Consider the following 144,179-nt stretch of genomic DNA (forward strand, 5'->3'; position numbering starts at 1 on the left):
TCTATAATTTTGCATAGTATTCCTAGAATTTCCCTTTTTTCGGCCCTAGCCAATATGGGAGCAACCACTTCAGGGTCGCTTAATGGGATTTCAACAGAGGTTCCTTTTTTATATTTAGGCATCTTTCCTTGTACCAGTTTTTCACACTGTCTCCATGGAGATTGAGGCTTTAATTCCCTAGCTTCTTTGCCTAATTTCATATTTTTAAGCAACTTTCAAATTTGTTCATTCCTGTTTTTCCTTCACAAGCCATTTTGCCGTCCTATAGAGCACTCTTAATTTTACAATTTGTGTGTTCCACCTTATGTGGGAATAATTATCAATATTGTAAGCCAATTTGTTCAGTTCTCTATCATACCAATCAATCATATAATTTAGGGTCCAGGTTCGCATTGACATCCGTCCCTTGACTTAAGTCCTTGTTCCACCGTACAGCCCATGCATCATCTGGAGTTCCACTACCACTGCAGCTAGCCTTGAACTTCCGCTACCAAGGCAGCTTCCCCACGGCTTCCACTACCACTGCTTTGGTCAACCTAGTTGCACTGTAAGCCTGACCGCTCTTAGACAAGGTTTTTTTTTCCTGGTTGTGGCTTTCAGAGGTTCCGCCGTGGGTGGGCTACCTTGCCGCTCTTAAACCAGGTTGCCTCGGTGGTGGCTTTTGGAGGTTCGGTTCGAGATTTGCTACCAGACCGCTCTTGAACGAGGTTTTTTTTTCCGGTCGTGGCTTCGGAGGTTCCCTTGCAGATGGTGGGCCAGAGTACTCGAGGCTTATTCTTAGTAGGTTATCGGTTGGGTTTGGACCTATTACCAATTCGGATCCTTCCAACTATGCCAACAGTCGCGAGCGGCAGAGAGGCGAGTGACTAGAATTTGGTTCCAAACAAGTTGGCTTTATTTGATACACTCGGGATAACACAAACCTTAATATTACTAATATCACACATCAATCAAGTCGTATGGCACATAAACACACCTCGATCAAATAGTCCAAAGTCCTCTCTGCCATGTCAGTTCCGACAACCCCAAATGCGACATATCTTAGTCAGAGAGAAGACAGACGGCTGGTCTCGGAACTTCCTCCGGCTGATGGTCCAGGAATTGAGGACAGGCAGGCTCTGCTGGTCATGAAGTGGTCAGAGCAGCGGAGTCTCGGCAGTCTCCACGGATGATCGATGGGACTTGCGAACCTGGCTGACGTGGATTCGTCAGGAGATCTGGGCTGAGCCGAGGAGCTGTCTGAGGGGTGAGTTTATATACCCTTCTTCTTGGCTTGTTTCCAATTCTGGTCCAGATGGTGTCTTATCTCCTTGGTGCAGCGCTCTCGTGACATTTATGTCTTTTTTGGCTTGCCGTCCACTAGGGGCTTGCCATTTATTCATCAGGTGTCCAAGTCTGCTCCTTTCACTCACCAATCTGAAGACTGGTGGTGGATGTGAAAGCAGGCATCCAGGCAAATGGAAGGTGAAGCCAGTGTCCAGGGGCCTAGGGCATCAGATGGGATTCCACCTGCCTAAGTGGTGGTAGAAGAGCCTATCTGAGTCATAGCACCAATGAAGGTACCCAGAAAACTTCGGACCCAGGAACTCACACAAGAGATTTTATTAAGCAGATGAGAAGAGTGTTTGCCCTTAAGGGTGAGAGACGAGAGAGAGAGAGAGAGAGAGAGAGAGAGAGAGAGAGAGAGAGAGAGAAAATAGCTGGGGAGCTATTCTTAAGTAGTGGAAGTTCGAGGGCTAATAACAATTGGATCAATGACTGACAAGGAAGTTCTCAGGCTAAAAATCTAGGTTGTAAAATGGTGTATGGGGGGCAGAATAATGGTGGCAGCAAAATGGCTGCAGTGCTCCACTGGTCTTTTATCAAGAGAATTTTAACCTTTAATCCTTTGAGCTTAAGGTGGGTGTTGTTTTGCCAGTTCCTGAAATGCCCTCAAGCCATCTTTATTAATGTCTCTGGGAATAGTCTTTAGCATTTCTCTGATGGTGGTAATGTCTTTAACCACCATCAAACTGCATTTAACTGCAACTTCCTTAGCCCTAGTTTTACTCCTGCTTTTCGAGTCCCCATTTAAAAAATCTTTCTGCTCTGTTTTCTGCTCTTGATTATCACAATAAATTTGACTAAAAGCTGCCAGGAATATCCATGCCACCACCTGAAAGCTACATTGCCTAGACATTTCTTCTGCCAGATTAAGAAACCCATCACTTCTAAAATCAGTCTCACAGAAAGTCTCAGGACATGGGCAAAACACAGACAACTTCTCAGCCAGAACATAACATGAATTCCCTCTACTCCAACTTTTAATAGAGTTCTCCTTTTCTGAATCCTCTTGAGCCCTGTCTTCACTGACTGTGGTATTCTGGTCTTCTGAGCTCCCGCCAGAGTCAGCCATTAATATCTGCTACAACAGTCTAAAGCATTTCCAGCATGTACTGCTAAGCATCTCAGAATTCCTCCCACCAATTCCAGGAAACTCAAAAAGCTTCTGACCCACATGGTCAGGTTAGACACAGCAACGACCCAACTCCCAGTATGAATTTCTGTTTTAGTCAGCTTTTTTCACTGCTGTGACTAAAGGACCTGATCAGAACAACTGTAAAGGAGAAAAGTTTATTTGAGTGCTCACATTTTCAGAGTTCATAGTCCATAGAAAGCTTGCTCTATTCCTTGGGACTCAAGGTGAGACTGAACATCATGGCAGAAGAGTATGGCAGAGGGAAGCAGCTCACATTTCAATCAGAAAGCAGAGTAAGAGAGTCCACTAGCTAGATCCAAATGTATACTCCAAACCATGCCCCAATTCCCACCTCCTCCAGTCATACCCTACCACTTCAGTTACCACTCAGTTAATCCCTATAAGGGGATTAAATCACTGATTGGGTTAAGACACTCACAACCCAATCATTTCTCCTCCGAACCTTCTTGCATTGTCTCACATGTGAGTTTTTGGGTTATACTTCACATCTAAACCATAACAATCAATGAAACTGTTAACAGTTTTTTAAGATCAGCAAATTGACAAATTCTTCGAATAACTAAGAAAAGATGTGAGAAAACTAAAATGAAATCAGAAACAAAAGAAGAAATATGACAATTGATACCAGAGAAGAACAAAGGATCATAAGAAACTAGCATGAACAATTAATTATTTGTCAATAATCTGGATAGTCAAGAAGAAATTAATGACTTCCCTGAAACATCCCTTCAATGATAAAATCATGAAGTAGAAAGTCTTAACAGACTGAAAACTAGTATGGAGATTGAATCAGTAATCAAAAGACTCCTAACAAAGAAAAGACCTGAATCAAAGGGCTTCATTGGGAATTTGTATTAAATATTTAAATAATTCACAAACTTTTTGTTCAAACTCTTTCAAAAAATTGAAGAGAAGTTTACCCTCATTTTACGGGTATTGCATTACCTTGATGTAAGTCAGACCATGACCACAAAAAAAGAAAACTACAGGTCAGTATCCCTATGAATCTATTTTCCATTGCAATACCAAAACATCTTATGCTAGGTACTCTTTAAAAAATGAAGTTTATTTAGCTCATAGTTCTGGAGATTCAAGAACATGGTGCTAACATTTGCTAATCTCTAGTGAGGACTTAATATTGAATGGAATCAATGGCAACAGCATAAGTGGAAGAAATCAAATGTCAAGGCAGCAAAAAAATAGAGATTCAGGGTGAGATTCAAACTTTTTTATAACTCTGTACACTTGAGGCAGCCGAATCATTACACAAGGCTACTTACTATTAATCCCATCTAAGGGCAATGTCACCAATGACTCAAACTCCTTACACTAGTCCTGATTTCTTAAAGGTTCCCCCATGTCAATACCACCACAGTGAGGATCAAGATTCCCACATATGAACCCTTGGGGGAGAAACACACCCAACCCTTACCATTCTGTCCTTGGTGCACAAGGTTAATGTCCTTCTCAAAATGAAAAATACATTCATTACATCTCAAACAGCCACCAAATCTTAACTCATTCCATTATCATGCAAAAGTCCAAGTCCAATCTTATTGGACATTAAGGCAAAATTGTTCCAGGTATAAGCCTGTCCAAAAAAACCCTAAAACAGTAACAACAAAAACAAAGTTATCACTGGGCACAGTGGTGCACACCTGTAATACCAGCGGTTTAGGAGGCTGAGGCAGGAGGATCACAAGTTCAAAGCCAGCCTCAGCAATTTAGAGAGGCCATGAGTGACTTAGCAAGTCCCTGTCTCAAAATAAAATAAAAAGTACTGGGGATGTGGCTCAGTGGTAAGGTACCCCTGGGTTCAATCCCCAATACAAACAAACAAACAGAAACCAACAACAAATCAAAACAAAACAAAAAACCAGTTATCTACTTCCAAGTTACAATGGTAGAACAGAAATAGGATGAACATTTCTATCCCAAAATGGAGAAAAAAGGAAATAGAAATGAATAACTGTTATAAAGCCAGACTGAAACCCAGCAGGACAAACATTAAATCTTAAAGCTCCAAGTGCAGCATCTGGGGTGGGCCCACGGCTGAGCGTCTACTTTTCACAGCCTCATTTGGCTAAACTTCTGAGAAATGGCTGTTCAACTGCTTCATGGGACAAAGGCGAATGGGTGGGAAGACTTGCATACTTCTCAGGGACCTCAGTAGAAGCTTCCATGGCCCCATAACTTGAAAAATTAGGTATAGAAAGAATGCACCTCATCAAAATAAGGGCTATTTATAAGAAAACCCACAGCCTACATCATACTGAATGGGGAAAGATGAAAACATTTCCTTTAAGATCAGGAACAAGACAAGTGTATAACTTAGCTTTTCAATGCTATAATGAAATGCCTGAGATGATTAACTTGTAAGAGAAAAACCTTATTTAGTTCACAGTTCTGGAGGTTTCAGTCTAAGATTGTATGGACCAATGACTTTGGGCCTCTGGTGGAGGTACTGCATGGCAATGTTAGGGGGCATGTGATGGAGCAAACCCACTCATTGTATGAGTCAGGAAGTAGAGGTTTGACTGCATGGGCTGGGGTCCTATAATCTCCTTCAAGAGTTTGCCCCCAATGACCTAAAGATATGGCATAAAATTCTACCTCCTATGATTCAAAGAAAATCCCAAAAATGCCACTCAGGGACAAAGCCTTTAATACATGAACATTTGGGGATATTCAACATACAAATTATAGTAAAAAGGATGTCTACTTTTACCATTCTTATTCAACATTGTATTGGAAATTGTGACTAAAACAAAAAGACAAGAGGAAGAAATAAAGATCATCCAAGTAGGAAAGAAGGAGGTGAATAATTTTTTTAGAACACAACAATATCTATATCTATTTGTCTATACCTGTATCTATTGTGGGCTGAGGATGTAGCTCAGTGATACAGCACTTGCTTAACATGCCCAAGGTCCTGGGTTCAATCCCTAGCACCATAAAAAAGGGATTTCACAGGAAACAAAAGCAATAATAGGAAGCAGAGGAAGAACAAGGCAGAAAGAGAAGTCAGAGAAATATGAAGCATAAAAAAACTTTGTAGCTCTTTCCACAGGGCGATCCAAGATGGCGGACTAGAGGGTGACTGCATCTCCAGTAGCTCCAGAACCCAGGATTCAAGAAGGGAAGGCATTGAGAGACTTGGACTAAAATAGAACCACGGGGTGAGTCTCCCCCACCGGATGAAGCTTGGCCTGGGCGGCAGGCCTGGAGAGGGGAAACTTATCAGAGCAGGGTAGGGCAGTTAGAGTCTTCCCCAGGTAGCCCTACTCACTCCGGCTGTGGGCTCCTCCCACACAGCCAGCTTCTCGGAGCAGGCCACCCAGTGAGAGCCTTTCTGCACAGAACCAGATCCAAGTCCCACCAGCGGCGAGTTCCAGTCCACAAGCAGCTTCAGGGACCAGGTCAGGACAGCCAGGGACTTGCCCAAGCAGCCCGGCTCCCTCCAGCGGGAGGCGCCTTTCAAGGCTAGCTTCTCGAGCAGACCGCCCAGGGAGAGCCTTTCTGCAAAGAGCCAGCTCCAAGCCCTGGACCCAGTAGCAGGCTAGGGGCAGCTTTCTTCAGAAGCACTGCATTATCAAGTACCTCCAAGACTTCTGGCTACTGAAGGCTGGGAGGTGATACACTGGAAATCTACAGGGACACTATAAGCCAATAGAGGAAATCTGCAATATCTCATGTCCCACTGACATCTGACCAATATGAGAAAACAAGGGAAGAAAATGTCCCAAACAAACCTAGATACTATATCAATAAAACCCAATGACAGCACAGCAGAAGAAATGTCAGAAAGGGAGTTCAGAATGTACATAATTAAAACAATCAGGGAAGCAAACGAGGAGATGAAACAGCAAATGCAGGCATTGAAGGAGGAGATGAAAGAGCAAATGCAGGCATTAAATGATCGCGCCAATCAACAGTTAAAAGAGCAAATACGGGAAGCAAAAGATCATTTCAATAGAGATACTGAAAAAAAAAAAAAACAAACAGAAATCCTTGAAATGAAGGAAACAATAAACCAAGTTAAAAACTCCATAGAAAGAATAACCAATAGGATAGAACACCTGGAAGACAGAACCTCAGACACTGAAGACAAAATATTTCATCTTGAAAACAAAGTTGACCAAACAGAGAAGATGGTAAGAAATCATGAACAGAATCTACAAGAATTATGGGATATCATGAAAAGGCCAAATTTAAGAATTATTGGGATTGAGGAAGGCTTAGAGAAACAAACCAAAGGAACGAACAATCTATTCAATGAAATAATAACAGAAAATTTCCCGAATTTGAAGAACAAAATGGAAAATCAAGTACAAGAGGCTTATAGGACTCCAAATATGCAAAATTACAACAGACCCACACCAAGAGACATTATGATGAAAATACCTAACATACAAAATAAAGACAGAATTTTAAAGGCCACGAGAGAAAAGAATCAAATTACATTCAGGGGGAAACCAATAAAAATATCAGCAGATTTTTCAATCCAGACCCTAAAAGCTAGAAGGGCCTGGAACAACATATACCAAGCCCTGAAAGAAAATGGATGCCAACCAAGAATCTTATACCCAGCAAAACTTACTTTCAGATTTGACGACGAAATAAGATCCTTCCATGATAAACTAAAGCTAAAGGTATTTACAAAAAGAAAGCCGGCATTACAGAACATTCTCAGCAAAATATCTCATGAGGAAGAGATGAAAAACAACGATGCAAATCAGCAATGGGAGGAACTACCCTAAAGGAATAGCCAAATAAAGGAGAAACCAAATCATGTCAAAAAAACAAAAATGAGTCAAATGACTGGGAATACAAATCATACCACAATAATAACCCTGAATGTTAAAGGCCTGAACTCATCAATCAAAAGACATAGACTGGCAGATTGGATTAAAAAGAAAAATCCAACAATATGCTGCCTGCAAGAGACTCATCTCATAGAAAGAGATACCCATAGACTAAAGGTGAAAGGATGGGAAAAAACATACCATGCACACGGACACAGCAAAAAAGCTGGAGTATCCATCCTCATTTCAGATAATGTGGACTTCAAACCAAAACTAGTCAGAAGGGATAAAGAAGGACATTACATACTGCTTAAGGGAAGCATAAATCAGCAAGACTTAACAATCATAAATATCTATGCCCCGAACATTGGTTCATCCACGTACGTCAAACAAATCCTTCTCAATTCCAGAAATCAAATAGACCACAACACAATAATACTAGGCGATTTTAACACACCTCTCTCACCACTGGATAGATCTTCCAAATAAAAATTGAATAAAGAAACCATATAAAAAGCAATAATAGAAAAATGGGATCACACAAAACTTCTGCATATTCAAGGAAACAATCAACAAAGTGAAAGACAGTCTACAGAGTGGGAGAAAATATATGCAAGCTATACATCTGACAGGGGGTTGATAAACAGAATATATAAGGAACTCTGAAAACTCAGTAATAAAAATACAGTATGATTTTAAAATGGGCAATAGATCTAACCAGACATTCCTCAAAAGAAGATGCACAAATAAATGGTCAATATACATATTAAAAAATACTAATTATCACTAACCATCAGGGAAATGAAAATCAAAACCACAGTTAGATATCACTTCACCCCAGTAATAATGGTTATTCTAAGAAAGACTAAAGATTGCAAGTACTGGTGAGTATGTGGCAAAAGGGATCCCCTATACACTGTTGGTGGGAATTTAAATTAGTTCAGTCAATATGGAAAACAGTATGGAGTTTCCTTGAAAAATTAAAAATGTGGTACATATACATTAAAAGATTACTATTCATCCATTTAAATAAACCAAGCTACTCTTATTGAGGCAACATGGATGGAATTGGAGATAAGTGAAATCAGTCAGGCACAGAAAGACAAGTATGTCATGATCTTACTCATATGTGGAAATGAAAATGTTGATCTCATAGAAATTGAGAGTAGAATCATGGTTACCAGAGGCTGGGTAGTGTAGGGTGGGAGGGATGGGAAAGGTTGATGAATAGGTACTAAAAATTTCTTGTTCCTATCTAACATCAGTTACTGCAGATAGTGTACTTTCCATTTTAAAGCTAGAAGAAAGGATTTTGAATATTTTTACAATAAAGAAGCAATAAATATCTGAGGAGATAAATGTGTTTTACCTGATTTAAACATTACATTAATATGCATTTATGATTTTAGGTATCAGTTTAAAATAAAGTTTTTTAAAGTAGCTTTATCATATCCCAATCATTAAACAAATAAAGAAAAAAATCTTGTTCACCATAGCTACAAATAGAACAAAATTAAATCCCTGGAAATAAATTTAACCAAGGTAGTAAAATATTTCAGTAATGAAATTACAGAACACTATTTGCTGCTCTGTAATGTGCACAGGTAGAATTTGTAATAGTTGATATTTGTTTGTGGTTATTACTAAGGTTTAATACTGGGCTTTTAGTATTGTAACTCCCACTATGGAATTTTTATTGTAGTGGTTTGGTTACCTATAGGATAGGTGAAAATCCTTAGATTTTTCTGCAAGTATATTATTTGAAATATTTTTTCCTGTGGCTTTATTGAAAAGGTTTGAAGCTGTGATGCCAGCAGTTGGTATTAAACATCCAGAAGTTGATGGACTATCATCATAATATGGATTATCTCAACCAAGCACCATCCTCCAGATGAGTGAGATCTGTGCTTGTCCAATACAGCCCCTTAAGAGGAACTCGCAGGACATCCAGTGCTACCAGTGGTCTTAGTAGTAAGCCTGAATGATCAGGTTTTGACACATCCAGTGGCTTATTTCTGAGACCTAAACTCCTAATGTTCACACTCCTTGGTTATAAAACTCTTGTTTGCTTTAAACATTAGTCATCCAATTTTTATTGACATGTTTTGATATTACTACAATTCTCTGTGTAAACATCTTCAATACATTTTTCAGCAATTTAAAGTATATAACATACACAAATTGTATGACTCTACTTTGTGTACAACCAGAGAAAAGATAGTTGTGCACCATATGTGTACAATAAACCAAAATAAAAAATAAATAAAGTATATAACAGTTATGTTATTGTTCTTTAATGCAAAATCTTGTCAAAAAGAAAATTTAATGTAAAACCAGTGCTTAAGTGTGGATTTATATGAAGTGTGTATGAATTTGATAAAGAAATGGTAGTAATGCATGCATATTTTCTCAGTGTAAAAATTTATTCAGTTGTCATGCTGATAAAACAGTAGTGATAGTATTGTTGCATGTTGCACCAAAGATATTCAACATATAGTTTTAATTTTGTATTATTTTCATTTCTTGTAAGCTTTAAACCATAAGTTTACCTCTTATTTGGCTTTGTTTTCTATTTGCTTTAGAACTTAAGCGGCATGAGTCATAACCTGATTGTACAAGAGTTACAATTTGTTATGGAACATCCTAAAATTTGTTTTCGTGGATGGAGCTGATTTAGATTTGATGAGCAGTTTCAGAGAAGCTATTACTGTTTCAGTCCTTACAATTCACCTGAAGTATCTAGTACTTATGTATAAGTGCACTGTTAGGTCTTAAAATTTTTGATTAACCATTCCAAATCTTCTCACACTGTGAATATTAGAAATTTCAAGTAGAAACTCCTCTTTTTTGTTTTTATGCATTCAGTTAAAGTACTATTAATGGTTCTGAGAAAGGTGGTGGGCATTAGAGTCTACTGCCTTTGTTACTACTTTGTATACTAAATCAGTTGTATCATGAAAAAACACAAGTATTTGTTGGTTCAGTAAAATAGCACGACTAGTTTGAAGAGTCAAAAAGCAGGTCACAAGGTATGTCAGAACAGTGTGTTAAGTGATGCTGTTAGTGTATCATGCTGATTTAGTATTTATTAAGGGAAAATGTATTTATTAGTATTATTAGACTAAGAAAAAATTTTTTAGAAATTCCAGCTAGTGTTTATAGGGTCTGAAAAAATAAAACTAAAATGTAAACAAAAAGGGAAATAAATCAAATATTTATTGAAGCTACTGCTTTATATATTACCTAATTTTCTTGTTTTGGTTTGGTGTGGTTCATTTGGTTGAATCAAAGAAATATTCTTACCAGTTTCAGATTGAAAGTTCCAGTTATCTTGATGGAATTGTTAGTGGCATATAGGGTATAATATAGTTGGTATTTGAAATAAAAATATTTTTCTGTCATCTATGAACTCTTATTTAATACAATAAAGTATTATATTTTATAGTTATCACTGTTTTTCATTGCTGCTCTTTTCAGTATACCGAAAGAATGTATGGGATCATCTCCATATTAAATTCTCTTTTTTTGATTCATTGTATACAAATGGAGTACAAGTATAATTTCTCTGGTTGTACATGAAGTAGAGTCATACCATTTGCATAATCATATATGTACATAGGGTAATGATGTTTGTCTCATTCTATTTTCTTCTTCTGCCCCTCCCCACCCCTCACTTATTTACATGTACATAATCCATCCTTCTTCCTTCTTCCCTTACCTCCCCCCATTATGTATCATCAACCACTTATCAGAGAAATCATTCAGCCTTTGGATTTTTGGGATTAGCTTATTTCACTTAGCATGATATTCTGCAGCTTCATTCATTTGCCTGCAAATGCCATAATTTTATTCTTCTTTCTGGCTGAATAATATTTCATTGTGTACATATACCACAGTCTCTTTATCCATTCATCTACTGAAGGGCATCTAGGTTGGTTCCACAATCTAGCTATTGTGAATTGAGCTGCTAAAAATATTGGTGTGGCTGCGTCACTGTAGTATGCTGATTTTAAGTCCTTTGGGTATAGGCCAAGGAGTGGGGTAGCTGGGTCTATTCCAAGTTTTTTAAGGAATCCCCATACTGCTTTCTAGAGTAACTGCACCTTTGCAACCTCATCAGCAATGTATGAGTGTACCTTTTTCCCCACATCCTCGCCAACACCTATTGTTGCTTGTAGTCTTGATAATAGACATTCTAATTGGGGTGAGATGAAATCTTACGGTAGTTTTGATTTGCATTTCTCTAATTACTAAAGATGTTGAACATTTTTTCATATATCTGTTGATTGCTTGTAGATCCTCTTTTGTGAATTGTCTGCTCATTTCCTTAGCCCATTTATTGATTTGCATTCTTGGTGTAAAGTTTTTTGTGTTCTTTATAGATTCTGGAGATTAGTGCTCTCTTTGAAGTGTGTGTGGCAAAGATTTTCTCCCACTCTATAGGCTCTCTCTTCACATCGTTGATAGTTTCCTTTGCTGAGAAAAAGCTTTAAAAGTGCTATACAATTTAATGAAATTTCAATTAAATTCCTAATGACGTTTCTCATAGAAATAGAGAAAGCAATCATGAAATTCATTTGGAAGAATAAGAGACCCAGAATAGCTAAAGCAATCCTTAGCAGGAAGAGTGAAGCAGGAGGTATCACAATGCCAGACCTTCAACTATACTACAGAGCAATAGTAACAAAAATGGCATGATATTGGCACCCAAAATAGACAGGTAGATCCATGGTACAGAATAGAGGACACGGACACAAACCCACATAAATGCAGTTATCTCATACTTAAGTGCCAAAAACATACAATGGAGAAAAGATAGCCTCTTCAACAAATGGTGCTGGGAAAACTGGAAATCCATATGCAGCAAAATGAAACTAACCCCCTACTCTCACCCTGCACAAAACTCAACTCAAAGTGGACCAAGGACCTAGGAATTAGACTAGAGACCCTGCACCTAATAAAAGAAAAAGTAGGTCCAAATCTTCATCATATCAGCTTAGAACCAGACTTCCTTAACATGACTCCCAAGGCACAAGAAATAAAACCAGGAATCTTGGTTTCTATTCTAAATAAAGTTTTCTGGTATGCTTATAAATGTAATCTTATGTAGTTGTTTCAACACATTAACCCAAATGTCCAGAATGGGTATCTATACAACTTTACAAGGTGATTGTGATATTGATTGCTTCTTATCTTCAGATTAAAATACTACAACTCTGAAAAGAATTAAGACCAATGTAAAGTCAAAGATGGAAGTTTATTATATTTTACTAATTAAATTCATAAATTTTAATAGTTTAAATTACAAAGACTTAAAAGATTTTATACCCTCTTAGAAAATGTACTTAATGTTAATGGCTACCTTAATTGTTTCCATGGATAAAGTTTAGTAAGTAACTTAAAAATGAAAAAGTACAAAACACTGATGAAAGAAATTGAAGAGGACATAGGAAAAAGGAAAGACATTTTGTGTTCATGATCTGGAAGAACTAATATTGTTAAAATGTCCTTACTACCCAAAGGATCTTCAGATTCTCTACAATTCCTGTTAAAATACCAATAACATTCTTTGCAAATTAGGAAAAATATTCCCAAAATTTGTATAGAACCACAGAAGATCCTGAATAGGAAAGGAAATTCTTATCAGAAAGAACAAATCTGGAGGACTTATAACACTTGACTTCAAAACATACTAGAAAAGGACAGTAACCAAAGCAGAGCATAGTGTGTGCTTAAAAACAGACACATAGACCAATGGAACAGAGTATATTCTATAGATCTATAGCACTAAGAAATAAATTCATGTACTTACAACCAACTGATTTTCAACAAAGATAGCAGGAGCATACATCAGAGAAAAAAAGCTTTTTGAAATAAAATGTGTCAGGAAAGTTGGATATTCATGTGCAGAAGAATCAAACTAGGTTCCTCTTACCATATGCAAAAATTAAATCAAAGCAGTTCAAAGACTTAAATATAAGAGGCCAACCATGAAACTATTAGAAGAAAATGCAGGGGAAATGCTTCAGGATATTGGTTTGGGAAAAGACTTTTTGGATAGAACCCCATAAATACAGGCAAGAAAAATTTAAAAAGACAAATGGGATTACCTCAAATTAAAAATCTCGGGACTGAGGGTAGTTATGTCCCATAAATCAAGCATATCTTGTGGTTAGCATCTGCTGATTTTCTTTTTCCTTCAGAATGGAGCACGTTTTCTGGTTCTTTGATATGAAATAATTTTCTGTTATATCCTGGATATTGCAAATGTTATTTTGTGTGTACCCTGCGTTCTGTTTCAACTCTCTGAAAAAAGTGTTGTTTATTTAAGCAGATGATCAACCCAGTTAGATTCTAGTGATCAGTTCTGTCTTGCTGTTCTGGTCTATAGTTAAAATATAATTTTAGCTCTGAAAGCTTTTGCTTTGTGTGTGAGGCTGAGACTTTTGTGGGAGACTGAATTCTGAGTTTAGTTTTTTATGTCTTTGTTTTGCCAGTTTGGTGAATTCTTGCATATGCATTGCTCACGTTAGGCAGAGTTTTGTTTCATACACACATGTAGGCATGTGCACTCTCTTTTCCTTTTGAGATTTCTTGCTCATGATACATCCTAACCAGGATCTTTTTGTGGTTCCTCTGACTAGAAAAATGTCAGGATTCCATTAGAGTTTTAGCTATATCCTCTGCTCCAGTTCATGAGTGAGACATTCACTGCAAGTCTGAGAAAGAAGAAACAAAACAACAATAACCAAAAAAAAAAAAAAAAAAAAAAAAAAAAAAAAAAAAAAAAACCAACCTACCAAACAGAGAAATAGACAAAAACAAAAACAAAAACAAAAACCTGGAAAACTTACCCTTCCACTGCCATCTATCTGCTTTTTGTTACTTTTCAGATGCTCAGGCAGGTTTTATTTTTTCTAAATTTTGTGCAGGGTTATAGGTATAATCAATGGGAGAAAGTGCTTTGTAAAAACAATGAAAATGCTCAAGAACACTGCATTTTAAATCTCATTTTACTTCTTACTTCTTGATTCATCATTATATTGAAAACTCTTCATCTTGTTTTACATAGATTTAGTTGATTCTCTTTTGCCATTGCCAAGGTTTCTATAAAATGCTCATAATGATATTTTACATATCTATTCCATGATTATATACTCATATGTTGTCCCAACTTCATGTTACCACAAATAATACTCTGAGAAGCATCCTTCACATGTCCCTTGTAGTCCTGAGAGAGCTTCTCTGGAGTGGCATTTCTTAGTTAAATTGGGAATAGGTTCTTGATTTCACTAAATACTGCCAGATTGATTTTCAAGATGACTTCACTGGTTTACATTCTTTTCTGAAATACCTAAGAATTTCTGTTTTCCCTCACTCACACAGTCAATCGACATTATCTAGTTAGATAATTTCTCCATTTGATGGGTGTTGGTTGAAGTTTCATTTTAAAAAATTTCCATTTATGTGATTATCAATAATAATGGTGGCTTCTCCATAAATTTATGAATTAGTGGATTATACCCTTTTGTGAAATGTCTATCAATAGTTTGTGCTTATTTTCTTCTTCATTTTCTCCATTAGAAAAGAATTTTTGTGCATCTTTTTGCTGATTTTCAGGAGTTCTTTCTGTATTCTAGGGGTCAGTCATTTTTTTACTTACAGACATTACAATTTTATCCTAGTCTACTACTTTATATATTGCCTCTAAAATATTTAATTTTGAGTCAATTCCATCCACTTTTTTTATTATGACTTGTGCTCTATGTGTCTTGTTTAACAAATTCATCTGCACCTGAAAATCACAGATATATATCCTATTGGATAGATACATCTATTAGCTTTATATTTTTATATTCTCACATAGGTGTTTAAAACTTCAATTTTTTTGTGTAGAGGGACTAAGATAAAACTTTATTTTCTATACATATAAGCCCATATTCCCAGCATTGTTTCTTTCATACATAATCTATCAATGCTGTACTGATTCACCCCTACCAAATCTACAATGATATAATTTTGGTATGCTACTGTATTTTAGCACACTTTAAAGAAAACTATGTATTTGTAGTATGTCTTTCTATTTGGTAAGGATTGTCCATCGTTTTTGGTCTTCTAAAATTGTCTTAGCTATCTGTGTATCATTATCATCTATGTTTATCTTAGAATTAGTTTGTCTACTTGTGCCCTCAAAAATTCCTGCAGGGAGTTGGGGTTGTAGCTCAGTGGTAGAGTGCTTTCCTGGGCACATGTGAGCACTGAGTTCGATACTCAGCACCACATAAAAATAAATAAGTAAATAAATAAATAAACAAAATAAAGGTATTAAAAATTCTTGCTGAGATTTTAGCTAATATTGAATTTATAGATAAACTTGGGAGACACTGACAATTTATTGCATTAAATTATCCTATCCATAACATAATTTATCCCTATGTATTAAGCTCATCTATAATTGTCTTTTAACACAAATTTAAATTTTATTTTAAAATATTTAAGATGCACTAATTTAAATATTATAACAATAAATACTTATGAATACTATTTACATCTATCAAATTATAACACTTTAGAAGGTTTCTTTTCAGAGATGATATTCAAAATATTTAACAAACCTATATGTAAGGGACACCAACTACTGAGAAAGGTCCCTGACTGTCTGCTTCTACAAGCTCAATACTACCAAGCTCTGCTTTATTCATATATATTTTTTAAATACATAAACTATTTTAGCTAAATTAAAGACCCTTGTGTATCATTCCCAAATTCCATTTTCCTTCTCTCCTTCTGCATATTTTTATACCATTATGATATGTGTATGTACCCATAAGTATGTACAGCATAGTTTTGCATGTTTTCAAATTTCACATAAGTGTCATCAAACTGAAAATATCAGTAGGTAAATATCCATTTTGATACATATTTTAATGGTTTTATATTATCTCCTGGAGTGAATATGCCACAGTTTACTAATAAAATTGCCTATTTCTTTTAATTTTGGGTAGTTCTCTAATTTTGTTCTCCTATAAACAGGGCTAAAATAAATATTTATTTTTGGGTCCATAAACACGTTTCAGGAAATACCACCTTGTACTGGAATTTTGAGGTTGTAGATTGTATTTATTTTAAATTTTGGTAGAAAATATACTTGAACATATGTGTATCTCCATGAATACTAAATGACAGTGTCTATGTTCTGATACTTTCCCCAACACTATTTTTCGATTTTTTGTCAATATTTTCTTAGATTTTTAGGGTTTGTTTAGCTTTTACTCTTTTGATAGATTAAAAATGGTATCCCAATTAATGGTAATTGCATCACCACAATTACTTGCTTGTTGGTTTTCATTTTGGTCAGTCTCCAGCTCAACTGATCTTTACTTGTAGAACCATTATTGAGAATTTTTAAAGTAGACAACATACTCTTATACTCTGTTTTCTGTTCCCTTCAGTATATGCTTTCCTTTTATGAAAGTTTCAGTCTTATTAAGCTATGTACTAGGTCCTGATATACAGGAAGTTCAATTTATGTAACTGCTCCATTTTTAACACCAGGATTGACAGACATGAGGGGTCCTGCTCATTAGAACCTTTCACCCAGTCTTTTTAAAAAATTAGGTGTAGATGGATGCAAAATCTTTGTTTATTTGTTCATTCTCATGTGGTGCTGAGGATGGAAACCAGTGCCTCACAAGTGCTAGGCAGGCGCCCTACCCTGAGCTACAACCCCGGCCCTCACCCAATCTTTATAAAATTGTTTTGTATTTATTTTTAACTGAAAATAATTTATACATTTATAATGTATAACATGATGCTTTGGTATATGTATACATTGTAGAATGGCTACATCAAGCTATTTGGCATATGCATTACCTCACATGCTTGTCATTTTTTTCTTAGAACACTTAAAACCTACTTTGTTAGAAAATTAAACATAGAATATATTGCTATTAACCAGATCCACAATGATATACAATAGGTTTTTTGAACTTATTTCTCCTAAAACAAATTTTGTGTCCTTTGACCAATGTCTCCCCAACCCCCCAATCTCTTACAGTGATCATTTTGTTCTTTTTCTATGAGTACAACTTTTTTAGATTTCACATATGAGATAATGCAGTATTTGTTTTAATGAGCCTGGCTTATTTTATTTAACATAATATCCTCTAGTCCCATCCATGTTTATGCAAAGGACAACATTTCCTTCTTTTTTAAGGCTGACTAGTATTTCATTATGTGTGTATACCCCACTATCTTTATCCATTCATCCATTCACAGACACTTGGATTGATTCCATGTCTTGGGTGTTGTAAATAATGCTTCAGTGAACAGGAGAATGCAGATGTCTCTTTAGTATAGTGATTTTATGTCCTTTGGATACATAGCCAGTATTGGGATTTATGAATCATCTGGTGCTTTTATTTTAATTTCAAAATCATACTGTTTTCCATTTTGGCTGTAATAATGTACATGCCTACAATGGTGTGCAAGTGTTCCCTTCTGTCTGTATCTTTGACAACACTTGTTATCTTTTATCTTTTTGGTGATCAATTACCATCCTAACACATGCAAGGAGATATGGAATTGTGGTTTTACTTTGCATTTTCCTGATGATTAGCGATATTCACCACCTTGTTATATGCACGTTGGCCATTTGTATGTCTTCTTTGGAGAAATGTCTATTTAGGTTCTTTGCCCATTTTTAATAGTTATTGTTTTCTTGCTATTGAATTGTTTTAGCTCCTTGTACATTTTGGATATCAACTCCTCATAAGATGTATTGTTTGCAAATATTTTTTCCCATTTCATAGACTGTTTCTTCACTCCATTCATTATTTCCTTGGCTATGCAGAAGCTGTTTAGTTTAATAGAGTCCCACTTGTTCATTTTTGCTTTTGTTGACTGCTTTTGGTGTCATATCCAAAAATTTGTTGCTATGTTTTCTTCCAGTACTTTTACAGTTTCAGATATTATGTTTAAGATTAATCCATTTTGAGTTGATTTTTCTATGTGATGGAAGATATGGATCTGTTTTCATTCCTCTTCATGAGGATATCCAGTTTTCCAAGCACCATTTATTAAAGAGATGGTCCTTTATGCCTTGTGTGTTCTTGGTACCATTGTCAAAAATTAATTGACCATAAATTAATGGATTTATGAGATCTCTATTTTGTTCCATTGTTCTGTGTCTGTTTTCAAGAAAATTTAAATTTCCTTTTCTGATAGTTTATTATCAGTGTATAGAAATACAACTAATTTTTTATGTTGACTTTGGGTCTTGCAAGATTACTGAATTTGTTCATTAGATCTAACAGGGTTTTGCATGATCATTAACATTTTCTATAAATAGGATCATGTTGTTTGCAAAAGGAACAATTTAACTTCTTTCTTTCCAGTTTGGATGCCTTTTATTTCTTTCTCTTACCTGATTGTTTCAGCTAGGATGTCCAGTACAATGTTGAGTAGAAATGAAAGTCATCATCTTTGATTTTTTAAAAATACTGCACTTTTTGTTGTTCAGTATGATGTTAGGTGTGGATTCTTCACATGCATCCTTTATTATGTTGAGGTACATTCCTTCTATACCTAATTTTTAAGCATTGTTTAAATCATGGAAGGTTGAATTATTTCAAATGACTTTTCTACACCTATTGAGAGGTTCATTATTTTTATCCTTTGTTCTGTTAATGTGGTGTATCACATTTAGTTGTTTGTATGTGTAAATCATCTATGCATCCCTGGGATAAATCCAATTTGATCATATAGTGTATAACCTTTTTGGTGTGATGTTGTATTCAACTTGCAAGTATTTTTTGAGGAATTTTGCACCTATGTTAATCAGGAATCTTGGCCTGTAATTTTCTTGTCTTATAACATCCATGTCTGGTTTTGACTTCAAAGTCATGGTGCTCTTGTAAAATGAGTTTGGAGATACTTCCTCCTCTCTAATTTTTGAAAGAGTTTGAGAAAGATGTGTATTTATTATTTATTGGTTAGGCATAATTCATCAGTAAAATCACCAGATCTTGGGCTTTTCCTTGATGGAAAACTTTTTATTACTAATTGAATCCTCTTTGTCATTATTGGTCTGTCCAGATTTTGTTTATTTATTATTCAGCCTTGGTAGCTTGCATGTATCTAGGAATCTGTCCATTTATTCCAGGTTTCTGATTTCTTGGTTTACAAATATTCTTAGCATTCTCTTATGATCCTTTGTATTTCTGTGCTATTGGTTGTAACATCTCTACTTTTGTAAAATTTGGCTTCTGTTATGTTTTTAGTTGATTGTCAGTTTTATCTTTTCAAAAAAGCAACTCTCTGGGTGTTGTGGCACATGCCTGTAATCCCAGCGGTTTAGAAGGCTGAGGCAGGAGGATCACAAGTTAAAGATCAGTCTCAGCAACAAATCAAGGCCTTAAGCAACTTAGTGAGACCCTGAATCAAAATAAAAAATTAAAAATGGGCTGGGGATGTGTGTTTCTTAGTGGATAAGAACCCTGGGTTAAATCTTCAGTACCAAAAATAAGGCAACTCAGTTTTTTTTAGTCTTTTCTATTGTTTTTCTAGTCTATTTCATTTATTTTTATTTTATTTTTTCTCTTCCTTTTATTAACTTTGACTTAGTTCTTTTGGTAGTTCCTTGAGGCATACAATTAGGTTGTTTATTTGGAATCATTCTTTTTGATGAAGGTATTTAGTGCTATAAATTTTCTTTTAGAATTGCTTTTGCTGCATCCCATAAGTTTTAGTATATTGTGATCCATTTTTGTTTGTATTAAGATATTTTACATTTTTTTTAATTTCCTTTGACACATTTGTTGTTCAGGAGCACATTGTTTAATTTCCATGTATTTATGAATTTTTGAAGTTTCTCTTGTTTTGGAATTCAAGCTTCATGCTATTGTGGTTGGAAGTTATTTGATATGAATTCAAATTTGTTGGGACTTGTTCTGTGGCCCAAATTATGATCTATCCTGGAGAATGTTGTTTGCACTTGAGAAGAATGTGTTGTTCTGCAGCTGTTGTATGGAATGTTCTGTAGATGTTTGTTAGGTCTATTTGGTCTGAAGTATAGTTCAAATCTAATGTTTCCTTATTGATTTTCTGTCTGGATGATCCGTGCATTGTCAAAAGTAGGGTATTGAAGTCATCTACTATTATTTTATCGCAGGTCATCTCTCCCTTCAGCAGCTGTATGAATATTTGCTTCATATATATGAATGCTTCAATGTTGGATATGTATATATCCTATTGATGATTTGACTCCTTTATCATTATATAATGACATTTTTGTCTCATTTTATAGTTTTGACTTCAAGTCTATGTTGTCTGACATAAATCTAGTCACCTTTACTCTCTTTTTGAATGATCAAGCAAACAAATGAAATCGTTTTCTGCCCAGTACAGCAATGCACTGTATCACAAAAAACAGTCTTAAATACTTGCTTGGTGTATCAGTGAAGGAGTAACATGGCCCCAGCAGTTTTCAAATAAGTTTTTTTAAAGCATCAATGTAGTAATTGTGGCATAAATAAAAATCTTTTGTAGACTTTCTTATATTTGTTATTTTTATTCTGAATATGTATATAAATAAATATATATATATATTATATATATATATGAATGATGTGGGAGCACCCTATCTTTTAATGTTTAGACTAAATATCTTAATCTGTTGGGATAAGGGGACTGTAGGAAGGGGTGGTGTGGTGTGGGAGGAACAGGAGAATCAAAAAGGAACAGGGATACAGAATTAGGGAATAGGAAAATTAAATGGAGAAGAGGACCGAGTGATTGCTGAATAACGGGCAGTAAAAAGAACTGAGGAGCTACATAGAGAAGAATGGAAAGTTGGAAGTAGGGAGGAGGAGGGAGAGGGGCAGACCAGCAGGGACCGAGACCCCCTCCGGAGGCGGAAAGAGGCAGGACCACTTCCGGCCAGGGGGGCGGGGGACTGGCTCAGACCTAAGGAGAGGCTTGGAGAGAGCGGACGTTTTCTGGACTCAAGAGTACGAGGTGAGCTGAGGTGCCTAGCTTTAGTGAAGACCCTCCAGGGGCCTGTGGGCTGAGGTGAGGCTTCTGACTCCATACAGCCTTAAGATTTGAAGAAACCCTACTGGGGTTTCGGGATCTAACTGCATAGAAGTGGTTGTGTTTAGCGGTGCCTGGACCTGATTCTCAAGGGAAAAGGGAGGCCGAGGAACATCCTATGGGCCCCAGACGGATCTGGTTTCAGTTGGGCAGGAGAAAGAGGGAATACAGACCTGCTTGGGGTCGTAGAAAAGGAAAAATGGAGAAATCTTTCAGGCGGTAGCAGGAAGGGGGGAGGACCCAGTTCGGGAGGGAGATAGGAGACAGCAGGATCCCCTTCAGGCTGGAGAAAGGGGGCAGGTCCCAGTTTGGGCTACCTAAAGAAGGAATCGGGACTGAGAAAGGAGGGGGCAGTTTTTGTTTTTTGTTTTTTAATTAAGTGGCTGAAAGGACCAGGCTCTGAATGGAGAAAGGAAAGGCTAGGATCCGGTTGGTTCTGGTTTGAAGAAAGGAAGAGACAGAACCTGGTGGGGTTTGGAGAACAGGGAACACACAGGTTAATACCGTTGGATTTGTTGGTGGGTATCCATGTTGCAGAAAGGGCGGGGCCGGACACTTGCAGACGTGGAAAGAGGGGGGAGCTGTGTTGGGGAAGGGGCGGTGCAGAGACATACCGCAGAGTGGAGGGAGGGGGCTTATTAAGGGGAGGGGAGGTGCGGAGAAGTACTGCAGAGCAGAGGGAGGGGGCATATCCAAAAGGGGTGGTGCGTGGCTGTACTGCAGAGGAGGGGTGGGCGGTGTTGGGGAAGGGGTGGCGAGAAGCGGTACTGCAGATCAGAGGGAAGGAGGCAGTGTTGGGGGAAGGGTTGAAGGGGGATGTGATGCAGTTAGAAAGAAGGGATCAGGGGTGGGACCGAGGTGTTTTGTTGCTCTGAGAGGGGCTGTGTGTGGATTCCGAATGAGGTGGTTAGAGACGGTCCAGTCAACCAAGGCGCATGCGCACTCGGGGCTTCGACCGGGTTCGTTTGAGAAAGCGGTGTGCCGAAGGGGGCCCCTGTTTGGTGCGCATGCGCACTCTCAAATTGCAGTAGGGGGCGTACGTAGGTGCTGGGGTGTTGTCATAGAACTGACTTGCCATCTTGGGGGAAAAAAAAAAGAAAGCAAAACAGAACGTTTTTGGGGGGCCGGAAACCTGACTGCCTGGGTTTCTAGATATGAGAACCCAGGAGTTAAAAGGTTTGGGGCCCAAGGTTAGGTGAGACCCTTCCTGCCTTCAAATGAAGCAAAATCTCTGATGAATCTCCCCCTCCCTCTCATTTTCCCACTCCTCCTCACTCTCCCCAAACTTGGCCTATTTCTCTCAGGCTCAGCTTTTACTTGACCTCCCAGAAAGATGGATAGAAGAAATGACTATGGTTATAGAACACCGGTGTTCCAGGTGAGGCCTCTCTGCATTCTTATCAGGCTGTCTGCCCTGTCCTGAGTTGACTTAACTGCATGTGAGCTTCCCCCAATCCTGTATTTGTACAATTCTCTGCCTAATCTGTCTCAGTTCTCCTTCTCAGGGTGGAAGGGGAGGGGGAGGAGAGGAAAACCTGCCTAATTGTACCCCCTCTTCAGTCAACACTGCTCAGAAGAAAGGGAGGCTTTCTGGAAAGGGGTGGGTGTAGGGTGGTCAGGTAGCCCAGAGGATCATAATCCTAAGTATGTAGGGCCCTCTGCCTCCCCCTGGGAGCCTGGGGCTTCCCTTCCCTCCAGATGTACAGACTGAGACCACAGAAGAGGACAGTGTCTTGCTGATGCACACCCTGTTGGCGGCAACCAAGGACCCACCTGTTGCTAACCGACCTAAGAAAAGCAAGACCAAGAAGACCTCTATTAAGGCTGTTACTAAGTCTGCACCTGCTGCCTCTTCAGTCCCATCTGCCAATGAGATTGCTACCAACAAGCCCAAAATAACTTTGCAGGCTTTAAACTTGCCCATGCTCACCCAGATCAGCCCGTCTTCAGCTACTACTGAGGTAGCCAGTATTCAGGCTGCTTCAGTCACTGTTCAGCCTAAGAAAGCCAACAAGACAAAGAGAGTTTCTGCCAAGGTAGCCCAAGGCTCCCAATCTCCAACTGGCAGTGAGGGTGTTACTACCCAACTCAAGTCACCCTTGCAGGCCCTAAACCTACCAGTCATTTCGCAGACTATCCAGGTTCCAGTTGCCAGTGAGTCAGCCAATTCCCTGGCCTTGATAGTCTCCACCAAGCCTAAGAAAGCTTCCAAGGCTAAGAAGGCTGCCAATAAGGCCATAGCTAGTGCTACTGAGATCTTACCAGCTCCAACTACTACCCATATAGCTACTGCCCAAGGCCAAATTACCAATGAGACAGCCAATATCCAAGGCACAGCAGTCTCTATCCGAACCAAGAAAGCTCCCAAGGCCAAGAAGACAACTGCTAAGGCCCCAAATACTGACATAGAACTTCTAGAGTCCCCAAATGCTACTGAGGCAGTGAGCCGGCAGATTGAGGCCACAGCAGCAGTTCTCCGGCCCAAAAAGCCCAAAGGAAAGAAGGTTGCCAATAAAGGCCCAAATTCTGCCTCTGAGATCTCTGAGGCTCCACCCACCACTCAAATGGTTACAAACCAAACCATAGTAGCTACCATTCGAGTCAAGAGAGGGTCTAGGGCTCGAAAGGCTGCCACTAAGGCTCGGGTAGCTGAAGGCCAGACCCAAATTGCTGACCAGGGGCCTCAGGTGAAGATGGCTACCTCTCAGACCAGCATAAATGCCCTTGAGACTCAGGTTGCTGCTGCTGTTCAGGCCCTGGCAGATGACTATTTGGCTCAGTTAAGTCTGGAGCCCACAACCAGGACCCGGGGCAAGAGGAACCGAAAGGTGAGATCTCTGATAGCATCCTTAACTTTGTAATTCTTTTCCATTCCTATCTTCCTTGTTTGCTCACTTTCTATAAACATTTACTGAGTCTTTTTACGAGTCCGTATGTTCAGATAGTTTATGGGAGATGCTGAGAAGAATGTGATATAGTTTGTGACCCACTAGCAGTTCACAGAGTGGTGCAGAAATAAGAAATCTATATATTTAGCTATAACCTGTGTAATTCACCTTTGGTTACCATGTGTCAGGCTTTGGGTTGGGCACATTTACACAAGCTCTGTCTTTATATCGTGAAAGAGATATAGGGACCATAAGTCCTAGTTTTATAGATAGGTAAACTTGAGTCCCACTGAAGTGAAGTAACTTGCCCAGGGAGTACAACTAGCAGAGTCCAGTAATGCCCAAGTAAGTAGAGATGTCCCAGACCCTTAGGTTGTTCCAGCCTGAGCAGCACAATTAAATTTCTGCCTGGAAGACAATGGAAGAAAATTCCAGGACTCAGGGTAGCCAACAGCAGGGTCAGTCCCCACTGTAAGGGAGGGTTTACAGGGACTCTCTGGAGGAGATAGACTGAAGAGACAGCCGTATCTTTCATCTGGTAACTTTGGATCTTTCTTCTTTCTCATTATGAAGTCCAAGCATCCAAATGGGGATGAGAGAAGTGGCAGTAATTATAGGCGGATCCCATGGGGCCGGAGGCCTCCGCCACCACGAGATGTGGCCATTTTGCAAGAAAGGGTAAGAATCTAATGCTGCCTCCTGTTTTCTTCCTCTGCCCTCTTTTCTGCCATCTTGCAAATATATTGAGATCTCACCTTCTTTCTTTCTTTTCTCAGGCAAATAAATTGGTGAAGTACCTGTTGGTTAAGGATCAGACAAAGATTCCCATAAAGCGCTCAGGTAGTGTCCTACCAATCCTCCTCTTTGAGCCACCCCCGCATAGTCTGTGGGTAACCCTTTACCTTTATGGCCTCTCTGTTCTCTAATATCTCTACCCCTGCCTTCCTCATATATCATCAGATCTAGCATCTTTTAATAACCTAGATCAAGTCTCTGGCTTCACTAACCCCACTGGGATGACAAAAGGGCTGCAGCTCTGTTGGACCCTGCTCAGACCAGGTGCTCCTACCTCTCCCTTCTTGCAGATATGCTGAAGGATGTCATCCAAGAATATGATGAATACTTCCCAGAGATCATTGAACGAGCGAGCTACGCTCTGGAAAAGGTGAATGGGAAGTCCTGGGGGATGGGTGCACTGAGGAAGCCTTGAATGGAATAAAGATATATAATCTCCTGGAGAGAACCACAAAGGTCATCACTATACAGATGTGCCCAGGAAGGAGAATAGACCAGCTATGGGTCACACTGCTAGTCGGTGGTGAAAGCCCAGTGAAAACCCAAGCCATTCAACTTAGTTCTGGCTTCTGTCTACTGCCAGATACATATTACAGATGGTTACCTCTGTGTCTCCTTAGATTCCCACTAGTCACAAAGATAATGTTGATGATAACAGTACATTTATTGCATGTTTACTGTGTGCTGGGCACTTAGTTGTGTGCTTTACATGCATTACCTCACTGATTTCACATTCGTGTAAAATCCCAGGTACCTGGGAAGCTACAGAATATCTGGGAAACTCATTGATGACTGAACTAAAATTTGTGGTCTTACAAGCTATTATTTTATTTGACAGATGTTTCGAGTCAATCTGAAGGAAATTGATAAGCAAAGTAGCTTGTATATTCTGATCAGCACTCAGGAATCCTCTGCAGGCATACTGGGAACGTAAGCTGGGAAAGGGCTGGGGTCAGAGGGGGATTTCTACTTTCATTCATGGTACTACGCCTTTCTTGCTCTCTCCTCCAACATCCTTTTAGAGGATTGGAAAGATAGGGCCCCAGAAGCCCCTGTCCTAGTTCCCACTCATGGTTGGAGACCCACACACAGTAGTAGTACATGATTTTGATTGACTGAAGGGTGTAGGAACCTGGGTTGGACAGTCCTGCTATCAGGCAAGCTGTCTCTCAAGTTAGAAGCTTCCCAGGAAAGTGGGCCTGCTGTTGCCTATTTTCCTACGGAGTGCCTGGCCTGGCCTTGGCAGAATGGTTCTCATGGGAGGGCTTCCTGGTGTAGGTGGATCATGATGCTCCAAGAACATGAAAGGTTTGGATATACTACTGTATATATCTTTGTATAGTTCTTACTCCTTTCTTCCATGCTTTGTGGATTTAGAAAAGAAAAAAACTGCTATCCCTGTCCTCAAGGAATACACAGTCTAATTGGGAAGGCTAGACTTACCCCTAGGAGGTAACCAGTTCAGGCAAGGAATGACCAAGAATAGAATCATGGCTGAAACTTGAAATCAGAATGGCAGAATCACCATAGACTCCCATGAAAGAAACCACATCATAGCTCCACCTCCCAAGATGACGGGAAGTGGTGTCACTGGGATTCTGGCTAGAATTTGCTCAGGTATGAGGGCTCTGGGAAAGAAGGGACTCATATTGACTGGGTACCTGTGTTGTGCCCAGTTGACAGGCATTCCTCCATTTTCTCAGCAACCCTGGGTGGAGGGTAGAACATGATTTTCCCATTTTGTTGAGTGTGAGACCTTGACTCATGGGTCTAAGTGCCTTGCTTGTGGTCACATAGAGTTGTAAGCACAGATGGGATAGAATTCTCCAAAATCTGAGGAATCTGGGAGAGTCTAGACTCATGAGCTGGCTGGTGTGTCTTGCAGGCGGCTCCAGGACATAAACCTCTTTGTCCTATTATTCCCTTAGGACCAAGGATACACCCAAGCTGGGTCTCCTCATGGTGATTCTGAGTGTCATTTTTATGAATGGCAACAAGGCCAGTGAGGGTGAGTGGCTGGGCATGCAGCTGAAAGGGTGGCTGTGCTCTGAATTCCATGTGTTCATTTTCTGTCCCTGTCCCCTCTTGCCTCCCCTTGCAGCTGTCATCTGGGAGGTGCTGCGCAAGTTGGGGCTGCGCCCTGGGTATGATTGGGCTCTCTCAGCGCTTGCTGTCCGTGTTGTCCTTTGGCAAGAGAGGACGGTCCCAGGATTGCATCAGCCTGGTGGTCTGGTGGCGCGGGTGGGGGGTGCTGGACTGGGTGGATGGGAAAATGATTCTGAACTCTTTACTCCCTTTCTCCTTTATGTCCTCCATCTGTTCTAAGCTGAGATGTAAGATAGACCTTCAGGGATCCCTGAGAAAGAGCCACCTGGCCTCCGCTTCTTGCTTCTAGTGGCTGTGTGCTCACTACTTTCTTCTCTTCGTTGAGACTGCCCCATGTGCTAGAGAGGTTTCTTCCATGTTGGGAAATGCCTCTGCACTCATCTGGGCAGTTTTGTTCTGTGTTCATGGGTTATTTTTCCCATTGCCAGGGTGAGGCATTCACTTTTTGGGGAAGTGAGGAAGCTCATCACAGACGAGTTTGTGAAGCAAAAGTAAGTGGTGTATGGGGGTTTTGTGACCCTGATGCATTCTGTGTGTGCTGGTCTAGTTCAGAAAGTACTTAGTCAGTGACTTCTTAACACTATCTTTAGAGAAATGGGTTCTTGTGTTCTAAAAGTGAGTCCTGTCAAAAATTCCCATTGATGGACATATCCAGGACTGGGAACAGACCAACACAAAGCCCATGCAGTGGGGTGTGCTCAGAGCAGGGGGCCTGAAGAATGGCTTCTCTGTTTACAACACACCCAACAGCAATGTGGGTTTACTCCTCACAGGTGGCAGGATACATTGGCCTTCCTGTGACATCATGCCCTATATATGTACCCCAGGTGCTTTTGCATAGGGTCAGTGGGAGATGGTCTTAGAAGCCAAGACCATGAACTATGTGTGGGAATGAATCTTGGACTGGAGAGTCTTGGAAATACCTCTGTAGGGGCTGTTTAGCATTTGCATAGAGGAGGTTGACATATGGGGTCTAGTGGTTAAACAACAGGTTTGCTTGGCTAGAAGTAAGATTTGTTTTCTTTCCAAGGTACCTGGAGTACAAGAGGGTCCCCAACAGCAGACCACCTGAATATGAATTCTTCTGGGGCCTGCGCTCTTACCATGAGACTAGCAAGATGAAAGTCCTCAAGTTTGCGTGCAAGGTAACATAGCTGCCTGATTTTGGCATATTATGGGAATGGAATGGCTCTAGCTTACAAAGCCTGTGTGTAGTAATAGACAGGTATAGAACAACCTGCAGTTTATATGTAAACTTATGAAGCCTCATTAATATCTCAGAATGTTGCTAGATATAGTTTACATTGTTTCATTCATTCCTCATACTTTGTATTACTCAGCCCAGGCTACCATAACAAAATAGCATAAACTGAGTGGCTTAAAAAGCAGAAATTTATTTTCTCACAGTTGTGGAGGCTGAGAATCCCAGATCAAGGTCCTGCACAGTTGGTTTCTGGTGAGGGCTCTCTTCTTGGCTTATAGAGAGCTGCCTTCTTGCAATATCCCCTTCTTACAAGAGCACTAATCCTATTAGATGAGGGCCCCACCCTTAAGACCTTATTAACTAACTATAATTACCTCTATAAAGGCCGTATCTCCAAAAACAGTCACACTTGGCATATTCTCATTTCCCATATTATGAATGAAGACACTTGGGTTCAGTGAAATAACTTGTCCATAATTTTATTATTCGTAAGTTATCAGAGCTGAAATTAGATCCCAGGACTGACCCATGATAGAGCCTCAATAAGAATTTTTAAATATTAATGCTCTTAGTTTTATCCAAAGCTCTCAATAGGTGCTTCCCATATCATTACAAGGGTTCTTTTCTTTATAATGATTATTATTTCCATTTAAGGTGCAGAAGAAAGACCCCAAGGACTGGGCTGCTCAGTATCGGGAGGCAGTGGAGATGGAAGTCCAAGCTGCAGCTGTGGCTGTGGCTGAGGCTGAGGCCAGGGCTGAGGCAAGAGCCCAAATGGGGATTGGAGAGGAAGCTGTGGCTGGGCCTTGGAATTGGGATGACATGGATATCGACTGCCTAACAAGGGAAGAATTAGGTGATGATGCTCAGGCCTGGAGCAGATTTTCATTTGAAATTGAGGCCAGAGCCCAAGAAAATGCAGATGCCACCACCAATGTCAACTTCAACCGAGGAACTAGCACCAGGGGTGGTTTCAGTGATGGTGCTAGTATTAGCTTTAATGGTGCACCTGGCCCCAGTGATGGCTTTGGTGGTGGAGCTGGTATTACCTTCGGAGGTGCACCCAGCACCACTGCCAGCTTCAGCAGTGCAGCCAGCATTAGCTTTGGTGGCACATCCAGTACCAGTGCCAGTTTCAGCAGCGCAGCCAGCATTAGCTTTGGCGGTGCACCCAGCACTAGCACTAGTTTCAGCGGCGGAGCCAGCATTAGCTTTGGTGGTGCACCCAGTACCAGTGCCAGCTTCTGCAGCACAGCCAGCATTAGCTTTGGTGGCACACCTAGCACTATTACTAGTTTCAGTGGAGGAGCCAGCATTAGCTTTGGTGGTGCACCCAGCACTAGCACTAGTTTCAGCAGCACAGCCAGCATTAGCTTTGGTGGTGCACCCAGCACAATCACCAGCTTTAGTGGAGGAGCCTGCATTAGCTTTGGTGGTGCACCCAGCACAAGCACCAGCTTTAGTGGTGGAGCCAGCATTAGCTTTGGTGGTGCACCTGGCACCAGCACTAGTTACAGTGGTGGAGCCAGCATCAGTTTTGGTGGTGCACCATGTACAAGTGCCAGTTTCAGTGGCGGAGCCAGTTCTGGCTTTGGAGGCACACTCAGCAGCACTATGGCTGGCTTTAGCAGTGCACTTAGCACTAGCACCAGCTTCGGCAGTACACCCACCACAAGCACTGTCTTAACTGGTGCACTTAGCACCAGCACTGGCTTTGGAGGCACACTTAGCACCAGTGTATGTTTTGGTGGCTCTCCAAGTTCTGGTTCCAGCTTTGGTGGCACACTCAGTACCAGTATCTGTTTTGGTGGCTCTCCTAGCACCAGCACTGGTTTTGGTGGTACACTAAGCACCAGTGTCTCCTTTGGTGGCTCTTCTATCACCAGTCCTGACTTTGGAGGTACACTAAGCACAAGTGTCTGCTTTGGTGGCTCTCCTAGTACCAGTGCCAGCTTTGGTGGTGCACTCAATAGCACTGCTGGCTTTGGCAGTGCCATCAGCACCAGTGCCAGCTTTGGTGGTGCCGTCAGCACCAGTGCTGGCTTTGGCAGTGCACTCAACAGCAGTGCTGGCTTTGGCAGTGCCATCAGCACCAGCTCCAGCTTCAGTGGTACACTCAACAGCAATGCTGGCTTCAGCAGTGCCATCGGCACCAGTGCTGGCTTTGGTGGTGCCATCAGCACCAGTACTGGCTTTGGCAGTACACTCAATAGCAGTGCCGGCTTTGGCGGTGTCATCAGCACCAGTGCCGGCTTTGGAGGTGCACTCAGCAGCAGTGCTGGCTTTGGCAGTGCCGTCAGCAACAGTGCCAGCTTTGATGGTGCACTCAACACCAGTGCCGGCTTTGGCAGTGCCATGAGTACCAGTGCCGGCTTTGATGGTGCTGTCAGTACTAGTGCTGGCTTCAGTGGTGCACCAAGCACCAACCCTGGCTTTGGTGGTGCATTCAGCACCAGTGCTGGCTTCAGTGGGGCACTTAGTACCACTACTGACTTTGGCAGTACTCACAGCAACAGCATTGGCTTTGGCAGTGCTCCCAGCACCAGCGTCAGCTTTGGTGGTGCTCACAGCACCAGCCTCTGTTTTGGTGGAGCTCCCAGCACCAACCTCTGCTTTGGCAGTGCATCTAACACCAACCTATGCTTTGGTGGCTCTCCTAGCACCAGTGCCTGCTTTAGTGGTGCCACCAGTGCCAGTTTTAGTGATGGACCCAGCACCACTGCCGGTTTCAGCTTTGGTAATGGGTTAAGCACCAGTGCTGGATTTGGAGGTGGACTGAGCACCAGTACTGGCTTCGGTGGCGGCCTAGGTACCAGCTCTGGCTTCGATGGTGGCCTAGGTACCGGTGCTGACTTTGGTGGCGGACTAAGTACCGGCGCTGGCTTCGGTGGCGGACTAGGCACTGGCACTGACTTTGGTGGCGGACTAGGCACCGGCACTGGCTTTGGTGGTGGATTAGGCACCAGTGCTGGCTTCAGTGGCGGACTGGGCACCAGCACTGGCTTTGGTGGCGAACTGGTCACCAGTGATGGCTTTGGTAGTGGACTGGGTACCAGTGCTGGTTTTGGCAGCACATTTGGCACTGGTGTGGGTTTTAGTGGTGGCCTCAGCACCAGCGATGGCTTTGGCGGTGGGCCTAATGCCAGCTTTGACAGAGGACTGAGTACCATCATTGGCTTTGGCAGTGGTTCCAACACCAGCACTGGCTTTACTGGCGAACCCAGCACCGGCACCAGCTTCAATAGTGGACCCACTTCTATTGTTGGCTTCAGTAGTGGACCAAGCACTGGTGCTGGCTTCTGCAGTGGGCCAAGCACTGGTGGCTTTGGTGGTGGACTGAACACCGGAGCTGGCTTCGGCGGACTGAGCACCGGAGCTGGCTTCGGTGGTGGACTGGGCACCGGTACAGGCTTCAGTGGACCAAGCAGCAGTGCTGGCTTCGGTGGTGGACCAAGCAGCAGTGCTGGATTCGGCGGTGGACCGAGCACCGGTTCTGGCTTTGGTGGTGGAGCTAGTAGCCTTGGTGCCTGTGGCTTCTCCTACGGCTAGTGAAGTTTCAGGTAAATGCCATATTGCCATAGCCAGGGTCCATGGGGATGGGGATAATATTTAGAAGAAACCATGAGGGCGGAAGGGCTGACTGGGAAGATGAAGGTAATGAAGGAAGTATGAGAAAACAGTGTATTTGGTGCTAAAATGTGTTTGGTGTTTTGTTTTCAGGTTTATTCCCCATGTTTACAGACACCACTAATAAATTGCAGCAGTCTTTCCCATGGAGCTAAGTTACAGCTTTGGAATCTTTGTTCACACAGCAGTCCTAAGCAGCTACTACCAATCAGCTGAGGGTGACATGCTATGAAAAAAAAATCTGTTCGCTGTTTGCTTTCTTGTTTGCTTTCTGTGTGCTGTCATATTTTGGTATTAGAGTTATTAAATTTGCAAAATGAATTGGAGTTTTTCTGTCTTTTAATGTGCTTAGGTAATTGTGAGTGACATACAGGGTTTGTAGAAGAGCTAGAAATCAGCATAGCTCTTTGGGGAATGTGAGGCTCCAGTTTCAGGCTAAAAGGCAGATATTTCTTCAGTGGGGGAAAACCTAGGAAAGCATGGCAGACCCAGGGATAGTAGCTAGAAAAAATATGAAGGGGGAAAACCAAGAGCAGAATGCAAAGAGAAAGAGTTCTAGAGAGGAAATACAGATTCATTTTGAGTTATCTGTGTAAGAATGGAGGGACAAAAGGGGAGGCAACTCAGGGTGAATGTGAGAACAAGGGACAGTTTTCTTGGAATAGGAAAGACTTAAGCATATTGCAAAGACTGTGAGACCAAAGCCAATGGAGAGGGTCAGAAGGTAGATTGGAAGAATCAGGAACTGACAGAAGTAGTGTGAGAGGGTGGGATGGGACAGGGTATCAGAAAATAGAGGGTGAGTATTGAACAGGATTTAGGCATGTGGAAGAAAAATATAGATCTGCTTCAAGCAGTGATCTGCAACACTGTAATAGATCTCAATAAAAATGGAGGTATGGATTATTTAGGGTTTGGATCTCACTGGGTAGTTATGATGAAAGAACAAGGGAACAAAGGCAGCAAGTGTATGAATAAAGTCTTTTGAAGGCTTTTTACCACTGGTTCACTGGTATGTGTCCCATAGTTAATGTATGGACACTGGCTTAAGAGGTAGACTATAGGACCTAAGCTGGTTAGGGATGGAAGAAAACTGAGGCATAAGACTGATGGATTGGGAGATAATGGAGAAGTCAAAGGACTATACTCTTGATGTACATGTACAAATACTGTCCATTCAAGAAATACCACATGTATGCCTACCATGTGGAGGTGTGCTACTAGGGACCCTGTGAATTACAGAGTTGTAAAGACTCAAGAATCAGAGTGGGATGCTTGCATTCAGGATCAGACCAGGAAGATGATGCCAAGATCCATGGAGTGATAGGGTGTTGATGATCACTGGAGTTGAGGGGGTCAGTGTGGGAGGTCAGGGTGATGGTTGGTCATTCACATGGACAGAAATCATTCAGGATGGTAAAAAGAGCTGGAGAAAGAGGATCACTTGGCCAAGTGCCAGATTGTTCTCTGCATATAGGGATAAAGGTGTCCTACCCCCATGCACCTCAATCACCAAAGAACAAGGCCCACAGGCACTCACAGGGACCTATCTTCTCCCCAACCTCTGCAGGTACTACCCCAGGACTCTTCCAGGAACTCCTCATCTATTCCTCATCCACAGCACCAGAGCTGGGTTAGGATCAGAATCATGAAAACCTATGACTTTTTCCTGTCCTATAGGCAGTAAGAGAAGTCTTTATTGATCAGAGAATAGTAATTAAGAAAGAGCCTCATCCAGAGCTAGGTAGCTCCTTGGTAGTGGCTAGAAATTGAGACCTGTTTGGGAGCTGCTGAGGATTTCTTCTCGTAGTGAAGCCAAAGCCAGAATCTTCTCAGAATAGGAGAATAGCAAAGATAGCAGTTTCTAAAGGTGGAAGATAGGACCAAGGCAGTTTGACATCTCAGAAAGATCTCAATAATGGGCAGGGACAGTGTCCAGGGCTTCCTCAGGTTCCCGTGAAATGTCCACATTCTGAGAAGAGAGTGCCCAGGGTTAATAAGAAGGAGACAGCAGTGTGGGACCCTAGTACCTCTCCTTCCTCTTGTCCTTACTGCCAGATTCCCCTTTTTGAGCCAGGTCTGGGTCCTGACCCTCTTCTCAGGAAGGCCTAAGGAATCTCAGTCTGAGGTCTTTTTGGGCAGGGATTGTCTAGGAGCCTCAGGTCTTGGCTGTGGTTCCTACATTTCTGAATTTTTCCTTCTGGTGATATGAAACACCCCAAATCTGGGAGGGTGCTTTTACCACATGCTGTGTCAACAACGGGCTTGGGTGCAGAGTCTCCCACCTACCTCGGGCTTTTCCCGGTGTGTGTTCACAGCCTCCACATTCAGGTAGATGGACTCCACTTTGCAGCCTCAGAAAAGAATAACCCATGTGTCTGTAAGCCTCCAACATGAGCACAAGTCTTTCCTTAAGTGTCATTCCTACCCCACATCACCAACCATATCCCAGCTCCATACTTGTGCAGATTGTGTCTGCTGGTAGGTTGTAGAATTCAGATGAGCCGTGTGATATGTGGGGAAGATGCCAGGCCTAAGAGGCTGAAACAGGCATCCTCCTAGCTCTTAAGTTCTCTGGACTTCTGATGTTCATTTGTACATGGGGAAAGAAATGAGAGCAGATCTATATGGCCTCCCAACACTCTTGTGGCCTGGAAGACAGTGATCTAATCTATGTAAGATTGATGGAGCTCTGTGGATCCTCCAAATTATACTAGGTATAGTAGAGGTGAAATAGTCTTGGGCCACTGCCTTGGGCAGTCAGGCCCAGGAAAAGTTTATTTTAAGGACAATGTGGCTATGGCAACACTAGAGGAGTATGGGTCACGAGGAGTTCAAGGGAACCTGAAGAAGGAGGAACATGCATCAGTGGGGCCTAGGGTTGGCAGAAGAGGCCCAATGCTTTTGGAAATCCCTTTAGATCCAGCCCTATAGGTTGTACCCTACTGTAGCCTTCAGTAGGTCATTCTTCCTCCTCAATCCCCCAACTAGATTTGATTCTGTCCTTTCCCTCCTTATGAATCTTTCATAGCTAACTAATGTCCCAATATAGAATATCAACTACCCAGACTGGTAAATTTTACTCTGGTTCCTTTTGGGGACTCCTCTCTAGCCTTCTATAGTTCAGTGTTCTATGCTTAGTGCTCTGGCAGAGATAGAAAGTTGGAGGCAGACCTGGGTTTTAGAGACCATCCTCGTTCTTCCTTATTATGTGACTACCACCAGTCCCACCTCCAGCAGGACATCCGACCACCAACCAGGGACCCACTTCCTGGACTCTTCTGGGCAAATGGTAGGCAACAGAGGCGTGCTCATGGCCTCTATGTACCTTTGCTTAGATGAGGATGGGGGTACTCACCATAAGCCACAGGTGTGAGTTTGAGCACTGTGTGCAGAGGACACTTGAGATAGGGAAGCTCATCTGGAAAGGAGAGGAGTAGGAAGTAGCCCTCAGAAACAGTAATGGGCAGGGCACCACCTCCCTGGCCTCTAGGCTTTCTCGGTGCTCCCCCTTTCACCTCCCTTTCCTCAGGCCTGGCTCACCAGGGGTGCACACCACACACTCTGCAAGGGACAGCACTCAGCAATCTAGGCAGTGAGAAAGGGAGAAGCCAGCCTGGCCTAGGAGCAGGGAGGAAGGATTGCCTTGTAAAAAATGGGCATACTGTGTGTCCCACAGGAAAGTCAGGAAGGCCATGCAGAAATGGCCACTTCCTCATACTCAATGACAATAGGAGATCAACAGAGGCCTCCCTCCAGCCCCAGTCTAGGCAACTGTCCGCAGACCTCCCACCACGAAGGCTCACAATTCCCATGGGCAAGTATTTTCTGTGACCTTCCAATGTGGCAAAGGTGTATATGGCACTTACCCCTCCCATAGCCTTTTCCTTAGCCTAGGCCTGATTTCTCCTACTACCATATTTGTTCATGGACAAATGTTGATTCATTTGTTTCCATTTATTATTATGAAGAAAGTTGTTTTGAATATTTATGTACAATTTCCTTTCTGGGCCTATGTTTCCACTAATCAGGCAGTCCTGAGAGGAAGGAGTGATTAGGCCCAGCCCATGGATTAGAAAACTGGGGTTTTGAGAGGAAAGGTGCTAGTCTGAAGTCACACAGTCAGGAAATGGCAGTGTAGAAACTTGAACCCAGGACCCTTTGAGTATAAGATGCTTACTCTGCCCCTGCAGTCTGCAGCTACTGCCAGAGAGGGGCTCACAGTGTCCTCGGGGCAACACACCCACTTGCTGGGCACTTTTGCCTGATATCTACCTTCCCAATCCCCAGGACACAAAACAGCTCTGTACCTCCTTTAATTTAGCTAGAAAATGGTCATGGCTTTCCATTCATTAGGCCCATTCTAGGCTTTCAAGGCCTGCTACTTCCTGCCCAAACTCCTGAGACCTTAGGAATTTTCCTGAGCATTCACCCTGCTTCTCCTTATCATCCTTCATAAGCAGCAGCAGCCCCTGGGCTTTTGGTCATGATCTCATTGCACCCTCACCAAAGCTCTGTGGTCCTATTCACCCTCATTGTCTACATGAGGAAATAGACTTGGAGAAGGGAAAGCAACTTGCCTAAGGTCTCTGACCCAACTCTGCTAACTACCTCAACTAGTGACCTTGACCCAGCCACTTCTCTCTCTGGCCCTTGTCCCCATATTACAGAACAGGATTGGACTGGGTATACCTGAAGGTATCACAGCCCTATAGTTCTGTGGGTCTGAATTCCTTCCCATATCATCTCTCTGGATCTTGTCCCATCACTCACCTGAATAAGAGGAGAAAGACTATCTGCCCAGCCCTGTCCAACCTGGCTCCCAGAGCAGCTGCAAGCAGCTGGCATGGCCTAAGTGTGAAAGTGGGTAGAAGTAGAGAAAGAGGGAGGTACAAATGTCCCCAACACACTCCATGCATATTCGAAAGGGGGGGGGGTCTCTGTCATACACCTTGGATTGACTCTGATCTCTGACACTGTATAGCCCTATGACCTTTGTTGGCAGGTTACTTCACCTGTCTGGGCCTTGATTTCCTTATCTAGAAAAAGGAAATCATGTAGGGCTTACCTGATGTGAACATATCAGAAATCTAGCAGTGCAAGGATACCTATCACACATCCCATAGCTTATTCCCAGTGAGGAAATTGAAGACCAAGTGGAAGAAATGACCTATCCAATGTCAAGTTCTCAAGTTCCCTGTGTTCCAGAGTTTTCTTTCTTTTGAAACTAGCATCATAAAAAAGACCAGAATATTATAGACATGGAATACCATTTTGCATAGTTCTCAAACACCCTCGAAATATCCGAGAAATGCCAAAGCTTCGGCATTTCATATGTGGAGGTAATTCAACAGTTCCTTGCCCGGCTACCTGCCTTAGTTTGAGGTTCAGTGTGTGCTGTCAGTGTATAGGTACTCTGTAGAGAGTGTCCAGATGTTTTTAAAAATAAATTATCACTTGAAAAAAATTGAAAGGAGACCACCACTGTCTTGGGTAAATGATCCCTTCAGCAAAGACAGAAACCTATAATTAGGATTATGAGGTCATGAAAGGTCCCACTATCACCTGAGGATACCATGCTTCAGAGAGATACTGACTCAGCATCTTAGGCTGAGGTAGACTGTTAATGCTGGCTTTGAAAACATTACCTTGGAATAATGCTAACAATATCCCCAAACACTTATATAGCCCATACAGTGTATTATAGATTATTCTAAGCTCTTTAAATGTGTTGCTTATTGAAATGTCACCATTAATCTCCCCATTTTCCAGACGAGGAAATTAAGGCAAGAAGGATTGTAGTACTTTGTCAAAGGAAGTAGGGTTAGTTTGCAACAAATAATCTAAATATAGGCATCCTTGTTTTAGATATTGTGCTTTTAACTACTAAGAAATAAACCTCCAATTGTGCATATCAGATCACATTCAGTTCCCCACACCAGGAACAGAAAGGAAGATGTTACCTGAACTTTTATCCAGGAAGTAGGCCAGGAGGCACCGCATGACAGCCTGATGGCAAATCACCAATACATTCTCCTGTCGTTCTAGCTCCATTATAACTGGTTCCAGACGCTGAACCAGATCCTCATAGGACTAAAGGTAAGAGAAATATTTGAATAATGGTGATGAGGCATATTAGACCAGAGAGGAAGAAATTGAGCCTAGGAATCAGGAAACTTGATTTGGGGGCTGGTTGAGTTGTTGACCAAGAAGTGTGACCTTATGCAATTAATTTTTTTATAGAGTCTCAGTTTCCTATCTGTTAAATGGGTGTAATCAATATAGTGGGCAAAATAGCAATAATAATACTCCCCACTACAAAATATCTTCTTAACTGCACTGCTGACATTTCAAAAGAATAAGGGTAATTCCTACTATAGGATTCCAAAATGAAAAACTTGGAAAAAAGGATCATAAGTGGGTATAAAAGCCACAGCTGTCCTGAAGTTATTTGACAATCATAGTAAGCAAGGGACTTGATTTTTAAATCCTTATAGAAATAGGAGATAAGGCCTTAGGTGTGCACATTGTGGGGAGTTGGGACTGAGACTCTAACTTAACTCTGAGTCCCTAAAAGGGCAAATATTTAAATCTTATATAAAAGTGTAAAATAGAAAAAGTTCATCCATGGGCAAAGGGAAGCAACAAGAAAATGCATCAGTCTCTCCATGACTTTTTGTGAAAAAAATTAGGAATTGCCTTCTATAAGAATTTATACCTGCATGTCTTCCTATAGGTGGGTTGATGATGCGGAATTACACTACCCATGTTGTTTAGAAAATGTTCTGATGAGAGTTTAATAAAAAGTGGCCTCAAGTAGTTAAATCCCAGGAGTGCCTAGAACAAGCAAATGGAAATTCTCTGGGAAATTTCTCACCTCAGTCTATATGGGACTTCCACAGAAAAATTCTTGTCAAACTGGAGCTCACAAACACACAAGGAAATAAGCTAGTATAAGTAAGAATAATTAGAAAAACAAGAAGATAATTTTAAAACTTAAAGAATGTACAATATAAAATAAGTATCTTTGAATTTTTAAGAAATAAAATATGCAATAAACTGTAAGAAATAAGATGATATCAAATATATGATGCAGATTTCAAAATAACTAAATAGAAGTTCAGAAATGAAAACTATAATCATTAAAATTGAAAACTAGCCAGGTGTGGTAGTACATGCCTGTAATCCTAGCTATTCAGGAAGCAGAGGCAGAAGAATTCCAAGTCCAAGTCCAGCCTCAGCAAATTACAAAGACTGTATCTCAAAATTAAAAGAGCTAAGGATGTACCTCAGTGGAAGAGCACTCTGAATTCAATCCCCCAAATCTCAAAAAAAAGAAAATTAAATAGAAGGTATAAATAGCATGTTATATTCCTTAAGAAAGAGTGACTTGGAAGATAAAGCTGAAGAAATTACTGAGAATGCAGCAAGGAGATACAAAGAGTTAGAAAATAAGAAGAAAATGTTAGGTAATATGAAGGATAAAGGCAAGACTAACATATCTAACTGTATTCAGAAAGATAACAGAGAATGTGAGAGAATTTGGAAGATATAATATCTGAGAGTTTTCCAGAATTGATGAAAATTCCAATTTTCAGATCCAAGAACTTCAACTAATCCCTAATTCAGATAAGTAAAATGAAATTAATATCTAGACATATGATTGTGAAACATAAATGTAACAAAGATATATTTCTAAATCAGCAAAAGAAAAAAGAAGAAAAATAAGCAAGTTTCTTAGACAGATTAGAAGCCAGAATGGCAATATCTTCAAAGTGCTGAGAAAACAAATGCCAACTTAGAGTTTTATTCCATGCCAAAGTATCACTGATGATTGAGGACCTCCCTCACAAATAGTTTTAGAAAAAAATAAGGGTACATTTACTCTCAACAGATTCTCACTAAAGAAACTTCCAAAGAAAGAAAGAAAAAAGAGCCCAAAAGGCAGTCTTCAGGTGTAAGGAGCAAGAATAATCAAAGAAATTCATAAACAAGGATTTCGGCTCATTCTGGTCAGAATGGCAATTATCAAGAACACAGCAACAACAAATTTTGGCGAGGATGTGGGGAAAAAGGTATACTCATTCGTTGCTGGTGGGACTGCAAATTGGTGCAACTACTCTGGAAAGCAGTATGGAGATTACTCACAAAACTTGGAATGGAACTACCATTTGACCTGGTTATCTCACTCCTTGGAATATATCCAAAGGAGTTAAAATCAGCATACTACAGTGATGCAGCTACATCAATGCTTATAGCAGCTCAATTCATGGTAGCCAAACTATGGAACTAAGCTAGGTGCCCTTCATTAGGTGAAAGGATAAAAAAATTGTGGTGATATACACAATGGAATATTACTAAGCCTTAAAAAAGAATGACTATGACATTTGCTGGTAAATGGATGGACCTGTAGACTATCATGCGGAGTGAAATAAGCCAGTCCCTCAAAAAACCAAAGGTTGAATGTACTCTCTGATACGTGAATGCTAACTCACAACAAGGGGGGTAGAAGTTCAGTGGATTAAACAAAGAGGAATGGAGGGACGGGAGGGGGGATAAGAGTAGGAAAGACAGTGTAATGAATCTAACATGACTTTTATATGTATATATATGAATACAACACATCATGTACATCTACAAGACTGGAATCTTAATTAGAATAAGACATACCTCGTGTTTGTATAAATATGTCAAAATATACTTTACTGTCATGTATAAGTAAAAAGAACAAATAAAAAGAATAAAAATAAACAGACTGCATATTGTGGCACATGCCTGTAATCCCAGTGACTCAGGAGGCTGAGGTAGGAGGATTGCAAATTCAAAGCCAGTGTCAATGAGCTGAGGCCCTAAGCAAACTAGTGAGACCCTGTCTCAAAATAAAAAATAAAAAAAGGACTGGGTTCTTTTTTTATTTTTTATTTGTTTGGTTCTAATCCTGCCCCCACCCAAAAGGGTCTGGGGAGGAAGCTCAGTGGTTAAGTGCTCCTGGGTTAAATTCCCAGTACCAGATTTTTAAAAAATAAACATTGACTAGGTGCAGTGGTAATAACAGCAGTGATAATCCATTTTGGGGTTAAGACCAAGGTTGAACTAAAATATAAAACAACATGCAAATTAGAAGGAAGCATATCCAGAGTTTTAAATTTCTTCTATTATTTGGGGGGATGGTAGGGAAGTTGATTGTAGATTTTGTTAATTATGTATATTTAAATGTTAATTGTTCAAGTTGGTTGCATGACAACACATAGCAAAGAATTGAGTGATTTTGAAGTACAATAATTAGATATCATATCCTTATTAGGATATCTACATGAATAAAAAGAACCATGATGAAATATCTTAACTATGTTAAGGATAACCTCTAAAAATTTTAAATATTATATAACTTAAATATAGATGTAAAAACTCAGTCCTAAAGAATATAAAGAAAAAAATTAACTAAGCATAGGAAATTCAAGACAAGATAATAGAAATAAACTAAAAAAATAGTAAGTACAATAAAAGTAAATGTGCCAAACTATCATTTTCATTTTGGATTAAAAACAACAAAATACAACTATAAGCTGTTTAGGAGACACAAAACAAAAATGGAAAATGCCAGCAAATTAAGCCTGACTTTACACTATTATTGCTGAGGATGAAGATAAAATGTGAAAGTTCTTTGAAACTGAACAAAGTATCTATTGTTTTGTCTTCCCAGATGCCCTGGTTTTCTGATAGTTGTTCACAGGAGTTTGTTTCAGAAATGTAGTATGACAAGCAAATGCTCTAAAATGTGGAACTGGTTAAGTGGGGGCTGGATTGAAAGCAATGAGTACTCATCTCATATGGGGATAGGGAAATGATGGTCTGGCTCATGTGGTGGCAAAGAAGCTAATCAAAGTAGTACCTATTGTCCCTTGAGATGATGCCAACTGCCTAGAGAGGCTGGATCTGTAGGGTCCTTGGCAATAAAATGTCCTGAAATTAGAGTGTATTGAACTATTTCAATTTTCTCCAATGAGATGACCATAGACAAGGTGTAGGATAAAATGGGTCCTCCTAAAAGTGGAAAGAAAGCATTGTAGCTTTGTGTGAGTGGATGGGTACTGAAACTCACACCCAAAGATGTTCTACCACTGAGCTATAACCCTAGCCCTTTTTTATTTCCATTTTTTTTTATATTTTGAGGTAGGGTCTCACTAAGTTGCCAAGGCTGGTCTCCAACTTGCAATTCCCCTGCCTCAATCTCCCAAGTTGCTGAGATTACAGGTGTGCACCTCCATGCCCAGCATATATGTAGCTTTTTAATAAGAGGAATCTGTTGCACATAGCCAATAATCTAAGACAGCCAAGGGCCAAATGACCATGTGCCTTGTAGGATGGCAAGTGTTGCAAAATATGCTGTACCCTGTTTCTGAAAATGTTTTGAAACTGTGGAGTTTTGGAAGTTGGAATGGAGAAACTGTGGAGGAGTCCTAAGAATTAGGCCACCCCTCCAAAACTTACTTCTCCCTTGGGATAGCGGTAACGATATTTATCTTGGTCCCGTAGTGCAAATTCTTCAGGGTAATGTTCTTGGATTTCTTCATAGGTCATCTCCTCACAGACACCCTAAGAAAAATAATTGGGGGACACAAGTATTCACCTGATGAAATCCAGACAGTCTTTGCTATAGTTCTGAGACCAATAATTATGGTAACTGGGTCTTCTGTGAGCATAGCTATGGACTTGTGTTTGTTATCTGCAAGTGTGTATGTGAATATATATGTGTGCATGGTGTGTAGTTGTGTCAGTGTGAAAGCAACAGTGTGTGGATGGGTGTGTTCTGGTTGAGTGTATGAGTATATGATGCTTTTCTCTGATTGTCTCAGTAGGTCTGTAAGTGTACATTATACATATAAGTATGTATTTTTATAAATATGTAGGCATAAGGATTTGTGGTTGTGTCTGCAAGTATGTATGCAGCACTTATGCTTTGCATATGTACTGTACTTGTGTGTGTGTGTGTGTGTGTGTGTGTGTATGTTGTGTCCCCATGGGTGTCTCTGTGTGTCTGCAGCATGTGTATCCATGAATGTGTATCTTTCATTATGTTTCTGCTGTAAGTATATTTCTGTTCCTGTGTCTGAGGCCTGTGTCTGAATTTGCAGTAATATACTTGAGGTTATGTATCTGTGCTATGTATATGTCCATTGTATGCTCCTCTGTGTCCATGTGGGGTATATATAGGGCTGCATGTGTCTATAATGAGTATGTCCAAATCTCCCTTAATTTTATTTTACTTATTTGCAAAATGAGAATTACAACTACCTTATAGAAGTGCTTTGAATATTATGGATAATATATAAAAGATACTAGTACAGGGTTACAAGGCACATATAAAATAATCAATGGAATTAAACATTAATAATATTATCAATAATATAAAATAAATCAGAAACTTAAGCATCATTCCAAATTCTTGTTTCTTCTTTACCCACCCACTATGGCCAATTCCTGAGAGTCTATCTCCCAAGTCTCTCTCAAGTCTATTCCTTTATTCTACTTCTCTATCTCCACTGCTACAACTTAAGCATTTACACACACACACACACACACACACACACACACACAACTCTGTTTTTGCTGCTTTCTCTGCCTAAAACACCATTTCTCATCCTCTTTACTAGGTTCACTGCCACTCAGCCCTCAGGCTTTATCTAGGAATCACTTCCTTCAGGAGGATCCTAGCTGGGTCAGTTGCCTTGCTGTGACTTTGTGTGCCCACAGTCTCTCCTGTCAGGGTCATGCTGTTTGTATTCTTCAGTGTGCCTTATTTAGCCAGAAAACTCAGTCAAGACAGGAACCATTCAGATTAATTTCTGCCTCTAGCACCACCACAAAACCTGAAAAATGTAGGTGTTCAATAAATGTTTACACCACATGTGGACCATGAACAAGCAACACCTAAATTCTTTTGGGGGGAGGAATTTTTATTAGTGAATTATAGTTATACATAACATTGGGGTTCATTTTGACATAATCATATAAGAATGAAATATAATCTGCTCCACTTTAGTCCCTAATACTTCCCCTTTCCCTCCTCTTCTCCCTCTCTCTGTATCCCTCCCTCTAAACTATTGGTCTGTCTTCTATTTATTTATGGTCATTTTAAATTAGTGCCTAATAGATATGCATAAAGGTGAAATTCACTGTGGTAGATTAATATAGTACATAGCATAATTTGGTTAATTTCACTCCAACATTCCTCTCTTTTCCTATTCCTCTTTTCTCTCCCTCAATACCCTTCCTCTGCTCTACTAATCTCCCTTCTATTCTCATAGTATTTCCCCTCTTTTTTTCTTTATTTTGGTCTAGCTTCAACACATGAGAGAAAACATTTGGCTTTGTGCATCTGGCTTATTTCACTTATTTCTTCTCCAGTTCCTCCATTTACCAGCAAATATCATAATTTCATTCTTCTTTATGGTATCAACTAAACTCTTATGATGAAGAGTTTACTTTTTTTTTTTTTTATTTCTTTTTTTTTTTTACGTTTACATAGGGTAATGATGTTTATTATATTTTTCCCCTCCCCCCCACCCCTCCCACCCCTCCCACCCCTCCCACCCCTCTTTTCCCTCTACACAAGAGTTTACTTATTTACATGCATGTATTTTACTTTTAGACCTTTCTATATGCATTCCTTTGTACAGCTATATTTACATATGTATGTGTGAATATACACACACACATACGTGTCTAAATATATAGAAGCATATCTAGCATGTTAATTGTAATGGTTGATTTAAATTGACTTGATTGAATTAAGAGATGCTGATGATTAAGAGTCTTCTGGGTGTGTCAATGAGGGTGTGTCTAGGAATGATTAGAATATGGGGTAGTGAACTGAGGTGGAGACCCTCCCTAAGTATGAATAGCACTACTCAATAGGATGGTGGCTTCGATGGAATAAAAGTCGGAAGAACAAGGAAGCAGATTCAGATGCAAGTTCAACTCTTCTTGAAGGGGTTCTTTTGATTGCTGCTTTGATTGTCTGAGGATTTTGGACTCTCGCTTTTTCACTCTTGCAAAGAAAACTCTGCCAGTGATTCTCAAGGGAGTTTCCAGAAGCCTTGGTCTCAGACTGTTGATCCCTCTTGTTCTGGGACTTCTGTTTCTTGGACTGCACAGCTACTGGCTCTTCCAGCTTTCCAGCCTACAGATGGCCATTGTGGATTATCCAGTTTCTGGTTGTGTAAAATCAATCTAATAAATCCCCTTTTTATAATCATACTTCCTGTTGTTTCTGTTCCTCTAGAGAACCCTGACTAATACATTAACCTACCCCATGCAAGTTATCTACACTTGTGTTGAAGCTCTTATGTTGGGCCTTAACAACCATAACCTGGGGAGTACCACCCATTACCAGTGTACTATAGCATAGGTAAGACAAGGTAAAGGAAGCAACTCCTTTCTCAAAGAACTTATGGGAAAACCTAACCCTGAAGAGAGATTTCCATGTCACCAGAGTTGGATTCTTCACTTCTCCTTCTTTCTTATCCTTCACAGCCAATGCACCATCAAGTACTATTGACTGTATGTTGGAAACATTCCCCAAGTCCTTCATTCCATCTTCATGCCACTATTCTGGATCCACATGCCTTTGCCTCTTGCCACACTAATGCAGCCACCTGTCCTAAGTCCAAATGCTCATCCTGGCATTTTTTTCACCTCATCTCCGTGCATGTACAGATTGGGTTTTTAACATGTGAATTATATTCAGACCAAACTCTTTGACTTAAACTATGTCAATGGCTTCCCATTGATTTTAGGGCAGGATCTAAATCCCTCAACATGAACTATATGACCCTGAGGCCTCGGTCTTTTTCCATACTCAACTCCCTTCTTCCCAGACCTTACTATCATTGTCCCAAAATCACTGTCATTCTTTTAATTCCCTGAACATTCCAGGATCCCTTCTCACCTCCGGACCTTCATAAAGCTGTTCCCCATCCCTGAACTTATTTATTGTTCCACTCCAAATCCATTTTTCCTGTTTTTTTTTTTTTCTCGCCCTTAGCTTCCTTCAGGAAGCTTTCCTTGTAAATCTCTTTCAGATGTTTGGTGAGGAAGCACCCTCATCTTCTGATCTTCCATAGTCCCTTGTACTTCCTCTCTCAGAACATTATGTCACACTGAGATAGTCTTGTTTACTGTCTGCCTCTGGGCTCTCTGAAGGCAGAGAACTTGTCTATACTGGTCTTCCAGGGATCCCTAAGGGATCCCTAAGTGTGAGCACTGGATGATTGTCAAGAAATGTTTGTTGAATTAATTAGATTCCCCATAGGGACTAGAGCAAAGACAACCACAGGGATACACCCATACTCAATCAACAGTCAATCTTCCAGAAGATTCACCCCTTCCATCTCACCGCATCAATCTCATTCAGGGCCTTCCACTGTTCATAGGGGACTCCCAGGGCTTCTGCTGTCTGGATGGTCCTCTTCATGTGGCTGGTCCACACCTTCAGGGAGCTGATACCTTGGGACTGAATGAAGTTGGCCAGTGCATAGGCATACTAGGGGTGGAGTGCAAAAGAAAAGAGGAGGGGAAAAAGGTGAGAAAGATAAGGTATCCATGGAAACAAGATCAAATCTGCCACAAATGAGAGTGAAGATGAATAAGCAAGAACAGAGAGTTAAATGATCCAAATTAATTTTTTTAAAAAAGGCATACCCTTGACAAGGGAGGGATAGGAAGAGGTTGATCAACAAGTACAAGTTTATAGTTAGGAGAAATAAGTTCCAGCATTCTATTTCAGAGCAGGATAACCATAGTTAAAAATAAAATGTAGTACAATTCAAAATAGCTAATATTTTGAATTTTCTCACCACAAAGCAAGGATAAATGCATGAGATGATGGATCAATATATACAATATATAAAGTATATGTGTATTGAAACATCATATTGTACTTGATAAGCATGTACAATTACAGAGTATAAAAAATAAAACAAAAGAAGAGCCATTCTCTTTACCATGTGGTTAAAGGTCAAGGAAACAGAAAAGAGTATGTGTGCTTTTACTTACATATGTCTCTGTATATGTATGTGGTCACTGATGCTTGCTCACTAAATACCCTACTAAGATATTCACTCATTCAGACAGGCCACCTCTAACATTTGTGGAGCCTAGGACAAGAATATAAATGCTGGCACCCCACCCAAAGTCTACCTTCCTTTTCCTTCCATTTTGGGCACCATCCTAAGCTTCTATATGATTTGAGTACATGTCTGTGGATAATCAAATCACATGACCAAGTTCTCTTCACACCAACCTCCACCAATCCTTATGCTCTACTGAGAACCCTTGGCCACCATTTGGCCTAAGGGTGAAGATGTCTGTGACAAAGCCTGTCCTCAAGAGGTCAACCTCTCAGATAGGCCCATGTAGGCACTGGAAACAGATTCCCAGTCTTTAAAGATGGTAAGGTTCAAGTTACCCAGACAGTGGTCTGGAATGGGGAGGTAAGATTTGGCAAACATTTATCTTTGATGCTGTGGATTCTCATTGCTCAAGCAGGGTTTCTGGTATCCAGGTTTGAAGGGAATTCACATATTTGCTGAGGGTATGGGGCCTTTTCTGGGTGCTGGGATGTTCTTATTCTCAAAATAAGCCAGTCCATGGCAGGAAACAATGGCAGCACCAAGAGTAACCACAAAGGGCTGTGGGAGACCAGAAGAGCAAGGGATCAGCTTTCCTTCTGTGAGGAGGTATGCCATTAGTCAAAGATGGTGTGTACTAGGAACATTTGCATGAATGCATGCGAATTCACATTTGTATCTACAAATATAGGCATCATAAGTATATACTTAATAATGGATATGAGTCAACAGTCAATGTGCTCCGGCTAAAGGAGTTCTTGCTTGGCATGTAGGAGACATGAGTTAACCCCTACCCCAGCTCCTTTACACAGCCCTGTGTACCCTCAGACACATCCCTGTCCTTCTCAGATCTTTTTCCTTATGAGTAGTATTTGACCACCAGGCCTACCTGCTGTGATAGTCACGTGTGGTGAATGAGGAGCAACCATACCACTCCCTGATATGCAGTAGGTGCTGCATAAATGAGAATTACAGTGATGGGGTTTTAGTTGATGGGAAAGTACTTTTAAACCAGACCTGGTACACTGTGCCCATGCGAGTACAGGATGGGGCCTGATTGTGTGTGTGTGTGTGTGTGTGTGTGTGTGTGTGCATATACACATATTTGTGAGTACAGAAGACACACAGATAGAAATGGTCATGTGTGTAAGTGGGCTGAGTGGGCAGAGCAGGGCTAGCTCCAGTCAAGAGACTCCAGGTATAGGTGGTGCCACAGCAGGGTGATACCTCCAGTGGCCTCTGTCGTTGCTTTGAGGAGCACAAGAAGTGAGAGTCAGATCAAAGCCTACCTCAAGGTTGCCAGTCTAGAGGTAAAAAAAAAGGAGCCTTGAGGTCCAGGCCTTCTGGGACAACATTGTGCCTGGGACACCTCCCACATCTCCAGTAGGGATGCTGAGATCTGGCAGGAAGGCCCGGTTTTCAGTCTTGGCTTTGTATTGTATTAGCTGTGGGACCTGAGGACACTCTTTGCTCCTCTCTGAATTTCAGCTTTCTCATACATAAATTGGTGATGATACTGGCCACCCCAAAGAGCTGTTGTTAAAATTAAGTGAGGCCACACATGTGGAAACAGATGGCACCATGACTGTGCATAGGTATTTCAGTAAATGACCATAATAACAATGAATGTCCCTCCTGTGCTTTTTTCCCAATTGTTTCAGCCCAAGTGATCCTTCCAGAAAGCAATACCTGTGCTAAAAAGTCCAGAAAATTGAACCAGGAGGTAGGCTTTGATCAAACACCTACTTCTTGTGTTCCTTAGAGCAAAGACAGAGACTACTGGAGGTGTCACCCTGTCCTGAGGCACTACCTGTACCTGGAGTCTCTTGACTACAGCTAGCCCCTGCTCTGCCCACACAGCCCAGAGCCCAGGTGGACACATGGCCATCTCCATCTGTGTGTCTTCTACACTCACAAATGTTTGTATATGTGCATGTGAGTGGGTGCGCACATGCATGCACACACACATACACACAGACACACACATACACACACTGGGGAAATATATCTCTTTATGCAGCCAGCACCCAGAATGTACAAGTCACTATGCCTCACTGCTGGGAAGAGACTCATGCTGTATGAGAGTCAGAGATTGGTCAGATCATGGAGAGCTGAAGCCCAGAGTTCAGAGACCTACCTGGGATAAGTGGACAGTTGTGTGTGTTGGGGGGCTTCCTGGAGAGCCATATCTTGGGGCAGGAGTTGGGTCTTGGAAGGGAACAGGGGAGGTGGGAAGATGCAGTAAGCAGTGGGGACAATTACCAACAGTGTGATGCCTGTGGTGGGTTGGGGAAGGAAGACAGCATTTGCCCTGAGTTGGGAAGAATGGGGACTTAGAGTAGGTCTCTCAGGGGAGCTGTCTGTGCACATGATGGTTGCCAGATGACAGAGCAACAGAGGAAGGCAGCAAGTTGGGTATGAGCAAAGACACAGAATTGTGAGAATGACGAGGGAAACAGTTGGGTATGAGCAAAGACACAGAATTGTGAGAATGACGAGGGGAACTATCAGTCAGAGACAAAAGGTGGTCATTGTGATGGGGATGGAGAAGCAGGCAGATTTGGGAAGACTTGGAGGGCCAGAATGAAACAAGATTGAAGGAGCTTTTGGCCTTTGGGAGCCATTAAGTTGCTGTGTTAAGATTTAGTGTCTGACAGTGTGAAAGAGCATGAGTGACCTGAATCTGCTTCTACCCCATTATTGGGTACCCCTACTCAGGACCCGGGTACTGGGCCAGCTCAGACAGCCCATCTGAGTGCATGGTGCCTTCCCTACCTGCTTGCCCCGAGATGAGAGACCAGAGTCACCTCCAATGCGGCCCCTGAGGTTGAGTTCACTCTCACCATGCCGGCATAGGTATATGGAGCGTGGTGTGACATGGATGTTCATGAGATAGTAGACTGTGCGACTCTGGATGTGGTCCTGTACTCGGTTCACCATGTAGCGTGTGCCCACATCGAAGATCTTGATGTAGGACAGGTGGCTGTGCCAGACACAAGTAGGACAGTTCAGGGTCTGATAGTAGGGTGGGCTGATCCCAAGAGAAAACCACACACCTTGTTTTCCAGTCTTCTCTGCAATTCAAGCTCTTAACTAACAAGATTCCATGACTTGCCCTGTTCTGAGTATCTGTCCTAGAGTCTTAGTTCCTGACTATGCCACAGAACTTATGGCCTGTTACCATAACACTCTGTCTCCTCTCCTCAGTCTCAGCTTGAGCCAAGCTGTCTTTTCACCTTCATTTATCACAAATCAAGCATCTGGGGCTCTCTCCTCTGTGGTTTACACTGCTATCATAATCAGAAGTACAGTGATCTTCTGCATCTCTGGCCGTCTCCCACATTTCATTGGCAGCTTCTGTCTTGTCCATTTCTCCTCCCCTTTAAATTCTAATTGAACTCTTTCCCACTGTTCTTTTTTTGCTACTTAAAATTTTTTAAGTTTGTTATTAGTTATACGTGACAGTAGAATGTGTTTTGACATTATACATATAGAGAGAATATAACCTCATTCTTCTGGTTGTGCATGATGTAAAATTACATTGGTCATGTAATCATATTTGCATGTAAAAAGTAATGTCTGATTCATCCCTGCCATGATACAGTGTACTTTATATTCTATAGGTAGCTGCCAGATTGCATCTGTGCGTGCATGTGCATGTGTGTCTCTCCTCACTCAGATTACGGGGTTAGGCTGGATTCTTTCCCTATTTGTCATGTAGTCCACAAACACCCTCCTCTGTTCTAGGCATTGTACTAGGGGTGGGACCCAGCATCTACCCTTTGAGAACTCAAGGCAGTCAGGAACTATACTTGGAAATATGTAATCAATGCTCATTCATTTCACAAATACTTACTGTAAGGTGTGCAAAGCACTAGGGAATAGGGATACAGAGGTGGTCCACAACATCACTGGGGGAACTTTTGGTCTTTCCTCCAAGCTCCTCAACCACCTATCTGTGGAAGAGCTCAGGAGTAGTTGGAGGTACTGCCTAATCAGAAGATTAGAACCATGGAGCAAGACTTCTGAGGCCACTGATGTGACAGTCATTAATCCTTTGATTGTTAGATTGAAAGAAGTTCAGAGAGATCCTGGGAAGAAGTGTGGGAGGCTGTGCTTTGGAGTTATGCCACCAACCCTGGTTGCACAGTAAGAAAATCAAGTGAACTGAAATATTTGCACTAGCCCAAGGTTGTTGATGGGTTTAATTCAGAAAACCTTCCCCTTGATCTTCCCAGAGAAGTCCCCACTCATCATGTCCAGACCTATGATCCATGTCCAATGGTTTCCACAGGGCACTCGGATTTGTTGAAATTTTCTGTGCATCTGGCAGGGATTAGGGATGTTAAGGTGCAAGAATACTCATGACCATCATACAGAGAAGAGATTATTATCTCTGTGAAGTACACGGAGAGAAAGCAACTTGCCTAAGGTCACCTTAGGAAGTAGACTTGAGATTTAACTTTAGAATGTTCCCCTCTCCAATCATCTATCCTAGACTCCTTAGAGCCTAGGAGTAGAAAATACCTGATGTAACATTGTTTCCTGGTCATTCTCTGTTCCTATCACTAGGTACAGCATGTCTCTAGGAGAACTTCCAAATCACTCAGCTATGTCTGACATTTTATGTGCCTTCACACATGAGCCCCAGTTGACCTTACCTCACGTTACCACGCTGTACCCATAGCTTCTTTGTTTCATTCTTATCTTCATGCCTTTGTTTTACCCTTGGAATATCCCTGTTCTCCTCTCTTCTTATTCAGATTTAACTAGACCATTACAAAGTGTTGTTCTCCTTGCTTAAAAAGATATCCCTTGCCTGATTTCCAAAGTTGAGCTCCTATACATCTATCCCTCAAGAATCAGCATACTAACTTTCTACAGGAAGTCAACCCAGGGTCATATAAAGTCATTTAGAAGTGCTCAACACCAAAAGTATTACAGTAGCTCATTCCCATCCTCCACCACATGCAATTTAAAATAAAATTATATACTTACAGTAATATGAGGAGATCCTACAAAATTCTGATTTTATGTTTTTTCTCCATTTTCACTACCTTGATATTGTTTTTAAAATATTAAATATGAAAATATTTTAAGGTATTTTTCTTACCTTTTGAAGCCCCCACCTTGCCAGTACCCTAAGCACATGTTTAGTCTGTCTGTTAGGCAACCCAGCTCTTCCAGGTCTCCTCCTCTGTATTCCTTAAACTTACTTGGCTTTTTGTTCCTGCAATTGTGATCAACTGTGTATAGACTGTCCTCTCCAACCAACTTGAAATTCTATTAAAGTGGGGATATCCCTTCCTTCTTGGGGTTCCTCTGGCACAGCTAAGGGTGTCCTTAATGCATGGATTATAAATGATCATCGATGGAAAAATAATGAAACAAATCTGGCCTTCTACATATATCTTATTTAGGATCAAAATGATACATCAAAAACCAACAGAGCACCTGTAGTTATCTAGACCCAGGGATGGAGGCTTTCTTGATGCCACTCTTCCACTTCAGCCTCCCTTCTTTAACCTCCTTAAACCATTAGCCCACACGATACCTTTGTGGAAATTTGAAAAAGTTACACTATTCTCAGAGCATACAGAGCCACACTCTAGCACATACATATTGAATTCAAATAAAGCAAAGCTGTGCAAATGTACATAAAGGGCATGCTCCTTGCATTGAGTGTCTACACCCCAATCTGACACATTTTTTATGATACAGGGATGTGGGAAGGGAAAAACCAGGCTGGAAGTTTGGGAATATGGGTTTAAGTATATGCTCTGCTGCTGACTCATTATGTTTACCTCAGGTAAAACTTTCATCTGAATTGAGTCTCAGTTTTCCCATCTAAGGAGTGGAATAATAACAATGGTCATCTCTCAGTACTTCAGTTAGGTAAAGCTGAAAGGATGTTATGTAAACTTCTTAGGGTGGTGATGAGTATTTAAGGCCTCTTTACAATTTACATTTGTGTGTCAAGGAGTGTAGGTGACCAGGATCTTTTCTCACTGTAATCCATTTTGAAAGAAATGAGGATTCTGGGAACAGTTTATATCAAACTCACATCTGCCATGGACTGTCAGTTAACCCTCTTCTATCTTTATCTGGTACTATGACAGAAAATATATTATTTTTTATGGATCTTCCCATATGTCAACATAGTATGGAAGCTTTTTGAAAATAGAACCCATTTCTCTTCACCTTATTTACACCCTCTACATACAGCACAGGCCAAAGGGGCCAAATACTTGCTGATTAAAGAGGTATGTGAGTGTTGTGAGAAGACATGATAAGAAGACTGAATATATAGTTAGAATCCTAGTTCTATCCCTGACTTGTTTGGAGTTTGGGAAAGTAGTTTCAATCCTCTTAGAATTCAACTTCCTCTTCTTGAAAATTTTGTAATGACATTGATCAGCTTCCTTTACAGGACTCCTGTGTACTTCAATGAAAGAAAGAAGGGGAATATGTTTGAAAACTGAAGTATTATCAAGTGTGAAGAATACTTTCACAATAATAATAGCAACACCCACAGGAGAGAGACATTTGTTCTCAGAGATAAAGGTTCTGATCTGTCCAAATTGCTCAGAAAGGCACTATTTCAGTCATCTCATGAATTACTGCTTCATGGAAAATTAGAGCCGGGAGGACCCATGAAAACAGATCATCAAGTTGTACTCCTGATATTAAAAATAGAGAAGTTGAAGCCCAGAGAAGGAAGATGTTTCCATATAAGGACATCAAAACTACTCTAAGGATCCAGGTCTTAACTTTGGGATGTTGGGCTCTTACCTGTCCAGTTCATCATCCAAGGGTTGATAGTTGACCTCATAGCACTCAATTCTCTTTAGAAAATCTTCCAGAACTTTTTCTCGGTCACAGTCTATGTAATCAGGGCTGCTGAGTTTCACTTGCTGGGAGAAAGGAGAAGGACAGAGGGACCAAGGGAGACATTATAAGATGAAGACTCTGAAAGTGGTGTTGGGAAGAGCCCTTAGAAACAACTGAATACAACATCCCTTATTATAAAGGTGAAAAAATTGAAACATGGAGAATCTTGCCAAAGTTTACAAAAACCAGTCAAGTGAAGAGAAGCAAGAATGTGTGACTCCTCATTTCTAATCTCCATGTGATTAAAAAAGGACTATTACATTGCATTCAGTGCCAGAGCATGCACAGTTTAAGAAGCACATTAATAAGAGGAATAGGTGTTATGATATAAGAAATGACTACAGAATAGGAAGTAGAGATCTTGAGTGGAAATCATAATGGCTTACATGTATAGAGTCTTTACTGGAAGAATGTGACATATTCTCTTGGATTTCTGAAGGGCTAACAGTTCCTAATCCCCCAATATCCACTTTCTCCTTTCACATTTCCCATCCCATTCCCTCTCAGTAATGTCAGCCTACACAGAATCTGGAAATCATTCCAGATGCCTCTTTTTATCATCCCTCACCTCTTAGCAGGCTCCAACTCCTCTCCAATATCTTCTAAATATTCATTCTCTCTTACCTGTACTCACTAGAGCTTTGTGACTGATTAATTTGTGAAGTCATGTTACTTTTGATATATTTACCATACCAGCAGCCAGAAGGGTGTATCTAACATGCACATCTGACCATGCATCCTTTAAAACCCACCACCATTTTCTTATATATTTTAGGACAAAGTGTCAATTATTTTTAGCAGGTGGTTCATGGCTTGTCATGATTAAGACCCGATTTATTTCTTAGTCTTCGTTTCTCAATGCTCCTCATTCCTCCACCATTTGATTTAGCCAATCTAAGCTACTTACAGTTCCCTGGAGATGTCATACTTAGTATATGCTCTTTCTTATTCCCATTCTTCACCAGTAAAATTACAATCTATTCTTTAAGATGCATTTCAACTATTATCTCCATTAGGAAACTTTCCCTGACATACCCTTACTATACTGTATTCTGACACTCTCCCTGGTTTCCTCATCTCAACTTTGATCTCAGAGTTCTGTCTATATAATTTCCAGTCTCCCTCACTTGACCAGGAGCTTAAGATCTATGCCTCTATTGTCAAGAATGGCCCAGCCCAGATTTATAGTGAATTTTTGTTAAATCAGTAAACAGATGAATGGGTAGATGAAGAGCTAAGAGAGGAGTTGGACATGCACTACGTCTCAAGAGGCAAAAAAATAGAACCAAATGAGTTGAAGTTACAGGAAGGAAGGTTTTAGTTTGATTGGGCTACATTTATTGAAGGCAATGAGCTATTTGTCCTGGCATGTATTTAACTAAAATCTAGACAAACATTTAACTGAGATTTCAAATACCTAATGTAGGAGATGATCTTTAAAGTCATCTTCTGTTCTTAAACTCTGGTAATTTGATGAAGTAGGGAACAACAAAATGTGAATGATCTAGTTCTAGATCATGTGACTAAATTCTAAGAGTGGTGATGGTTCTTATGTGAATTGTGGGACAGAATAAAGAACATAGGTTTTCAAGACTGATAACCTTTTCAAGGCAGAGATAGTACGCCTATCTCTTTCTGACTCTATAAATCTTTGACACTTCATTTATCCTGTTGGAACCCAAGTTTCCTCTCTGTAACATAGAAATTATCCCTAACATGCAGGTTTGTTGTGAAAAAATAATGAGAGTAAAATTTGATGCTTGGTGTATCTATTGGGCTTCCTACATACTGGCTTCACCTAATTTCATAGGATCTTTGTGGACCAGGATGGTCAGGGATTGGTTCCTATGTAAAATGAATGCAAAAGCTCAGGGAGGAGTACTTCCTTCAATTTTACAATTCTACAATTTTAAGCTGAGTGTGGTGGCAAACACCTGTGATTCCAGTGGTTCAGGATGCTGAGGCAGGAGGATCAAAAGTTCAAAGCCTCAGCAACTTAGTAAAGCCCTAAGCAACTTAGTGAGACACTGACTCAAAATAGAAAAAAAAATGAATAAAAGGTTAGGAATGTGGCCCAGTGGTTAAGCACTCCTGGGTTCAATCCCTGACACCAAAAAAAAAAAAATCTTAGAGATCTTTTCAGGTAGGAGACAAAACTAAAACAGTATAAGAAGGAAAGGTAACTGGTACTCCTTACCTTGATGTTTTCTGCAATGATGTCAGGGTCATTACAAATAGACTCAATGAAAAAGACCTATAATAGAAACATGCAAAAAGATTCTGAGGTTGGGAATATAGCTCAGTGGTAGAGGTCTTGCCTAGCATGTGTGAGGCCTTTGGTTCAAACCCAGCTCTGAAAGAGAGAGAAGAAGAGAGACAGAGGTTTAGTTCCCAACTCCAAAAGGGGGGTGTTCCCGCTGGGGATTATATTTGGTAGGAGCCAAACACAGTTTGATCCATTTTCAATGGCTCTGAGTCATCCCCAGGGGCATATCTGACAATAGAATCTCATACAGTGATGCTTTCAGGTTTGAGTTTTATGAGCTATTTTGGCCTTAAACTAAATGACCCTGGATTGTTGTTTTATGTTTCTACTACTTTTTAGGTCTACTGTATTTTTTATAGTAGCTCTTCACTCCTTCATCAGTGTTATGCCCCACCCCCAGTGTCAACCCATTAGTAACTATTTTCCATTGCCTAATGTAGTACCTCTCCTTTCCTGTTCTGCTATGCTGCTTCTGACTATGCCCTGGAAAACCAGATGAATATGTTGAGTCTATGGTGGCCAATATAGTTTTTCTGAGTATTCTAGTTTGCCTTTTTTTGGAGTTTGTGCTGGATAAGTAGGCTCTAGATAAGAATGGGACTATTACTGTACCTTGTACCCATGTTCCTTTGCAAACTGCAGAATAAGTGACCGTCGTTCTCTGGTAGTGTTGGTGGCATCAAAAACCTAGAGATATGTAATGAGATTGGCTTACTCTGAATCTAGTGTTGATAGAATACTCATTTTTGTCCATGCCTGTACTAAGTGGAAGGCTTCCAAAAAGGAGTAGACTTTGAAGAGGGTCTTGAAGGAAAGGAAGAATTTTCAATTAACTTATCTCAATTTCACAGACACTTATCAAGCACTTACTGTCTGCCCAGAAATGTACCAGATCCTGTGAGTATAATAAGGCAAAAGAAAACGTGTATGCTATTATTAGGGCTATTTTACAGGTGAAGTAATTTAGGCCTAGAAGAAAGATTTGCCTTAACCACTCACTAAGAGTTGCTGACAGTAGAGCTAGGATTGGTTTCCTAAAGTCCTATGTGAGGCCTCTTCCTTCCTTATCAACTTAAAAGTCCTCAAGAATGGGAAACAACTCCCTGTTTTCAGCACCTTGGATCAGACCATTTGCAAATTTAAGAATCTTTCTCCCTTTAGAATATGGGCAAGTTTAGGTAAATCTCTAGATTTACCTAAACTTTTTTTTTGTACCCTAGTCTTATATTCTAGTATAGGTAAATCTTTAGATTTACCTAAACTTTTTTTTTGTACCCTAGTCTTATATTCTAGTATAGCCCTGCTGAATTCTTGAGGGTGCATCAGTAGTGAACAGTGATTAAGAGTGGGGATTCTCAAGCTACACAATCTGGATTTCAGTTTGGGCCCTACCATATACATGTTGTGCTATCTTGGGAAATTATTTAATCTCTCTCTGTTCCATTCTTTCAGGCTTTCAAATGGGACATGGACAATATCTCATGGGGGTAGTGTGGAACTAAATTATTAATATAAGAAAAGTATTTAGAATAATATATGGCACAGTAGATTCTCAGTACATATTAACTATTTTCCATTCCAGAAGATATCCAAAGGAAAAAATAAAATGGAAATTTCTTTACCGCAACGTGACCTTCCTCACAACTAAGATATTTATGAACATCCTTTAGGGCTGCCAATGCACACTGCCTGAAAAAGATAGAGAAAGAAACAGATAAACTTTAACTCCAGGATGGGTTTCACTCTTTTTCTGAATTATCCTTTGCACCATATCTCATATATCTTACAATAAATTATTCATCTATTGAACATCTACACAGGATGTCCTATGTTCTAGGCACCATGCTTGAAGGCAGGAATAAAGTGAAATGTCCAGGAAAGGCTAAGTAATGACACCAGACCCAATTTTAAGGGTTTCAACCTTGTGATAATGAGACTCAAGCTGAATATCTTATTAACCTAGCTAGAGCCTAGGTGTGTGGTCTTTAAGGTCAAAGTCATTCCACGGCATGAGTAATATTGTAACTGCAGGCATGACAGTGGTGATGTATTTTCAGCAAAAAATCCCTGTAGTGATTGTTCATTGCTAGGTTCTACGGCGAAGACATGGATCAATACAAGAGACCCAGGCTCCATCCTGGAAGTACTCAGAATCACATAGGGGAAAGAGATCTTAAGGTTGAGTTGGTAAGACTAGAGAAGTTAGAGTGCATCAAGCTATTGAGACTCATCTCAAATGCCAGGCTAAGAAGTTTCTACTCTCCTGTCAGAAGTAGAAGAACATAAACGGTTCCTGAGAAGAGGATGGTTAGCAGGCTTTGAGCAGGATGGTGGAAGGGATGTCCCAATTACCCTTTGAGTAGGACCTTGTCTCTGACCCAGGTTACTCTGTCCCACTCTCCCATGATCTGAAGAAAGGCCTCCCTCAGCCAAGGGGTAGCACAGGTCCATAATATGTTGGGTACTTACTTCCTGATTAGTAGGGCTTCCATGTTGTCTGGGAGAAAGAATTCGTAGTTCTTGTAGCTCACTGCCTCTCGTCGATACTGGCCTAAATTAAACACTGAAAGCAGGGAGCCCTAGTGAAGAGGTTGGGAAGATCCCAGTGGCCAAACAGTGTCCTTCTAGGGACCTCAGAGGTAGAAGAAGGTATAATTTTAAGCAATAAAATGTGCATATAAAGATTCAAATTATGAACTAGCAGCACATTATTTACCTCATAAGAGCCCTGCAAGTTAGGGATGATCATTCCCACTTTACAAATGAGGAAAATGAAGTTCACAGTTAAAAACTGGGGATCTGAGATTGAAACCCAGGTCTGTTTGTCTCTAAACTATTCTACTTTATTACAAACTATATCCCTTTAAATGTCTTACTCCACTGGAAAGATGAAGAAACAAAGATTCAGGAAGTAAAATCAACTAATCACCAAGGGTCAAACTGAGTGAGGTGGTAACAGACATACACTGGGCCTTCTAAATCCTAGCCTAGTGCTATTTTACTTTTCTGTCTCAGGACAAAACATTTAAATCTAAATCTCTAGGCCATACTTTCCTACTTTTAATGGTGAAAAGTCAGGGGGTAAGGGGGAAGCAAGAATGGAGGAAGGATGGATTGTATAGAGAAAAATGAGGGATGGGGAGGGAGTAGGGGGAAGGAAAAATAATAGAATGAGACAAACATCATCACCAATGTACATGTATGATTACACAAATGGTGTGACTCTACTTCATGTACAACCAGAGAAACTTAAGTTGTACCCCATTGTGTACAATGAATCAAAATTTAAAAAAATAGTCATAGGGGAGAGAACAAAAGGAGGAGAAGAGGATAAGAAGCCAAATAGGAAATATTTAATTCATTTATCCAACAAATACTTTTTGATGATGACTCTGTGAAGTAGAATATGAGTTCTGGATCTCAGAGAATAACCTGGTCTTCTTGATGGGGCCTTTAAGGAGTTCCCAAACAAGCAGGTAGGACAGTGAGTAAACCAGTAAAGAGAGAGCTTCCACATAATTTTTAAAGTGCTCTGACAGAGACAATATGGAGTCATGCAAAAGAGTGAGGGAGAAGGAAAGACAAATTCCATCTGGATTGATCTGAGATTTCTTAGAGAAAGCAGCATTTGAACCATGCCTATTAGGGTAGGTGCCTTTTATAGGCATGGAAATAAGGGTAGGGAACAAGGGCATTCCTGGAAAGGAACAACTTGAGCACAGGTATGGCATCAGCAGAAGACAGAGCATATTTGGGGATAATAGGTCATCCATTGTGACTGGAGCCTGAGAAGCTGGAAGGGGCCAATTGTGGAGGTCTTGAATGACAGGCTAAGGAGCCTGGGTTTAAACCTGCAGATCAAGGGGACCCTTAAAGGCTATAGGTATGTCCACCTTGTGCTTTGAAAAAAGACTCTGAAGGTCTCTTGGAGGAGTAAGTAAAATGGAGCAGATAGGGAGAAGAGGGGTCATGGCAAAGATCCATGCGCCACTGTACCATGTGTCCCTCCACTCAGCATAGGTTCCTCAGAGCTTGAAGTCCTCCATGAGAGTGGTTCCTTCTCATCTTACCTTCTGCCATGTCACCCTTTTCCCACATGACCTAGCACAAATATACCCTACCTGGGAAGTTTTTATGGCCTTTCAGTTGGCGATTTCCTAGCTAAGCCCCCTACTCAAGGATTTCTAGGTGACATGAGCTATTCTTATGTATTCTAATCAGGTTGAGAACTCTTTAAGGACAGGGCAGAAGTCTAATCCATTGTTTCATCCCCAATGCCTGGCATGTGTTTTGGCACATGGAAAACCACTGGGAAACTCTCCATTGGTGGATTAGGTAAAAAAAAAAAAAGTAGATGAAGGAAAAGAAGAAATGGGGAAAAAAAGACAGGATCTGGGGTCTAGGATGTAGCTCAGCAGTAGAGTGTGTGCTTATCATGTACTAAGCTTTGGGTTCAATTGCAAGCACAGAGAGAAGACTTGAAGAGAGGGAGGAAAGATGAATAGAGGAAAAAGGGTAGATGATAGGATGTTGGGATGGGCAAAAGAAATAAGCAGAGAAAGTGAATAGAGAAAAGGAAGGAACAGAACCAATATGGGATCCTTTTTCCTCTTCCCATGGGTAGGGCCAATGCATTAGATCTAGCACAGTAAGTGTCAGCTTGGAGTCAAACACATCCTGGTTCTGTTACTTACAGTCATTTGCCTTTGGACAAGGCACTTCATCTCTTTGGCCTTAATTTCTCCAACTATGAAATGATGAAGACATGAAAATGCTAATAAAATTAGTGATGTTGGCATTGCAATTATAGCAATGATAATAAAACTAGTAAACTGCTCAGAGGATTGTTTTTGTGGTCATGGAACATCTTGAGAGCAGGCATTAAGTCTTTCTCTTTTTTTGTACCAGGGATTGAACACAGAGGCACTTTAACCACTGAGCTGCATGCCCACCTGTTTTTATTTTATATTTTTATTTTGACATAGGGTCTCACTAAGTTTCTTAGGGCCTCGCTAAGTTGCTGAGGCTCGCTTTGAACTTGTGATCCTACTGCCTCAGCCTCCTGAGTTGCTGGGATTATAGGTATGTGTCACTGCACCTGGCAGAATTAGGTCTTAATACTAGTTTTCCTATGCTTACCACCCAGCATGGGATTGAACACAGAACATGTACTTAAGAAATTATAAAATTTATAAGAATGTAGAGGCCATGGTATATATTAGTATTAGTAGTAATAATGGTAGTAATGTAATCCAGGTAATAATGGTAATGGCGCATTTTTGGTACTGAGGATTTTGGTCTCCTACCTTACCCAGTTTTCTGCCAGTGTCCTGCAGTAGGGCTGTATAACAAATGGTTTCAGAGACATACCTTTAGTTGGTGTTCCTACCCAATTGAGATATCGTGTGAGCTTCGTGGAGATATAGGTCTTGCCTCGAGCTGGTAAACCCACCATGATCACCATCGTTGGGGAATTGGTAAACTGGGGTATGGATGCTGGAAGACAGAGAGTCAAAGTCTTATCCCCAGAATTATATGATATTCTGGCATTAGCTCAGAGGTGTAGAGTTGGAAAGAACATCTGTCTCACCATTACAAGGAAAAAAAAAGTTGAAAACTACATACTAATGAATTCATTTTTAAACTAATAAAAAAACTGAATTTGCAGGATTAATAGCTAACCCCAAACCTGTAAAAACAGGCATCTGCTGGGAACAAGAGGACACAGGTTTAGGTATTTGCTTACCTGGGGCAGATACAGCTGAACAACATATAAACTCCTAAGAAGATGCAACTAAAACTTATAAATGTATTGCTAAAAGTTGGTTGTGTGCCAATATGAGAATGTGAAGCACATGAGTGCTGTATACATAGATGGTTTCATGTCCTCTTGTTTTTTTTTTTCCAGAAATTCTACCAGGTACTGACAGGGAAGACTGAGAAGGATCCTAAAAAGATATCCTATAGTTCTGGTTTGGGGAGGAAAATGGAACAATAACCATTGCTGAAATTCTGCCCAGACCATTTCCTTTATATTCTCTATGGGGTTAAAAAAAGCCTTAATATTCAGGGAGAAAGACAACAAAAAACTGTAGATCATAGCACTGGAGGAAACTCACTGCAGCTGGTAGTGGAATGGCCAATACCAGACTAATCTACCCTATTTCTTCTGAGCGGGAAGCCCCCTTAAATTGCAGAAGGAAGGGAAAACTGAGAGCACTGGTGAAAACTCACTACAGGTGAAGGTGAGAAATGAAGGAAAGAGTTCTAACTCATCAGGGGAAGGAAAATGTGCTAAGCCAACCATCACATTTGGAGGAGAGACAAGAATACTTGTGAAACTCACACCTCGAACAGTCAGGGTAAGCCTGCCTAAGACTGAAACTTAATCAAAATAACATGGAATGTTATAGTCTCCTATTCCTCACTACCAGACCAAAAGTCATCATTAAAAATAACAGTGAAGTCAGATATGATGGTGCATGCTTGTAATCCCAGTGACATAGAAGGCTGAGGCAGGAGGATCTCAAGTTCAAGGTCAGCCTCAGAAATTTTGCGAGATCCTAAGCAACTAAGAGAGACACCATCTCAAAATGAAAAAAGAAAAGGTGAGGGGAGGCTTGGATGTAGCTCAGTAGTTAAGTGTTCCTGGGTTTAATCCCTGATACCAAAAACAAAAGGAGTGAAATACATTCATAAGAAATGCAAGAGATAGACTCTACAGGAAGAAGCCCAAAAGGTAGAATTGAGGATAGAATAAAAGTCCAAAGAGACAAAGCAGTCATCAGAACCAGACTGAGTTATGATTAAGATTTTTGAGTTATCAGAGAATTTAAAATAGATATTGTTAATGTGTTAAAGGCTCTATCAGAAAAGGTAATCATGCAAGATCACACAGCTAATTTCAACAGGTGGATGGAAAGTGTAAGAAAGAATCAAATTAAGTGCAAGAGAAAAGGAAGGGAAAGGAGAAATGAATAAATAAAGAGAAAGAAAAGGAAAAAAATAAAACTGTACAAAACACTCAATATCTGTGGAACAATATCCAGGAGTGTAACACATATATGCTTAGAATACAGAGAGGGAGGAAAGAGTGAGGCAGAAGAAATATTTGAAAGCATAATGGCCTAAAAAACACCAAGGAATAGATCTAGAAAGTTCAGAGGACACCAAGCATGGTAAATTTCAAACACACACCCAGACATATCAAATTCATATTGCAGAAAGTCAGGACAAAAATAAAATCTTGAAGGGAGCCAGGAAGGAAAGGATAAGTGGGGAACATCTTACCTACAGAGAAACAAGAAGAAGAATTATACTAGACTTCTTGTCAGAAACCACATAAGCAAAAAAGACAATGGAATGAAACATTTAAAGTGCTGAAAGAAAAAAATTGCCAATCCAGATTTCTAAATTCAGCAAAACTATATTTCAAACAAGGGAAGGGCTGGGGATGTGGCTCAGTGGTGGAGTACTTGCCTAGCATGACTCAGCCCATGGGCGTGATTCCCCAGCACCACGAAGAAATGAAGGAAAAATGAAGACTTTTTCAGACAAATAAAAACAAAATTAACTGGGTGTGGAGGTACACACCAGTAATCCCACCTTGGGAGACTGATACAAGAGGATTGCAAGTTCAAAGCTAGCCTCATCAACATAGCGAGACCCTAAGCAATTTAGTGAGACCCTGTCTCAAAAAAGGCAGGGAGCTGGGGTTGTGGCCCCTGGGTTCAATCCCTAGTATATGTATAAAAAATAAAAACAGAAAATTCATCATAAGCATATTTGCCTTATAAGAAATAGTAAAGGAAATTCTTTAGGCAGAAAATATATGATATAGGTCAAAAAAATTGGGTCTACAAAATTGAAAGAAGAATGCTGGAAAGGAATAATGGCAAAATATAAACTTTTTCATATTCTTAATTTCCCTAAGTTATAATTGATTGTTTTTTTTTACTTTTTCACAAATCTTTTTTATTTTATATTTTTTAAATTATTTTTTTACAGACTTGATTTTGATTCATTGTACACAAATGAGGTACATCATTTCATTTCTATGGTTGTGCATGATGTAGGTTCATACCATTCGTGTAATCACACATATACATAGGGTAATGATGGCTGTCTCATTCCGCCATTTTCCATACCCCCTCCTCCCTCTCATTTCCCTCTATGTAATCTAAATTTCCTCCATTCTTCTCTCACCCTCACTCCCCACCCCCATTACAGATGAATGGATAAAGAAACTATTGTATATATAAACAATGGAATATTATTCAGCCATAAAGAATAACATTATGGCATTTGCAGATAAATGGATGGAATTGGAGAATATCATGCTAAGTGAAATGCCAATCCCAAACAACCAAAGGCCAAATATTTTCCCTGATAAGTGGATGATAATTGATGGCTGAACAAAATAATAGTAACAATGTATTTTGTGTTGATAGTATATGTAAAAAGGAGATGAAATAAAACAATGACATAAAGAATGAAAGGAAGGAATTGGGAATATTCTACTATAAGGTATTGCACTGCACATGAAACAGTATAGTGTTACATAAAAGTAAACCCAGATCATCTGAAAAGGTACTGTGCATATCACAGGAAGCCACTAAAAAAGGATTTTAAAAAAGATATAAAAACCAGGCATGGTGGTACATGCCTGTAATCTGAACTCTTTGGGAGGCTGAGGCATGAGAACTGTCAGTTCAAGACCAGTCGTGGCAATTTAGCAAGATTCTGTCTCTAAAAACAAAAAAGACTCTGGGTGTGGTGGTACATGCCTGTAATCCCATAGGCTCGGGAGACTGAGACAGGAGGATACCAAGTTCAAAGCCAGCCTCAGCAATTTAGCGAAGCCCTAAGCAACTCAGTGAGACTCTGTCTCTAAATAAAATATAAAAAAAAGAGCTGGGGATGTGGCTCAGTGGTTAAGCACCCCTGGATTCAATCCCTGGTACCAACCAACCAACTCACAAGCAAAAAAAAAAAAAAAAAAAAAAACCAAAACCCAAAAAACAAAAACAACCAAAAAACCCCCACAAAAATATATAAATGCTAAGGAAATGCAGGAGATAAAATGAGATAATAAAAATGATCAAATATTCAAAGTCCCTTCTACTAGCTTTTCAAAAAAATATATACTACATTATTATTACCCTACAATGCAATAGCACACCAGAACTTCCTGCTCCTTTATAACTATAAATTAGTATCCACTGATCAACCTTACCCCAGCTCACTTCTTTGCCCAGCTCTGGAAACCACCATTCTGCTCTCAATTTTTATGAGAGAAACTACTTAGGTTCTGCATGAGTAAAATCATGTGGTACTTGTCTTTCTGTGCTTTGTTTATTTCTGGTACCCCATAAACATGTATAATTTTTATGTACTAGTTAAATTTTTTAATGACCAAATATAATGAGAAAAGTTAGGAAAAAGGAGGGGGAAAAGAAGCAGAACAAATACAATGAATAAGAAATAGCAAGAACAAATTCAATGAATAGAAAATAGTTTGAAAGGTGGTAGATATTAATCCAACTATACAAAAATCACTTTCATTATGTATTCCTAAAGCTGCCAAAGGCAGAGATTATCTCATTGGATAAAAAAACAAGATCCAACTACAAAACAGTGTATGTTTTTTGTTGTTTATAAAACGTATAGGGCTGGATCTGATTCTGAAATCTTTACTCTCTCACTAATACAAATATAAACCCTGGTTAAAATGCCTGGACACAGATATGAATACTGAAAAATAAATATATGTATAGGTGGATGAATCAGGGAAGAACACCAGAGTTAAAAGGATCACTTAAACAGTTGGAAATTCGTTATATTTTTCTCCATCAGTATCATGAGCCTGAATTCAATATGGCATGAAACCCAAAAGTGAACATCCTTCAGCAGACATTCAGATTCACAAGAAAGATTATAGTTTGGGCTTAAGAAATGGAAATGAGAAATTGAGTTCAGAGAAATTTCCCCTGAAATCCCTTGGGTTTTTATTTACTCTACTTGTTTGGTTCCACAGTGAAGATGGCAACAGCAAAAATGGCCCAGAAGCATGAATGTCCCAGAATGGGAGCCTCTAGGAATCAAAACTTAACTGTGGCATAAGATCCTTTCTGTAGGTTAAGACACAGTGTCAGGAGGACCCAAGTAGACTTCACACAAATGTTTCCTCTCTTCTCTTGCAACTTGTTTCTGGACATGACAGTGGGTAGTTTCTGAACAGAGGACAGAAAATGGGAACCTAGGGAACTGGGAAGTACTAAAACTGTAGGGAAGAGTAAAGAGTTCTTCTATGACCTGTGAGTGTTTTCATCCTAATTAGCATACCAAGGATTTGGAGGCCCAACTAGCTAGGAGACCTTCATCCAGGTACCAGACTGACCACTAGGTGGTGCACATATAGGGTAGTCCTAAATAGTACTACTACAAAAGGTTTGAAAATTGAACTGATGGTGGAACCACAATACACAGAAGGCTAAAAGAAAAATGTCTCCATAAGATGCAAGCAAGATTCATAACCTCAAAACAATACTTACAATCTCCAGGATATAAGCTAAAATCTATCAGTGCTGTGGTTTGGATATGATTTAATTATGTCTCCCAAGGGTACATTGTGATTGAAGGCTTGGTTAAAAGGGTGGTGATGTTAGGAGGGGATGCCTTGTGGAAGGTCCATGGGTCATTGGGGACATATGAAGGTAGTTTTTGTGCAACTTCTTCATAGTTCTCATGTGACTGCTTGAATTCCTATAAGTAGATTGTGATAAAAGGAGCAAATCTGGCCCCACCCATCTTCTCTTTCTGTTCCTGTTCAAGGTGTGACCACTGTGCTGCCATCTGTTACTCTTGTCAGAGGCCAAATCAATGTCCCACACCCCTAGCCCAATCAGTGGTAGGGTGATTGCCTAACATGCATGAGACCTTGGGTTTGATCCCCATTAAAAAAGGATGGAAGGGAGAAAGAAAAGCTAATCAAAAGTATGGCAAAGAAACTTGAAACTGTCAAAAAAGACTACATGAATTCTTAAAAGAATCAAACAAAACTTGTAGAAATTAAAAATAAAAAGTATTGAAACTAAAACCTACATACAGGGTTAAGCAGCAAATTACAGATGAAGAGATAATTAGTGAACTGGAAAATAAATCAGAAGAAAGTAAATAGAATGTACCATAGAAATAAGAAGTATACAAATATTAAAGAAAAATTTAAAGATATGACTAGAATAATAAAGTCTGCCAGGGGTCTAACTATAGTTACACAGAGGATGTAATGTTGGAGAAGCAATATCCAAATAAATTATATGTGACAGAATTTTTCAGAATTGATGAAAGACGTCAGTCTTCAGGTTAGGGAAATCCAACTTTAAAAGAAAAAAAAACAAAAAGAAGCAATATTTAGAAAAAACATAATCAAATTGAAGAATGATAATGCTAAACAGGTCTTAAGAGCAATCAGAGATAGTAGAAAGATTATCTAATAAGAGTAATAATTAGATTCACAGTTAACATGTCAACAACAATAATGAAAAATGAGGCCGTTGAATAATAGCATTAAAGTTTTATGAGAAAATAACTTAGCCCAGAATCATGTATTCACAAAAAAATTTTTCAAGAATGAGGATGTGATAAACACATTTTTCATACAACTCTAAATTTATTACCAACAGACCTTCAATAAGAGGGGTTCTATGACATGTACTTCAGGCACAAGACAAATAATCACAGAAGGAAGGGCTGAGGGGTATGAAGGAATGAAGAGCAAGTAAAATGGTAAACATGTGGGTAAAGTTAAGCCAACATTGGCTTGAGAAACATCAATAAAAATGTAAAATTTGTGAGTTTATAAAAGAACCAAGAAATTTCCAATTTCAGTTTCAAGATGTTGGAAGTTGTTGCTCTCATATTTACATGGAAAAATTTGGTCAAACTGAAATTCAGTGACTTTCATGAACCCACTAGAGAAGTGAAGCAATAGAGGAAAATGCAACCTTGAAATGGGAAGAGTCAAGTGTTTTAGATCGAGAGAGCAAGGAAGATTTGCTTCCCCAGAGCAGAAGGCACCGAATGCCAAGAGGCTAATAGAATACCTAAATAGTAATTTTGACAAACTGCTGAAGGTTGAGTGTAGATTAGCACAAGAGTAAGAAGCTCCTAGAGTTTGAAGTCTTTAAAGTCTCCACATTTCCACAGCATTTTCTTTAAGAAGTCCCACAAGGTTGTCATGGAAAGGATAAAATGAAGGGATACTGGTTGAAGATTGGCAAGCATAGTCATTGTAATCCCTCTCAGGCTCTTCTCCCTAACAAAGGACTGAGTTACAGAAGGAAGGACTTGGCAATTTTGAAGCTTCATAATTAATCTTCAATAGAGGAAAAGAAATCTGTCCCACATCGTCCCTTTCCAGTCTTCATGTCTTTCCTAAGGGGAAAAAAGCCATAGTTAACAGGAGAGAGGACTTTAAGGAAGTAGATTGGGAATGCTGTAGCCAAGGAAAGGATGGAAATATTTCTGATGGTCACAGCCCCAAGATACTGGTCCACTGTGCATTCCAAAAACTGGAATTTCATTTACTCAGAGGACCAGTAAACAGTCCCCTGCCCCAAAATACCTATTTGCTAATAAACTCCTAGTAATAACAGTGATTCCTACTGAGGGAGCAGAAAGAGAGAGACTCTCTAAAGTACAACCCAAAGGGAATTCAAAAACCCATGAGAGAGACAGAGAGAGGTCTTAAGGGAAATTTGAAGCCTCTGGTATTTATAACTAAAATCAAATGTGGGAAAACTAGGACAAAGGGAAAAGTTTGAATGAATCTATGAAAAAGATCAGGAGATATACCTTACCTGTGAAGGAACAGTTATTGCTTTCAGAGTGCTCTTTATCAGAAACCATAGAAACAAGAAGACAGTGTAATGAAATATTTGAAATATTGGAAGAAAAATTTGCCAAACTAGAATTCTATATTCAGCAATATTTTCATAAAAATGAATTCATCCCTAGCAGATTTGCTTTGCAAGAAATGTTAAAAGTTCTTCAGGTATAGTGAAAATGATATAGCTCAGAAAATTTGTATCTACATAAAGAAGAGAGTTGGAAAGAATTATATAGAGATAAAATCTAATGTTTAATATTTGTAATTGATATAAAATATAATTGTTTTAAAGCAATAATAGCAGCAATGATACCATATGGATAAATAAAATGAATAACAGCAATGTCCCAAAGGAAAGGATGGAGGAATTGGGAATACTTGGCTATAAAGTCCCTAAACTACACTTAAAGTGGTAGTGTTATTTGAGGATGAATTTAAATTATTTAAAAGTTATATTGCTAAGGCAGCTACTATCCCTTGAAGATGTCCCTTCCAAAATTCAGGTATTGACACTTAATGAACAAAGAGATGGTATTAAAAGATAAGTCCTTTAAGTGGTTATTAGGTCATGAGGGCTGCTCCCCTTGTGAATAGGCTTAAGACCCTTATAAGAGGTTTCATACATTATTTCTTTTCCTTCTACCTTCCACTGTGTGAGCACAGTTTCTTCCACTCTGGAGGATACAGCAACAAGACATCATCTTGAAAGCGGACAACAGTCCTCAATAGATAACCAAACTGGTTAATGCCTTGGACTTGTATCTCCCAGCCTTCATAAGTGTGAGAAAATAAATTTCTGTTTTTATAAATTACCCACTCTCAGACATTTTGTTATAGCAGTACAAAAAAGACTAAGACATTAATCATTAAAAATAAGGTTGGAGGACTTGGAGTGTAGCTCAGTGGTAGACTGCTTCCTAGCATGTGTATGGCCCTGGGTTCAATCACCAATACCAAAGAAGTTAATAAGAAGGATGATAAAAGGAAAAATAACTAATAAGAGATAGAACTGAATCACATGAAATGCCCATTTTAAAACCAGAGAAGGCAGAAAAAAGGGAAAAAACAGAACAAATGTAATGGGTTGAGAAAACATTAAAGGTGGTAGATTTCAATCCACCTGTATCAATACTCCTTTAAATGTGAATGGTCTAGATATACCATTAAAACAAAAGGTATTGAAACAGATGAAAACAAAATCCATTTTGAATACAAAGACTGAAATTGGTTAAAAATAAAGGGATAGCTCTCTTTTTCTTTGCCATTGTGGCATGCACTTGACTCCAATCCTAACCAGGTCTTACAACAAGACTTATGGCCAAGAAACAAAAACAAAACTGTCCTGTTCCCCAATGTATTCCAATGAAAACAGGTAATAAAATCAGGTATAACTCCAAGAGGAGACATTGGGGAAAAACCAATTGGGGTCATTGAAGAATTGCACATGAGATGGCACACATTTTTATGCTGTATCAAGGTCACTATCATATCAAGTTGAAAAGGTCACCACTGTGTGGACAATAGAACATGTTTTATTGGGAATCTGATTATTCTCTTTGTTCTATGTTCTGCAATGTTCAGTAATAAATATGTGAAACCTTTTGGAAAAATTTAGTAAAGAGATGCTCATCCTTGAAAACCTCTTTAACCCCAAGGGCTAAACAGAAAATGAAGCTTACAGAAAGGATCAAAAAGCAAAGTTGTTTATTTTGGAAGAATTATTAAAGTGACAAACTTCTTAAATTTAACCAAAGATGTGAAATATCTCTACAATGAAAATTATAAAAACATTGAAAAAACGAAGAGGACATAAATTAGTGGAAAAACATCCTTTGTTCATGCATGGGAAGAATCAATACTGTTGAAATGTCCATAATACCCAAAGCAATTTATAGATTCAAAGCAATCCCCATCAGAATACTTTTCCTTTGGTAACAGGGATTGAACCCAAGGGTGCTCAACCACTGAGCCACATCCCCAGCCCTTTTAAACTTTTTATTTAGAGACAGGATCTCGTTAAGTTGCTTAGTGCCTCCATAAGTTGCTGAGGCTGGCTTTGAATTCCCGATCTTCCTGCCACAGCCTCCTTGGTCACTGGGATTATAGGTATGCGCCACTGCACCTGGCCCCTATCAGATTATTAATGGCATTCTTCACAGAACTAGAAGAAAACAATTTTAAGATTCATATGGAACCAAAAAAATTAAAAAAAAAAAAACAAATAGCCAAAGCCATTCTGAGCAAGAAGAGAAAGCAGGCAACATTATGCTACTTTGCTTCAGTTCATATTACAAAGCTGCAGTAATCAAAACAGCATGATATTGGCATTAAAACAGCCACATAGACAAAAGGAACAGAATAGAGAGCCTAGTAGCAAACCCACACATCCATAGCTAAACAATTTTCAACAAAGGTACTAAAAAAACATGTGGGACAAAGGACAGTATTTTCAAAATGGTAATGGGAAAATTGAATACCCACATGTAGAAGAATTAAGCTAGACACCTCTCTCTCACCAGTTACAAAAAAATCAGGTAAAAATGGAGAAAACACTTAAATATAAGCCCTGAAACTATTAAACAACTAGGACAAAACAGGAGAAATTCTTTAGGACATTGGAATGAGCAAGGATTTTTTTGACAAAGTTCTCAAAACACAGGAAACTAAAGTGAAAATAATCAAATAGAATTACATAAAACTAAAAGGGTTCTGCACAGCAATGGAAACACTTAACAGAGTACAGAAGCCATTTAAATAATGGGAGAAAATATTCATAATGTACACATTTGGCAAGGGGTTGATACCCAGAATATATAAGGAACTCCAAAAACTCAGTAACAAAAAAGATAATAAAATGTGCAATTCATCAAAGTAGACATTTATCAAAAGAAGACATACAAATTGCCAACAGGCACATGAAAAAAATACTCAATCTCTCTAATTGGCAGAAAAATACAAACCAAAATTACAATGAGATCTCACCTCACCCAAATAAGAATAGCTTGTACCCAAAAGTCTAAAGATATCAAGTGCTGGTGAGGATGTGGAGAAAAAAGGAACCCTTTTACACTGTTGGTGGGAATGTAAATTAGTACAGTCATTATGAGAAACAATATGGATGTTCCTCAAAAATTAAAAATAGAACTGCTATATGGTCAGGCAATCCCACTACTAGTATTTATTCATAGGAATTAAAATCACCTCAAAAATATAAGATAGGGACTGGGGATGTAGCTCGTGGTAGAGTGCTTGCCTAGCATGTGCAAGACCCTGGGTCCCATCCTTAGTATTGAAAAAAATAATGATAGAACTATTATATGATCCTGCAATCTCACTACTGGCATTTATCCATAGGAAATAAAATCAGTATGTTGAAGAGACATCTGCACTCTCATGTTCATTGCAGCACTAGTCACAATAGTGATTAAATAGAAACAACCACTTATGAATGGATAAAGAAAATGTATATATACATATGCACCATGGAATACTATTCAACCACAAAAAGAATGAAATCCTGTCATTTTTCACAACATAAATGGAACTGGAGATCATTATTCTAAGTGAAATATGCTAGGCACAGAAAGATAAGTGCTATATGATCTCACTAATATGTGGAGTCTAAAAAGGTTAATCTCATAGACGTTGAGGGTAGAATGGTGGTTACCAGAGACTGGGACAGTGTAGTGGGATGGAAAATTTGATCAATGGATGGTAAGATATAGTTAAATAGGAGCAAGAAACTCTAAAGTACTGCATTGCACAGTATGGTGACTATAGAAAACTATTATGCACTATTCATTTCAAAATGCTAGAAGAAAGGATTGTGAAAGTTTTTCAACACAAAGAAGTGATAAATATTTGGGGAGATAGATAGGTTCACCTGGATTTAAACATCATACAATATTTTACATGTATTGAACATCACGTAGTAAGTACCCCAATAATATGTACAAGATTTATGTTTTTGTGTGTCAGTTAAATATTGGGCTGGGGGTGTATTTCAGTGGTAAAGTGCTTGTCTAGTACATGTGAGGCACTGGGTTTGATCACCAGCACTGCAAATAAACAAAATAAAATATATTTTTAAAAACTATACATATTCCTCTATTGTAATTATAGGTTGCCTTCCAATGAAAGCCAAAAGTAGGGGGAGGCAAAATTCTGGCAAGATTTATCAAGAGAAAAAAAGAAAGTACAAATAATGACAGAACAAAAAACAGCAGATATAACTGCAGATTCAAAGATACGAAGATAAGAACTTCATACAAATAAGTTTGAAAACTGATGTGAAATAGAGAAATTCCTCAAAAACCATAACTTAACAAGGCAGCCTTAAGTAGAAATAGCAAAACTAAAATTATTCCATAACTATTAAAGAAATTGTATCTGTTAAAAATTTAAAGGAGACACCAGGCCCAGATTAGTTTACCTGGAAGTTCTGCCAAATATTTGAGGAACAGATAGTTCCTTGGACAAACTGTCAGAGAACGGAATGAAAGAAAATAGTTCTCACCTCATTGCATGAGGGTTAGTATAACCTTGACACCAAAATCAGACAAGGCAACATGAGAATGGAAAAACTGCAGGCCATTCTCCTCCCTGAACAAAATTTTAAAGTTCTAAACAAAATTTTATTGAACTAACTAAAAGTTTTTTATTTATCCCAGGACTGAAAGTTTAGTTCAGCATAAGAAAAATTCTAATGCAATGAAATATATTAACATGTTAAAATAGGAAATCATCATGCCATCTCAGAAGATCTAGAAAACATGTTTAATAAAATTCATCATCCACTCATCTTTTAAAACTACTGACTAACTAGGAATAAACAGGAACTTCCATATTGTGTTAAATTATATCTACCAAAAAAATAGCAAATTTACTCAGTGGTGAAACTAAAAGCACTCCCTTTAAAATCAGGATCAACATAAGAATGCATTATTCACATTTCTATTCAATACTGTACCATGCATTGTTGGATGTGGAAGGTCTTAGTAGTGTAGAAATACAAGGAAAAGAGAAAAAAAAACAAGAGGATTGGAGGAAGAAATGAAAACTGACATTAACATACAAATTACCAAAACTCAAGAAATTTTAGCAAGTTTGCTAGTTACAAATTTGGTATACAAGAAACAATTATATTTGTGTACATTAGCATCACCCTGCCACAAAACTTAATTTTCTAAAAAGATATTTTTGCCATAGCAACAGAAATCAACAAGAATATAAACTTGAATGATATGCAAGTCCCTTGTAGATTAAATTAAAAACTTCACATAAATAACTTGAAAAAACTACATAGAGAGACATACTATGTTTAGAGACGCCTAAACAAAGATGTTAACTCTCCTCAAATTGATAAATGTAATTACTATCAAATTCCTAAAAGTTTTATCTGTGTGTATAGCTTGAAAAGCTGATTCCAGAACATATGGGGAAGAGCAATTGGTCAAGAATAGCTAAGACACTGTAAGAAGAACAAAATGGAGGAACTTCCTTTAACAGGATGTACAAGAATGCCCATTGCAAGTCCATTGCACTATTTTTCTTAACCCAAAACTAAAAACTACCTAAATGCTCGTCAAAAGTAAGATGGATAAACAAACTGCAGGATATTCACAAAATGTAAATGTACACGGCAAGGAGAATAAACAAACTGCAAAAACCATTATATAGATGACTCACATAAACATAATGATGACTCACATAAACATAATGTTGGATTAGAAAAGAACATACACACCTTTTCAAACCCTTTACACATGTTGATGCAGTTAATACTCAGAATGTCATTAAGTGATTGCATGTCTTCTAGAATGCTCCAAGCATTCCTTTCTGGGGTTAAAATAGCCTGGTCTCCCCAGAATGAGAAGTAAGGCAGACATGCCTGGGGCAGGACTTGGCAACCACCATCCAATTTTTTGGCATCTGTGTTCTGGCAAATTTCAGTTGATCACTAAAGAGTACGTGTGTTGTGTACACAGAGCCCCATAGTTGGTTCCGGTTAATGGTAGAGTGGAAGTAGCAGTGATCATTTACTGAACATATGCTATGTGCCAGGTTCAGGGTTTGATGCTGGGGATATGGTGGTTAATAATACCATACAACCAATTTCTTGTTTAAATAATAACATTTAATTGAGGGCATACTATGTGCTGAACACTCTTCTAAGCACATTATATGCTTTAGTTTATCCAATCTTCACAACAATACTATTAGTAATTTCATTTTACAAGTAAGGAAACAGGAGCACAGATTTACCCAAAATCCCAGAGGAAAGACATGGCAAAACTGGGACTGAAACTTAGCCAATATTGGATCTGAAACTTCTGAATCAGTAAATCACTCCAGCAACACTAGGAGGTAGGTATTAGTTCTGGTTTATAGCTGAGGAAAGTGAGACTCAGAACTAAAGTGAGCACATATTGATTTTGTATTTCTATGGGACAGAGACTATATTAGGTGATGAATGCATATTATCTCTCCAACCTGAAAGACAAGAGTTCCCAGGAATATAAGGGTTCTGACTCTGGAGGACTGTTGTGTTCATAGTGGCTTGCCTGTTTGCCCGATAAACTCAACAGAATAAAGAATGGCTGGGTGGGGAGGGTTAGAATGAAGTTCTGTGTCATCCAGGCTCCTAGATCTCCAGATGAGTGAGTGAAATTGCTGGTTTAGAGCAGTTGGAGACTGGTTTTGGTCCTTTATTATTCCTCCATCCACACCTTACATCCTACACACTATACTTAATGCACGATATCTTCCTGGACCCTCCAAACAACTACTGTTCCCCCAATAACCCAGAGCCTAGAACGCTTCTAGCATTAGGAGTGTGGAAGCCTGGTCAACTGGTTCTTCAGATGGCTGAGTCTCACAGTCCACAGCTGCCTTATCTCCACCCACCTTCTGCTCCTTAGGCCATAATACTTGGGATGGAAATACCTTGGTATACAATTATCCCCTGTTATCTACAGAAAACGGTATATTACAGTTTAAAAAGTTCATTTGCACATTTTGTTTGCTTCTCTTTTGTCCCTGCTTCTTCTTAAATTTTTAAAGCGAACACACTGCATTGGTAGGCTTGTCCTGAGAGACTACATATTTTTCTCCTCAAATCCTCAGAGCAGAGGGAGGGTCTTGCATTGCCAGGAAGGCAATAAAATAGTGCAACACTCTACCTTTCCCAGTCCAGGCAGGTATAGACTTCTTAGAAGAGGCCTGTGAAAGGGGAGGAGTGATGCTGGCCAAAAAGATGGTACGATTGTGTATTCAGCACCTGTCCCGTGGGGAATGATGCCAGGAACCACCACCTTATTTCACTTGGGCAAAATCAAACAAGACCAATTTCCAGACACATCACAGAATTAACCGAAATGAAATATTCCAGGATAGCACTGAATAGTCCCAAACTAGAAACCTCAAATTCCAAATATGAAACATTACAAATAAGTTTTACGTACAAAAGAAGAAGTTTCTAGTCAAAGATCCCTGTGATCAAGATGATCTTTACCTAATCCTTATTCTTAGCTCTGTATTCCTCTCTCTTTCCTCACCTCCCTGATATTGGCTGCTTGTTAACCTACAGTTATTTCACTCAGCTGTTCATCCATTCCAACTTTTAGGTTAAGGTGGGAGTGGATGTCAGGACTCCTTTGCTCTTCTATGCCAACTCTATCACCACCACCTTGAAGCCCACAAAAGTAAACCCCACTTACAGCCCCTTCGCCGTTGCAGCCGGCTGCTGCTGCTGCTGCTGTGTGGAATCCAGATCTTCTGCAACCTGGTTTGGGTGAGCTCTCCCATCTCTTGAGACATCTTAGGTGTCACAGTTAATGACACCACTGCCCACAAGGTACCAAGCCTCACTCTCTATCTTCCTAGTTGTTGGACAAGGCTGGAAAGAAGGAGCACTAGGCTTCTGAGCCTCTCACAGCCTGTCTCTAGGCCCTATTTTTTTTTCCTAGCCTGCCTCTGCTCCTGCATGTACCAGGGGGGGCTTGGGTGCTGAGAGCAAGAGGTTGGGCAGAAGTCAGCAGAGGCCTCTGAACTCCAAGGGCTGTGTACATAGGAGATAAGTTGGAGTCCAGCAAGGAAGGCAGCCAGCAAGACAGCCCAGGTCTGACCAGTCACTTCCCGCCAATGAAGTCAGGACTAGTAGAGTATGCAAATAAAAGACCAAAGATCATGTGCTTACATCCTGTGTGGAATGGCAAAGCAAAGGTGATGGAAGTAGGTATCAGCTTTGAAATTAAAAAATTGGTCTGAAGTAAAATGTTAAGCTCCAACTCAGAAACAAAGATCCACATCAGAAATGCAAGGCCCCAAGAACAAAAACACAAACACCAAGTCCCAAATGAAAAAGGCAATGTTTTGAGCTAACCCTTAAAAGTTCAAACTGGAAGTGGAATATTCACTACCACACAGTGCATCCCCACCCAAAATGGCATTGCAACCCTTGTCTTCCCCTGGATACTGTTGCATTCCCTTTCACAGAGCCTTTTCCTCCTAAAATATGCTGCCTGGGGCACTCTTGGAGAGATGGGCACTATCTGTTCATTTTTATACTCTCTCTAGCCAAGGCTAAATAAATCACAGTAAACCTGACACCTCAAGAAGAAGAGTGAGTGCAGCCATTATCGAGGGGAGACATGGTAGGCACTGCTCACATGGCTGACAGCTGCCATGAGATGCCCGAGGGATAAAGACAGCATTATCTGATCAACGACCTGGCTAAAGTTCTTTATGTCAGCCATTGGGATGATGACTTTGGAGGGTGGAGGCTACAGTAGGGTGAGCATAGGTAGCAAGAAGCAATGGCCTCTAAATAGGACAAGTTCGTAGGTCAGAACCATCCCACCCAAATCTCTTCCCTTCACTGGGTCCACTGTCCCTGCCCCCACTTGGTTATTTTGAGACTTTATCTGTAGAACTCATGTAACTGGACAGCCTGCCTGGAAGATGTCCAAGTGTGCTCTTTTGCAATCTTCCCACCCCCTGATGAACCTCCAGTGATTGGCTATTAGGAAGTTCAACTCTCTTCTACTGAGCTGGGCTACACAAGAGCAATTGCTTGGGGATTGGAATTGCCAATCCCTGCCCTCAAATGCTCCCCAGTTCCACTTTGCCTTTTAAGAAGTTCCCTAAAATACATTCTCAGCGCTTAGTCTACACAAGGGTTAGATTCCCTCCTGCTGCTGTGCATAAATCATACCAGACTTTCAATATCAGGTCCCACATATCTAAACAAATCTATAGTGGATAACAGTGGTTAAAAGTAATGGGCTCTACAGTCAGCCACATTACCTGAGTGGATTCTCACCTCTACCTATGATACATTGAATAGATGAACTTTTCAGTGTCTCAGTTTTTTCAATTGGAACATGGAAAGATAAGAGTACCTAGCCCCTTAGGTTTATTGAAGATTTAATGTATTAATACGTGTGAGGCATTCTGGAAAATGCTAAATAACACTGTTATTACCTTTATGGAGTAAATAAATCACTTTGACTAATCTGCAACTTTATTAGTACAGGAAACTTACAATATTATGGCAATGGGTTACCATTTATGATATAAAGAGCTCCTGAGAATCAATTAGAAAGATGATTTCATTTTTACATTTTTGGTTTTACATAAAGACGTGTTAAAGTTGAGAAGCCACATATAGACCAGTTCATCTCATCTTCTCAGAGTAAAACCAACAAACAAACTGAGAAATTTTTCCTGAGAAGGAAAAATCATTTTCTAAGGTCACATAGAAAATCAGTAGCTAAGTCATGAATAGAACAGTGGGAACCTAAGTTCTCTCACTCCAGGGATTTTCTTTGGTTAACCAACCAAGCTAGCTTGATTTAAGAATGTGGTATTTCGCATTATGTTAAGTGAACTATGTCAGGCATAGACAAACAAATACAGCATGTTCTCACCGATATGCAGAAGCTAAAAACCTGATCTCAAAAAGTTGAGAGTAGAACACTGATTACCAGAGCCTGAGAAGGAGAGTAGGACGGAGAGAGAATGATTAAAAGGTACAGGATGCAGTTGGATAGAATGAGTAACCTCTAATGTTCTATAGCACACTATTCTCTATGGTTGACAACAATTAATTGCGCATGTCAAAATAGGTAGTAGAGAGGATTTTGAATGTTCCTAACACAAAGAAATGATAAATTTTAGTGGTGATAGATATGCCAATTATTCTGATCTTATAATTGCACATTGCATACATGTATTGAAATATCACGATACCCCATAAATATGTACAATTATGTGTAAATAAAAAATGAAACATTTTTAAAAATGTATTCTTCCAGATTAGATCAGAACTTGTAGAGTCTCAGAAACTGACTTTGGAAGAGATATAACTTTCTTATTCCTAATAAGTCTCCAAATGGTATAATACTGTTAATGCTAATAATCTTAATAACTTTCTGTGTATAAAGTCCATTGCCCATAAGGCAACAGAATATCCTTTATCATATTTATTCCTTACAAACATCCTGATTCACATGACAGGGAAACTGAAATCTGGGGAGGGGAAGTGGATTGTCCAAGGTATTCCAGTCAGTCACATGAATATGTTTTTATGTTTACAATTCTGTCCTTATGAACCTGCCAAGAGGCAGGAAGATAATTTTAGTAACAGGACATCTGAGATGTGGCTAGTGGAATTTTTACAAGGTCTGAAAAGATAGACCTGGGGTCTAGGCTTGAAAATCTGATTTAAAACTATCTGGGATTAGCTATGAGACTTTTTACACTTTTTAAAATTCTGATTCCAGAAGGAGAAATTAACGAGATTTATAGAAACTCCTCAGTCTAGCTTTCAAACCTCTTCTAAATTAAGCACCGACTTACTTGTCCAACCATATCGCCCTTTAAACATGTTTAAATTTCACTGACTGGCTCACTGGGACCCAAAATATACCACGTACTTTCCTATTTCTGGGCTCCCCCCAATCTCTGGGTATCCTGGAATGCCATCCTTCCTTTCCATTCTTAATGAAATCTAAATCACTCTTCATGGTCTGATTCAATATTCATCTCCTCTGGGAAGCTGACTCTGTATCCTTGGGGAAGTTTTGTCTTTAGTTCTCATATTGCCCATGTACCTCCATCTATCTGAACCATTATCCCCCAGTGTTTCCCTCATCTGCTTTCCTGCTGACTTTGGACTCCATGAGGATGTGGACTGAATCCTGGTAATATATTTCTAGGTCCAGTTCAGACCCTGGCACAGAGAAGACATTTACTCAATGAATATTGCTACATTCTACATTTCTCTGCCTTAGATGAGATTCACAGTTCATCAAGGTAAGTTTAAGAACAAAAAGCTGTGTAGGGAAGTGGATGGTAGAACTGACTTGGTCTAAGGTAGAATGTGGCATCTAGAAATATCTCTGAATCTTGCATGGTACAGAACAGAATAAAAGAATAAAATCCCTCTGAGAGGGTCTAATAAATTAGTTGCAGAGATAGGGTTTACTCAGTATCAGACTCATACTGAAAAGTAAGTGCTGAGCGATAAATTCTAAAATGTAGTTATCTCTAGGGAATAAAAATATACAATGTGGTTTCCAGAGATCCACAGACTGATTCTCCTCTGCCAAGTATGGTACAGGAAGGAATCCCACTTAAAGTAGCAAGACAGTACTGATGGGCAATAAAATCATAAATCAAGTGTCCTTATTGGTAATTATTGGAATGTGTGGGTATGAATTAATTTGTGGGAGTCTAGAGGTCTGAGGGGAGGTTAGCCACATGCTTACAGGTTAGGTACATGTGTATGAGTACATATCAGGCTTTCTGTCACAGCAGCCTAGGATCAACTTCCTTTGCAGCCTCTGCACTGACCCACCATGCTCCTTATTTTCAGCCCCATGCTTGGGACCCAAAGCTCACTGCATCCTAGTCCTAGGAGTGACCCTCCACAGACTATAGTCACTGAGGGAGAAGAGCAGCTGGAGGTTTGTGGGTGGTATTGCCTATAGATGCTATGTAAAAAGCAGAATAACTAATCTCACACAGGGTATGGAAGTCCTGAAATGTCTCTGAAGAGCTTTGAATCATGTCCTTCTACCCCTCTTAATCTTCAGGCAGCCCTCTGAAGAAAGTAGGCTAGAGACTTTAATTTCCATTTTATTAACGAGTCTATTGACACCCAGAGAAACTAGAAAGTTTGTTCAAAGTGTCATAGCAAATCAACCCTACTTTATATACCAGAGGGGAGTAAAGAGATATCTCTGTCACATATTTCATTCAAAACTGTACTAGACCAAGCTGGAGATACTTCTAAAGGTGGTAGGGAATTGCCCTTTAGGCCACTATCCTACAAATTCAGGTAAAAGTGGATTAAAATTACAGATAGTTTAGATATAGATATTGTCTTTTCCCAACTCTCCCATACGCTTTAATGCATACCTCAACCAACCACCTCACAAAGAAAACATTCTTTTGAGCCCAAAGAATGGATTCAGATTTGTGTAACACATCACTACTTTTCCTTCTCACCTACCTGTTCTCTTAAAGGTTTTTTCTTCCATCCTTAATTATCCAACACTCAGCTCTCTTGCATTTACAGACCCCAAAAGCAGGTCCAGTGGGTGGCATCAAAGAGGGAACCTGAAGACGTTCGTTGGTTCCTGGGAAGACTGAGGAAGCACCCTTGTTAAGGGGTGTACATGTACACTCTGTTGAAATATCAGCTGTTGTAGTTGCCAAAGGAGTTCCTGAGCTTTTTCTCTTCAGTCCAACCATGTGTTCACCTTGCCCCAAAGGTCAGAACTAATATTAACAAGCCACGACAGAATGGGGAAATTAAAACCAGCTATCAAGACAAGCAAGATCTGGATTTCCTTGGGGCTGAGTTTCAGATCAGTCTTGAGTGTAAATGGGCACAATTCCTTACTGGAAAGCAATTTGGCAATATGAAGCAAGAGCAATAAAAATGTTCATTTCCTTTGTCCTAGTTATCCCACTCCTGGGACTCAATCCTAAATCAGCAAATCCCAAAGCATGAAAAAAAATCAAGGCACACACACATAGAAAAATATTTTATTTACAGAACTTTTTTTTTATGGCAATAAGTAGTAGGTAAACTTTAAGTCCTCTGGGAGCAAAAGCAGTTTGCTGGGTTTTTTTCTGTAGCCACAGAAGATGATGTCTTTAAGGCTGTAAAATCTGTCAAAAAATAACTATGTTGCAATTCTGGATAAGAAATCTAAGAATACAATGTTATATTTTTCCCTGGATATTAGGCATACCTATTACTTCTGCTTTTATGCTCTCAAAAAAAATGAACCTATTGCTATCGCCCTTTGTTCATTCATCTAACAAACAGTCAATTCCCCCTAATATATGCTGTATCCAGTATTAGGAAATGGAGCTAACAAGATGATTCATACAGTCATTGCTCTTGAGTTGCTGGTAGTCTAGTGGCAAGAGAAATAGAAATCAATGGTAGCTGCTGATTGTGATAAATACTGTGACAGCGTGAACCAAAGGTTGCTGTCGGGACCCAGAGGAAGACTTCAGTGATAGGTGTGTAGTCCATAAAATTTTACTTAGCAAAGTAATCCTTGACCTGATTAAGGAAGAAGTTGAATCCTGGCTCTATCACTTCTGAGAGACTGAAGTGAATTCACTCAACTTTTCCCACATCCCTTTCAAGGTTTTCCTGGAAACGAATGAGATAATGTATACAGGAAAACCACTGCTGCATTGGGGGACAGTGCTGCTTTGGAGTTTAAATTTTCTGGGTCTCGATTTAATTCAATTGACAAATTGAGCCAAGAGCAAGTACGTGTCAGACCACATTCTTCTGAACTCTCTGAGACACAAGACAAATATGGCTACAGGGCGGATTTGAGACAGTCTCCCCCTGCTTTCTGCCTCAATAAAACCAGAGGTTATCCTCCTAAATCTTATCTCAGTGGAGAAGCTCTGAATGCTCCCTCCTCCAATCGAGAAGTTCCTTTCATCCCTGGAACCCGCAAACACAGCGTTTGTAACGCCAAGGGCGCAAGCGCCAAAATCAAAAGGGCTCTTAGGTGGGCTGTCTGTCGCGCTAAGGTGGGGCTTAGATCACTGAGCGGTTCAACGTAGTTTCACCGCCTAAAAAGTGGCGACATCCCATTCTTAAGTAAACGGAAGCACTAAGGGAACTTTTGAATACAGGCGAAATGCAGTCAGACTCAGATGTCCTAGCCAGTGGGCGGCCAGAGGACTAGCGTCCCAAACGCGGACCTCCCTTTTGCCATTCATTCTTTCTTGGCATTCGCCCCACCCCTTAGCTGTGCGCCTAGTTATGTCTTTGGCCAATGAGAACTGAGGGACTCAAGGCCCCGCCACGCGTGCGTCAAGTTCTTCCGTGGCACGCAGGAGAACGCCTGCGCGCACGCATGCGCAAACGCGGGGTCTAAACAACTTCCGAGCGCCAAGCAGCTTTCCCGCTTCCTAGGCGCGGAATGTCGGGGAGGCATTTCTGTTTGCTAAGATGCTGCGCGTTGTGAGCTGGAACATAAATGGAATCCGAAGTCCCCTGCAAGGGGTGGTTTGCCAGGAACCCAGCAACTGTACCTCCATGGCCATGAGACGCATTTTGGATGAACTGGATGCCGATATTGTGTGTTTCCAGGAGACCAAAGTGACTAGTGAGCACTCAAGAATCCAGAATCTTTACCATATTCTTATTTTCTCGCTAACTTGCCCCCTGCTCCATCTCTTTTCACTTTCTCATTTCCCCGTACTTAGAGTCCTTTAAGCCCAGCTCAGAATCCTGATCCTTTCCCAAACCCCGTTGTCAACCCCAGCTAGATCCCCTAATTCCAACTCCCATCTCCTGTCCTCTACAGAACTTTGCCTCGCCAGTGAAACCCTCATATCCACTCAGATTCCCACTCATTCTACTGCCCGAACTCAGTCCTTTGAATTCTCCCTCCCATGCACTGTTCGCCTCCAACCCCCAATTCAGACCTCTCAGATCTGTCCCTCTCTATTCCCACCCCATCTTTGCCTCTAGCTCACGCTTTATGATTTCCTCCACCACCAATTTCCAGTTCCCTATATCTACTCCACTCCTTTTCTCCAGCTCATTTCCTACCCCAAGTTTAGACCTCCTAATTTCCTTTCTCCCACTCCCTCAGGACCCCTAATTTTTCCCCTCTTCTTCACCACTTCAGATCTGCTATTTTCCTATCTTCCTACCCTGCAGCCCAGGTTCCCATTTCCCTCTCCCATATTCCCATTTCGCACTCCCAGCTCCTTTCCATCATCTAGACCTCTAGACATAACTTTGATTCTCTACCCCCTCACTAATTGTCCACCTCCCACTCCATAGGCTGTCCCCACTTCCCCACCTTCTGATATTGATATAATTCCATTTCTGACTCTTCTACCTTCCTAGATTCTCTGATCATAGATACTTCATTTTTCCTTCCAACTCTGGCTTTGATGTGTGCCCAAACTGTTAACCTACAACTTTAATTTCAGGCCTTTTTGTGTTCTAGTTTACCTGTGACTTAATGTTACACTTTTTTTGCAGGGGATGTGCTGACAGAGCCCCTGGCTATCGTTGAGGGCTATAACTCCTATTTCAGCTTCAGCCGAATCCGTAGTGGCTATTCTGGTAAATTGGGTTTTCTGGGGACTTTAAATTAGTGTTAGTGATAGAGGCAAGTAAGGGGAAAGGGTTTCTAATGTTTGTTGAGAAGGTAATAAGAAATTTAGCCTTTTAGTCCAAAGAGCTAAAACCCCATAAAATTAGGCTACGTGAAGTGTATATTTTATGTATAAAATTATTTTGTTGTACAACAGTAGTACAGTTGTGCGGTGGTTAGTTTTTTGATCTCTGGGTCTGAACTGCCTGGGTTCAAATCATGGCTCACTCCCTGTGTACCCTCTGAGAGACCTTATCTCTTTGTGCCTCAGAATTCTCAGCTGGAAAACTGGGATAATAATGTCTGTTTGCATGGAGTAAACGTAGTAATCCTTGTAATAATAATAATAGATAATAACTTATGAGCACTTACCATATGTCCATGCAAAATACTTAGAACATTAGCTGTTATTATTCTGTGGCTTTTTTTGTTAAGGAATGAGGCTCTGAGGTATGAGTTAAATTGCCCCACACTCTAGGGAGCCAACTGTGGCTCTTGATTTGGAACAGTTTGTCAATGCATTAAAAGAATAGAGAGCCACATTTTAAAAAGATGATCAAGTAATTTGTATGGGAACAACTGGAATGAGAGAGGCTGCACAACAGACTGTTGGCTGCCAGTCCTGTTCAGATGTCCTCTTTATCCCCAGGTGTAGCTACCTTCTGTAAGGACAGCGCTACCCCAGTGGCTGCTGAAGAAGGCCTGAGTGGCTTGTTTGCCACCCAGAATGGGGACGTGGGTTGTTATGGAAACATGGATGAGTTCACCCAAGAGGAGCTCCGAGCTCTGGATAGTGAGGGCCGTGCCCTCCTTACACAGCATAAGATCCGGTAATAGCCTATATGCCCTTGTCACTGAGCATTGCTGGTTCTAGTCTTTATATGGAGTTTCTTAGGCTCACTTTATAAACATGCATTCACTATAGAAAAGTTTCCAAACTTACCTTTTCTGGACTTCAGTTATGACTGGGCTGCTCGACTATGTGACCCTGTCAAATTTTGTACCCTTATGAACCTGGAGTTCCCAAAGTGTGGGACTGGCCTGGAAATCCAGCTTTCTTATTACCACAGGCACCTCAAAAGCAACATAGCCAGTACCAAACCCAGTGCCCCAAGTTGCTCTCTGTCTGGGTGTCCTGTCGTATGAATGGTAGCATCATTAACTGGTTTAGTTGGTTGGCGTCCTACATGCCCCTTTCCTTGGCTCACCTGCAGTCAGTCCCCACGTCCTCTGAGTTCAGTGTTTCTCTTTTCTTCAATCCTGAGGATAACCATTAAGTAGAAGACACATGGTGTGGTTGGGGGAGGGGAGCCTAGAAACTGACCCCTTTTTGGGGTTTCTCTTCTCCCCAGCACTTGGGAAGGAAAAGAGAGGACCTTGACCTTCATCAATGTGTACTGCCCCCACGCAGACCCTGGGAAGCCTGAGAGGCTGACCTTTAAGATGCGCTTCTATCGCTTGCTGCAGATCCGAGCAGAAGCCCTCTTGGCAGCTGGCAGGTACTGGAAGTCTGAGCAGCAAGGCTTCCTTGAGCTTGTCCTGGGTACCCTGCCCTTTGTCATGATGCCCCATTAGAAGGTATATGCAATCTTTGTATTTCTTCAAAGCCTAGTTGCAGACATAACCATGCCCACCTGAATAGGCTCTCTTAAGAGCTGTGTGTACAAGATAAAGACAAACAGGAGTTTTATATTCTGGACACATATCCTTGCTCCTCCTGTGAGCACCAAGGCTAGCCCTACTTCTCTTTCCCCTTTGGTTAAATGAATGTATGAAAGCCTACCTCACAGAATAGTTTTAAGGATGAAATGAGATGAGGGTGGTAAAATGCCTGAAACAAATGAAAGTCTTGTTCCAGGGAGGGACAGGAAAGTGAGGGTGGGTTAGAGTAATCAAGGGGTACTTTTAGAGGGTGTGTTACCTGAGTTCAGCTTTGAAGGACAACAAAGATGGCATTAGGTAGAGATCATTGAGGTGCTCATGTCAAACAGCACTGTCACATTTGGAACTCAGAATTTGGTTGGTCAGGTGTGAAAGAAATTCAGGTTGTGGCATGGTGGCACAGGTAGACTGCCTTAAGTAGCTATTGGCTAAAGTCTTGGTGTGGGAGGTGGCCTATCTGAGCCCTTGGCCCTAGGAAAAAGAATATGTTCCAGGACTACTACTCCCATTTCTTTAATGTCCAGTTGACAACCCCACATTGTGTTTTTCAGCCATGTGATCATTTTGGGTGACCTGAATACAGCCCACCGCCCCATTGACCACTGTGATGCAGTCAATCTGGTAAGGCTCCCTTTAGTCTCTGGCCCTACTCCTGACTGGTTCTGTTCACTCTGCCAGCCAATGCTGAGTTCTTGGCTCTAGGGGCAACTTCTTTTGTGAAATAATCTTTTGTGTTTTTAATTGGCACATAATTATACACATTTATGTGATATGCTGATGCATGTATACAAAATGTAATGACCAAATCAGTGTAATTTATCACCTCAAAATTTTTTGTTTCTCTGTGTTGGGACCATTCAAATCCTTTCTACTACCTAGTTTCAAATATACAATAAATAATTGCTAACTATAGTCACTCCACTATGCTACAGAACCCTAAAATATTATCCTCCTATCACTATATTTTTGTGCTTATTAATCAGCCCTTTGCTATCCCTTTCTTCCTCTCCCTTCTCTGACTCTTGTATCCACTTGATTATGAGATCAACTTTTTTAGCTTGATGATATCATGTGGTATTTGTCTCTCTGTACTGGCTTATTTTCACGATGTCTTCCAGTTCCATCCTATTTGCTGCAAATGATAGGATGCCATTCTTTTATGGCTAAATAGTATTTCATTTTATATGTATACTGTAGTTTCTTTTTTTTGATACTGGAGATTGAACCCAAGGATGTTTAACCACTAGTCACCACTTAGTCACATCCCCAGCCCATTTTTAATTTTGAGGCAGGGTCTCACTAAATTGCTCAGGGCCTCACTAAGTTGCTGAGGCTGCCTTTGAACTTGTGATCCTCCTGCTTCAGCCTTCTGAGCTGCTGGAATTACAGGTGTGCACCACCATGCCCAGCACTATGGTTTCTTTATTAATCCATCAGTAGACACCTAGATTGATTTCATTTCTTGGCTATTGTGAATAATGCTTCAATGAACCTGGGAGTACAGATGTTTCTTTGACATACTGATTTCATTTCCTTTGGATATATACCTAGAAATAGGAGTACTAGAGCATATGGCAGTTTGATTTTAAACTTTTTGAGGAAATTCCATACAACTTTCCACAATGGCTGTACTAATGTACATTGCTACCAACTGTGTATGAGACTTTCCCTTTCTCATCATTCTCACAAGCATCTGTTTGTTATTTTTTTGTCCTTTTGCTTATAACCATTCTAACTGGAGTGAGATGGTATCTCATTGTGGTTTTGATTAACATTTCCCTTATAGTGATGTTGATTATTTTCCATATACCTATTGACCATTTCTATGTCTTCTTTTGAGAAATGTCTGTTCAGGTCATTTGCCAGTTTTTGAATCAGATTATTTGTTTTTTTTTTTTTTTTTTTTTTTTGCTGTTGAGTTGTTGACGTTCCTTGTATGTTCTAGATATTAATCTCTTGTAGATGAATAGTATGCAATTATTTCCTCCCATTCTGGAGGTTGTCTGTTTATTCTCTTTATTGTTTAATTTTCTGGGTAGAAGCTTTTTTTAATAATAGTCCTGTTGAAATGAGATTCTAAAAGTACTGAGGATTGTTCCTTAGTTTGACAGACATTACTGACCCTGTCCTTGCCTGGTCCTGCACTGTGTGCTGGGAACTCAGTTAAGAGTCATATCCAGCTCTTGGCCTCTCAGTGTTTTGATGGCCTATAGACATGTGGCCAGCCAACTGTGGCATGGTATTCTCGGAACTCAGGTAGAGATGGCACCTTAGAGGCTAGAAGAACCCAGAGATTGGATTCCTAGGTGAGCTTGGACATTAAGGTAGGAAGCTGAAAGAAGCTGGATCTTAAAAGATGAGAACAGAGCTTTGGGATGGGGAGAGCAAACCATTCCAGCATGGGCAAAGGTTTCAACTCAGAAGTTGCCTGGTGTGCATGGAGAACTACAGGTCCCATTCTTTTTAGAGCATCATACGAAGTGAGGTGCAAGTGGAGAGTCCTTTGGGGGCCACCCTTTGAGGGCCTTGACTCCCCCATTGTCTTCATCATTTTCCTAATGCACTGTCTTTCCTCCTTATGAACCTTCAATACCACTTTTCTATCTCTGTGATACAGAGAAAACATTGAGACGGTCAGTGCCCCATCTTCATTTCTATCCTCAGTTTCCCTGTACACTGTCCACTCTAAGCAGATATCTCTTTCCTTTGCAAAAACTGTTCTCATTCTGGCTTTTCTTACTGTGCCCCAAGTTGGTGGTCATCCCTTTCCTTCTGGCTTTTTTCTTATATGGACTTCTCATCTCTAATTACTTCTAGGCCAGTGGTTCATAATCCCTGGTGCATAGTTGAACAAAAATATCAATGCCTTCACACCACTCTAGCACAGTGAAATCAGAATCTCTTAGGTGTGGGTCCAGGGTGGTGGTATGTTTTAAAAGCCCCCAGGGTGTCAGTATTATGCTGCCAAGCTTGAGAACCACTGCCCCTGAATGTATAAGCTGCTTCTTTTCTTGGCCTTCCTCATGTGGAGGATTTCTTTGTTGGACTAACTGCCTATTTTCTTATACCACAACAATCAGCACAGAAGATTTCAGTGACCTTAAAAGCTGTGGGAGTGGGGAAAAGGGTGTGGGTATTTTTCCCTATCAGCAAGCAAGCAATTAATTCTGTAGCAGTGGACACCAGCTGGGTTTCCTCTATTCCAGTTCAATCCTGATACTGTCTACCTGGGGATAGTCTCAGATCCTACATGTTGAGAGTGAGTCCCCAAGACTGCCCTACATCAGAACCAGTCATAGGTCTGGGCCTCCAGAACTCCTGACCAACTGACTATAAATTGAAGTTCTCCCAACCCCCTCCTCAGGTTCCATTAATTTGCTAAAACAGCTCATAGATCTCAGGCACACTATGCTTACATTGACTGGTTCACTATAAAAGATATTTTAAAGGATAAAAATAAGCAGTAAGATGAAGAAATATATGGAGTGTGGTTTGGAAGGGTCCCAGGAGTTTCTGTTCCTGTGGAGTTGTAGTATGCCACTCTCCTAGCACGTGGGTAAGTTCTTGTTCACCTTCCTGCAAGCCTTCATATTATGTTCAGCTCTCTAGAAGCTTTCTGAACCCTGTGCTTTTGGGGTTTTATGAAGACTTCATTTATTAGGCGTGATTGCTAAAAGATAGTGTGGGGAAACCCAGCGAAGCCTGACTTTCAGATTCTTCAGCATTCCTTCCTTACTGGTTCAGGCAGGACCCTTCTTATATGAGGGTCTTATGGTCTACTATTAAGACAAAGATAGGTCACAGAATTTCTTAATAGCAAGCTAAAGGCAGAGAAGATCAATTTCTATGACCCACCTTGGGGAAGAGAAATTCTACTTTCTATTGCCACTTTTAGAAGGGAGTTAATGAGCCAGGACCTAGAGGTGAAACCAAAATGTATGTATCATAATATCATAGGGGTCATCAATGCTGGTACAGTCACTAAGTGCTGTACTTGGCTCAGAAAAGGGGCTCTGGGAAGATCCCTTGATTCGTTTGCTGCAGAGACACACAAACATGGATATGGCTCCCAGCTGGGAAAGTGATCAGATCTGATGTAATGACAGAATGGTGGTGGTGTGGTGGGTACAGGGTGCAAGCCTTTAGTTCCTTCCTCCCTGCTGTGTTTTTCATCAGTAATTCAGTCAGTTCTTTGAACTTCCTACAATAGTATTGTATACCTTTATGCCATCTCAGCTTACTTCAGGGCTATCCTAGATGTTTCTAGTGTACCTCCTTTCTTCTTCCTTCAAGAAAGAGAACTAACAGTACCAGTTTAGATGACAAACACAGTCTTCAAAATGGCAGAACATGTCTGCTTCCCAGCAGACTTTCTCTTCTAATCTTTTCTCTAAATGGCATCATTATCCTATTGGTTGCTCCAATTAGAAGCCTAGGAATTATGCTCTGTTGTCCTTCTTTACCTTCTTTCCTATATTCACTTGGTTAGTGAGTACTATTGATTCTACCTCTAAATCACCTCAATTTATTTTTTTCTGCCTCCTAAATTTAGCACCACCATGATCCAAGTGACCATCTTCTCTTGCTTGCACGGCCTATGGCGGCTGTCTCCTACTGGTGTTCCCCATCTGGTCTCCTCGTCCACAGGCTCATCATAAAAGCTACACTCACAATTTGGAGCCCTCTCTACCTAGGTTACTTCCACTTGGTCTTCATATCTCAGCTCTAGGTCACTTTCCAAAAGGAAGCCTCCTTCATCTCTAGGACTAGATCTACTTTGGCTAGCATCATGCCTGGCGTAAAATAGGTGTTCTGTGAACATTTGTTGTATTGAATGGGTGGGTGGGTGAATTAGATAGATAAATGGATGGATCAGGGATCAAAACCAAAGGAAGTAGTCAGACATGGATCTCTATGGACTCTGAGTTCAGGAGGAAGGGATGGTCAGTGAGAGTTTTGACACACACAAGATAAACCTAATAGTACCAGAGGGTTTAAAGGAAAAGCCAATAATCTTTAACTCCTAATCCCTGCCCCACTACTCCCCCTAGAGGCAACCATTTTTCCTGTTTTCCATTCTTTTCAAAAAGCATTTCTGGGAATTGTTTGGATTAAGCAAACAACAGACTTTCAGATTTGACATTTATGGACCAGTGTAAGGTAAGTGCAGTATGGTATGGAGAGAAATCAGGAAATTTAGAAATCAAATCCCTGCTCTATCAGTTCTGCATTGTGTGACCTTGAGCAGTAGTTCTCTTTGGGACCATAAGATTTCTTTGTTTGTAAAATGAAGTAGTTATTCTAAGCCTCTTCCATTTCTGGTCACCTAGGAATGCTTTGAAGAAGACGCAGGGCGCAAATGGATGGACGGCTTGCTTGGTAACCTGGGGTGCCGGGCTGGATCCCATGTAGGGCCCTTTGTTGATAGCTACCGCTATTTCCAGCCAAAGCAGGAGAGGGCCTTCACCTGCTGGTCAGTGGTTAGTGGCGCCCGCCATCTCAACTATGGTTCCCGGCTTGACTATGTGCTGGGGGACAGGACCCTGGTAATAGATACCTTCCAGGACTCCTTCCTGCTACCTCAGGTGATGGGCTCTGACCACTGTCCTGTGGGTGCCACCTTGAATGTGTCCTCTGTGCCTGCAAAACAGTGCCCACCTCTGTGCACCCGCTTCCTTCCTGAGTTTGCAGGCACCCAGCTCAAGATTCTCCGCTTCCTAGTTCCTCTTGAACAAGAACCTGTGTTGGAACAGTCAGCACTGCAGCTCAGCAATAAAACACAGGTACAGAAACAGCAAAACAAAGTCCGTGTGCGCTCAACCAGGCCTCGGCCAAGTCAGTCTAACTCCAGAAGAGGGCAGACAAACCTGATGAGCTACTTCCAGCCCTCCTCCAGCCATTCCAAAACTTCTCCTGACTTGGAGCTGCATAACTTGCCTCTGGTGAAAAACCTCATAACCCCAAAGACTCTAGAAGAGAAGGTGATGGCCAGAGAGGTAGAAGGGCAGGCCAAGCATTCAGAGGGTAAAGATGAGAAGGAGTTACGAACCTCATTCTGGAAGTCTGTACTGGGGGGACCTTCACCCATGCCCCTCTGCAGTGGCCACAGGGAGCCATGTGTGATGCGAACTGTAAAGAAGCCAGGACCCAACCTGGGTCGCCACTTCTACATGTGTGCCAGGCCCCGGGGTCCTCCCAGTGACCCCTCCTCCCGCTGCAACTTCTTTCTCTGGAGCAGGCCCAGCTGAGCTAATGGAGGCCTAGGGATATCTGGCATGGTTAATCTGCACAGGATCTGATGCCAGCTCCCCATTCTGTGCTGCCTTCTTCCCTGAGACCTCCTTCCTTCTTTTCCTTCTCCTCCTCCTCCTTTGTCTAATTTTCATTCTTTTCCTCCCACAAGGTATCCCTCCCTCTATGCCAACTTCCTCTTCCTCCTCCAAGGCCTCTTCCTCTGTCTTCTTGCCTGCATCCTTGTTTGTGAGCTTCTGTACCTTAATGCTGTGACCCAGACCCCCACCATACTTCCTACCTTCCTGTCAGAAGTACATGAGAACAAGCTGCCCTAGGAAGTTGTGATTTAAAATGCATTCTTTTCTTGCTGGGAAATTTATTTGTTCATAAATAAAGTCTTTTTTTTTTATTGTTGTTTCAGTACCACATTGAGTGAACCTTTTGGATATGCTCATAAAGTTGAGTTAGAGAAGCTATCTCAGTACTGGGTTTGCCAGATGCTTGTAGCCTAATATAAAGGGAGCATGGAGGAGGGAGGAACAGTTCTTGCCATAAAGGACTCTGCTGGACTGTAGTGGTTCCCTGCACTGCTGAACACAGTTTTGGGGAACTATTTTCTTCTAGGCAGTTTAGTGAGGGTTGACCATCTCCTGACTTTAGAGGCTACATGGGGCCCAGGTTTCAAGGCCCACAAGTGAAGAGTCAATCCCTTGATTTTTGTTGAAACCATTGGGAAAACCATTTTAAATCTGTCAAGTGTTTCAGCTCTTTGTGTAACTCGATATAATTATGAGGTGTTTCTTTCCTCTTTCTGTATCTGGGTTTCCCTGACAGTAAAGTGGGCTTCTCGGAACAACAAGTGGTATTTGGCTCCTTATGGGTCTGGCACTTGTCCATGGTTGTCAGAAATGGTAGACGTCTGCTTTCTGTCCAACAGAGGGTGAAAATGCTGCAATTTGCTCTTTATTTTCAGATTCAAGTAAGCTAGAGGCACATAACAAAGCAGAGGACAAGAAGAGGCCCAGCCCCAAATGAAGTGCAGGTGGCATGGACATCTAATGAAGCTGGCTTCTTAGGCATAGGTGGTGACATATTGGGGCCCCATGTTCCCGAAGTAGGAACGTTCCCACTCACTCATGAGCTCGAAGTGCACAGGACGGTGACAGAAATTGCAGGCAGCCACAGATACATCCTGTAGGGGCAGCCCCACCTCAGTCCAGGCTACCATCAGGTTCTCTGAAGATGATAAAGCAGGGAGGGAAAAATTGTTTAGACTTGGTCTTCCAAATCCCTGTGTCATAGTACAGATACACCACGATATTGGTCCCTTCAGCCTTTTGGGTTTCCTTAGGACCAGAGTAGCTTAATCTGTTTGCTCCAGTGTGAGCTGTGATGTTAACATGTGTATAAAAAACTTGGAAGCACTCCTTTGATATTTGAAGTCATACTGGCTTGGCCTAGACCACTCCCTAAGTGAAGGATATGTGTGGACTGAGAAGTGGATCTATTTGCTTGGAAACTCCTAGTCTGGTGAAGGTGACACTAATAGTACCCACAATATATCATCAGTGTTTTGACCTGGGAGGCTGAGACAGGGTATACGGGACATTACTAGCAGCAATGAGATTCTAGAGAAGGAAATCTGACCTAGCTATCAGAAGTATCTCAGGGTGTGTGGGGGCTCTGTCCTTAACCTTTATTAGGCTCACTCCCTTGCTAATCTTGTCTAGTCTCAGCTTTAAACACCATTTCTGTGTTGATGGTTCTGAAATTTTCCTGTCTATCCCAGGATTCTTTCTTGATTTCTAGACTTGTATATCCAGTAGCCTTTTACATCTCCACTGGGATATCAAATAGGCATATCTAACTTAACATGGTTACAAATGAACTACTTATGAACCTACTTTCCAACAAACCAGTTCTGTTTTCAGTCTTTCTCATCATAATTGATGGCAAAGGGCTGGGGAGATCGCTCAGTTGGTAGAGTGCTTGCCTCACAAGCACAAGGCCCTGAGTTTGATCCCCAGTACCGCAAAAAAAAAAAAAAAAAAAAAATTGATGGCAATCCCTATTGCTCAGTCCAAAAATTTCCAAGTGATCCTTTATTTTTTTCTCATCCCACATTCAGTCTGTCAGCAAATAACCATTGGCTCCACCTTCAAAATCCAACCACTTTTCATCACCTCCATTGATATTATTAAGTCTGAGCTACCATCATCTCTCAGGTGGAATATTAGAGTAGCCCCTTACTGGTCTCCCTGCTTTCAGTCTTTCTCCTTTCTGTTTATTCTCAAAATAGAAGTTGGAGAAATTCTGTTAAAATTTGAGTCAGGCCAGGCATGGTGGTGCAGGTCTGTAATCCAGGAACTCAGGAGGCTGAAGCAGGAGGATTGCAAGTTCAAAGCAAACCTCAGCAAATTAGCAAGACCCTGTCTCAACATAAAAAAGTAAAAATAAAAAAAATTTAAAAAGGGCTAGAGATGTTGCTCAGTGGTTAATCACCCCTGAGATCAATCCCTGGTACCTAATAATAATAATTATTATTATAATTTGAGTAAGGCATGTCCATCCTCTGCTCAGATCCTTCCAAAATATCTTGGAGTAGAAGTTACAGTCCTTCCAATGCCTTACAGTACAGTGTATGAACTGGCCTCATATTGCCTCTATCTGCTCAGTTGTTTTTTTCTATTTACTTATAATACAACATCCACAATCATCTTATTATTGTTCCTGAAATAGAAAAAAAGAATACTTCTATGTTAGGGTCTTCCCTGCCTTATGCTATTCTCTCTGCCTGGGATACCCTTCCCTTAGATATCTGCCCAGTTAACTACTTTACCTTCTTCATATCTTTGCTCAAGTGTTAGCTCAATGGCCTCTATACTTACCACTCTAATACTGCAGCCTTTTCCAAACTAGGCCTTGCCCCCGTACTTCCTATCCCCCTTCTGCTTTATTTTCCACATAGCACTCAAAAATAACATGCTATTTAATTTGCTCATTTCTAAAAATGTTTTAACTATCCTCTTTCACTAGAATAGAAACTCCAAAAGGGTAAGGATTTTGTGTTGGTTTGTTTACTAGTGGATCCCTGACACCTAGAATAGTGTCTAGCCTACAATAACTACTTGATAAATATTAGTCGAAAGGATAAATGAAAGGATATCTGAGTTAAAACTAGAAGATAAAGGGATGTAATACAGAAGAAGGGATGAAGAAGGGCATTTCAATCAGAAGAGGAATTAGCAAAGACACAGATGTAAGAGAACAGAGCAAAATGAGGGGACCAGAAGTGATTTGGTGTAGTCAGAGGAAAATGCATGTGGGGAAGAAGAGCAAGCATAAATATCACTGTGTGGATAGCATTGCATGCCATGCCAAGGAGCTTCAACTCTGATAGATTGGGAGTCTACAAATTTTGGACTCAACATTCCTAATCAGTACAGATGATTTAGCATGTATCTCCAGTCTCTGTATATTTTTTATATGTTATATACATGTATCATTCATTGTGAGCCGGCATATTGATGTCAGTGTCAGTAAAACTTAATTTCCTATTTTTAAGATAAGAATAACCATAAGATTCTAATATTCCATTCTCTTGCCCTGTGTATCTTCTCTAATACCTTACCATAGAGGCCACTGCCCCAGAATCTACATAAACAGGCTTAAGCAAGGGAACAATATTGTCAGATTTTTAGAAAAATTCCTCTGGTGGTTAGTATGGAGAAAGGATTAGAGGGGAATAAGAGAGAAATGGAAATTAGGAAGAAATTAAATTATGTCTTAATGGATTAAAGAAGTGACAATGGAGAAAGGAGAATGGATTTAAGAGAAATTAGATTTGCAGTTTGAGGATGGTTTGCCTGTGGGATTGTGGTATTGGTGGACTCATGGTGGATGTGTCTCATGTAAAGGCCCAGCCCGAGTGAACATTGAGAGAACTGAAAGTTCTAGAATTGATTCCCAGACCAATACAGAAGACTGAACAGACATTCCAAGAGTCTGGATTATCAGCTCAGAGAGGCAGTAGACTCAGTGGTTATGACCATGAAGATAGAAACAGCTCCCCACCCAGTCCCAACCTAGTGCTTACATGACTTTAGACCAATAACTATATTTTTGTCTCAGTTTCCACATAGACACAATGGAAATGACTAGAAATAGAAACTCTACCTTGTGAAGGTTTTGTGAGAGTTAAATGGGTTAATGCATGTAAAGTATTTAGAATAATGTTTGTCACATGGTAAGTACTTAATAAATATTAGTCAGAATTATTTAATATTTTGGAGTGAATGAGTAAATGGTACCTATCTGTCTTTGTTAAGCATTGATCACCCCTTAATGTCATTGTGTCTTCCATTGTCTCTCCAGCCAAACCAGATCACTGTTAGTCTATGGGCTGTTTCTCATTCATTTGTGACCCAAATATAAAGCTTGGCATATGATAAATGTTACAGGAATATTTTTTATAATTAGTTTGTCCTCTTACCTTCAGATCCTGGAGCTGAGGGGTAGGAAATTGTTGTAAATACCCACACTGAGGACTTACCCACAAAATCTTCCATCATCTGAGGGCTGTGGTGGGGGGAGGGAGCCAGGCGCAACAGCTCCTCACCCCGGGGAACAGTTGGATAGTTGATGGCTTGCACATAGATGCCATGCTTGGAGAGCAAGAGGTCACAGATCTTGCTGTTGAGAGCTGCATCACCCACCTGGATCCAAGAGAAAGACCTTTCAGTATCTGCCACCCTGGACCCACTATCACTAGTTCCATTAAGCAGGTGACGGGAACACCACTGAATTTGGGGAGAGATTTGTTTTCATAGAGGATTTCTCAAGTGGCAGCTCCAGAATTTCTACCAGGGTGATGCTCAGAGCAATTGGGATTGAAGCGGGGGTGGAAGGGCATCAGGGGCCCTGTCTTAAAGCTGTTTGCAAAGCAAGTACATTGGTTAATTTGTGGTGGTTCCCGATGAGAATACAAACCTACCAAACCCAGCTCTGAGGTGCTTTTACTTGTTAATTTAAAAAACAGTATTTTAAAAAGCAGTCTTTCAAGGGAATACTGGGTTAGCCTAAAGCAGTTACTATAGTTGGCCCTCTATCTGTAGGTTCTACGTTAAGGATTCAATCAACTCAGATCAAAAATATATTTTTAAAAAATAGTATGCATCATGAACATGTACACACTTTTTCTTGTTATTCCCCAAACAATATAGTTTAACAACTATTTGCATAGCATTTACATTGTGTTAAATATTATAAGTAATCTAGTGATGATTTAAAGTATATGGGAGGATTAAAGAGATTATATGCAAATACTTTACCATTTTATATAAGAAACTTGAACAATCAGATTTTGGTATTGGTGGGTTGTCCTGGAACCAATCCCCATGAGTATTGAGAGATTACTATATTTTTCATCTACAAAATCTGTCACAACTAAATATCCTTTTCTTCACCTTGACTTACTGACTCACACAGATGTTATATAAGAAAGAAGTAGCAGTTCATTCTTAAGGGCAGTATACATTCAAATAGGGATACAAAAATAGCACCTAGTTCTGTGGCTTTGGATTTTATTTTCCTGACCTCAGTTCTCAATAATTAACACATTTTTACACTATGACCATACATACACATGTATACATATATGTGCATATGGCACATATATAAAACAACAAATTCCTCACAAACTTATGTTTTACTATGTGTAGTGTACTTCTACATGTCCTATTCTATTTTTTTTCTATTTTTTAATGATAGTTAATAATTCACCAAACTGTATGATGCGTAATGGTATTAATGAACTATTTGAAAAACACTGAGTTATAGGCTGTGGGTACTCTAAATTGTGAGGGTCAGGATAGTCTAATAAGCATGAGATAAGAGCTGATGCAAAAAAAAAAAAAGATCAGTTAATCCAGAATGGCTGATAATTTTTCAAAAAGGGAAACAAAGTTGGCAATAAGGAGGATGTTCTCAGGAAAACAGAGTTGATGACAGAAGCTGGTGTAGGTTTGCTGAGGGTGGGAAGGCTCTCCAAAGAGAGAGGTGGGGAGGGCAGTGGACAGGGTGGGGCTCTCACCCGGATAGGAATGATGTGACTGGGGCAGGGGATGACTGGAAGGCCCCTGTCCATTAGTAGCTGGCGCATGTGCTTGACATTCCTCTGGTGAGCCCGCCTCAGGGCTTGGCCCTCCTCTCCCTTGAGTAGTCGCACAGATTCTAGAGCCCCAGAGAGCACCATGGGGGGCAGTGAAGTGGTGAAGATGAAGCCTGCTGCATAGGAGCGCACCATGTCCACCAAGTCACAAGTGCTGGCGATATAGCCGCCCACACAGCCAAAGGCCTTGCCTGGAGACAGGGAAGAAAAAGATTCACACCCTGTAATCAGTAATTAGTCACCAGAAGAACATGATCATTCACCAGGCAACACAAGGAAGTAAACCAGAAGCTGGGGCTCCAAATTCCCTTCCCGAGGCTCTGTTCATCTCTTCTGTCCACCGCAAGCAAGGTAGACAGCTGATAATTCTGTGACTCTGAGATAGGACTTTCAAGTCATGCCATGTGTAATGATTAGATAGGCAGGAGCAGGGTGGGGACCTTTAGCTGTTTAGGGCAAGGAGTTGAGCTAAGATGAAGATTGAGGCTGCTCTGTGGGAGGGAAACAGCTCTCTATTTTTTAAGTTCAACCTGGTTTTAAGTTGAGCCTAGCTCCTGCAGATTTGGGGAGGAGAAAATAAACGGGACGCGTCTCTGGAGTTGCATATAAGAGAGGCCCAAGGCTCACTTACCAAGAGTTCCAGAGATTATATCAATCTTGTGCATAATTCCATCACGCTCACCAATCCCAGCACCTCGGGTCCCATACAGTCCTACAGCATGGACCTCATCCACGAATGTCAGGGCCCCATACTGGTGGGCCACATCACACAACTCCTCGAGGGGACAGATGGCACCTGAGCAAAGCCAAGGGATAAGGGTAGGAGGTCATAACCCATCCCCAGCTCTATCTCCAGTGGGGAATTTCCCATTCATACCTACTTTAGGTTGGAAAAGGGTGTTATATGGAAAGAGGAAGGAAGATGTGCGCACTCACTTGAGGCTATGCCAAACCTCACCATATATGTCAACCACCTGCACCCCACCCACATCCCAGCGATTTGTGTGTGTGTGTGTGTGTGTGTGTGTGTGTGTGTGTTTTCTCAAGCCTGGGATCAAAGCTCTTTGTCTTTATTTTAACTTTGTTCTGACTATGGCTATTCTTTTCTTTCTGCCATTCTCTTTGAATTTTTTCCCCTGAAATTCTATGTGTTTGTAATTCTATGTCAGATTGGCACTAGCCTGTATGAGGCCTTTGTTTAAATAAATTGAAAAAATCACCTTTTGCTCTAGCTTAATACAATCCTGATTTCAGACTACACTCAATCCTTTGTCCAGGTACTACCGACAGCCCTGTCAATATATTTATTCTTCAACAACCCTCTCTGTGTCTATCTTTCTGAATTTCTGTCACTATGTCCTTTTCTGTGTCCACTACCATCTTTGTTTCTATGCCTCTATTTTTCTGACTCTGTCTTTCTCCTCTTCCCTCCCTTTCTTCCTTTCGCTGCCTCATTCCCTTTCTTCTTTTTTTTTACTGTTGAAGTTTTCTTTTTGCCTGCCTCTTTTCTCCATAATTGTCTTGTATCCTTGTTTCTCTTCCTGAGTTTATTTGTGTTTCTGCATCTTTATCTTTTCTGTGTCTCTATGGGAGAATTTTTCTCACTGCTATCAATATAGTTCCCTGAGAGATTCTTCCCTCAGGCTTAGTCACAATCTATCAAATGATAGCAAATTAAAAGTAATCTGTATATTCCCTGCCATTGTCCTTACAGACTTACTCTTTTCCCATGTTATTCTAGACATCATCTATACTGAAAGATTTTGGATGGCTGTGAATCTCATATATATACTTTGTGGTCACTCTGCATATTATAGGAACCCACACCTTTTGCCATTCCTCATCACTGTACTCCCTGGGAACTGCTGAGGTTCAGGGAGTTGGAATATAGAAGAAACTTTTGCATGTGGAAATGGGCTCCAGACCAGGGTTAAAGTATGTGAGTAATTGGTAGGACAACATAAGGGGAGTCATGTACAGGAGGTGGAGCCTGAGATAAAGAAAACAATGTGATGGTTCAAATATTTCAGTGGGAGAAATTCAGCTCTAGAATTGAGAGTTTTGGCAGAATTTCCACCAAAAAAAGGACCATTCATTTGAAAATGTAAGTAGTGGAATCCCAACATAGTTTCTACTAGAGAAATAATTTGAATAGTCTTCAATGTTAGAAATACACAAATATGATGGTTTCACTTTATTGCTGGTCGTAGATACGTGGGAGTGGGCATGACTGGTAAGTTCCTTACATACATTAACTCATTTAATTCTCACAGCTCTTCTATTATTGTTAGCTCCATTTTAAAAATAAGGCAACCAAGATACAGAGCAACTAAGAAACTTGCCCAAGCTATAAATTGTTAAACTGGAATTTGAACATGGGCAGTTTGATATCAGAGGTTGCATGCATAATTGTTGTATAATGCTGATGGTATGTAACATTAACTAAATTAGGGGATACTAAGTCAGAAAATACTCTTGTTTCATTTGGAGAAGTGACTCATTAAAATGAAATGAGAACCTCTTCCCTTAACTTCAGAAGGTGATGCCTAACACATATAACTTCTACTTAATAGGGCCAGAAATAGAAAGTTTGGGGTGTATTTTTCAATTGGAAGAAGAAAGAAGGTAAGAGGGTAGTTATTTATTTCTACTAAAGCATAATAAATCAATATCTCTAATTCTTACAGCCAGATATTTTACATTGGGGTAAAATGAAGCTCAGTGATTTAAAGAGTTACCCAAGCTTAAATGTGTCAAAAGTAGGATTTGAACCAAGGTCTGTCTGACTTGAAAACCTGTTTGATTCCAGAGCTTCATAATGGATCTTGGAAAATGTTCAAGACAATGGTTTATGAATTTTTCTATTGTAGAAATCAGACACTGGGATGATTGATTTGCACATTATTTCTAATGGAAGGAGTATCATGCAAGGGAATTAGAGTTATATGTCCTAGGGTGAAATTACTCACTTTGGCACCAATTTTCTGTACCACCCAAGACAAATTTGATGTCATCTTCAAAATTTTAGTTCTTTACCTGTAAGATGAATGTAATAGCTTCTTCCATCTTTTGGCATTTATTAACCATGTGATCCTAAATAAATTACTTCAGTCAGGCATGGTGATGCATGCCTGTAATCCCAGTGATTCAAGGATTACAGGAGGCTGAGGCAAGGAGGATTGCAAGTTCAAGGCTAGCCTCAGCAACTTAGTGAGGCCCTAAGCAATTTAGTGAGACCCTATCTCAAAATATAAAATCAAAAGGGCAAGGAATGTAGCTCAGTGGTTAAGCTCCCCTGAGTTCAATCCCCATTACCAAAAAAAGATTACTTGTTTATATCTGTTTCCTCATGTAAAAACTTAAAATAACAACAGAACCTACTTAGGACTGTTTTGAAGATTAAATGAATTAATACATATAATATATTAATAATTTTGGTTTTCACACACAGATATTAGTTATCATCATCATCATCATCATCATGGATTTTGTAAGACCAATACTAGTAAAGATACACGTACTCACACATATACATACCATCCATGGAGTGAACAGTCTCAAAGGCTACAATTTTGGGTGTCTTAGGGTTGGACTTCTCTAGAAGTTTTTTCAGATGGTCAGGGTCATTGTGCCTGAAGACAAACTTGGCTGCTCCACTGTTTCGAATACCTTGGATCATGGAAGCATGGTTGCCTGCATCTGAGTAAATCTCACACCCTGAAGAACAAGATTTGTAATTCTTAAGCTTCTGTCTCAGAATTCCCATTTCAATCTTCAGATCTGATCTGGCAGGGGAATGGAATCAACCTCCTCGTTACTTTGAAGACCCTGCTCTGCTCTGTCCTCCTCTGGAAACGATTGTGACATCTCTCTCCTTTGGAAGAACTCACCTGCCCTGAAATTCTGACCCTTACACTCTTTCCTCTGTTCATTTCCAACTGTAGTCTGGCCTCTGACTGTCTTGAGGTAGGGGAAAATTTAATTTCCAGGAAGTTTTAGAATTTCTTGAGGACAGAGCCTAGGTTCATTCTCCCTAATACTTAAGATCAATACTTGAAAAATAATTTATCACAGGGAATGCTTGAAGACTTGGACTGATTCTAGATTCTTCCTGGTCTAGATAAAACCCCACCTCTTCCAGGTGGCATCCATCTTTTGTAGTTACAGGGATGAATATTTATCTAGCTTTCACTCTTGGAATCATATGCTCAGGGCATATAAGAATAAGAAGGGTAGTTAATGGTCATGGGACCCAGCCCTTTTATTGTATAGGGGAGAAAGCTAAGTTCTAGAAGGAGAAAGGCCTTCTTCTATAACCTGAGGAATACAGGAATTTTTACTGGGCAATTCTGGGAGGGTTGGTGGGGTGGGAAATTGGTGGAGGGAGTTGATTCCTGGATCCTCAGATTGCACTTATATCAAGGAACTCTTATCCTTTTCATAAGAGTTAGGTAACTTCTACTTAAGAAAATGAGTCATGGTTTCTTAGGGAACATGGCTTGAAGGATTGGGAGTTTCTTGGGAGCAGAAAACATCTCCTTATCTTTCTATCCCATGTATCCAGTATAAGGCTAAGTATATAGTAGATGCTAGGTAAGTATTTCTTAATTTAATGAATGAATAAACAAATTACTGATTTATAAGTAAATGAAGGAATATATGAATGAATACATAAATGAATGAAGGAGTGAGAGGAAGGATGTCAAAAGATGAGGTTGAAAAGATATGTAGAAGCTGGATTACTGAGATCTTTAGAAGCCATAATAGGGAGTTTATATTTGGTCCTAAGGGAAATGGGGCTCCACTAAAAGGTTTTGACCAGCGGAGTGATAAAGGCAGGTTTGCATTTTAAAAACATCATTCTGACTGCTGCAAAGAGTGGAGTGTAGGAAAGCAAAGGTGAAAATCAAGACAAAGTTGTTGGTCTATGCTAAGATGGCAGCAATAGAGATGGAACAAAATTGAATTCTAAAGTTTGAGGAGGAAGGGATTGAAGATGTTGAGTTTATTGGGAGGTTATGGGTGACCTCAAAAAATTTTCCAAAATGTTTTAGTGGTAAAAACATATGTACTGGTGATATGTACCGTGTGCTGAAAAATTACCAGGAGGTAAAGTAGTAGCAGCAAGTATGGAAACTTCTTTCAAGCAGTTCGCCTGTTATAAGAAAGAGAGAAATAAGGGCACTTCTAGAGAGTGATGAGGGGTTGAGACAATGATTTTTTTTAAGATGCGAGAAGCTTGAATATGTTTAAAGAGGGGTAGGGACTGAAGATACAGGAGAAAGGGAAAGATCTGATAGACCAAGTTTCCTGAAGAGTTAGTGGGTAATAGGACACAGAGCACCAGTGAAATGATGAGCCAACAAGAAAAAGTGTACCTCTTCCAATGTGACAGGAGAGAAAGAGTAAGGAAAGAATATGTAAGAATGCTTATGAGATGTAGGTACTTTGTGGCTAGGAGTGGAGGATGTTGCTGTCTGGTATTTCTGTTGTCAGCCCAGCAGGAGATGAGGACATCTGCTGGGAAGAGCAGGAACGTCCAAGGATAATGATGGTTAGGCAAACTGTTCCAGACACTTGGAGAACTCACTAAGGAAACAGGATTGCCAGACAGCATAGAGGACCCAGTGGAGGTTGGGAAATGTGACTTTTTAATGGTTCAAATCTGAGCAATTATATGAGCCCAGGATTGACATAAGGAATGTGGAATGTTGTACTCATCTTGGGTCAAGACTGTAATGGAAGAAAGACAAGGCAAATGAAGTGATAACATTATTGACTACAAAGTGGGAGAGTGGGAAGATGGGATCTAGTGTATAAATGAAAGTATTGCCTTTAGGAGGTAGGAGAGGTACATCTGTCATTGTAAATGAAAAGAATGAGGAAAGGTAGGTGAAAAATATGATAAGTTTATAGTTTTAGTGCCAATAAATAAGGATATATGCCTGATGAATTCTGTGTCATTCATGTGTGGTTATTGATAAGATGTGTGGTTATTGATAAGAGTGAAGAAGGAGGGGTGGTGTAGCTCAGTGGTAGAGCACTTGCCTAGCACACACAAGGCACTGGGTTCACATAAAAATAAATAAATAAAATAAAGGTATTGTGTCTATCTACAACTAAAAATATTTTAAAAATGTGACTACTCATTAAAAAAGTGAAGAAGGAGGTAGTCAGAGGGTTTAGAGAGGAATAAGGTTTTAAAAGCTTCTGTGAAACCATAAAAGAGCTATTAATAAGTGTTAAAATCCCAGTTGATTAAAAGCTTCTTCTCTGCAATCAATAACGTGAAGACAGAGCATACAGAATGGGAAAAAATCTTTACTGCACACACCTCAGATAGAGCACTAATCTCCAGGATATATGTAGAACTCAAAAAACTTAACACTGAAAAAAAAATAACCCAATCAATAAATGGGCTAAGAAACTGAACAGACTCTTCACAGAAGAAGAAATGCAATCAATCAACAACCATGAAAAAATGTTCATCATCTCTTGCAATTAGAGAAATGCAAGTCAAAACTAAGAGTTCATCTCACTCCAGTCAGAATGTCAATTATCAATAATACAAGCAATAATAAGTGTTGGCGAGGATGTGGGGAAAAAGGTACACTCATACATTGTTGGTGGAACTGCAGACTGGTGCAACCACTTTGGAAAGCAGTATGGAGATTCCTAAGAAAACTTGGAATGGAACCACCAATTGACCCAGCTATTCCCTCCTTGGCTTATACCCAAAGGACTTAAAATCAGCATACTACAGTGATGCCGTTGCATCAATGTTTATAGCAGTTCAATTCACAATAGCTTAACTATGGAACCAACCCAGATACCCCTCAACAGATGAATGAATAAAGAAAATGTGTTATATATGCACAATGGAATATTACTCAGCCTTAAGGAAGAATGAAATCATGGTATTTGCAGGTAAATGGATGGAACTACAGAATACCATGCTAAGTGAAATAAGCCAATCCCAAAAAAACAAAAACCGAATGTTTTCTCTGATAAGCATATGCTGATCCATAGCCGGGGGTGGGTAAGGAAGAATGAAGGAACTTTGGATTATGCAGAGGAGAGTGAGGGGAGGGGTGGGGCAGTGGAGTTGGGAAGGATAGTAGAATGAGACATATTATTACCCCATGTACATGCATGAAGAAAATTTTTTAACAAGAAAAAAGATCCCAGTTGAGTTGGGAGGTGAGGACTTTATGGTGTTAACTCTTCTGTGTGTTTGGGTGATATTCCCTGATGTTCCTCAGCTAGGTACAGAAGAGGAGAAGCAGAGGAATATAATCATCCAATATTGAGGGTTTGCAAAGTGGGAAAGAAGGAAGAACAATGGGAGCAAGTGAACTCAGAATAGAGGTTTGAACAATGGCTGCAATGAGGCTGGATGCCATATTGCAGGACACCAGCCTTGAACAAAGCTCAGGCCTCAGGCTTACCCGGCAGGATCTTGGCCAAGGTGAAGAGAGTAGAGTCATTGGCCACAAAGCAGGAGGAGAAAAGCAGGGCTGAGTCCTTCTGGTGCAGTTCAGCCAGCTCCCGCTCAAGCTCCACGTGAAACTTACTGGTACCTGAGATGTTGCGAGTGCCACCAGCTCCAGCTCCATGACGCTGTAGGGTCTCCCTGGTCAGAAGAAAATGAAGGGAGACACAAGAGAAAAACATTTGTCATGCACTGAGAAACTGGGTAGGTTTCCCTTTTGTGATGGGGGTCAGTGTTGACTTAGTGATCTTATGTGAGCTGTTTTCTATGTAACCAAGTAGAGGGGAGGATGAGGAGGATAGGGAGACATGGCTCCTTCTTCCCATGCTAGAGGAACTCAAGGGTACAAAGAGAAGCAAGATTGAGCTTGAGAAGTTTGGAAAACCTAAAAGAGGTCAAATAGCATCTCTGGCAATACTCGGTCTACAGTTAGCTTAAGAGCTCATGAATCAGGACATGGTGGTGCATGTGTGAAATCCCACTGACTTGGGAGGGGAGACTGAGACAGGAGGATTGCAAGTTTGAGATCAATTTTAGCAACTTACCAAGGCTCTAAACAACTTAGTGAGCTTCCATGTCAAAATAAAAAAAAATAACCTGCTGAGGATTAGCTCAGTGGTCACAGAATGTTGGGATCAATCCCCATTACCATCCCCTAAAAAAAGAGCTCGTAGAGAGGAGGTCTTGCTATCCTCCATAGCACTGGACACCCAAGAGTTTAGAAAACCTTGTGTGTTGACTGACTTAGCTCATATCTGAGGAGTAGACATACTGGAAGGTCTTGGACAAAAGGGATGGTGGTAGAACCCAGGTTTACGTTGCAGCTCTTCCTTTCCCTTCCATGTGTGGCTCTAGATATTCTCTAGACATGTCCCCATATCTTATGGCACAGACTTTACTACTCACTGTATGGCCTGCAAGACCTGAGGGTGCCGACTCATACCCAGGTAGTCATTACTACACCAGACAGATACATCCTTCGAGGCCACAGATGCCTCAGAGAAGTGTTGGGCAAAGGGGTATGCATCAGCCCAGCGGTTCACAGTCTTGAACACACGGTAGGTGTGGTCTTGTTTCTTCTCCATGATTTTGTCCCTGAAAAACTGGTCATAACCAAAGGCATGTTCACCTGCAGGATTAGAGATGGGGATGAAAATAATTCATGTCAAATTTCTCTTCCCTGCTGTTCTATATTTTATTCATGTCATTGGTTTTGAGTTCTCTAATTCCCTTTCCATGTATTCATTTACTTGTTCTGTCATTGATTTACTAGATCACCCTAACTCTCCTCTTCTTCATTCAACAATCTTTTTGCTTTTTCTTTCATTCATTCAATAAATAGTTCATTGACATAGTCACTCAGGCTTCCTACTATTGGCATGGTCTCATCTCTCTCTTCCCAGGTTTGGAGTGGAAGCCTCCTTAATGGAATTACTACTTCCAGGCTCCTGCATTAACAGATCTAGTCTCTCATCATGTCTCCATCACTTGCTAGTCGTGTGGCCTTGAGCAAGTCAAATTTTCTCTTTATTTAGTTTTGTTTTAGGTTTTGGTACTAGGGATTAAACCCAGGGGTTCTTAACCACTGAACCACATCCCCAGTCAGTTTTTTATTTTGAGACAGGGTCTCAGTTTCTTAGAGCCTCGCTAAGTTACTGAGGCTAGCTTTGAACTTGTGATCCCCCTGCTTCAGCCTTCTGAGCAGCTGGGATTACAGGAATGCACCACCATGCCCAGCTTTCTCTTTGTTTTAATGTCCTAATCTGTAGAATGAGACTAATAATACTTTCCAAGTAAAATTGTGAGCATCTGATGACAAATAGCATTAAATACACCAAAACAAATATCAGCTACATAGTAACAGTAGTATTATTACTACTGTAGTAATAGTAGTGGTTGTAGTAATTAAAGTAGCTAATATTTATATTATTATAGCCAACGTTTAATGGATGCCTAATGCATTATAAGGCCCTCTTCCAAGAACATTTAAAATATGATTTCATTTATTCTTCACAATAACCGTATGTAGAAACTTCTATTAGTATTTCCATTTTACAGATGAGGGAACTGAGACATAAAAAGTTAACTTGACAGAGATCATACAGTAAATAAGTGTCCAGCAAGTAAATGACTCATTACAAAACACAACTTAAAAAGGTGACATGATTCTTTGGGTATATTTATATCTATGTAAAACCAACATATAATCTAAACAAGAAGAATGCAAAAAATTGGCAACAACCTAAATTATAAGTGCTTGATTAACTGAAGGATGTTCTGTTCACAATACAGAACACACTTTAGTCAAATAGTTTGTTATACAGTGCTATGTCTAGAGACAAGGAATGATGCTCAAGCCATATTGTAAAGTAAACAAAGCAGCATAACAAACTGTGGGTAGTTTAAAATCTTACTTATGAAAAAATGTGTGCAATGAGGAGAGTGGAAGGGAGGTTGTGTGTGTGTGTGTGTGTGTGTGTGTGTGTACATGTGCACGTATGTGTATTTAAACATAGGAATATACCTGGGAGAAAAAAATAACAAAAAATGAATAGTGGATGTTGGAATTCTGTTTTAAATTTCCCTCTTTATACTTTCTTGTATCTATTGGAAAGTATTTGATAATGAATCATATTCTTTCAAAATTAGAAAAATATATTCATATGAAACATGAATATAAACACATGCAAGAGGGACAAAAAGCTCTGTGAAGGGTGGGAATTTTTGAGGGAAGCATAGAGAAGAAATAATGGGAATAAAACTAATATTTAATGAGACCATATAACAAGCTAGAAATGCTACACTTCATGCCATAATGTAGTTATCCTTGTGATAACCTGTTAAGGTAGATATTCAAATTCCACACAAGGGAAGTGACTTACTTGCCAAAATGTACAGATACAGCAAGTGTCAGCAATGACATTTAAACTCAGATTCTCTTTGTTTTCAAAGCCAGAGCAGTTAGTCAGACCAAAGAAATTAAAGGGATACAAAAAGGAAAAGAGGAACTCAAACTATCACTATATGCCAATGACATGATTCTATATTTAGAGGATCCAAATAATTCACCAGAAAACTTCTAGAACTAATAAATGAATTCAGCAAAGTAGCAGGATATAAAATCAACACTCGTAAATCTAATGCATTTCTATTCATAAGTGAGAAATCCTCTGAAAGAGAAATTAGGAAAATCACTCTATTCGCAATAGTCTTAAAAAAATAAAATACTTGGGAATCAATCTAACAAAAGAGGCGAAAGACCTCTACAATGAAGAATACAGAACACTAAAGAAAGAAATTCAACAAAACCTTAGAAGATAGAAAGATCTCCCTTGTTCTTGGATAGGCAGAATTAATATTGTCAAAATGACCATACTACCAAAAGCAATATACAGATTCAATGCAATTCCAATTAAAATCCAAATGACATACCTCATAGAAATAAAGCAATCACAAATTCATTTGAAAAAATAAGAGACCCAGAATAGCCAAAGCAATCCTTAGCAGGAAGAATGAAGCAGGAGGTATCACAATGCCAGACCGTCAACTATACTACAGAGCAATAATAACAAAAATGTCATGTTATTGGCACCAAAATAAACAGGTAGATCAATGGTACACAATAGAGGTCACAGAGACAAACCTACATAAATAGAAGTTATCTCATACTAGACAAAAGTGCCAAAAACATACAATGGAGAAAAGATAGCCTCTTCAACAAATGGCGTTGGGAAAACTGGAAATTCACATGCAGCAAAATGAAATTAAACCCCTATCTCTCACTCTGTACAAAACTCAACTCAAAATGGATCAAGGACCTAGGAATTAGACCAGAGATCCTGCACCAAATAGAAGAAAAAGTAGGCCCAAATCTTTATCATGTCAGGTTGGGACCAGACTTCCTTAATGACTCCCAAAGTGCAAGAGATAAAAACAAGAATCAATAAATGTGATGGATTCAAACTAACAAGCTTCTTTCTCAGCAAAGGAAAAAATCAACAATGTGAAGAGAGAGCTGACAGAGTGGGAGAAAATCTTCACCACATGCACTTCAGATAGAGCACTAATCTCTAGAATTTATAAAGAACTCAAGAAACTTTATACCAAGAATACAAATAACCCAATCAATAAATGGGCTAAGTGAATTAGCAGACACTTCACAGAAGAAGATTTGCAAGCAATCAACAGAAATATGAAAAAATGTTCAACATCTCTAGTAATTAGAGAAATGCAAGTCAAAACTACCCTAAGATTTCATCTCATCCCAATTAGAATGGCTATTATCAATAATACAAGCAACAATAGGTGTTGGTGAGGATGCAGGGCAAAAGGTACACTAGTATATTGCTGGTGGGGTCACAAATTGATGCAGCCACTCTGGAAAGCAGTGTGGAGATTCCTCAGAAAACTTGAAATGGATCCACCATTTGATTGGGCTATTCCACTCCTTGGCCTATTCCCAAAGGACTTAATATCAGCATACTACAGTGACGCAGTCACATCAATGTTTATAGCAGGTCAATTCATAATAGCTAAATTGTGGAACCAACCTAGATGTCCTTCAATAGATGAATGGATAAAGAAACTGTGGTATATAGACACAATGGAATATTATTCAGCCATAAAGAATAAAATTATGGCATTTGCAGGTAAATGTATGGAGTGGGAGAATATCGTGCTAAGCAATATAAGCCAATCTCAAAAAAACCAAAGGAGCAATGTTTTCTCTGAAAAGTGGATGATGATACATAATGGGGAGGGAATAAGGGAAGAATGGAGGAAGGATGGATTTTGTAGAGGGAAATGAGGGGTGGGGTGGGTGTGGGGTAAAGAAAGGTGGTGGAATGAGACAAACATCATTACCCAAGTACATGTATGATTACACAAGTGGTGTGACTCTATATCATGTACAGCCAGAGAAATGAAAAGTTGTACCCCATTTGTGTACAATTAATCAAAAAAAAAATACAAAAAAGCCCTTCTGTGCTCTGTCCTGTAGTGTGTCAGACACCCTTTCAACACTTTATCCCTGTTCTGACTCTCTTATTTCCACTTCAGCAAACTTACCAGTCATATTGTTTTCAATCAGTTGTGTGAGCTTCCCTGAAATCTGCTCTGGATGCTGTGGACTGAAGAATGGCTTCAACAGGCTGGTTGAGGCCAGGGAGTTCAGCAGGTCTGAGAAGGAATGTGGAATTCATTGGTATGAAGAGAGGTAGAAAGAAAGCATGTATAGACATTCAAGTTTATAAAGTATAGAGGATTTCTGCAGAGAGAAGATATTTGCAATATAAGTTCCTATTCATCTCCCCAAGTGACAAATCCTATAATATCAAGAAAACTATATAGTGATCCACACTTCTTTTCACAAAGATTTTCCCTTGGGTAAAGTAACTAGGACAGTCACCCTGGGTCCTGAACTTGGGGAATAGAATTATGCCAGTTTACCTTGTTCTTCTTTTCTGAACATCAACAAATTCCAATTTTGAATTTTTTGTCCATAATGACATCTCAAAGGGGTCTATGAAAGATGTCAACAGTGTGGCCATCACTCAAGTGTAATTATCTTGAGTGGCCTGTACTAGCTGAGTTGACCTGGTGCTTCGCACCCTTCAAAAGAATGTATCTTGTTGAGAACAAAATTTCATTTGAATTTGTTTTGATAAAACTAATACATGATATTTTTTCAGTAAAACGATGCTAATTAAAGGAGTATGCTATGTGAAAAAAGAAAAGATTATTTCTTCCTAACCCTTTTTCTTTCATGCAAATCCAGACACTCACATGTGTCTTAAATGGGATCCCAACCTATCAGGCTCTATTTAACCCCTAGGAGAGAGGAGCAGAATTCTAAAGGACTCAGTTTAATAGTTAAGTTATGGGAACTTGTACATGTGTCTTGGGGAGGGTGTGTTTCAGTACACAGTCTAAGTTACTGTCTACTATGGCTGCCCTGGAAAAGACCAAAACTTCCCAACATGGGATGTGTGCTAGCTGCCCTTGGCTTGGTCTAGCTCAGGGCTGAGGAAGTGGGTTCAATAAGTAGGAGTAGAGGTCAAATAAAGTAGAACTTGACTCCAACCTGTCTTGAAAGTCTTCACATCCTCTTGGACTTCTGGGGCTGCCTTCTGTACAATCTTGCTCTTCCCATCCTGGAGTTCTGACAGCATGAAGGGACAGTGGCCCTTGGACCAGGATGGAGAGTCTATGCAAAGGCAAAAGCATAATGGGGAGTTCATTCCTAGCCATAACTTCATTTCAACAAGTATTACTGAGACCTACCATAGCCCAAATCCCTGTCTCAGACTATGGTAGATGAGACTGGTTTGTGTGCTGAAGGATCTCTTAAGCTCGTGGGAATGGCACATACTGAAGACACATTGTGAATAATTCTAGGATGTGAAGGAGAACAGGCCTTATGGAAATTCAGAATACACAGGGAATATAACCCAGACTTGGTATTGGATAGGGTAGACGTGCAGATTTTGCAGTGGATATGATGCTCAAACTAGTGGTGAATGAGAAGTATGAGATATTCTGGTACTTGGTATGGGAAAGAGTAATATGGCAGTAGCAAGAGCACAGAATCTTGAGACAATAGGGTTGGGTCAGGCAATTTTAAGTAGTTTCAGTATGACTGGAGTGTAGTGTGTAAAGAGTATGGGATTGAGACTCTTTCTAGAGAATCTGGGTTTATTTTTAGACTACTTCATTCTGCCTTGACATTTTCACACCAAGTCTCCTAATTATTAGGTAGTGATGACTGGTATTGAAGCCAGATTAAGGACAGGTAGTTAGTGTAGAAATAGGGGATGGGGTCAAATGGAGGAAATGAAGCCATGAAGCCATCTTCCTCTGGAAGTTGGAGACTGCCCCTGGGAGAATGGAATGTCAAGGATCTCCAGAGCCCATTGATTACCAAATTTATCTGCCTTTATCAAGGACTGCAAGCATTGAGCTGCTAATTAATGCCCCCTGGGCCCTTATCTGCCTGAATCACCTTGGCCCTCCCCCTGCCCATGGCTTCTCACTTAATGCAAAAGCAGGCCTAGTCATGTAGGCAGGAAGGAGAGATAAGGGGGAGAGAACTGGAGAACAAAAGAGACTTTAACCTATAAAAGATGTAGGGTGCGCTCACTTCTGGGGGCTTTAGAACATCAGCCATGGCCCCCTTCTTCCTGCCAAGAGAAGTCTGTATTATTACCTTTAAATAAAACCTGCTTAATATGCTTGCCTTGGCGTGCTTCTCTAGTGTTCAATCTTCAACATTAGAAGGAGCAGAACTCATCACCGGTAAATGGTGGTATCAGTATGACTTGGAGCCTTGTCACTAGGACCCAGATATTCCGCCTTTTCCAAATACCTTGTCTTACCTCCTCCAGCCTTTGTTGCTTTAAGGTGGATTTGAGAACAGATTGGTCCTTGGGTGGCCAGGATGGGGCAGCGTCCAGTACCAAACAGGAACTGATGAGTCTTAACTACTTTGCCCAGGAGGCCTGTGGGGCCCCGAGCAAGCACTGGGCAGCACTGTAGCAACACAGCTGCTGCCACCATCTTGAGACTGAAGTCCTGCAGAATATGTGGAAAGGATGAGATTCCATCATAAAGAGCCAGACAAAAGCAAAGACTCATTTTTTTTAACTTATTTTTATTGTAAACAAATGGGATACATGTTGTTTCTGTTTGTACATGGAGTAACAGCATACCATTTGCTTATTCATACATTTACATAGAGTAATGATGTTTGATTCATTCCGTTATGCCAAGACTCATTTCTATATTTTTTCTTTGGTTTTAGTTTCCACCCAAAGCTTGCTACCTTCCTCAAAGATGCACTTATTGTCCTTCCTTGGAAAGATCTTCTATTTCAATGTTAAAATGTATTAGCAGGTCATCGGACAGGAAGAAATGGGAATGTGTGAAGGAAAGAATTCTAACTGGAGATCAGAAAGTCTGGACACTAACTCAGGCTCTGCACTGACCTCCTCTGTGATTGTGAGAATTATTAAATATGTGTGTGACAGGATGAGAATTGACAAAATTCAACCTTTTGGTCAATACTTAGGGCCAAGAATCTTTCTAAGAATATTGGTCTTAACCAAATGAAGGATCAGCCTGCTAATGCAAATAGATGCTATTAACCAGAACTCCTGAGGCTTGTCACAGAATATTTCCTGAGAAGGACCTGCCAGAGAATGAGAAGGGATTCAGACAAGAAGAAAAAAGGGAAGGCCCTAGGGAATCACTTATAATTTAGGTCCTATAGACTGTCACCAGGCTGGTATTTTACTGTCTTTGGGTTTTCTCTTCATTTTTGGAAAATCACAGATAAAGGAGGAGGACATGGAAATGAAATTCAAGGGGGCTGGAAGACATGGCACAAAGATATAGTCTATGGACCAGTGAAAGAGGTGGAGGCCAAGAAAAAGAGAGAAAGGGGCCAGAGGGTAGATCAGAAATGACACATAGCACTTAATGAATAGTTATTGAATTTGGAAGCAAATTAATGAATGAATAGCATCTGCGGGAAAGAAAAGGAAAGTAGGGGAAGAGCCAGAAGAAAAAGAAAATTTAGGAAAGATGAAAAGAAGAAAAATAGAGAGAGAACAAAGGCATGGTGATAGAAGAGAAATTGAGGGAGAAAAAGTGGTCAAAGCCAGAGGAAAGGGGAAAGTGTAGAGATGGTAACAAACATGGAAAGGAAGATGGGTCCTGAAAGACAGGTTGAAAAGATGATGTGAAAAAAAAGTGATTATGTGAAATACAGAAGGATGGGGAAAGAGTAAGATGAAAGATAAACTGAAAGAGACAGAGAACACAGAGGATATAGACAGACAGAGAGAGGGACACAAAAGGGACATGAGGAGAAATTCTGGCGCCTAGAGGAATATACAGTCTCTTAACACTAACAGCAGGAAAGAATCAAGAAGGGCATAGAGTAAGTCAGATACAAAGATAAGAAGAAATGCTGGGGAGGGTTAAACAATAAAAAGAGGGGGAGAGGAGCATGTTCTTACCGAGGGAGATGAGAGAGAAACTGAGTGTCAGAGAAAAAGGAGTAAAGAACATCACAAAAGCAAAGGATGAAGCCATAAAAGTGGATAAAGGGGGAGAAGGAGGGATGGAAGAGAGCACTGAGAGATACCAAGAAAAATACAGCCAGAGAGATCAAAAGGGAGAAACTGATTAAAAGAACAAGGGCAAAGCGTAGAGCCAGAATCAAAGGGTGAGACAAGATAAGGGGACAGTACTATGGGAGAGAGCTGGGAGAAGTTGAAAGATTATGGTGTTGGCACTGCCAAGCTCCTGAATAGACTCTAACAGCATCCTCAATATGCATAAAACTTTATGCTGTCAGGTACAAATGAAAAGGAGGAACTCATAACCCTGTCCTCATGTGGCAACTTCTTTCACCTCCTTCCCCTCCTGACCTCATAAAGCAAGCACTCTCCCTTTTCTTCACAAAGCAATCCATTCCCATTATTACATCTTAGATCATCTTCCCTCACCCTCACAGGCTGTCACAGCATACTGTGTCAGTATGTGGGGCCTGGGCATGTGGGCCAGAAATTGGGAAAGCAGAATTGTTGAATGACTAAATGAAATAAGCCATGTCAAGCCTTAGGATAATGTCTGGCACATAGCTTTCAGTGAGTCTTACCTTTTATTATTTAAATTCCAGCTCCCCAATTCCTGCTTTGGATGTTTTTGGACTAGTCACTTCCTTTCTCTGGATTTTGGCTTTCATCAGCTGTCAAATGTGAATTTTGCCTACCTCACATGGCAGGTCATGAATTGGATCCAATGCCTAGCTCATATCTGGAGATAAGTGTTTCCCTTCCCCTGCCTGCTCATGAAGGCTAAAGCATTAAGGGTTTAGCCTGCAGACTACAGATAAACTCCCAGAACTTATCACCATTGGGTTCCGACCACACCCCAAGCTGAGTGTAGGGCATGAGAGAGAAGAGGTGCCCCTTCCTGGAACCATGCCTGCATATCTGGCTGGGGCTGGCCCTGACTATGGATGTTAAGCAAAGATGGATGACCCAGGGAGGTGCAGGTGGGGCAGATGGCCAGGTTCCAGGTTCCTGCAAACTCCTTCCCCCAACATGAATACCAACAACAATAATGACAACAACATTGAAGTATGTAGTGAGAAGAAAAGAAAGCCCCCATGTTTGAACAAAGTCCTGTCCTACCTTGGTATGATAGTGAATTAGGGCCTAACCTGCGTGTATAAAAATAGAAGAAGTTCAATACACTCATCATTTTTAAAGGGCTCTTGGACATGATGTGCTCAGCTGGGAAAATATAGGCTACTTCTCGAAATTTGTTGAATTCTCAAGTTCTTTCAAGCTATAGTTCCAATTTCTCTTGTCCTTTCCTGGAACTTGCCATGCCTCAATCTGTCCAGTCAGCATTATGACCCATAATGTTGTAGTCTAGGTACCTTGGGCTTTGTGTCCATTCCATGCCACTACCTACCATGAGACTGGAGTGAGTTAAATTGAATCAAGGAAAAATTTTAGGCAGTTTAAGGTATTAAGAGTACAGACTCTGGAGTCAGATTACTTGGGTTTGCATCCTGGTTCCACTACTCACTAGTTTGATAATCTTAAGAGAGTCATTTCCCTGCTATGTATCTTATATTTATAAACTTGTAGATAATAACAGGACAAAAAAAATCACTTGCATAATGAGTTACTTGAAAAAAAAACTGGACGAACTACTTCACAGGAATGTTGTAAAGATTTGGTAAGATATTCATATAAGATGTTTAGAAGATTACCTAGAGTAAATTACCAGAATAAATATTGAAAATGTGTTAGCTATTATCTTTATTTTCTCCATTGTCTATGTAGGGAAAGTGAAGGTATAGTCAAGAAAAGTCACATCATGAATATATCAAGTCAAGTCTGGAAATATAGAGAATTGATTTTTATCTCAAATCCTGTTACAACTTACTCTGTGAATTTGGACTCAGTTTCTCCACAGACATTGGACAAGAAAATTTCAAACATCCAATCTTGTTCTGATAGTCAAAACTCATAGAGCTTTCACTGTGCCAGGCCCTGTTGTAAGTACTTCAAATGCATTGACTTATTTAATCCTCATGACACCCTTGTGAAAGGAAATTTGTTCAGGTCACAGTTAGTGAGAGAAGCAGGATTTCAAGTTAGGCAATCTGACTTCGGAGACCACTAACTTAACCACTACAGATCCATGATTAAAATACTGTTACATACTTTCTTAACTGAGAACTTAACTCCACATGTTCATCCCCTTGGCTGAACTTTCCAGGACATTTGCCTTTTGTGACCAAATGCCTTTACCAAAGGAACAGATCCTAACTGAAGTAGGATTTCAGGTACCATTGACTATCCATTTATTCGTTCTACCATTTAACGGTTTATGCATCTACAATATGGAAATACTTGTCTGGAATCTTCTTAAAACAATACTTTTACTCAAAGAGTGAAATAGCCAACCAAGTGATGGATCATTACTCAAATATTTTCCCTGCATCATTAAAATTCCCTTTCATATCAGTACCCAATCTGCATCCCCAGAGGTCAGAAGGGCCACCCAAAACTCCACCCAAGCAGAGAACCAAAACCACTCATTACAGCATTCCTTGACCCCTCCTCTATTCCATTTGTGGCCTGTTTTGCAAGAATCAGTTACATGTGGAGGGGAAACTCTTCTCTTCAGGAGTTGGAAGCATCAGGCCTTGCCTCCCTTCCTAGTACCCTCTTCCCACCACTGAAGAATCATAGAGAATTTTAGACACCTGAAATCAGAGAATCAGAAATTCTTAAACAAAAAAATTCAGAAGACCAAAAAATCAAACTAGAAAGAGTTGTGGAAATCATAGTTCAGATCCCTTCTTCAGAGGATGAATGACTTGCCTAGGGTCACACAGTTAATTAGAGTGAGAATAGAAATCTGTTGACTTTATGCATATCATACAATATTCCTCTTCCATCTTCTCCCTTTCTTTCTACTAATTATTTACCTCTCAATTCCCCCAAATCTCTCCTTACCAATTCTCCATTTCCATTCTCCTCATCTCCTCAATTCTCCCTGCCCCAACTCTGACCTCCTTGGCTCTGACCTTTTGAGATCTGCTCTTGGCCAGAGAGAAGGGGTCAAAGGGAAGGACAGGTGGAGAATTTCAGGAAGAAACATTAAGATGTCATTCTTGAAGGAGAATAAAGAAGGAGAGGAAGGAGCGAGAAACAGAAAGAGACTGAGAGATTACAGAGTTGAGGAAAGAGAATAGAGGAAAGAAATTCAAGAAAAGGCATAAAGAAAACTCACTGGAAGGAAAAATAAGAGAAAGTAGGAATGTCAGAGTCAGTGAAGTGAGTGATTTTGAAAACCAACAAAGGAGAGAAAACAAGGAGAAAAGAAACAAGGGATAGCTGAAAACAGGGAGAGAGAGGAAGAGACAAGGGGGAGAAAAAAGAAAATGACAGAGACAGTTTTTAAGAAACAGATAAAGGGAAAGATCTAGTCAGGCCAGAGAGACAATGTGTGTAGCCCTGACATGAGCAGGGAGACCACAGAGAAGGCACCGGGCTGAAGGCAGCGCTTACCTGTTGCCCTGCACTGAGGACGAACGAAAGACGGGTGGGTACTCTGGGTTAGGGCCTGGTGTTTATCCCTACCGCCCTGGCTCAACTCCACCCACCCCGCCTTCTGCTGGCCTGGCCCTAAATTGGCCCCAAAGGTATCTCAGGCGCTGCTAAAGATAAAACCCAAAGAAGTCCCTTCTCGCCTTTCTCCTCCCCCAGCTCTTGTTCCTCCCTCTCTATTTTCTGTCTCCTCTCCCTTCAGGGTAGTAAAATGAGCTCATTTGTGCTTTGGGATCAGATCATCCATATAGAGTGAGGGCATCTTGAGCAAAACCACCTTTGTCCCTTAGTTTCTTCAACCATTTAAGGAGGGTTATAAAACCCAGGAATGACTCTAGTGCAAGTGGGAAGGACTCTGATGTCGAACCTAGAATACAGTGTTGTGCTTATAAACTTCTGCAGATTCCTCATCTGCAAAATGGGATCATTACAGAACTAGGATGTGTAACAATTCACTACCATCATTTATAGAAAACACTTACTAAAGTGTCTAGTAAAAAAAAAATAATAGCTAATATTGACTGAGTTCTTACTATACACCAGACTCTTTGTTAAGTTCTCAGGAGCACTTAACCACAGAGCCACATCCCCAGTCCTTGTTTATATTTTATTTAGACACAGGGTCTCACTGAGTTGCTTAGGGCCTCACTAAATTCCTGAGACTGGCTTTGAACTCATGATTCTCCTGCCTCAGTCTCCCTAGCTGCTGGTATTATAGGCATGTGTCACTGTGCTCTTTTTCTTTACATGCATTAATTTAGCCTCGTAAGAACCTAGAGGGATAGGTATTATTCTCCCCATGTTACAGATGAAGAAACTGAGAGTTATAAAGGTGAGGCAACTTACTGATAATTATCCAACTAAAAAGTACACAGTTCAACTATGAACCTAGACAGTCTGGTGCCAGAATCCACAATTTTCTTTCCCTCTTATAATATACAATTAAAAATTTGGAGTTCCCTGTCTTCTCTTTCCTATCACCCTCTCCTTATCCCTTTAAAAATTTCCCCTCTTTTTTATTCTCTTTTGCCCCTTGCCTTTCAGTCCTGGGGCAGCGAGACTGTTACACCCAGGCAACCTCATCTCTGAAGCAGATTATCATCATTAATATTATATATTCTTAAAATAGATCATAGTCTGCATATTATGTCTAATTTCCTTTTTTTAATTTGGTCACATGCTAACATGCCATGGATGTATTTCCATATAAATATATTGTTTAGTAGAAATATAATGTTACAGAATCTGAATGTACTAAAATTTATTTAAACCCTCCCTAATTGATAGAAATGTAGGTTATTCCCAGGGATTTCCCCCTCTATTATGAATAATATTGCAATAAATATCTTGGACATATGCAAGAGCATTTTTTAATAAAGTGACATCTTAAAAAATTCTTGGGTCAAAAAGTATATAGACATTTAAATTTTTGATATTGCCTATTTGCCTTATGTATGTTATACATCCTTTCCAATAGTTCATCAAAGTGTATGTCTGTTTTCTCACAAACTTGCCAATACCATTTATTATTATTGGTTTTTAAAACCTTTGTTAATCTTATAGCCACTAAGAGTATTTTGGTGTTACTTACATTTGCCTATTTTATTATTAAGGATATTCGGTATCTTTTCATTTATTTCTTGATCATTTGTCTATTTCCCTTCTGAATCACCTGATCTACTTTTTGCCCATTTTGAGGATGGGCTGCCAGAAAAAGTAGTGGGCAGAAAGTATGTGTTCTGTAGTCAGACTCACCCATGATATATTACTTAGTAACCGTGTGGTTCACTGAGTTCCAGAGTCCTCATCTGTAAAATGGGACTATCATAGAACCTATTCTGTAGGATTGTTGTGAGGATGAGATGTAACTATTATTGTTGTTTTTAATAGTTTTCTTTTTGAGTTATGGAAGACCTTTGTATAGCATGGTTATTAACCCTTTTCCTGGGATATACATTTTGCTCCATTGGGACTCATTAATTAATTCAACAAATATTTATTGAATGCCTATAGTGTTTCAGGTGCTGTGCAAGTTCTAGAATTACAGCTACAAGGAACTGGAAAGTATGGATATATTATGATATACTTAACCATTTTTAAAAATTGAAGATTGTCTCCAGTTCTTCTGGAAAGTATTTCAAATAGAGCTGTAATAATCTCAATCTCCAATTTCTTAGCTGGTCAACTGTTTACCACATTGGAGACCGAACCCATTTATCATTACTTTTGGGAATTCCTCCCTAATCCTTATCCTGGATCTGGTCCCCTCTGCTGGGCTCCCACATCTTCCCTCGCAGGATTTATCACACTCTATTATCAGTGCCTTGTTTTCTTTCTTCCCCACTATCAAACCTTGAACAACTTGAGAATAGGGATATAGAATCATTGGCAAGAATTGTCAGAAAAGCTTGCTGCATTCAGCTGTATTTTCTGATCTTTCCACCCCATTCTTCCCATATGTAGGAATGGAGCTGGAATAAGAAAACACACTGATATTGGCAGAACTCCAAGTTGACTTAGAGAATAATGTGAATTACCTTAATAGAGGAAAGTGGTTGGGGTTTCCCTGGTCATCTCCTCGAATACCAGTGCTGTTTGGAGAGGGTAGTAAATTCTAGTCCTTGACTTTCTAAGTCTAACTTATTTCACTTAGCATGATGTCCTCAAGTTTCATTCATTTACCAGCAAATGATGTAAATTCTTTCTTTTATGACTGAGTAACTCCACTGTGTACATGTACAATATTTTCTTAATCTATTCATCTGTTGAGAAGTACCTGGGCTGGTTCTATAACTTGGCTATTGTGCATTGCACTACTAAAAACATTGATATCCATGTATCATTGTAGTATGCTGATTTTAGTTCTTGTGGATAAATACCAAGGAGTGAAATAGCAGGGTCATCTGTGATTCCATTCCTAGCCTTTTGAGGAATCTCCAGATTGCTTTCCAGAGTGGCTGAAATAATTTGCAGTCCCATCAACAATGTCTGAGTGTACCCCCAATATCCTCACCAGGAATTATTGTTATTTGTATTTTTGATGATGCCATTCTAACTGGAGAAAGATGAAATCTCAGAGTAGTTTTGATTTTCATTTCCCTGATTGCTAAGGATGTTGAACATTTTCATAAAATTTTTGGCCATTTGTATTTCTTCTTTTGAGAAATGCCTGTTTAGATCATTTGCCCATTTATTGAATGAGATATTTGTTGTTTTTTGGTGTTAATTTTTTAATTCTTTATTTATTCTAGATATTAAACCTCTGTCAGAGGAATAGCTGGCAGATATTCTCTTTTTCTGTAGGCTCTATCTTCATTCTCTTAATTTTTCCCTTTGCTCTGCATAAGTTTTTCAATGTGATGCCATCTCATTTATTGCTTATTGGTTTTATTTCTTGAGCTTTAGGAGTCTTATTGAGAGTGTCAATATCTGAGTCTTTATGTTGGAGTGTTGACCAACATATGTCTTGGCTTCTATGTTTTCTTCCAGTACTTTCAAAGTTTCTGGTATAATTTCTAGGCCTTTGAGCCTTGACTTTTGTGTGGGGTGAGAGATAAGGATCTAGTTTCATTCTTCTCTACATATGGATCTGCAGTTTCCCCAGCACGAATTGCCAAAAGCCTATCTTTTCTCCAAGTATGTTTGTCAAGGATGAGATGATTGTATCTGTGTGGGTTTGTCTCTATGTCTTCTGTTCTATTCCATTTGTCTATATGTCTATTTTTCTGACAGTACCATATAGTTTATGTTACTATAGCTCTATACTATAATTTGAGTCCAGGTATTATGATACCTCTAGCATTGTTGTTATTGCCCAGAATTGCTTTCGTTATTCTGGGTATTTTATTTTCCAAAAGGAATTTAGAACTGTTTTTTTTTTTCAAGTTCTGTGAAGAATGTCATGGGTATTTGGACAGGGATTGCATTGAATCTGTAGATTGCTTTTGGTGTTTCGCAAATGATATGACCCCATATTTAGAAGATCCGAAAAACACAAGAAGAAGACATCTGACTAATAAATAAATTCAATAAAGGATCAGGATACAAAATCAACATAGAAAAATTGATAGCTTTTCTGTATACCAATAATGAATCCACTGAAAAAGAAATGAGGAAAACAATTTTATTCAAAATAACATAAAAAATAGAATACCTATGAATGAATCCCATCAAGCAGATGAAAGACCTGTTCAATGAAAATTATAGAACATTGAAGAATAAAATTGAAGAAGACATTAAAATTAGAAAGACCTTCCATGTCCTTGGGTAGTCCAAATTAATACTGTCAAAATGGTAACCATGTTTATAATTGTTACATCTTCTTGGTGAGCTCACCTATTTTAATATATAATGTCTGTGTCTCTTTTGTAAAAGTTCTTGTCTAAAGTCTACTTTTTCTGTTATTAGTATAGCCATCCCAGCTCTCTTTTGATTATTACATGCATGGAATATATGTTCTATCATTTCACTTTCCATATATTTGTGTCTTTGGATCTAAAATGAGTCTTTATTTGTTTTTCATAAGCACCCAATTTTTTATTGATTAGTTTCAACTGACAAAAAATACTCAGCTGCATTGCCATAAATGTCTATAAAAACTAGCTTTTAATTTCTTTTTTCAACATTTTGTGAATTATAATTATACATAATGGTGGGATTCAATGTAATATATTCATACATGTACACAATGTAACAATGAAATTTTCCAATATCATTTCCCATTATTTCCTCTTTCCCTCCCCCAGTTCCTTTCTTCTACTCTACTGATCTCCCTTCATTTTCATGAGATCCATTCCACCTTTCTTTTCCTTTTTCCTCTTTGGTTTCCACATATGACAGAAAATCTATGAAGCTTCACTTTCTGGATTTGATTTATTTCATTTAACATAAGGTTCTCAAAGTCCATCCATTTTCCTGCAAATCACATAATTTAATTCTTCTTTATGGCTGAATAAAACTCCATTGTGTATATACACCACATTTGCTTTATTCGTTCATCCATTGATGGATACCTGGACTGGTTCCATGGTTTGGCTATTGTGAATTGTGTTGCTATAAACATGAGTGGTATATATCACTGTAGTAAGATGACTTTAATTCTTCAGAATAAATACTGAGGAGTGATATATGTGGGACATATAGCAGTTTGAGGAAACTTTATACTAATTTCTACAATAGTTATACTAATTTTCAGTACCACTAACTGTAAAAGTGTTCCTTTTCCTTCACATCTTCTCCAGCATTTATTATCACTTGTATTCTTGATGGCTGCCATTCTAACTGGAGTGAGATGAAATCTCAGTGCAGTATTGATTTGCATTTCCCTAATTGTTAAACATGATGAAAAAATTTTTTCTTATATTTGTTAGTTATTTATATAAAATGAGTCTCTTTTAGCATGTAGTTGGATGTTTTTAAAAATATTCTTTGCTAATTCTTTTGATTTGAGAGTTAATTTACTTCCAGAAAACACTGATAAAGAATTACTTATTTATGCCATTTTGCTATTTTGCCTTCTGAATATCTTGTTGAGTTTTGTTCATCATTTCTTCTACTACTAATTTATTTATGTTTATTTTTTGTAGTGGTACACTTTGATTCCTTTCTTATTTCCTTTTATATATATTTTATTGATATTTTCTTTGTGATTACCATGAAATCTTATATATACAATCCTGATTTTACTTCTTGCACTTTAGGAGTCTTGTTAAGGAAGTCAGGTCCTAAGCCAACATGATGAAAATTTGGGCCTACTTTTTCTTCTATTAGGCACAGGGTCTCTGTTCTACGGGCTAAGTCTTTGATACACTTTGAGTTGAGTTTTGTGCAGGATGAGAGATAGAGGTTTAATTTCATTTTGTTCCATATGGATTTCTAGTTTTCCCAGCACCATTTGTTGAAGAGGCTATCTTTTCTCCAATTTATGTTTTTGGTTCCTTTGTCTAGTATGAGATAACTGTATTTATGTGGATTTGTCTTTGAGTCTTCTATTCTGTACCATTGGTATATATGTCTATTTTGGTGCCACTACCATGCAGTTCTTGTTACTATTGCTCTGTATTAAGTTTGGTATTGCAATACCTCCTGCTTCAATCTTCTTGCTAAGGATTGTTTGGCTATTCTGGGTTTCTTATTTTTCCAAATGAATTTCATGATAGTTTTTTCTAGTTCTATGAAGAATGTCATTGAGATTTAATAGGAATTGCATTAAATCTGTATAATGCTTTTGGTAGTTCGGCCATTTTGAAAATACTAATTCTATCTGTTCAAGAGCATGAAAGATCTTTCCATCTCCTAAAGTCTTCTTCAATTTCATTCATTAGTGTTCTGTAGTTTTCATTGTAGAGGTATTTCACCTCTTTTTTTAGATTGATTCCCATGTGTTTTAATTTTTTGAGGCTATTGTGAATGGGGTAGTTTTCTAATTTCTCTTTCAGTGGATTTTATCACTGATGTATAGAAATGTATTTTATTTATGGGTATTGATTTTATATCCTGCTACTTTGCTGAATTCACTTATTAGTTCTAGAATTTTCTGGTGGAATTTTTTGGAGCTGCTACATATAGAATCATGTTGTTGGCAAATAGTGATATTTTGAGTTCTTCTTTTCCTTTTCATATCCCTTTAATTTCTTTCATTTGTCTAGTTGCTCTGGCTAGAGTTTCAAGGACTATGTTGAATAAAAGTGGAGAAAGAGGGCATCCCTGTGTTGTTCCAGTTTTTAGAGGGAATGCTTTCCATTTTTCTTCATTTAGAATGATGTTGGCTTTGGGCTTGACACACATAGCTTTTACAATGTTTAGGTATGTTTCTACTATCCCTACTTTTTCTAGTGTTTTGAACATGAAGGGGTGCTGTATTTTGCCAATACTTTTTCTGCACCTATTGAGATGATCATATGATTCTTGTCTTTAAGTCTATTGATGTGATTAATTATGTTTATTGTTTTCTGTATGTTGAACCAACATTGCATCTCAGAGATGAACCCCACTTGATCATGGTGCACTACTTTTTAAAGTGCCAGGATTTTATTGATAATTTTTGCATCTATGTTCATGAGAGATATTGGTCTGAAGTGTTCATTCCTTGATGTGTTTTTGTCTAGTTTTGGCATCAGGGTGATACTAACTGCATAGGCAAGTTTGGAAGGTTTCCCTCCTTTTCTATTTCATGGAATAATTTGAGGAATATTGGTGTTAATCCTTCTTTGAAGGTCTTGTAGGCTCAACTGAGAATCCATCTGTTCCTGGGCTTTTCTTGGTTGGTAGGCTTTTGATGGTGTCTTCTATTTCATTACTTGAAATTGATCTGTTTAAATGTGTATGTCCTCCTGATTCAGTTTGGGTAGATCATATGTCTCTAGAAATTTGTTGATGTCTTTGAGATTTTCTATTTTATTGGAGTATAAGTTTTCAAAATATTTTCTAATTACTGTCTATATTTCAGTAGTGTCTGTCATGATATCATGAATTTTAGTAATTTGAGTTTTCTCTCTCTTTTTGCTATCATAGCTAAGGGTTTTATGAATTTATTTTTTCAAAGAACCAACTTTTTGTTTTGTCAATTTTTTTGCATTGTTTTATTTGTTTCAATTCCATTGACTTCAGCTCTGATTTTAATTATTTCTTATCTTCTGCTTTTGGTGTTGATTTATTGTTCTTTTTCTAGGGCTTTGAGATATAATTTTAGGTTATTTATTTATTGACTTTATATTCTTTTAATGAATGAGTTCAGTGCAATGAACTTTCCTGTTAGTACTGCCTTCATAGTGTCCCAGATACTTTGACATGTTATATTAGTGTTCTCATTTACCTCTAAGTGTTTTTTTTAATTTCCTCCATGAATTTTTCTGCTATCCATGCATCATTCAATAGTGTGTTATTTAGTCTCCAGGTATTGGAGTAGCTTCTTTTTTTAATTTTAGTGTTGATTTATAGTTTAATTCCATTATGATCTGATAGACTGCAGGGTAGTATTTCCATTTTTTTGTATTTGCTAAGAGTTGTTTTGTGGCATAACATATGATCTATTTTAGAGAAGGATCCATGTGCCACTGAAAACAAAGTGTATTTGCTTTTTGATGGATGAAATATTCTATATATGTCTGTTAAGTCTAAATTATTGATTGTATTTTTGAGTTCTATGGTTTCTTTTTCACTTTTTGTTTAGAAGATCTGTCCAGTGGTGAGAGTGGTGTGTTAAAGTCACCCAGTATTATTGTGTTGTGTTCTATTTGATTCCTGAAATTCAGAAGGACTTCTATGACATACATAGATGCTCCATTGTTTGGGCATAAATCTAGATATGATTTTTATATCTTGTTGACATATGATTCCCTTAATTAGTATGAAATGTCCTTCTTTATCCCTTCTGAGTAACTTTGGCTTGATGTCCACTTTGTCTGATATGAAGATGGAAACCCCTGCATGTTTATGCAGTCCATGAGAGTGATATTTTTCCCCTAGACTTTCACCTCGGTCTGTGGATGTCTTTTCCTATGAGATGAGTCTCTTGAAGGCAGTAAATTCTTGGATATTTTTTAAAAATCCAATCTGCTGGTCTGTATTTTTTGTTTGGTGAGTTCAGGTCAATAACATTCAAGGTTATTATTAAGATCTGATTTGTATTCCGGGTCATTTTGGTTTATTTTTGGTTTTTAACTTGACTTAGTTTCTCCTTTGATTGACCTTTCCTTTAGTGTAGTTCCTCCCTTTGATGGTTTTCACGTTTTGTTTTTTTTTCGGTTCCTCCTCATGAAATATTTTGCTGAGAATGTTCTGTAATGCAGGCTTTCTAGTTGTGAATTCATTTAACTTTTGTTTATCATGAAAGGTTTTTATTTCATGTTCAAATCTGAAGTTTAGTTTTGCTGGGTATAATATTCTTGGTTGGCATCCATTTTCTTTCAGAGCTTGATCTGGCTTGAGAAGTCAGCTGAGATCCAAATTGGTTTCCCCCTATATGTAATTTGATATTTTTCTCTCACAGTCTTTAAAATTCTATCCTTATTCTGTATGTTAGTCATTATAATGTGCCTTGGTGTACATCTGCTATAATTTTGTACATTTAGGGTCCTGTAAGTTTCTTGTAGGTGGTTTTTCATTTCATTTTTTAGATTTGGGAAATTTTCTGATATTATGTCATTGAAAAATTGTGCATTCCTTTGGTTTGTATCTCCATGCCTTCATCTATCCCGATAAATCTTAATTTGGTCTTTTCATGTTATCCCATAATTTTTGGAAGTTCTCTTCCTGGTTTCTTACCACCTTCTCTATATGGTTGACTTTATCTTCAAGAGTATATATTTTGTCTTCATTGACTGAGGTTTTGTCTTCCAAGTGGTCTAAGCTGTTGGTGATACTTTCCATTGAATTTTTAATTTGGTTTATTGTGTCCTTCATTTTGAGGATTTCTGTTTGATTCCCTTTTATAATCTCTGCATCTTTATTGAAGTAATCTTTCACTTCCTCTATTTTCTATCTGATACTATCCTTTATTTTGAAGATCAACTGAAATATGTAGCTTCTAAACTCCTACTCTGACATTTCTCCTACTGTGTTGTCTATGGATTTTATTGTTGGAACATCTTGGTTTGTTTGAGGCACTTTGTTCCCTTGTTTTTCCATGTTGTTGATGTGTCTTCCCATCAGCAGTATGGATCTGAGGCACTACAATTTCTACCATGTAGTCTTATAGTGTCTCTGAAGGCTTCCAGTACCTTATCCTTAAGGGGGAGACTAATATTAACAGCACCCAAAGTAAACAGTATACAGCTTTAAACCAAATAGCTCCTATTAAGGTGTCCATGGTTTTGTTGCAATAAACAGAAATGATGTATTCAATTATTTTCTACAATATAAAGAGTAAGTTTCCTAAAGGGTTTACCCCATTTTAAATGATGGACAAAGAAGGAAGTGGTGTAGGATTTGATGTTTATAAGGGAGAAGGAGAGAAGAGAGAGGTAAAATTTATAGTAAGAGCAAAAGAGGAAATATAAGTTTACTGTTAACATGAGAGAAGTGTGAAAGAGAATTCAAGGAGACAGATAAGTGAGAGAAAAAATATATACAATTTTTTTAAAAAGTAAAAATATAAGAATACACAACAAAACTGTAATATGTTATTCAGACAGTACATTCCTCAATACATTGATGCAAGAATGAAAAATATTTGGTTTCAAAGATGGTAGAGATGTGAGAGAGTGGTGAAAAATAAAGGAACGTCTCAATGGAAAATTGAACAATTGTTTCTGTTGGCTTTCAAAAGTCTTTCAGCTTCCATTCTCTGCCAAAGGTGGGGTTGTGTGAAGTTTGATGGTAGCTCCAGTCTGGTGGGTGCCCAACAGGTTGACTGGGGGAGCCAATAGCAAGATGCCCTTCCACTCTTCCCACCCAGTGTGGCCGCCCCTTCCATCCCTATGCACTTCAGGGCTCACTGAGCTTGAGACAGCCTAGTTCTCTCCAGTTTCTCCAACCTGTACTCCCGCTGGGGAAATGCCCAGAGTCTCTGGCTTTCCACGGGTTTTCCAGGCCCAGACTGGCCCGTGAAGACCCAGCCTCAATCTGATGGATCCAGGCTTCAGATTCCCCAGGCTCTGCCTCGCTGCAGTCCCAAGATCTCATTGCCATTCCAACTTGCATAGAGACCACCAGGGATGCACTCACACAAAGGAGCAACTCTGCAAAGAAGCAGCAAGATGGTGGCCCACTAGCATACCCTCACAGGATGACCTCAGGTGCAACAAGACCTGCAGGTACCCTGAAAATAGATCTCCAGGTCCTGGCTGCTGTCCTAGGACTGAGGTAACTGTGCCCCAAGGTAGGAGTGTGGCATTGGTAAACCTGCCTGCCCCTTGGCCCTGGATTCCCAGCCCCTGACTGGTGTCCCAAGACGGCAGTAACCATGTGTAACCAAAACTGCGGGTACCCTGATAATGTCCCTCCAGGCAGCGGCGAACAGCAGGTGATCTGTGGGTGAACAGAGGGGAGTCTGCAGGCAAATGGCAGGCAATGGGCAGGCAAAAGGCAGACAAAAGGGCAATCGGTGGGCAATTGGTGGTGATCCCATATACCATCTTAATATTTTAACTATCACATTGAAATCAATGCCAACTTCAATTTTATATAAAATTATTTTCCTATAAAGATGTGAATCTCCTTCATGTTTTCAATATCACAAATCACATCTGTATACATTGTGTGCTCAATAATTTTTACTTATAATTATTTTTATGTATTTGCCTTTTAAACCTATAGAAAATCAAAAGTAGAGTTATAAAATAAGATTATATTAATAATGACTTTTATATCTGCTCACTTATTTACCTTACCAGAGATTTTTATATCTTTATATGGCTTTGAGTTACTGTCTAGAAAACTTTCATTTCAATTTTTAGCATTCTTGCACGTGAAGTCTAGTGATAATAAACACTCTCAGCTTCTTTTCTTTCTTTTAAAATATGGAAATGTCTTATTTTCTCCCTAGTTTCTAAAAAACAATTTTTGTGGATACAGAATTCTCAGTTCAAAGTTTTTCTTTCAGCACTTTATATAATCTCCTGTCTTCTGGACTCTCAAGTTACTAATTAGCTGAAAACCTTGTCTGTAAGTTGTTTCTTCTCTCTTGTTAATGCCAAGATCCTTCCTTTGTCTTTCTCAACCTTAGGTGGTCTATTGTAGTCTCCAACCAGAACCTGTTTCCCTAGATGTCTGCAGGTTTTGAGGCTCCTTGTAGCTATTATAAGTAGTGCCCACCACTTTTCCCAGCTACATTCTGATTTATGTGAGACAAACATGAACAAGTCTGTTCTTCAGGTATCCGCAACCATGTTAGAACAAATCTACACAATTATTTGCAAATAAGGTCTGTTCTGCTTCCTCAGGTTGGAGGAGTAAAACTGGGATCCAGGTTGCCATTGCTCATGATCAAGACTTATTCCTGGGAAGGAATGGACAACACTGACTTAAAAAATGTCATAAATCTTTCCTTCTGTTTGAAGATGATTTTTTTCTTGTTTGCTTGGTTGCTGTAAACATTTGATTTTTTTTCCAAAGTACCTACAAAGTTGGTACAGGCAGCTTCTGTTGATTTTCTTGATGTCTCTGTGGGTGAATTGTGTTTACGGCTTCCTACTCTGTTGTTTGGCTGATGTAACTACCTCTCTTCCAGTGTGTGTATGTGTGAAGAGAGATGGGGAGAGGATTTGCATCACGATTTCCTTTGAGGGATCATGATTTCATGTTAGATCTTTATAGAGACACCAGAAAAGGTGTTAACTTGCAGGAGATATTGCATTTGGATGTTTTGTAAAGACTCTTGAATTTTAAACTTCATTATGGTATGGTATTTTGGGTAGTACTGAAACCCTCCTTAGTGCCAGGGAGAGTAGAATTTTCCTGGGAATGAATGCAGTGTATGCCAGCTGATGTATTCACACCTTTTCCCTTGTGTGTTGGAGGGTTACTTTCTGAAAAGGACATGTAAAACAGAGCCTATGAATCCATATATGGGATGATGAAGCCAGTATTCCTCAGGTCACAAAGCCAGATAGTCTTCTTACCAGGCAAAAACATGAAAATAGGCCCACAAGGCAACATAAGTAGAGGCAGAGGGATAAACACCACTGTGAGTGGGGAGAGAGCCAATAAATTATATGCTCACTCTCTCTCTAACTTTCATTGAATTAAAAGTGAATTTTATGGGCTGTGGTGTAGCTCAGTAATAGAGCGCTTACCTAGCATGTGCCATGCCCTGGGTTCAATCCCCAGGACCAGAAAAGAAAAAAAAGTGAATTTTACAAAACATTGCATCTAAAACAATTTTAGACTATTACTTCATTTTACATAGTGCAAAAAAAGAAACTTGTTTTCAAAACTCATAGCCATGGAAGAATAGTCTAAATAAAAATTATCATTAATGTTAGTATAGTGTAAAAACTTCCCTGGGGTAAAGTCATGGCTCCACCACTGGCTGTAAGACCTCTGGCAAGTTAGTAAACAAACTTCTTTAATTCACAGGGATCAGTGGTTATAGTTGTGGTGGCAAGAGTTGAAGAGGAAGGACAAATTTTCCTTAAGTTTTCCACTAATTCAAACAGTTTAGATATCTTGAGATCTGATCCTATTAATTGCAGGTTTTGTTCACTCTGTGTTACACCATTCTCTTGGCATGCTTAGAATTTTTTTAAAAAAGTGTGCAATACTTTTTGAATGATACATTATTTGACATGATACATAGGCTTGTTATCTTCTATGAAGATTGTTTAGTTTTGTTGTATCAGTAAAATTACTAGTTAAGTGTTGTTGATCCTATTGATCCTGTCAAACTTGCTTTAATTCTTTTTTGCAACGGGTATATATCAATTTTGAATTCAGTTCTGTGAGGTGGCATTCATTCTAGGACTTGTTTGTTACTTGTAATGCTTAGTCTTTCTGCATCTGAACTGAATGCTCATGCTCAGCAACTTTTGTTTTCTGCCCTCAACCCACATCACTCCCCTGTCATGGGTATCTTTTTATTCTTTTGGTACTAAAGATTGAACTTTGGGGTTGCTAAACCACTGAGACACATCCCCAGCCCTTTTTAATATATTTTTTTATTTAGAGTCAGGGTCTCACAGAGTTCTTAGGGCCTCCTTGCTGAGGCTGGCTTTGAACTTGCAATCCTCCTGTCTCAGCCTCCCAAGTCACCTGGATTACAGGTATGTGCCACCATGCCTGGCCTGTCATAGGCATCTTTAAGATTTGTCTTCAGTATTTTATTCACTGAGGTCCATATTGCATAGCAGTGTGCTTGTGTGCCTGACTGTCTCATGTTTTTTGTGATATTCCATTTAGAGGGAAACATCTAAATGTGTGGGATATCAGAATGCCCTTATGTGTAACATCAAACTGAGTGAGTGCATGAGTTTATGACAGAGTGTATGTGTGCATGCATGTGCAAGTGTCAGTGTTAGTCCATTTTTTTTAATGTTGTTTGATTTATTCTGCCATTTTTTTCCCTTCTCCCCCACCCCTCCCACCCCTCCCCTCCCTCTATACAGTCCTTCCTTCTGCCATTCCTGCCCCCCTCCCTAAACCCAACTCCAACACCAACACTAACCCCTCCCATCCCCCATTATGTGTCATCATCCACTAATTAGTGATATCATTCTTCCTTTGGTTTTTTGAGATTGGCTTATCTCACTTAGCATGATATTCTCCAGTTTAATCCATTTGCCTGCAAATGCCATAATTTTATCATTCTTTATGGCTGAGTAATATTCCATTGTATATATATACCACATTTTCTTTATCCATTCATCAATTGAAGGACATCTAGGTTGGTTCCACAATCTGGCTATTGTGAACTGAGCAGCTATGAACTTTGATGTGGCTGTATCTCTGTAATATGCTGATTTTAAGTCCTTTGGGTATAGGCCAAGGAGTGGGATAGCTGGGTCAAATGGTGGTTCCATTCCAAGTTTTCTAAGGAGTCTCCATACTGCTTTCCAGAGTGGCTGCACTAATTTGCAAACCCACCAGCAATGTATGAGTGTACCTTTCTCCCCACATCCTCGCCAACACCTGTTGTTGCTTGTATTCTTGATAATCGCCATTCTAATTAGGGTGAGATGGAATCTTAGGGTGGTTTTGATTTGCATTTCTCTTATTACTAGAAATGTTGAACATTTTTCCATATGTTTGTTGATTGCTTGTATATCTTCTTCTGTGAAGTGTCTATTCATTTCCTTAGCCCATTTGTCGATTGGATTATTTGCATTCTTGGTGTAGAGTTTTTTGAGTTCTTTATAGATTCTGGAGATTAATGCTCTATCTGAAGTATGTTTGGCAAAGATTTTCTCCCACTCTGTAGGCTCTTTCTTTGCATTGCTGATAGTTTCCTTTGCTGAGAGAAAACTTTTTAGTTTGAATCTATCCCAGTTATTAATTCTTGCTTTTATTTCTTGTGCTATGGGAGTCCTGTTGAGGAACTCTGGTCCTAAGCCGACATGTTGAAGTTCTGGACCTACTTTTTCTTCTATAAAATGCAAGGTCTCTGGTCTGATTCCGAGATCCTTAATCCATTTTGAGTTTAGTTTCGTGCATGGTGAGAGATATGGGTTTAGTTTCATTCTGTTGCATATGGATTTCCAATTCTCCCAGCACCATTTGTTGAAGAGGCTATCTTTTCTCCATTGCATATTTTTGGCCCCTTTGTCTAGTATGAGAAAATTGTATTTATTTGGGTTTGTGTCCGTGTCCTCTATTCTGTACCATTGATCCACCTTTCTATTTTGGTACCAATACCATGCCGTTTTTGTTACTATTGCTTTGTAGTAGAGTTGAAGATCTGGTATTGCGATACCCCCTGCTTCACTCATTCTGCTAAGGATTGCTTTAGCTATTCTGGGTTTTTTATTCTTCCAGATGAATTTCATAATTGCTTGCTCTATTTCTGTAAGGTACATCATTGGGATTTTAATTGGAATTGCATTGAATCTGTATAGCACTTTTGGTAGTATGGCCATTTTGACAATATTAATTCTTCCTATCCAAGAACATGGGAGATCTTTCCATCTTCTAAGGTTTTCTTTAATTACTTTCTTTAGTGTTCTGTAGTTCTCATTGTAGAGGTCTTTCACCTCTTTTGTGAGATTGATTCCCAAGTATTTTATTTTTTTCGAAGCTATTGTGAATGGGGTAGTTTTCCTAATTTCTCTTTCTGAAGATTCATCACTTATGTATAAAAATGCCTTAGATTTATGTGCATTGATCTTATATCCCGCTAAGTAACTGAATTCACTTATGAGATCTAAAAGTTTTCTGGTGGAATTTCCTGGTTCCTCTGAGTATACAATCATATCATCAGCAAATAGGGATAGTTTGAGTTCTTCTTTTCCTATTCGTATCCCTTTAATTTCTTTGGTCTGTCTAATTGCTCTGGCTAGAGTTTCAAGGACGATATTGAATAGAAGTGGTGAAAGAGGGCATGCCTGCCTTGTTCCAGTTTTTAGAGAAAATGCTTTCAGTTTTTCACCATTTAGAATGATATTAGCCATGGGCTTAGCGTAGATGGCCTTCACAATGTTAAGGAATGTTCCCACTATCCCTATTTTTTCTAGTGTTTTGAGCATGAAGGGGTGCTGTATTTTATCAAATGCTTTTTCTTCATCTATCGAAATAATCATGTGATTCTTAACTTTAAGTCTATTGATATGGTGAATTACATTTATTGATTTCCTGATGTTGAACCAACCTTGCATCCCTGGGATGAAACCCACTTGATCGTGGTGCACTATCTTTTTAATATGTTTTTGCATGCGATTTGCTAAAATTTTGTTGAGAATTTTTGCATCGATGTTCATTAAGGATATTGCTCTGAAATTTTCTTTCCTCGATGTGTCTCTGTCTGGTTAGGTATCAGGGTGATATTGGCTTCATAGAATGAGTTTGGGAGGGTTCCCTCCTCTTCTATTTTATGGAATACTTTGAGAAGTATTGGAATGAGCTCTTCTTTAAAGGTTTTGTAGAACTCGGCTGAGAACCCATCTGGTCCTGGACTTTTCTTTGTTGGTAGGCTTTTGATGACTTCTTCTATTTCATTACTTGAAATTGGTCTATTTAAATTGTGTATGTCCTCCTCGTTCAGTTTAGGCAATTCATATGTCTCTAGAAACCTGTTGATGTCTTCGAAATTTTCTATTTTGTTGGAGTATAGATTTTCAAAATAGCTTCTAATTATCTTTTGTATTTCAGTCGTGTCTGTTGTGATATTTCCTTGTTCATTCCAAATTTTAGTGATTTGGGTTTTCTCTCGTCTTCTGTTTGTTAGTGTGGCTAAAGCTTTATCAATTTTGTTTATTTTTTCAAAGAACCAACTATTTATTTTGTCAATTTTTTGTATTGTTTCTTTTGTTTCAATTTCATTGATTTCAGCTCTGAGTTTAACTATTTCCTGTCTTCTACTACTTTTGGTGTTGGTCTGTTCTTCTTTTTCTAGGGCTTTGAGCTGTAGTGTTAGGTCGTTTATTTTTTGAGTTTTACTTCTTTTATTAAATGCGCTCCATGAAATAAATCTTCCTCTAAGTACTGCTTTCATAGTGTCCCAGAGATTTTGATATGATGTTTCTTTGTTCTCGTTTACCTCTAAGAATTTTTTAATTTCCTTCCTAATATCTTCTGTTATCCATTCCTCATATAATAGCATATTGTTTAATCTCCAGGTGTTGGAGTAGTTTCTGTTTTTTACTCTTTCATTTATTTCTAACTTCAATCCATTATGATCTGATAGAATACAAGGTAGTGTCTCTATCTTCTTGTATTTGCTGACATTAGCTTTGTGGCATAATATATGGTCTATTTTAGAGAAGGATCCATGTGCTGCTGAGAAGAAAGTGTATTCGCTCTTGGTTGGATGGTATATTCTATAAATGTCTGTTAAGTCTAAATTATTGATTGTGTTATTGAGATCTATGGTTTCTTTGTTCAATTTTTGTTTGGAAGATCTGTCCAGTGGTGAGAGAGGCGTGTTAAAATCACCTAGTATTATTGTGTTATGGTCTATTTGGTTTCTAAAATTGAGAAGGATTTGTTTAACATACACGGATGAGCCACTGTTTGAGGCATAGATTTTTATGATTGTTATATCTTGCTGATTTATGCTTCCTTAAACAGTATGAAATGTCCTTCTTTATCCCTTCTGACTAACATTGGCTTGAAGTCCACATTTATCTGAAATGAGAATGGATACTCCAGCTTTTTTGCTTAGTCCATGTGCATGGTATGTTTTTCCCCATCCTTTCACCTTTAGTCTACCGGTATCTCTTTCTGTGAGGTGAATCTCTTGCAGGCAATATATTGTTGGATCTTTCTTTTTAATCCAATCTGCCAGTCTATGTCTTTTGATTGATGAATTCAGACCATTAACATTCAGGGTTATTGAGATATGATTTGTATTCCTGGTCATTTGGTTCATATTTAAAATTTTTGACACATCTTGGTTCCTCCTTTATTTGACAGTTCCTTTAGGCTAATTCCTCCCTTTGCTGATTTGCTTCTTTGTTTTTTATCTCTTCCTTATGAAATATTTTGCTGAGAATATTCTGTAATGCTGGCTTTCTTTTTGTAAATTCTTTTAGCTTTTGTTTATCATGGAATGATTTTATTTCATCGTCAAATTTGAAGGTAAGTTTTGCTGGGTATAAGATTCTTGGTTGGCATCCATTTTCTTTCAGAGCTTGAAAAATGTTGTTCCAGGTCCTTCTAGCATTTAGGGTCTGGATTGAAAAATCTGCTGATATCCATATTGGTTTCCCCCTGAATGTAATTTGATTCTTTTCTCTCACAGCCTTTAAAATTCTGTCTTTATTTTGTATGTTAGTTATTTTCATTATAATGTGCCTTGGTGTGGGTCTGTTGTAATTTTGTGTATTTGGAGTCCTATAAGCCTCTTGGACTTGATTTTCCATTTCATTCTTCAGATTTGGGAAATTTTCTGATATTATTTCATTGAATAGATTGTTCATTCCTTTGGTTTGTTTCTCTAAGCCTTCCTCAATCCCAATTATTCTCAAATTTGGCCTTTTCATGATATCCCATAGTTCTTGGAGATTCTGTTCATGATTTCTTACCATCTTCTCTGTTTGTTCAACTTTGTTTTCGAGGTTAAATATTTTGTCTTCAATATCTGAAGTTCTGTCTTCCAGGTGTTCTATCCTATTGGTTATGCTTTCTATGGAGTTCTTAATTTGGTTTATTGTTTCCTTCATTTCAAGAATTTCTGTTTGGTTTTTTTAAATATCTCTAACTCTTTATTGGAATGATCTTTTGCTTCCTGAATTTGCTCTGTTAACTGTCGATTGATGCGATCATTCAATGCCTGCATTTGCTCTTTCATCTCATCGTTTGCTTCCCTAATCATTTTAATTATGTACATTCTGAACTCCCTTTCTGTCATTTCTTCTGCCATGCTGTCGTTGGATTTTATTGATGTAACATCTAGATTTGTTTGGGGCATTTTCTTCCCTTGTTTTCTCATATTGTTCAGGAATCAGTGGGTCATTAAGATATTGCAGATTTCCTCTATTGACTTATAATGTCCCTGAAGATTGCTAGTATATCCCCTCTTATCCTTCAGTAGCCTGAAGTCTTGGAGGAAGTTGATAATGCGGAGCTCCAGGAAGAAGCTGCCTCTCTAGGGGTGGTGACCCTCAGGTGGCGTATATTCCCTGCTAGTGGGCAGAGGTGCCTCCACTTGTTGACCAATGGTCATCCAAAGGGGAACTAGGCTGCGGGCTGAGGCAAGGCCTGTTTGTGCCTGTGTCTCTGGTTTTACCGTCCCTGTGGAAAAACCTCCCCTGGCAGGGATGACTCACTTGGTGGGGACGTCTCGCTGGTCAGTTCCCCTCCTAGAGGTTCCCCTCAATCTACAACTACCGCCTGGGCTGGGCTGTCTTCCTCTGCAATGTTCCCAGGGGCCCGGACCTACCTCCTGGGCCTGGGAGCCTCACCCTTCGCAGGCGAGTCTCCTTAGGCTGCCTCTCCCAGAGAATCTGCCCGCAGTCCTGGAAACTTCGCTCCGCCCCTAGGCGTGTCTCTGTGGGGCTCTTCCAGCAAGAAGCCACCTAGCTCCTGGGACCCTGCTCTGCACCTAATCGCCCGGCTATGCAGCCCCTCCTCTGAGCCGCCACCTGGAGCCCCGTACAATAGCTCCTGAGACCCAGAGACCCGCCACACACCTCCTCCTCCGGACAGTGGCCCGGTTTCCGACGCAGTCACTAGGATTCCAAGCAACTCACTTCGTGTCTCCTCCTCCCGCCAACCGCCCGTAGCCCTAGGCAGTCACTCCGAGTCCAAGTGACCTGCCCTGTTCCTCTTCCTCCTCCTCGGGGTAGCCCCCCGGGTGTTCAGGAGCGGTGGCACCGAGACCAAGTGACCCACCGCGCTCCTCCAGGCAGGCCACCGGTGTTCAGGAGCGGTCGCTTTTAGTCCAATCAACTCACCACTCGCCTCCTCCTCTGGCAACCGCCTGTGGCTCTGACGCAGTCACTCCTAGAGCAAGCGACCCACCGCGCTCCTCCTCCAGGCAGGCCACCGGTGTTCTGGAGCGGTTGTTCTGAGTCCAAACAGCTCGCCATGCAGCTCCTCCTCTGGCAACCGCCCATAGCTCTGATGCAGTCACTCCTAGACCAAGCGACCCGCCGCACTCCTCCTCTTCCTCCGGGCAACCTCCCCGGTATGCAGAAGCGGTTATTCTGAGTCCAAACAGCTCGCCTCGCAGTTCCTCCTCAGGCAGCCGCCCGGAGCCCCAGTGGTTGCTCCGAGTCCAAGCGCTGTGCTGAGCCGCCTCCTCTACGATGATCCCAGTTGTCCGTGTTTACCGCTCCAGCGGGGGGGAGGGGCGTCTCGCCGAGCAACTCCACTTCACAAATTCCCTGCGTTCCAGGGCTACCGCCCCATCCGGGATGCCTCCCCAATGGGAGAGACTCACCCGGCAGCTTTGAGTTGGTCCTAAGCCTCTCACATCTCCTCTTTTGAATCTTGCGTTCTGGAGCAACGTGAAATGCAGCCGCCCTCTAGTCCGCCATCTTGAAAACCCCTGTTAGTCCATTTTGTGTTGCTATAACAGAATCTACCTAATGAGGGTATTCTTGCTCTGTCCTCATATGGAAGAAGTCAGAAGAGCAAAAGAGTGAACTCTCTCTCAAGCCCTTTTATAGCAGCATTAATGCACTAACATAGGCAGAGCCCTCATGGCCTAGTCATCTTCCAAAGACACAACCTCACAACACTGTTGTAGTGGGGACTAAGTTTCTAATACATGAATTTTGGGAGATGTGTAACATGGATTCATTTTGTATTATAACCAAGTAAGAGATTGTGAGATAGGGATTTAGGATAAAGAGAGAAATACTGACTATTAAAGGAAACAACCACAACCAATTGAGATGCAGAAATTATAGTTGTAAATCTTGAGCACCATACCCTTGGCCCATGCCCTTGTAAAATGAGGGAAACACACAAGCACATGAAAAACTGGCAGAAAATTGTGCAGCTCCACCCTGGTTCTACCTCCTGTCTGGCCCCTGATATGCTCTTCTATAAATATTCGACCTCCAGCCAAGTCAGGGCTGCTTACTTTCAAGATAGCCTTACTCTCCAGATACACATTCTCCCTTAGTAAATAAACCTCTGTCTATGCCTTTGTCTGGCTCATACTGAAATTCGTTTCCATCACGTATGTCAAGAACCCAACTAGTCCTGAGTTGAGTGCCCCCTGTCCTTTGGGAGCTCCTCAAACCCTTCTCTGGAGTCATCTCCCATGGCAATTGCATATATGAGACATCAAAATAACAAATATTAAGCAATATCTAAACACGTTTCTATAAATGTGATTGTATATTTATGGTATAGACCTTCAAATGTATGCATTATATTTTGTTATGGACTGAATGCCCCTACCAAACAACTCCATACATTGAAAACCCGACCCTTAGTGTGGCTCCAATTATGAGATGGGGCCTCTATGGAAATAGTACAGTCTGACTGTTTGCATCCCTTCCAAAATTAATGTTGAAATTTTAACTTTAACACAACAGTATTAAGAGGTGAAGTCTTTAGAAGGTAATTAGACTATAAGGGCTCCACCCTGATTAATTATTTATGCCCATATAAAAGACTTGAAGGAATGAGTTTGCCCTTTCCATCCTTTCCATGTCAATTTTCTATATTTGTCAACTTGACAGTATATGTCTCCTCTAGAACACACAGCAAGAAGACATTATCTTAGAAGAAAGCAGCCCTCATTAGATGCCAAATACGCTGCAGCTTTGATATTGAACTTTCTAGCCTTCATAACTATGATATAAATTTTTATTGTTTATAAATTACCCAATATTTGGTATTCTGTTGTAACGCCACAAATGGATTAAGGCAAAAATTGATACTGAGAGTGGGGTGCTGTTGAAAAATTACCTATAAATGTAGAATTCGCTTTAGAAATGGGTAATGGGTAGAGGCTGGAAGAGTTTGGAGGAATAGGCTAGAAAAAGTTTGTATTGCTGAGAATAGACTATAAGGGTGATTCTAGTTTGGGGTGAGAGAAATAGGCTCAGTCTTCTCTGTCAAACCAGAGAAACTGTGATAACCCCTTACTACCTGATTGCCATCTTCTTACAATGACTAATTTGCACCTCCCCCTCTCCAACCTTCACTTCTTTCTTAGGTGAGTAGGTGCCAATAGGTACTCAACCTAAGGGAACTTTCCCACTACAAGAGAACAAAGGAAGGTGGGGATAACTAAAGCTATATTTATTTTGAATGACCCAGAGGAAGACAAGGCGACCGGTCACAACCAACAAGCAGTGACTAGGTGTCCCTTTCCTCAGTAACTGTTCATGCCAAAGATTGTGTGGTCAGCCCCCACCAATGTGCAATGCTAAATACTCTTGTGTCAGGGATAAAAGTTGAGCAGACTGCCTGCTCTGTGCACCTGCTTTGTTTTTGATTGCTGTACACTCTCCTGCACATGGAAGTGAAAGTTCTTGCCCTGCTGACTGAGATGATTTGTCTCCAAGTGTTTGTTTCAACTCCTGGGGTGCCCAGGACCCCTATATTTCCAACAGAGGTCAGAAGAGGAGAGCTGTAGGCAGAACCTCAATCATCTTAACGATTATTCAAGTGGTTGTGGTCAGAACTTTGGTGGAAATATGGACAGTAGGGGCCATTCTGATGAGGTCTTAGATGGAAATAAGGAATATATTATTGGAAACTAGAAGAAAAACCAACCTTACCAAAAGTAGCAAAGGATTTAGCTATGCCTTAATGTTTTATGGAAGACAACATTTAAAAGCGATGAACTAGGATATTTGGAGTAAGAGTTGTCTAGGCAGAGTATTCAGGGTGTTGCATGGCTTCTCTTAAATGCTTATAGTCAAATGTGAGATGAGAGAAATGATTTAAAGATGGAGTTTATAACCAAAATGGAAGCAGAATATAAAGATTTGGAAAAATCTCAGCCTGACCACACAAAGAATGAAAAACTATGTTCAAAAGAGAAAACCAAGGGTGTGGTCAAGAGATCATTTGATGAGGAAGTTACTGTGGATAAAAGGAAGTCAGGTGCTAATCATCAAGGCAAAGGAAGAATGAACTCTAAGGCGTTCTGGAGGTCTTTGAGGCTGCCTCTCCCATCACAGCTACAGAGTACCAGGGTCTTGAGGCAGAATGGTTTCAAAAGAGAGGCCCATATCATCCTGGAACTCAGGACTCTTTGCCAAGGGCCTTGTCAATTTTCTGCTCCTTGAATTTCAGCACAGGGTTCCTTGAATGCACCAGCTGTGGCTCACAAGGTCCCATGTATGACTTTGACCACCACTCTTCAAGGCATAAGGTATAAGCTTTGACAGCATCCATGTGGTGCTAATTCTGTGGGTATGCAAAGTGCAAGAGGTAAGGAGGCATAGTTACCTGTACCTACATTTCAAAGAATGACTTAGAGAACCTTGGGGTCCAGGCTATAAATTGTGGTGTTGGGAACAATGCAGTGAGCCCCCACTAAGTGATACTGAATGAATCCAGGGAAGCAGGGCTGCCACCAAGATCCTAGGCCTGTAGATTGTTGGAAATACTGGGGTGCCACAAAGAATCAAAGATATACTTGGAAGTAGGTCGGCAAGGCAAACTTTACTTCTGCAGAAGGGTGTGCTACAGAACAAAATTTGGCAAGAGAGTATACTGCCAGGTAGGGACAGTTCACCTCTTTTTATCCCTAATGCAGCAATGCTCCTTGCTCTGATAGGAGGAGCTTGAGGTTAAAATCTATGTGATTGGCTAATTTTAAAATGGAGGGGGTGGGGGAAGAAAGACTGTACTTAAAATGGCTAAAATTCGATTTCATACTACAATTAGATCTTACATCCCAATTGAAGCTAAGTACTATATTCTGAAAAATGGAGCACCAAACTTTCTATTTCTTATAAGAGCCACCAGCATGCAATGTCAACCTGGGAGAAATAAAGGCATCTGACTCCAACCTGTGAGTAATGTAGCATGGGCTTCACTCAGAAAAGCCATGAGGGTCAAAGTCCCCTGGAGTCTTGAGAATGCAACACCTGCCCCAGTGTTAGGAAGGTAGGGCATGGAGACAAAGATTATTCTCAAACTTTAAGATTTAATGCTGCCAGGCATGGTGGCACACACCTGTAATCCCAGTGGCTCAGAAGGTTGACACAGGAGGATTGTGAGTTCAAAGTCAGACTCAGCAATTTAGCGAGGTCTTAAATAACTCAGTGAGATCCTGACTCTAGGTTAAAAAAAAGGGCTAAGGATATGGCTCAGTGGTTAAGCACCCCTGGGTTTGATCCCTGGAACCTAAATGAATAAATAAATAAATAAAAGCAAATTAAAGATTTAATGCTGCTTTCTCTGTTGGGTTTTGGACTTACATGATACAAATTACCCCTTTCTTTACTATTTCTCCCTTTTGTATGGAAATGTCTGTCCTATACCTCTCCCACCATTATATTTTGGAAGCATATAACTTCTTTGGTTTCACAAAGTCACAGCTGAAGAGATCTTTGCCTCAAGATGAATAGTACCTGGGGTCTTACCCATATGATATTTAGATGAGACTTTGGATTATGACTTTAAGGTTGATGCTGGATTGAGTTAAGACTTTTGGAAAAAAAAATCCTTTTTGGATTATTGAGATGAAATGAATGTATTTTTGGTGTGAGAATGATATGAATTTCAGGGCTAGGGATAAAATGCTGTGGTTTGAATGTGTCCCTTGCCAAAATTCAGATGTATTAAGAGGCATGGCCTTTAAGAAGTGATTCAACCATGAGGACTCCTCCCTCATAAAGGGATTAGAGCCTTAATAAAATCGAGGTCCTGTACATTTGGTATCTTACCTTTCTACCTTCTTCCACATGAGGACACAGTGTTCCTTTCCTCCAAAATATGCAGCCCCACTAGACAACTGAACCTGCTGGCACCTTGATGTTAGACTTTTCAGCCTCCACATGGTGGGAAATTAATTTCCATTTTTTATCTATTAACCAGTACTTGGTGTTTTGTTATAGCTGCACAAACAGACTGAGAGATATTCCCTCCTCTTCAATTTGTTGGAAGAGTTAAACTTCTTTGTTGGAAGAAGTCATTAAACTTCTTT

The 144,179-nt window shown here is 39.9% G+C and overlaps 4 protein-coding genes and 1 non-coding gene across 16 annotated transcripts; 3 read left to right on the top strand and 2 right to left on the bottom strand.

The window, feature by feature from the left end:
• The first annotated feature begins 21,213 nt into the window (after positions 1-21,213).
• On the top strand, positions 21,214-32,279 carry Tro (trophinin). 6 transcript variants are annotated; one of them, XM_047535151.1, is made up of 13 exons: positions 21,214-21,300; positions 22,680-22,753; positions 23,028-24,203; positions 24,837-24,941; positions 25,040-25,103; positions 25,349-25,428; positions 25,897-25,988; positions 26,987-27,066; positions 27,160-27,202; positions 27,593-27,655; positions 28,195-28,309; positions 29,023-31,928; positions 32,089-32,279. In XM_047535151.1, the coding sequence occupies exons 2-12, from the start codon at positions 22,709-22,711 to the stop codon at positions 31,915-31,917; spliced, it is 4,758 nt and encodes a 1,585-aa protein (XP_047391107.1). In that variant the 5' UTR covers positions 21,214-21,300; positions 22,680-22,708; the 3' UTR covers positions 31,918-31,928; positions 32,089-32,279. The 6 variants fall into 6 exon arrangements, with proteins under 6 accessions (XP_047391107.1, XP_047391112.1, XP_047391113.1 ...); XM_047535156.1 differs by lacking the exon at positions 32,089-32,279 and having other exon boundaries at positions 29,023-29,224; positions 31,554-31,854; XM_047535157.1 differs by lacking the exon at positions 32,089-32,279 and having other exon boundaries at positions 29,023-29,130; positions 31,554-31,752.
• On the top strand, positions 27,854-27,982 carry LOC124972766 (small nucleolar RNA SNORA11). Its single transcript, XR_007106542.1, has one exon. It is a non-coding gene; the product is annotated as a small nucleolar RNA SNORA11 (small nucleolar RNA).
• A 1,388-nt stretch (positions 32,280-33,667) lies between the features above and the next one.
• On the bottom strand, positions 33,668-81,861 carry Pfkfb1 (6-phosphofructo-2-kinase/fructose-2,6-biphosphatase 1). 5 transcript variants are annotated; one of them, XM_047535162.1, is made up of 14 exons: positions 81,690-81,861; positions 61,654-61,779; positions 58,753-58,846; positions 57,906-57,972; positions 56,896-56,970; positions 56,215-56,271; positions 53,919-54,040; positions 49,902-50,109; positions 46,394-46,540; positions 42,487-42,591; positions 37,959-38,088; positions 35,354-35,416; positions 34,285-34,349; positions 33,668-33,967 (listed from the first exon to the last, which is right to left on the bottom strand). In XM_047535162.1, the coding sequence occupies exons 1-14, from the start codon at positions 81,715-81,717 to the stop codon at positions 33,908-33,910; spliced, it is 1,347 nt and encodes a 448-aa protein (XP_047391118.1). In that variant the 5' UTR covers positions 81,718-81,861; the 3' UTR covers positions 33,668-33,907. The 5 variants fall into 5 exon arrangements, with proteins under 5 accessions (XP_047391118.1, XP_047391117.1, XP_047391120.1 ...); XM_047535161.1 differs by lacking the exon at positions 81,690-81,861 and adding an exon at positions 76,891-77,227; XM_047535164.1 differs by lacking the exon at positions 81,690-81,861 and adding an exon at positions 74,919-74,993.
• Apex2 (apurinic/apyrimidinic endodeoxyribonuclease 2) lies at positions 80,438-93,117 on the top strand. Of its 3 annotated transcripts, none has more exons than XM_047535159.1 (6): positions 80,438-80,488; positions 84,717-84,800; positions 85,481-85,661; positions 86,184-86,330; positions 87,045-87,114; positions 91,824-93,117. In XM_047535159.1, the coding sequence occupies exons 1-6, from the start codon at positions 80,467-80,469 to the stop codon at positions 92,739-92,741; spliced, it is 1,422 nt and encodes a 473-aa protein (XP_047391115.1). In that variant the 5' UTR covers positions 80,438-80,466; the 3' UTR covers positions 92,742-93,117. The 3 variants fall into 3 exon arrangements, with proteins under 3 accessions (XP_047391115.1, XP_047391114.1, XP_047391116.1); XM_047535158.1 differs by lacking the exon at positions 80,438-80,488 and adding an exon at positions 83,600-83,826; XM_047535160.1 differs by lacking the exons at positions 80,438-80,488; positions 85,481-85,661 and adding an exon at positions 83,768-83,826.
• Positions 93,118-93,661: 544 nt separating this feature from the next.
• On the bottom strand, positions 93,662-119,074 carry Alas2 (5'-aminolevulinate synthase 2). The gene is made up of 11 exons (XM_047535994.1): positions 118,988-119,074; positions 113,762-113,957; positions 112,471-112,593; positions 111,456-111,566; positions 107,295-107,517; positions 106,345-106,529; positions 102,434-102,613; positions 99,528-99,692; positions 98,819-99,087; positions 97,280-97,442; positions 93,662-93,963 (listed from the first exon to the last, which is right to left on the bottom strand). Exons 2-11 carry the CDS (start codon positions 113,940-113,942, stop codon positions 93,800-93,802), a joined length of 1,764 nt encoding a protein of 587 aa, XP_047391950.1. The 5' UTR covers positions 113,943-113,957; positions 118,988-119,074; the 3' UTR covers positions 93,662-93,799.
• Between the last annotated feature and the right edge of the window lie 25,105 nt (positions 119,075-144,179).

This window comes from Sciurus carolinensis, chromosome X, assembly GCF_902686445.1.
Source record: "Sciurus carolinensis chromosome X, mSciCar1.2, whole genome shotgun sequence".
Lineage (NCBI taxonomy): Eukaryota > Metazoa > Chordata > Mammalia > Rodentia > Sciuridae > Sciurus > Sciurus carolinensis.

Coding starts and splice junctions, on each gene's coding strand:
- Tro (XM_047535151.1), top strand. CDS start 22,709: ATGGATAGAAGAAATGACTATGGTTATAGAACACCGGTGTTCCAG. Junction 25,104..25,348: donor GATTCCCATAAAGCGCTCAG/GTAGTGTCCTAC, acceptor CCCTTCTTGCAG/ATATGCTGAAGGATGTCATC. Junction 27,203..27,592: donor AAGTTGGGGCTGCGCCCTGG/GTATGATTGGGC, acceptor TCCCATTGCCAG/GGTGAGGCATTCACTTTTTG.
- Pfkfb1 (XM_047535161.1), bottom strand. CDS start 76,990: ATGTCTCAAGAGATGGGAGAGCTCACCCAAACCAGGTTGCAGAAGATC. Junction 61,780..76,890: donor GCTGCAACGGCGAAGGGGCT/GTAAGTGGGGTT, acceptor TCTGTCTTCCAG/CATCCATACCCCAGTTTACC. Junction 34,350..35,353: donor ACTCACACCTGTGGCTTATG/GTGAGTACCCCC, acceptor TTCTTTTCTGAG/GCTGCAAAGTGGAGTCCATC.
- Apex2 (XM_047535158.1), top strand. CDS start 83,670: ATGCTGCGCGTTGTGAGCTGGAACATAAATGGAATCCGAAGTCCCCTG. Junction 86,331..87,044: donor GCCCTCTTGGCAGCTGGCAG/GTACTGGAAGTC, acceptor TGTGTTTTTCAG/CCATGTGATCATTTTGGGTG. Junction 87,115..91,823: donor ACTGTGATGCAGTCAATCTG/GTAAGGCTCCCT, acceptor CTGGTCACCTAG/GAATGCTTTGAAGAAGACGC.
- Alas2 (XM_047535994.1), bottom strand. CDS start 113,942: ATGGTGGCAGCAGCTGTGTTGCTACAGTGCTGCCCAGTGCTTGCTCGG. Junction 111,567..112,470: donor TGTGAAGACTTTCAAGACAG/GTTGGAGTCAAG, acceptor ATTCCTTCTCAG/ACCTGCTGAACTCCCTGGCC. Junction 107,518..111,455: donor GATTGAAAACAATATGACTG/GTAAGTTTGCTG, acceptor CTAATCCTGCAG/GTGAACATGCCTTTGGTTAT.